Below are 138,400 nucleotides of genomic sequence, written 5' to 3'. Positions count from 1 at the left end.
TGCCATAGTCAAACAACAGTCTTTGCAGATCGCCACTTTACGGAGGCATTTGCGTTGCATGGAAGGATAATGAATAAACATGTGTGTATTTTGGAACAGTATAACTATATGGAGGCAATGGAAGGCTAGGAAACAATCTTAGTTATAACTAACAATGATTTAGCCATGAAGAATGCCATACGTAGAGTATTTCCTAGACTAATTAGCAACGTAGGGATTACCATGGAGAATGCCATGGAAGGCTAGGTGCATGACACTTTCTATGCAATGCAATTAGCAACGTAGGGATTACCGAAATAAGTGCATGCTGGGTGACAATAAAGTGAGTCTATCCGAAGAAACTTGGTATGAAATGGTTAGCTAGCATGAATTAGAATGGACTGACATACATACTAAGATTATAAACCCGACCCTAAATATGCATGAGCCTATGAGCCAATTTCTAACCCTAATGTGATTGCCATATTTAGGAAGATTCAAATTGATATCCATTGCCCATGTCTTATCAACTAGTATCTAGGTTTGATGGCCATATTAGGGACCCTAACCGAGAAAGAAGGGCGAAGCACTCGTTTTGATCAATTGGATTTGCATTCAATAAGTCTTGATAAGCTTCTGCTTCGTCATCCTTGACTCTTTCTGTCAGAGGCGCATCCAACTCAGCAGTCAGAGGTGGCTGTGATGAATACTCCTTAATGCATTCACCTACAATATTAATATAGCACCATGAGTCGTGGATGGATGTGTTTTTTTCATGAATTTAGATAGGAGAAACTCAATCTTTTCATCTCCAACCTCTCGAATGTTAGTTTCCTTATCTTTACATCATTAATAGCACCAATAGTGGCTAGGAAAGGTCTTCCTAAGAGGATATGAATATGAGAGTCTTCATTTATGTCCATTACCACAAAGTTAGTGAAAATGTACAACTGGCCAATTCTTAATGGGACGTAGTATAATATTTCTACTAGGTACTTTAATGATCGGTCAGTCCACTATAGGGACATATTGGTGGGTTTAAGCTCTCCTAGATTGAGCCTCATGCAGATAAACATAGACATTAAACTCACATTCGCACAAATCACATAAGGCTTTGTCAATGACATGATTACCGATAACACGAGATATTGAGAAACTTCCTGGATCCTTCAGCTTGAGCCCCATTTTATTTTGGATAATGGCGCTACACTCCTCAGTAAGTGCTACGGTATCGTCGTCATCGATCTTACTTTTGTTCGTCAAAATTTTCTTTAAATACTTAGCGTACGACAACATCTGAGTTATTACTTATGTAAAAGGAATACTAATATAAAAAAATTCTATAAAAGCTCAACAAACATCCTAAACTGTTCCACAATCTTCGCTTTCGCGAATCTTTGAGGGAACAAGATGGGTGGTTTGTAAGGAGGAGGATGTACAAATGGTTCTTCTTAGTCCTCTTGAACTGCCTCCTTTTCCTTATGTGTTTGTTCATTCTCCTTTTCAACTGATACTTACTCCTTTTCAATATTTTTCTCTATGTCCTTTGCTCTATCTCTCTTATCAATAGAGTCTTTTAACTCTGTTCCGCTTCGTAGTGTTATAGCATTAGCATGTCCCTTTAAGTTTGGTTAAGGTTGAACCAAAAATATTCTAGCAAGAGCGGCTGTAGAGGCTTGTTGTTGGGCCAATTGGGAGATATGTTTTTCTAGCATCTTATTGTGGGTGACCATATTGTCAACTTTATTAGCCAACTACTTTATCATTTTAGTGGTATGGATGTTTTGATTTAAGAACTCCTTATCTTACTAGCTTTGGGTCATGATAAAGTTCTCCATCATCAGTTCGAAGTTCGATTTCTTTGGAGCAACGAGGATTCTTTTTTGAAAATTGCGTGGAGTAATAGGTGTCTGGGTGTGAATGTAGGGTTGGTGTTCTTGTAGGAGAAATTTGGATGATTTCTCCATCTAGAATTATACGTGTTGGAATATGGGTTCCCTTACACTTAATTCGCCTGATCTGGTGCGTGCTCGACTAATAGTTGACACTCAGTAGTAATATGTCCAGGGACTCCACATATTTCATAATTGGGAGTCAGAGCAGCTATGGTAGCCGTAGGGTTTATGCTGAGGTTGTTTAGCTTCTGATACAGGGCATCCACTTTAGAGTTCATATGATCAATTCTTGAATATATCACATCACCTTTTTGCCTATTGGACCAAGTGTAGTGGCTACCCTTAGTCTCATGCTCATGTAACTCATTATCATCCATCATTTTTTCCAAGTCATAATACTCAGCCTCTTGTATTTGACTTCCACCAATTTTATCTCTTACTGTAAGGACATTGTTAGAATTGTACATTTCTACGGCTTTTGAAATGTTTGTTTTTAGAAAAAATAATTTGAATATAAATATAAGGTAAGAAGATTATTGTTAGTGTAGTATTTTTTTAAAGATATTTTTAAAAAAATTACTTTAAATAATTTTCTTTTGCATATAAATAATTTAATTAATTCTTTAATCACAAAATTTTATCGTTATGTATTTATATTTATTAAAGTCAAAATAATATATTAATTTTTTTTACTTTAAAATATTAACAAAAAGTTCTAAATTTAATTAAATTACAAGTGACAATAAAAAGGTATAAGTAGTGTAATGATTTTTAGTGACTTATTTAAAATAATATGAAAAAAAATGACATACCTTAGAAAAAAAAGTTAACAAATGTCTTTTTAGAATAAAACAAATATATATAATATATTATTTTAAACAAACAATAAAATTAAATTAATATTATAGGAGTAGTTTGGATAAGATAGGGAAATAATTCAACTAATATTTTTGCATTTTGTAATTATTATGGTTTGACAATTACAAATATTATTCAAAAAGAAGGACACATGTTTTAAAATAAAAATATATTAGAAGAATTGTTTAGGGTTTTTGGTAGTAGTTTCTTTTCTCAAGTTTATATTGATGTGTTCAAAATTTATGTTGTGGTTTTCTATTTTCTAAAATGTGTTAAAGATTAAAAATAATAAAGAATATTTAAATATATCTTCAATTATATTAATATTAATAATAATAATAATAATAATAATAATAATAATAATAATAATAATAAGTTAATTAACAAATAATGTTGGAAGAAGGAAATGGCAGATTAGGAAAATAATTTTGCTATGACGCGGATTTTGTATTCTAGAATGAGTTAAGGATAAAAAAAAAAGAAAAAGATAATAGTTTAGAGTTTATTTTATTAAAAAGATAATTAAAATAATGAATAATGATGATGAATGAGGAGGAAACCCAACACCACATTAATAAAGATTATATGTAAAAAAAAATTAAAAGGTTTTTGATTTAACTTCCTTAACCCAACTAGCAAGTGCTAATTGAGCTACCCCACCTACCCCTCAAGATTATATATAACTAAAATAATGATAAAGTTGGTCCAAGAAATTAAAAGATAAAGTTAGTATACGTACAAAAACCATTTGCAACATATAACTGACAGACTCAAAAGGTAATTACCTGGTGGTTTTGTAGTTTTCTTAATTTTCTATCTAATGCCTAAACCACCATGTTCCTTGGGCATACAACAAGCCCCTCAACTGATCCAATAAGCCTTGCGATTTGTCTGTGTGTTTCAAAAAAAAAACTTTGTTGAAAATTTGCCAACTCGGTAGTAGTGGTAGGTTTTTGTGTACTGCATATAAAAATAATAGATATAACTTAGCACATATTTACTTGACGTAACTCTCTTGGCTAAACTCAAATGTTGTTGCTTCCAACCAATTACCTTTGAACCTGCTCAATAATATGCCAACATTTGTTTCTAGAACTTCTTTCATGGGTAATGTCCTCTTCAAGATACTTTCCCAAGCCGAAGGCTTCTCTAAATCATGTGTGTTGCCTGATCTCATGTCGAAGCTAGGGTCTACTTTAGCCAAGAAATAAATTTGAGTTTTCTCAACATTAATCTTTGGGCTGATTCTTCAAAAGATTGATCTTGACAATGCTTGATACATTAAGCTTGCTATTACACGTGATTGACAAGATTTTAAAGGCAACATGTGAAGCAAGATGTTCTGCCAAATTGTGAGACATCATTACTCCATGCGATCAATACACTTTAGTAGAAAAAAACATGTTAAGCATAATGTCCTATAGTGTTTGAGACATCTTGTCTCACTTTGGATTGCTTCACACACAAGACTTCTTGTGTAATACTTGCACATGCTTGATTTGTTTCCTTTTATATTCAATCATGTCCTGATTGAGTTTGCATATATTTGGATTAAGGAAAAATTTCATCTCGATTAGATGCAGCAAGACTGATAATGTACTTTCAACAGATTCAGATTTATTCAAGATTTGATCAATCAAGATATGTAATCAACCATTATTGATGATTGATCCCTTGCATTTTAAAGGTTCACCTGTTTTCAAGATCTAAACTATATTGGGCTTTAGAGCTGGAATCTTGTTCCTACTCAAGGAGTTATTCTCCTTTATGAAAACCCGAACTTTGCTCTACTAAGCTTGGCACACTTTATTATTATTGAGTCGTGTGTTTGTTTTTGTGTTATACTCTATTCATACGTCTTAATTCTAAGTTAGCAGAATAGAGTATTTGAGTTGTAATATTGTTCCATCAGTCATATACTTTTGTAACTGTACAAACAAATGGTAGAGTGTTCGAGTGAAAGTGAGATGGGGTCTCAGTTTCATGGAGAGCCTATATTAAAGTTCACAGTAGTATTAGGAAAAAGGAGTTGAACTAGAAAATTTTAAATCAGACCAATTTGTACTTTTTACTATTAAGAGTGAATTTCCTTTCATTGGGTTAGCATCCTTTGTACATATGTGGTTTTGCAACAAACTGGGTTACTGATGACACTCAGTCATTATTTAATATTTGCGAGAAATTTTAGACAAATAGGTGGAATTATGAGTAAAAACTAGGGATGGTAAAACGGGTTCGGCCACGAGCATGCCTGTTTTGCCCGCATTTTTCTACAGGCAGATCAATATTTTAGGCTCGCAACTCCTAATATGTCCGCACGCCACATTTTGTTGCGCGCACGGACATTTACATAATTTTTTTTACATTTTTAGGCCTAAAAGGTGAAAAGCCCGCAGGCACTCCCCGCTCCGTGTAACACCCTCTAAACCCCAAGGAAAATATATTGCATAATTAGAGTAAATTAGTATGCATATCAAAATAGGGTGTCACATGTAATTCAAAACCAATACAAATACACATGGTCATGCTCACAACACACATTTAAATTCATGTTCTATACACTAACATATATGCATATCACAGTGGAATAATTATCTTTTCAAAATGATACTAATAATTGAATCTCATAATAGAATACCACGTATTAAAGCATTAGGCCCCAAAGGCCAACCATCACATAATCTCAATACATCCTAATATAAAAGAGAGTATCATAAACATCTCTTAATACAAACATGAGTTCAAACGTTTCCTCCATGTTACATAACCAGAGCATGACTTACTACCTAGAATAAGGATAAACAAAGAACTAGCTCTTCCAACTAATCCTTGCGAGCAAAACACCACTACTTCTTGGTACCTGAGCGATATTGTACAAAACACCATTTCAACATAAGGGTGAGAATTCATATCATTATATAAATACATAATAATAAGTAATGGATAACATACATACATCAATAGAGTTCATCACACTTTATACATTCATGTATTCAAGACTTTTAACACAATTCACATGTTTACATATACAACATAGCTCAACGATTCAAGATACCAAAGTAATCAATCACAATTACCACCAATGTATCATTCACACAAATATCACATAAAGCTCGCCAAAATATATTTCACATCGACACATGTGACTCTAATGCAACTTTGTGCAATATGCATGTGGTACCAATTTGTTATCCTTATCGGTATCATCGAGTCCATCTCCAAGACAAATAACCACAACAAATAAGCTCATCCCCCAAACTTCAAACTCATCTCCAAGGTTTGGGACAAATCACTAGGTTCCACGAAACTAGCGAACATTGCCTCTTGGCAAAAAATAATGCATGTGCAAATACAAACAATCATATGCAATTAAGATCATCTCCAAATCTTAGTCATACAAGCATATATCACATAATTCATCACATATGAATTACCTCACCTTATTGCACAAACATACATATATCACGCCATCATTCATATATGAAACACCTTCATAACATTCACTAATTCCACACATCATAATTAACATATAGCAAACAATACTCAACAATGTTATTCTCAATCAATTGCAATTCACAACATACATATACACAAAAATTAAGGGTTATGTTCATACAAAGAATCGCTTCAAAAACCATTCAAACCTATTCCAAAAATTTCAGAAAATTCATGATAAATCAATAGCATACAAGATCCAATTCAGTTCAAAAAATATAAAAATTTCATGCCACACCGCGCTAATCGCGATGTACCCCGCTAAGCGGTCTCACGAAAAACCAGAAAAATACTATTTCGAAATAGTCTCGGGTTCCCACGATTTTCACCATTAAAACATATCCAAACAATCATATTTCATGAATTACAAGTATTATAACATATATCCATCATGTAGTATCAATTACCAACATAAAAATATGATTCAAACATCAATTTCATGGATTCTAAATCAAAACCTAGAAATTGAAATCTCAAATTCTAGTTCGTGTTACTACCCATTACATACGTCACATACTCCCATAAAAAAATTACTTTAAATAATTTTCTTTTGTATATAAATAATTTAATTAATTCTTTAATCACAAAATTTTATCTTTATGTATTTATATTTATTAAAGTAAAATTAATACATTAATTTTTAGTAGTGTAATCCTTTTTAGTGACTTATTTAAAATAGTATGAAAAAAAGAAAATGACATACCTTAGAAAAAAAGTTAACAAATGTCTTTTTAAATACATATAATATATTATTTTAAACAAACATGTGACGATAAAATTAAATTAATATTATAGGAGTAGTTTGGATAATATAGAGAAATGATTGAATTAATATTTTTGCATTTGTAATTATTTTGGTTTGACAATTACAAAAATTATTCAAAAAGGACACGTGTTTTAAAATAAAAATATATTAGAAGAATTGTTTAGAATTTTCGGTAGTAATTTCTTTTCTCAAGTTTATATTAATGTGCTCAAAATTTATGTTGTGGTTTTCTTTTTTCTAGAACGTGTTGAAGATTAAAAAATATTAATTATATCATCAATTTTATTATTAATAAAAGAAATAATAATTTAATTAACAGATAATGTTGGAAGAAAGAGGTGGCAAATTAGGAAAATAATTTTGCTATGACGTGGTTTTTGTATTCTAGAAGGAGTTAAAGATAAAAAAGAAAAAGATAATAGTTTAGAGTTTATTTTAATAAAAAGATAATTAAAATAATGAATAATGATGATGACGAAGGAGGAAACCCAACACCCTAAGTAATTAGTATGATAAGTAATTTTACTCAAAATATATATGTTTATTCTAAACGAGTGGAAGATAAAGATGGAAGTTTAAAATTAATTTTAACATTAATAATAATTATATATATATATATATATATATATATATATATATATATATATATATATATATAAAATTAAAATAATGATAAAGTTGATCAAAGAAATTAAAAGATAAATTTATTATACGTACAAAAGCCATTTGTAAAATACAACTAGGAATCTCAAAAGGTAATTACCTGGTGGTTTTGTAGTTTTCTTAATTTTTTTATCTAATGCCTAAACCACCATGTTCCTTAGGCATACAACAAGCCCTTAATTGATCAAATGAGCCTTGCGATTTGTCTGTGTGTTTTCCGAAAAAAAATTCTGTTGAAAATTTGCCAACTCGGTAGTACTCGTAGGTTTTTATGTACTGCATATAAAAATAAGGGATATAACTTAACAAATATTTACTTGACGTAAATCTCTTGGCTAAACTCAAATGTTGTTGCTTCCAACCAGTTGCCTTTGAACCTGCTCAATAATATGCTAACATTTGTTTCTAGAACTTCTTTCTTGGGTAATGGCCTCTTCAAGATACTTTCCCAAGCCGTAGGCTTCTCTAAATCATGTGTGTTGCCTGATCTCATGACGAAGCTAAGGTATAATTTAGCCAAGAAAAATTTGAGTCTTCTCAATATTAATCTTTCGGCCTGATGCTTCAAAAGATTGATCTTGACAATGCTTGATACAATAAGCTTGCTATTACATGTGATTGGCAAGATTTTAAAGGAAACATGTGAATCAAGATTTTATGCTAAATTGTGAGACATCATTACTTTATGCGATCAATACACTTTAGTAGAAACAACATGTTAAGCATAATGTGTAACACCCCAAATTCTACCCGTAATTATAATGCAGAAATCAGAGTATTCTAAAAACTATCAACAAGCATTTGGGATATCACATTTACTTTATATAAACAACACATAATTAGATACGCATCACTTCAATCTCAGAGGATCACAAACGACTTATATCAACTCTAAGAACAAACCAACTTTTATTTAATATGCAGCGGAACCTTAACATGCGACTTTATAAACAAATCATCTTTATTCAATCAGAAACAACTTTAAAACGTCATAGTACTTCTCATTATTCAACTTAAAACTCAACAACTTATATATTAACTACATGAAACAACAAAATAAACACCCCCCGAGTGCTACGTATCAGAGCGACACACAAACTGGACTCGATGAAGCTACAAACTTCCATAGATATACTTGAGTACCTGCCTATTTCCCATGGTAGGGGAAACATTAGCAGAAGGGGTGAGATATCAAACACTATAAAAGAATGTATGATAATACTTATAACAAAAATAAAATCACACACTATTCACCACTTCTCATCTCAAAGCAACTTGCATCGAAACAACAATGTTAATAATCAATCATAATAACATATTCAAATTCACAACTAAGTCATCCACAACTACAACATTTCCTTCATAATCACAACGAGAATCAACGTAACTATCTCCACGACAAAACATCAACAAAACATAGAAATGAATTCACAACCACGAATCCAACTTAAACAATAACATAATCAACTTAATCCAACTTAAACGACAACATAATTAACTTAATCCAACTTAAACAACAACATAATCAACTTAATCCAATTTAGACAACAACATAATCAACTTAACATAACAATAATTCATCAACAGAACAACTCGATATGTGGCTTAGGGGTGTTCAAAAATGTGGTTAATTGAATTGTATACTTGAACTGAATTGAATTGAACTATAAAAAAACTGAACCACTTAAATGGTTAATGAACTGAACCATTTAATTTAAACAGTTCAAATTCAGTTTAGAACCGGTTTAAAACCAATTTCCTTTTATAAACTGGTTTAATTATTTAAATTAATTTCTCATAAAAATAAATCTAAAATTAATAATTAATATTTTTTTTCTAAAATTTAAAAAAAAAATATTCTGAAAAAAATCAAAACAAAAATAAAAACTTTTGGAAAAAAAATTTGAAAGTAAAAAAGAAAAATAATTTTTTTTTCTTGAAAATAAAAAAAAACTGTATTTTTTTCCTAAAAATTCAGAATTTTTTTTCTTTCAAAAAAACAAACTGATTATATTATATCAAGGCTAAATATATCAAATTTTGTACCATATTTATCATATGCTGTCAGGTTTTCCTTTGCCAAATTGTAAATAATTAATTGTAATTTAAGTTTGGTGCCCACTTAAAATAATTAATTGTAATTTAAGTTTTAAACCCACTTAAAATAATTAATTTGTTTTATTGAACATTTGAATAAAATTTATTTTATTTTGTATTTGCAAGAAAATTTGTGGAGGTCTGAGAACAATTGAAATTCAGTTTGTGCACAAACAAAGATTTCGCAAATTGAAATGTGTGACGCCGATTTGTGCATAAACAAAAAGATTTTGCAAATTGAGATGAGTGGTGCCTACTGAAACAAACCGAATACTCACTTGTAACTTTATTTATTTTTTAAAATTTTAAAACAATTTATAATATAAAATTGGTTTATAACGGTAAATTGGTTTTAAACCAGTTTATATATACAAACCGGTTTAAACCAATTTATAACTAAATTGAAACTGTTTTAACAATTAACTGAATTGTTATTAATGTGGTTATTAAAAACTGAACTGAACCATTTATATGGTTCGGTTCAGTGCAGTTCATGAACCATGAACACCCCTATTGTGCCTCACTAAGCAACTCAAACTATGCAAATGCATGTGGTACCATTCGGAGTAAACTCCCAACTTAGAATATTGCCAGTACTTCCGAGGCATAAGTCAAAGCCTTCAACTTAAAACGTGCCAATCCAGACCAACTTTAATGAGCATTAGCTCCAACTTAGAACATTGCCAATCCAGGCCAACTTTAATGTTATGTTATGCTATGCGACAACATACAACGACCACAACTCGACAACGTCATAACAACAACACAACAATGGTCACATATCAACAATCACACCGTTCAACTTTAGCCAAAGGCTCACAACACAACTTAACAACGAGATTATCAACTTTAACAACAAATTCACAACAGCGCAACGACAACGAAAATACACAACAAACAACAACTTATAATATGCATCAATGGCATCAACTTAGATCAACACTGGTCATACGACCTACAACTCAAGCATGTCCATAAATCGGGACAATTAAACTTATTCAACGTTGGCCATAGGCCTACCATTTCGTCAACACATTAACAACAAGTTATAATAATAACAACTCAATAATAACAACATATTCAACTTCACAATGCATAATCATCATATAAGTATCATCATATAATCATCCTATTCATAACAACAACTATTCGTCATAAAGAGCATACATCATGTTATTTCAAATATAACCATTTCCAACTATACAACAATATTCACTTCATGCTTATCCACACAATACAACCTATTAACTTTGACCATAGGATCTGCAACAACAACAAATTCAACATACTAACAACAAACATAATTACATGTTATCCACAATTCATCAATACACAACGCGCACAAACATAATTACATGTTATCAATAATTCATCACATATCTCGCACAAACATAATTACATGTTATCGACAATTCATTCAAAACATGATTAGAGTCAATTTCATGAGAATCTAACATAAACCCTAACATTTTCAATTCCACAACTAAACCCATTATTTCACTATCAATGGTTTACCCACAACAAGCAAAGCAATCTAATGCACATAGATTACCAATTACACACAAATTATCACATTTATATCATCACATTTCAACAAACCATCAAATACCCAAAATTGCACATAGAAGAACATGAATATCAAGTATAGAATCTACCCACCATAACATACTATCATACAACCCTTTATCATGAAAGAACTCCACCCTTACCTTGGTAAATTTGGACTCTTTCACCATAGCTATAAGCTTTTCTCCAAAAGAAATCCTTTCTAACATCATTTGGAGACACACTTAAAAATCTGTTCGGAAATCGGAACGTCGTGTCCAAGTATCGGAACGATCCAACAGTTGGATTGAGAGATACGCCTAATTTGCCAAGGTGGTTTTCTGCTGAAACTTGCTGCAAAAATTGAGGCTTCCTCTATAATTTTTCTTCTTCCATCAAGTGCTATTCCCTTTGAGTTTTTCTCTCTTCTATTTCTTCTTTCTCCCCTAAAATGAATTATGATTCTCCAACCCTAATCTCTACTCTTACTATCTCTTATCTTAATGGGCTTAACCCATAATCCATCTATTATGTTATATTCTACCACTTAGGCCCAAATCATTAAAACCTCTCTAATTACTTAATTAAGCCAAATAGCACAAACACACACATAATTAAATACTTAAATAATTATTATATCACATAATAACTAAATAAATAAATAATTGTTAACAACATCAAATAATATAATTACTAAAATAATTGCGAATAAAATCGGGTTGTTACATAATGTCATATACTGCTTGAGACATCTTGTTTTACTTTGGATTGCTTCACACGCAAGACTTCTTGTATTAATTCTTGCACATGCTTGATTTTTTTCCTTTTATATTCAATCAAAGTCCTGATTGAGTTTGCACATTTTTGGATTAAGGAAAGATTTAATCTCGATTAGATGCAGCAAGACTGATAATGTATTTTCAAGAGATTCAAATTTATTCAAGATTTAATCAATCAAGATATGCAATAAACCATTATTGATGATTGATCCCTTGCATTTTAAAGGTTCACCTATTTTCAAGATCTAAACCATATTGGGCTTTGGAGCTGGAATTTTGTTCCTACTCAAGGAGTTGTTCTCCTTTATGAAGACTCGGACTTTGCACTGCTAAGTGTCATACCCCAATTTTTGACCCTAAGATCATACATCATTTGCATCTCAATCATCAATCAAGAGTTTCATCTTAAAGCTTTGTTTTTGGTGTTGTACTCACTTTATCTCTAAGGGGATCCATCAAGCACCAATGTTTGTTTAGCTTGTATATATTATACTAACCAAAATATCAAAAATATTGCTTTGTTCCTTTTGTATGTTTGTGTTTTGTAGGTACCAAGTCAAAATATCCATCAAAAAGGGCATATTTCAACATTTTCACTGTGCAAATCGATTTGCATAAGATGCAAATCGATTTACACAGCTGTTTTTGCATCAGATTTTGCCTCTATCACCAGTGCAAATCAATTTGCATAAGGTGCAAATTGATTTACACAACTGTTTTTGCACCAGATTTTGCCTTTTTCAGCAGTGCAAATCGATTTGCATATGGAAGCAATCGATTGCACCTGTGCGAAATTTGAAGAATGAAGGCAATTTTTAGCTTTTGAGAGTGGTGTCACCAATTGCATGCATGGGAAGAATGTTTTAGATCTCATACTTAATTTCCTACTTCATAATGATCAAATCCTATCATGTACCCTCATTTGATGACATGTGCACCACTTGATCATAATTTTGGCTCCAAATTCATTTACCAAGCCTAATTTCATTTACCAAGCCTAACTCCAAACCACCACTAATCCCAAGCCTAAATCCTATAAATAGAGACCTCTACCTCTTCATTTCACAAGCTTGGAGAGCCAAAAGAACTTTTGCAATTTATCTTCTCATCCTTTCCCAAATCACTCAAAGCTCTTCTTTCAAAAAAAATTAGTGAGATTCACATTGAATCTCACTAACCTTTGAGCTAAACCTTCATCCAAACACTCTTTCTTCATCAATTGTTGGTAGATCAAAGCATTTGGTGGTTGTTCTTGAAGTAGATCCAGAGTTTGTGCAAGAATTTGTAAATTTCTAGATCCATTCCATCCTTCAAGATGTGATCCTTTTATGATTATGTGTGCTACATCTATGGTGTAATTTTGGTGCTATTTGATGGTAATTTGATGGTATTTTTGTGCACGATTGTATCCAAGATCATAAGGTGTTTGGTATAATGTTTAAACAAGTTTTTCTCTCTTTATTTGTTGTTTTTTTTGAAAAACTGTGCAGTGCAAACCAATTTGCATCTTGTGCAAATTGATTTACACAACTGATTTTTGCGTAGATTTTGGAAAATTGAGCAGTGTAAATCGATTTACACTTAGTGCAAATCGATTGCATGCTGACAGAATGTTGTTTTTTTTTTTTTTGCCTTTTTTAACTTGTTTTTGGTTCTAACTCTTCTTCTACTCTATTCTTTTGCTATTTTATTTCTTCAAAGTAAATGGACTTAGGGCGTTGATGGGATAAAAATCCTAATCCGCAATATTAAGTGATTGAGCTTGAATATGGAAGGAACCTTTAGTGTAATTCCATCTTTTATTTCTTTTTATTTTGGTCGATGAAAATCTTAGATATCATTGGAATTCCTTTGGATTCTTGATGAAGATGAGACCACTACCTCTTATCTTTTTGTGCGGTATTGTTTTCGGAGGACGATCTACATATCGTTTATCTCGCATGCATTAGCACAAAAATTGTTGATCGGCCTCGTTGTAGGGTAACTTCTATATAAGTTACTTGGCGATCTGCTTAACATAGCGCAACATTCATTGTCCCGAATCAGAAAAAAAGATCAAATACGACAAAGGTTGTATGCGGTTGGTTTAAGACTTATGGAAGTTTATCGTGTATTCGCTATGATTTTGTCAAGCTTCTGATGAACTTTCATTGAATTTAAACCTGAGATCATCATTCACTCACCATCGATCTTCATTCTAAAAGCGATGATATACTTGACAGGCTTCAAGATGGTCATCTTGCTAACAACTAACCATTAACTTTAATTTCCTCACTTTATTATATTGTTCTTTATATTTCTCGCTTTATGCTTCATTTTATTATTCATCATGTTTATGATTCCGCTATTTTCCCTTTGTCCATTTGGACGTATTGTTTATGTTTCCGCTGATTTCCCTTTGTCCATTTGGACGTATTGTTTATGTTTCCGCTATTTTCCTTTTGTCCATTTGGACCATATTTTATTTTTGTGCTAAAACACTAATAACCAACTCAAATCATAAAAAATACTTAAGGCTCTTTATGGACTATTGGTTACTATCCCGAGCATTTTGGTTACTTCAGGGCTCTTGATGGTAGCCCTCAAATTTGAAAGAAGTTTCCTTCAACGCAAGTCCAAATGGAGAAAGCCTTCTCAGTTTTTTAGTATTATTATTGTTTTTTCATTTGTAATATTTCTTGTTTTTCAATGCACTGTTTGCATGTAGAAACTTGTTTGTTTTTTATTGCTAATGCTAATACAATGATAATGTTTGTCTCGAAGTAATCCGTTCGTTTCACTCATGTTTATTTGTTTTTATGCATTATGATACCAATTTCTTTTTCCAAACTCTCGCTTAGGCAGAGATTGGAGGGATTATGATTGGAGATTTGGACCTTTTGGACTTAGCACCTCTGGAACTTGTTATCTTGCTGTTATTCTGTCTGGAAGTCCTTGGAGTTTACTCCAAGGCGTTGAGTTGTTTTCTTTTTGTGTATGCAGGTATATCCTCGAAAGTCCTTGATGGTTAATTCCAAGACATTGTGATAAGGAATTCATTTGTACACAACCGTTACTCTGCCCGATTTTCGTCAAGAGTTTATAATGTATTCCAAAGGCTTGGTGAAAGTTGCGCTAAGGATAATCAAGTTCATCTGGATCCCCAAGTGGTAATGTGTTGGTTAAGTGTTGGTAGTCCAAAGGATGGGAAATCTACCTTGACTCTTAATGTCAAGTGTTGGTTTCTTATTTTGGCTAGATCGTTCTTTCCTTAATTTTTATTTTATACTCTAGGATAGTCCCTTCATCTCTTCCCCTTCTTTGATTTTCAAAATCTTCTCCCTTTTTCCAAAACATTCTTATGTTTGCAAAACCTCTTTTAAAATCTTTCTCTAAAAATATCTTTTGCCTTTGTTGGTATTTCTTTCAATGTTTAGACATGATTAATTGTTGTAGTGAGTTGTGATACCCCACGATTTTGATATTGATTGATATAATGGAATCTTTTCCACTTGAGAGAGCTAGTGGCATACTTGTTGATTTTATCCAAGTTGGAGCCCTTCTTTCATTTGTGATGCAAAGAATCCATCTGTTCTCATGTTCAAGATTAATGGCTGAGTATTCTCTTCGATGATGATAAAGTGTTTATTCCTTTTAAACATCTTCCCTTTTAAGTGGAACTACATTAGCTCTGACTTCTCCATTTCACCAAGGAGGTATGTAGGCATAAGATGTAATTTCTTGTCGAGCTTATTTTAAAAATCAAACCAACCTTTCTTTTGCATACAATATCTTTTTTAACACATATTTTCAAAAAGGTTCATGTGGAGTACCACAAATATGAGGGGTGCTTAAAACCTTCCCCTTGTATAATCAACACTCGTACCTAAGATCTCTTTTTGTTTTAAAAACAAATTTTGGGTTTACTTCGCTCTTTTCCCATTTTCTTTGGAAACAATAAAGTGCGATGGCGACTTTCACTGAAATAATGGGTCAAGTCAACCAATGGCTTCGATCTCAGATTTTCCCCGCTACAAAAAAATGGCAACTTCACTGGGGATCTAGTTTTAAATGTGTTAAGCCTATTTTTGATTATCTGTGTGTTTTGTATCTGTATATATTTTTGTGTGCTTTGTTTGTTTTTATTTTTCTTTTGGTGCTTGATGGTTCCTCTGTGATGAGATAAGTCCTAAACTGGACTTGTGAGTAACTTGAGATAGGAGGTGGTAAGACCAATAATTGAATGTCAGGAGCAATCCTTAACATGAGCATCATATGGTGGAACCCCAATCAGTGGAGGCCTCATGGAAGGTAGTATTTATTGTTACGAGCTATCGTAAGAACGTTATTACTTTCAATAGTGAGTGTCCGTAGAAGCTGAATGACCTAGAAACCCTTTAACCCATCTTAGCCTTTTAGGATGTGGCACAAAAACAAGTTCAAGTACCAATTTGAACCTGTTGTCATGCGATGCTACGCTTAGACGAGGTCTTTTGTGTTAGAACATGAAATGTTCTGATCATATTTTCTAGTTTTGATGATAACATTAGAAATGAATTTTGTATAAGACAATGCGATACTCTAATAAGTTACTTTTTCCATTTCAGGAAAAGTGTAAAAGAGTATGCAATATCCTATCTCTCAGAAGCTCTGACCCAGATGTTCTGGATGGCTACATCAGAACATGGCCCTGAACACATCAGAACATGGTCTTAAAGTTATCAGATCATGACTATTAGAAGCAAGCTCTGAAGATCTGAAGGTATCACGCTCTAAGGAACTTCCATAATCTGAAGCGGTGAAGTTCTATCTTGCACCAAACACTGGAAACTCTGATGAACAAAGCAAATCATAAAGTCTGATTCCAGAACAGAAGCAAATGATGAAAATCTAGAAAGGCTAGTTTGTGTGTCTGACAAAAGGAACGTTAGAAGTATGGCTACAAAAGGCAAAGTCAGAAAAAGCAGTTGAAGCAAGGCTCGAGGTAGTTGACAAAAGCATGTAACATTAAATGTAGCATTTTACTGTTTACGCAAAGCATTAAATGCAGAGCTGTTCAATGGTCAAATTATCATGCCTATAAAAGTAACTTGTCAGCCAAAGAAAAAGGCTAGAGCTTACGTTACAAATTCATAACACACTCTAAATCTTTCTCACGCAAAAGCTCTTGAACTAAGCAAGCAATCTTTATCTTCAAGCTCACATACTTTTGTATATTTTTAGTGAGTTCTAGATTATAAACCTAAGAGAAAAATCACTTAGTGATTACAGCTTTTTAGAAGCATCATTAATCTCTGTATTTGATTAAATCTTTGTAAACCAAAATTCCTTGAGTGATGTGATCTGTAGACTCAAGAAGACTTAGAGGTTGATCTAAGTGGAGAACCATTGTAATCATTTTTTGATTAGTGGATTAAATCCTCAGTGGAGGTAAATCACCTGTGTCATACCCCAAAATTTGCCCATCTTTTTTCTCTTATTATCAAAGTACAATGCTCAAAGACACCTCCTTCTAAACAATGGTTCAAGGAATTAGGGTTTTGATTTCTCTGAAGAAAATGAATGAATCAAAGGCTCCAATGCATTTAATATGGCTTATGATGTTTCAAACTATCTCCATGAAAAATTCAGGTTTTAATTCCAAGGATTGATCACTCAATTGCTCAGAAAGTCAACAGTCGATTAGTTTGACCTAAAAGTCAACTATGGTCAAAGTACAGTCAAAACTCCTGATTTTTTGTCAACAACCTTACTTTGAAGTATCATACACCATTTGGTCAAGGATTGATCATGGTTCATCAAGAAAAGATCAGAAATCAACAAATTCAAGAGTTTCTAAATTAGGGTTTTCATAGGAGAAAGTCAACTGAACTTTGACCAGCCATAACTCCTATATGGAACATCATCAATTTCCCATACAAAGCTCATTTTGAAGGAAATTAAATTCTCTACAAATTTGTCTCTCACAAGCCAAGTCCTAAAATGCTTCATTTGAGAGATATGACTCAAAACATTATAGGTCCTTTTGAAAGTCAACCAAAAGTCATCTTTTTCAAAAGAGCATACAAGGAGCATGGAAAATCATTTTGACATGGGATCAAAGACATTGGTTATAGTACTCCTCAAGGTTTCTAAAAAGTCCAAGAAATTGAAAAAATGTTGAAATATGAAGAAATGACAAGGTGCACAAGTTCACCAATTTTCAAGGGTGTGCATGAGGAGAAAAAGCCCAAAACTCAAAACCTTCCCAAATGGGCTTGCATTCTTTTCATCTAATCTTTATCTTAAGCCCATGCACGTCCTAAAAAATTCTTTTCTTTGTGCAACTTTTCAGGGTTACCGTTAGGGTTCTTCCGACTACGCGCCCTATCAATCAAAAGCTAAGTTCTAATCCCTCTTTTTTTTATATTTAAACATTAATTTTGCCTTATAAATTAAATTAGGGTTTATTTTCAATGTCAATGAATTCCTCCTACACTCACTCCTTGTTGTTTATTCTTCCTTTGCCAATTTTTAGGGTTAACCAACCAGTCAAAGCTCAAATGTTCGGTAACCCTAGAACTCGTTCTTTTTCTTATTTCTTCTTTTAATTATTACTTGTGTCAAAATTATTGCTCTGTCGGGATTTATTGCTTTTCTTCCCCTTCCCCTTGGCTTATTTTGTAACTGCTCCTGGTTGTATTGTGTGGCCTTGAAGGCACTTAAACTGTTATTATAATTGCGTGGTTAGTAATTTAGGGCGTGACAACCTCGAATTGAACTTAGAATAACTAATTATAAGATAATTACTTGAATTAAATCACGTGATTGTGCACCCACACACCTTTTATGGTAACCTCTCTTGTTGCCTGTTGCCTGTTGCCTTTTTTCAGTGCAGAATAGTCAAGTCCCTCGAATACGAGGACGCCTCAGCAATGTTGCCATCAGTTCATTCTCATCACTAAAGATCATAAGTCCCAATGATGTTGCCTTCAATTCGGTTATATGATCTCGTCCCTCGAGGTTGCCTACGATGATGTGATAGTCCCTTTCGATTATTGCTGAGGTGTCCTCATGGTTGCCTAATAAAAATGACTATTTTATCCTTCCCTTAGACTACCTGCCCTCTTTATGGCAGGGACAGTCTTATGGCGAACGATAATTGCGACGACCCTTCAACCTCCAAATAAAAGGACTTCCTACCCTCTTATGATATGGATAACCCTGAAAGGCTAAAATAACCTTTTTACAATGTCAAGGTAATTTGCCCTTAATTGCTTGCTCTGGTTTAAATTCTTATTCTACCCTTTTCTTAAAAAACCTCAAAAAGGCTACGCTCATTTACGAGCTAAAGTCCTTATTTTCTTCTTCTACATTTCTAAACTTTTGGTTTCAAAAGAGAAAAGCAATTAAGAGCCCATGGAAAACCATGGATGCAAAGGGTGCCTTACACCTTCCCTTTGTATAAATTACCCCCCGAACTCAGGTTTCTTTTAAAAGGTTTTTTTCTGTTCTTTTAGCCTTTTTATTTAATTTGGATAAAATAAAAGTCGGTGGCGACTCTTGCTATCCGCAACATTTCAATAAAGTCAGTTCACCGTATTACAACCTGTGAGGGTGGACTGGAGGTAGTTTGAGTTCAAACGATCCAGGATAAAAATAATTGTGTTCATTATTTTTATTTGCCAAAAAGAAACAACCCTTAATCAATCCCCCCTTTCTAAGTGTTTTTCACTCCTTCATTTTGAGGAATATTATTGGCACCCATAAGCAATTATGCGAGCCGGTAGTATTCGAAAGAAGATTGAAAACTCTGGGAACCTTTATAGAACCCGTTGTGCAGGTACAAAACTCCTTAGAACATACCTCTTGGTTGGGTAGACCCATGGCTCCATGCTCGTGACGTCGAACTTTTGAACCTTGATTGTGTGATCTTGTGTGCTCTTGATTGTGGGTGACGCATAAACCATGCATTCATGCATCCATGAAAACTCTTTTTCTTTTGGTTTTCAAGGAACTTAGAGGTCTTTCTTTGAAAACATCATAAGGTTCATCAAACTTAATGGATCTTGGGTGTTGATGGGGTGAAAACTCTAATCCACCAAAATGGATGATTGATTTTGATGATAACTTAATCGATACTTTGATTCAATGCTTGAGTGTTTATAATTTAATATCTTAAGTTCCTTGAAACTAAAAAAATAAAAACAAATCATTTGTATTACATATCATGCATCACTTTTCATTTAGTCTCATTTCCTGAGATTTTCCAGAGTCTTATTTCCTTTCTCCTGGTCACGTTCAGTACAACACTCGTGCTAAGAAGAAATGGAAGACATTAAGCAAGAGATTCTTGAACTCTGTAAAGAGGTGATTAAGCTCAAGGCCGGTATGAAGCATCTGAATGCTCTGTTTGAGGCTTTAGTTGCTTCCCATGTCAATCCTCCTATAAAGGAAGAAAAGATGGCAAAGGTCTTTCTTAAAACTTTGAACTCATCCTTTCTAAGGGGATGGTAGTCAGTGCACCTACTGATTTCCATGAAGAGGAGGATATGAAAGCGCTGCTAGAAGAAGATGTTCGGAAGGAATGTTTGTTTGAAGAAGGTAGCTCAGTTGGTAGTATGAAGAAGTTTGCTAATGACTTTTCAAAGAAGAGAGCCAGGGGAGGAATCAATCATCATCATCGTCACCATGTTTCCTCTGTCATCCCTGTGTCCAAGTCATTTCATGTAGTTCCTAATTAGTGTACTTGTCAATGAGCTCCTCCACCTAACAAGCAAAATCGATCTCAAAGGAGGAATTCTGATCCTATCCCTATGAGCTACACAAAGTTGTTTCCTGCTCTAATTTAAAAGAATTTGGTTCAAACTAGAGCACCCCCTCCTGTCCCTGAGAAAATTCCATGGTGGTAAAAAGCTGATGCCACTTGTGCCTTTCATCAGAATGCCCCTGGTCATGGCTTAGAGGAGTGTTGGCTTCTCAAGATTGAAGTTCAAAGGTTGATTCAAGCGGGTATTTTGTCTTTCCAAGACGATGGTCATAAGGTTCAATTCAATCTTTTGCCAAAGCATGAATGAATTTCTATTGATGGTAGCCCTGAAGTTTGAAAGGAGTTTCCTTCAGCACAAGTCCAAATGGAGAAAGCCTTCTTAGTTTTTTAGTATTCTTACTGTTTTTTCATTTGTAATATTTCTTGTTTTTCAATGCACTGTTTTCATGTAGAAACTTGTTTGTTTTTTATTGCTAATGCTAATACAATGATAATGTCTGTCTTGAAGTAATCCATTCGTTTCACTCATGTTTATTTGATTTTGTGCATTATGACACCAATTGCTTTTTCCAAACTATCGCTTAGGCGGAGATTGGAGGAAGGATGGTGATCTAAAAACGAAAAATTTCTAGGTGTATGCTTTTGAATAAAAACCCTGCTGATGATGTACAAACATTGTTTCAAATTCCCCAAACACTAGAGATATAAGGATGATAATCCCTTGTTAACCCGTTTGAGCCTTGAAGTAGGAGTTTCTTTTCTATATGAAAAAACCCTAATTTTTAACCTGTGGTAGGGTAATCTTCAGTTAATTTGACCAAGTGTTCATATTTCAAAAAGGATTGTGCATCCAAGGGTCAAATACATCGTATCCGTATCAAAAGGTTGGAAATTGTGAAACCCAAATGGTTATCCTTCATCCTCCAAGAAACGAGGCAGTCACAACCCTCTCAAGAAGTCAAGATAAAGTCCATGCCACACGATTTGTTCAAATCAAAAGAAAAAAAAAAGAGAAGGCTCGCTAAGTCAAAAACTTGAAAACAAGCGACTTAGCCAAAAGTTAGAGCATTCCGCTAGATGATCAATACAAAAAATCAGTCCAGGCAAAAGTTAGGGAAAATAAAAGAAAAGCGAATGCTGAAAAGAAAGGGCTAGAAAGCAAAAGTCCTCAACAAAGAACAAATCCGAATGAATGCAAACATGAAGACAAGAAAGGTGACTGCTATTTGTAAGAAAGCTTTATTGGATCCTTAATAGCACAAACTCCTTTTGAGAGATGAATACTCATGTTGAGTTTACTGAACATAGGACTGGAGAACATCATGAAGATGGGGTGGGTTAAATAAAATTTGAGCCTAAAAATATTTTTACTGAAAACCGTGAACCAGGCCATGTTACAACCCTCAAAAGTCCTAATTGAAGCATGGTTTATTTTGAAAGCATACTTTAAACAAAAAAGCGTTCTTGACTCTCAAAAGGTTACGCTGAAAACTTATGTTGGTATCATATGCATACAAAAATCAATGCCATACCTAACCGGTGATTCATTCACAAGGTTTTGCAACATCTTCTTAATAAAACTTCAAGACTTTTCTGCTTGTAAACATTTGCATTTTAAAAGAATGTGACAATTACAGTCAATCTGGGGCAGTTACGTCGAGATTCGACAAATCTCTCTAAGAATCTGTTGATTGGGGCAGATTATTCCAGGTCTTTATGATGCCAAGGATCTCTATGAATCCTCCTGAAGAAAAATCCTCTCATAGACCATGCCGTCTGGGGCCAGTTGTGAATCAAAAGTTACCTTGATCACCTCATTAGCTCGAATCATAAAGGCCATTGCCTTGATCAATCTAGAGTATGTCACTCTCTACCAAGAAGTTTTGAGACAACAGTTGACTGTTGGGTTTTCTCTCTCACATTGTGTTGAGTTTTGAACTAAAATCCTCACAGGTTGACCTTTTGCTATGATGATAACTTCTTATTTCCCCTGCAAGTTCAGAATGGTGATTTTCTCCAAGGAAATTTTCTCTGATCCCCCATAACAGAATTTGCAAGAAGGTTTTTTCCATCCCTTTTGGTAGAAATTGACGATATGTTATCCCTCTTACAGGTTGATAGTTCCCAAAGAGTTTGCTTGGTGTGTATCTCCAACAAGTTTTTCATCTTCCCTCGAAGTGGAGTTCATGTGGTTATCCCTTCGGTGGGCATGGACATTTTACATAAATTTTTTACATTTTTAGGCCTAAAAGGTGCAAAACCCGCGGGCACTCCCTGCTCCGTGTAACACCCTCTAAACCCCGAGAAAAATATATTGCATAATCAGAGTAAATTAATATGCATATCTAAATAGGGTGTCACTTTTAATTCAAAACCAATACAAATACACATGGTCATGCTCATAACACACATTTAAATTCATGTTCTATACACTAACATATATGCATATCACAGTGAAATAATTATATTTTCAAAATGATACTAATAATTGAATCTCATAATAGAAAACCATGTATTAAAGCATTAGGCACCAAAGGCCAACCATCACATAATCTCAATACATCCTAATATAAAAGAGAGTATCATAAACATCTCTTAATACAAACATGAGTTCAAACGTTTCCTCCGTGTTACATAACCAGAGCATGACTTACTACCTAGAATAAGGATAAACAAAGAACTAGCTCTTCCAACTAATCCTTACGAGCAAAACACCACTACTCCTTGGTACCTGAGCGATGTCGTACAAAACACCATTTCAACATAAGGGTGAGAATTCATATCATTATAGAAATACATAATAATAAGTAATGGATAACATACATACATAATTAGAGTTCATCACACTTTATACATTCAGGTATTCAAGACTTTTAACACAATTCACATGTTTACATATACAACATAGCTCAACGATTCAAGATACCAAAGTAATCAATCACAATTACCACCAATATACCATTCACACAAAAATCACATAAAGTTCGTCAAAATATATTTCACATCAACACATGTGACTCTAATGCAACTCTATGCAATATGCATGTGGTACCAATTTGTTATCCTTATCGGTATCATCGAGTCCATCTCCACGACAAATAACCACAAAAAATAAGCTCATCCCCCAAACTTCAAACGCATCTCCAAGGTTTGGGACAAGTCACTAGCTTCCACGAAACTAACGAACACTGCCTCTTGACAAAAATAATGCATGTGCAAATACAAACAATCATATGCAATTAATATCATCTCCAAATCTTAATCATACAAGCATATATCACATAATTCATCACATATGAATTACCTCACCTTCTTGCACAAACATACACATCATCATTCATATATGAAACACCTTCATAACATTCACTAATTCCAAACATCATAATTAACAAATAGCAAACAATACTCAATAATGTTATTCTCAATCAATTGCGATTCACAACATACTTATACACAAAAATCAAGGGTTATGTTCATGCAAAGAATCGCTTCAAAAACCATTCGAACCTATTCCAAAAACTCCAGTAAATTCATGATAAATCAATAACATACAAGATCCAATTCAGTTCATAAAAAATATAAAAAAGTTCATTCCAGACCGCGCTTAGCGCAATGTACCCCGCTAAGCGGTCTCATGAAAAACCAAAAAAATATTGTTTCGGAACAGTCTCGGGTTCCCACGATTTTCTCCATTAAAACTTATCCAAACAATCATATTTCATGAATTACAAGCATTATAACATATATCCATCATGTAGTATCAATTACCAACATAAAAATATGATTCAAACATCAATTTCATGAATTTTAAATCAAAACCTAAGCATATCAAAATCTAGAAATTGAAATCCCAAATCCTAGTTCATGTTACTACCCATTACATACATCACATACTCCTATAAAAAAATTACTTTAAACAATTTTCTTTTGCATATAAATAATTTAATTAATTCATTAATCAAAATTTTTTATCTTTATGTATTTATATTTACTAAAGTCAAATTAATACATTAATTTTTTTTACTTTAAAATATCAAACAAAAAGTTCTAAATTTAATTAAATTACAAGTGACAATAAAAAAGTATAAGTAGTGTAATGATTTTTTAGTGACTTATTTAAAATAGTATGAAAAAAAGAAAATGACATACCTTAGAAAAAAAGTTAACAAATGTCTTTTTAAAATAAAACAAATGCATATAATATATTATTTTAAACAAACATGTGATGATAAAATTAAATTAATATTATAAGCTTAGTTTAGATAAGATAGAGAAATAATTCAATTAATATTTTTACATTTGTAATTACTATGGTTTGACAATTACAAAATTTATTCAAAAAGTGGACACGTATTTTAAAATAAAAATATATTAAAAGAATTGTTTAGGGTTTTTGGTAGGAGTTTCTTTTCTCAAGTTTATATTGATGTGCTCAAAATTTATGTTGTGGTTTTCTTTTTTCTAGAACGTGTTGAAGACTAAAAAAAATATATGTAAATATATCATCAATTTTATTATTAATAAAAAATAATTTAATTAACAGATAATGTTGGAAAAGGAAGTGGAAAATTAGGAAAATAATTTTGCTATGACGTGGGTTTTTTATTCTAGAATGAGTTAAAGATAAAAAAAGAAAAGAAAAAGATAATAGTTTAGAGTTTATTTTAATAAAAAGATAATTTAAATAATGAATAATGATGATGAAGGAGGAGGAAATCCAACACCATAAGTAATTATTATGATAAGTAATTTTACTCAAAATGTATATGTTTAATCTAAACGAGTGGAAGATAAAGATGAAAGTTTAAAATTAATTTTAACATTAATAAATATTATTAAACTACAAATCCACCATCTAATTACCTTTTGGGATTGCCAGTTGTATGTTGCAAATGGTTTTTTGTACGTATACTAACTTTATCTTTTAGTTTCTTTGACCAACTTTATCATTATTTTAATTAATTATATATATATATATATATATATATATATATATATATATATATATATATATATATATATATATATATATATATATATATATATATATATATATATATAATTAATTAAAATAATGATAAAGTTGGTCAAAGAAACTAAAAGATAAAGTTAGTATACGTACAAAAACCATTTGCAACATACAACTGGCGATCCCAAAAGGTAATTAGATGATGGTTTTGTAGTTTTTTTATTTTTATTTTTTTGGTATAAACTTTAACCTTCTAGATAAAAATTGGACCTACAAATCAATTTTTTTAAAACTTTTTATTTGGTATAAACTTTAACCTTCTAGTTAAAAATAGGACCTACAAATCAAATCTTTTTTAACTTTTTATTTGGTATAAACTTTAACCTTCAGAGTAAATCAAATCAAATTCCACATTTCCAAACGAACAAAGAAAAAACATGTATTGTTGTTACAGAATAACGATCCAACCAAATGTAACACCAATTTCCGTCACATATTCTGGAATTAGATCCAACTCCGGAAAATTTCAAATCCGAAACTATGGTTCTAATTCATTACTCAAAATAAAAGCTTCAATTAAAAACAACAATAATTGTGCTTCGTTCAAATCTGAATTAACCTTGTATGAGGTTTTAGGTATATCCAAATCCGTGTCTATAGCGGAATTGAAGCGCGCTTATAAGCAAAAGGCCCGAAAATGTCACCCAGATTTGTCACCACCGGGTCAGGACAAAGAGTACACAAAGATGTTTATTATCGTGCGTGAGGCTTATGAGATTTTGTCCGATCCAGTAACAAAAGCTATTTATGATAGAGATTTGGCTAAAGGGATTCCGTTTGAATTTTCTACTAGTAGACACTACTGTCATCGCTCTCATTATGATCAGGTATGTAAGTAAAATTTATATTACGTTCATAATTAGTATATTATAATTAACATTAAGTATATGATTTTCAATATCAGGTGAGTGAAGAAAAGAAAAAATGGAAAAATGGGTGGGAATCTCAACTGGCGGAGCTGGAAAAGAAGAGTGATGGCAAGGAAGATAAAGAAAATATGACTTGGGGTGCTCGAATGCGTCAACGTAGTACTTATTAGATTAAATGAATTAGTTACGGAATAATATTAATGTAATTTTAGTGATTGTCATAATAGATTATCTAATAGGTATGCATAACCCCCCAGGGTTGGTCTAGTGGTGGAGGTTTGGGTCTTGAGAGTGTGCTCCTCTCAAAGTTCTGAGTTTGAATCCTGCTAGATGTTAACAATCCTCCTGATGGGTCAGTTCATACAGAACTTTGTTCTGACGAATTAAATAATCGAGATGTATATTGTAATTTATCTTTTATGTTTGTTATAATTTATTAATGAAATTTCATAGCATTTAAATTAATAATCATGATAATTAAAGTTTTAAAAATAACTACATACAGAGCATAATTCTAGCTTTAAACGAGATCCCCGCTAGTGAACGGTGGTAGTCGGTCGCAAGACCAGATACCAATATTTCTTAAAAAAAATAGGTATGCATTGTTTTTATTCGCAATTGTTAGTTTAATATGAGTACGTAATATTCATTTAAATAAGATTTAAACATTCGAGATGTATATTGTAATTTTATGTTTTATGTTTTTATGTTTGTTATAATTTATTAATGAATTTTTATCTTATTTAAATCAATAATAATGATAATTAAAGTTATAATAATAAACTAAGAATTATGTACGGAATAAAAGATTAATGATGATAATGATGATATTATAATTAAACTTATAAAGCATACTATAAGTCTATAATGCTTAAGAAGTGAGAATAATAAGAGTTTTAATATGATAGTGAATATAAAAAAAATTATAAATATATAAAAATATAATTATGAATGACAAGAAAAAAAATTATAGAATGACATGATAACAACTAAAAAATTAAAGAAAAAATCACAATATATCTCTTCCACCACAATAAACAAAGAAAAAAAATCATCAAAATAAAAATGGAATTACTTGATTAACATATGAATACTGAAGAAAAAAATATGGTAATTGGTAAGATATAATATGATTTAAAAAAACAAAAATAAAATATTCAGAGAATATATGATATAAAACTTTTTTTGAACTTGACATTGAATAAAAAAAATTCTTAGGTTTTGTAAATTATAGAATAAACACTAAAAGAATAATTCTAACTTAGATTGATCTACTCTTATATGTATTATGAATTTAATGATTAATCACAAATATTATCTACAAATAATTTAATATAACACATTTTTATAATATTGCATTATTCACATAAATATGACAAATCTTTCAAATTTAAAGAACATAATTGAATTTTTTTTATATATACATTGTTAGAATTTCTTATTTTTTTAAAAAATTTATTTATATTTAATATGACTTTAAACCACATTTAAGCATATGATATAATATATGGTAGAATAAGATTTGATTCTGCAATATATCTATGAGTTTTGATGATAACAATGAGTATGTTTGTATGAACAATTTTAGTACTCTAATGTTTGTTACTTTAAGCTTTAAGCTTTGAACAGAAGATGCCAAGTTCCGCTTCTACGCTACACAAGTTCTGATGAACAGTAGCAAAATGCTTCAGAAGACTATGAAATTGTGACTCTGATACTAAGTCTGAAGAAACCAATCTGAAGACCAAGTGTTGAAGACTCTGAAGATGCAGTTCTGAAGACTCTGAAGATTTGAAGTTCTGAAGATTTATGTTTCTAAAGACAAAGGGTACTGAAGACCAAGTGCTTAAGACTCTGAAGACTTGAAGTTCTGAAGACCCAAGGATTATTTTCTTTCTTCCAGCTCATGTTGTCAGCCTCTGAAGTTTAAGAAGAATAAAAGATAACGATGTGTAGTACATAGTACGTGGCACTACCATGAAAAGGACGTATGCATTGTATGATCTTATCCCCCACTACGTTCAAGCCGCCAAACTTCTGGAGTTCCAGATCTGCCCTCCAAGGAATATATTATTATATTGACTATATATATGGCTTGAAGACTTAAAGAGAAAGCTGCTAATTCACGTTGATATACACAGACCTGAAAGACTGTTATAGCTTCTCATTTTTGTCTATAATTTGTATTTTACTATTTACATCCAGCTTGTGTAGAAGCATATCATTGTAAACAAACCTTTATTCAAACTATTGTTTGTTTGTTCCTCAAGAGATCAGATGGTCAGAATTTCTTGAGAAGTTTAGGACTTATGTGCCTTAGGGTGTGTTTGGTTCGGGGTAAATGGAGGGGAGGGGAGGGAATATTTTTAATTAAATGTGTTTGGTTCAAATTTTATGAGGGGAGGAGAGGGAAGGGGAGGGGAGCAAAACCCCTCCAAAACAGACTTTTTGCGTCCCTCCAAATCGGAGGGGTTTGGAGGGGAGGGGAGGGAATCTCAACTTTAATATTTTAAAAATTATTATAATTACTATAATATGCTCAGTTTTAGTTTAATATTTCAAAATTATTCATTTTCTTTTGTATTATTGCTCTCTTCTGTGTAATTTTTTTCGATTGCTTCTATCAACTTATTATAATTATTCTCCACCTTCAAATTATTTTGAAAACTTTATCCTTATTATAAATCATAATCATTTCACTTTTTTGATTTTTTTTATAACTCTTTTATATTTATTTATGTTTTTTTTCTAATTTTGTTATGTATCCTATCATATTTTCTTTTATATCAAATTTTAAAATTTTCATTTTAATTAATTAATTAATTAATTTTATTAAAAGATTTAAATCATTTATATTTAATAATAAATTATTTTATGTATTTTATGTGTTAAATAATTCATTACGATTTCAAAGTTATTATCAACATATAGTTTAATTTGTTTTTGAACACTTTATTCGAATTAAGTTAACTCAATTTTTTAACGTTATGTAGTAAGTTATAACTTTTTAGTCACTCAATATTAAAAATTTTACTAACAAAAAAATATGTATAGATTTTTCACATTTGAATATCATATTGTATCACTTATATAAGATAATAAGGATAAAAATGTAAATTATTAATAAAACTCCTCCCCTCACCTCCTGAACCAAACATATTTTTAATTAAAATCCCTCACTTCCCCCTCCCTCCCCTTGTTTGAACCAAACACACATCTGATTAAAAAAAATCCCCCTCACCTCCCCTCCCCTTCTCTCCCCTCCATTAAAATCCCTCCCCTCCCCCTCATTTGAACCAAACATACTCTTAAAGTTTGTATTGTGTTAGTCATCGGCAATTAGACCATGCAATTGTAATCAATTTGGTTATAATGGATTAAGACTGTGTTGATAAGGAAAAATCACCTTGATGGGTGGACTAGATTAGCTTGATGATTTTCAAGTGAACTAGTATAAACATACCTTGTTCTTTTCTTTTTGCAACTTATCGTTATTATAAAGAGTGAAGTATTTGTTGTTTAAAGAAGGAATTTTTGTTGTTGCACGGGGGGTTTAAATAGGGTTTTTAAAATACAAAGTTTTTCCATAGTAATATATGATATTTTCTTATGAGGATTCCTTTTGAGAGGCTTTTGATGAAAGAACTTATTGTTTTGTCAACTTGTTTTAGCCAATGCATTTTATCCGTCACAGTTATTAATAATAAAATGATATTATTCAAATCATCTCTTTTAGCCTTAAGAAGGGTTCTATTGATTTTATTAGGGTATAGGGCTTGAATATTAAGAATATCTTGATTGACCTACTTTGCTTTACAACCAAATCACAAAATTTATTATTGTCTCAATTAAGTTGAAGATGGAAGTTAATACGTTAAAGATCACTTATACTTAAAATATTGCTCACCATTTTGTTAATTTTTTGAGCTTACATTTTTACTATCTTCTGATTTGAAAAATGTGTAACTTCAACTTTCAGTATGTTGTCTTTACTAAGCTCCTATGAGATACAATGTTTTGTATTGGAATATATAAAATTCAATGACAATATGGTCTTATTTATGTGAGTGTTTTGTGGTGCTCAAGCATTTTTAGTTCTCATGCTCTGTATGTGAAAGTGTAACTCATGCACCATGAAAGAGATAGAAGAAAGCATGCATAGTAGAGAAGAAGAAGATAACATCTATATTTCACAACTGAATCATATCAATACAAGGTGTCAAGTAAATATAGTGATCTAGAGTTAGTTATTCTCTAACTAACTTTTAAAACCAACTATTAACTACATAACTAACTTATGATACAACTGTTACTTGTACATAAAGTAATCTCATTACATGGATTTCTCCTCATGCTTAACATCCCCCCTTAAGCTGGAATAGATGTTAATCATTCCAAGCTTGCTCTGCAGATTGTTAAAAGGCCCTGTAACACTCGAGGCCAAAGAAGGCAAGGGGTGGTTGCACCGCATGGAACACCTAAGGCCGAAGTGGGCAATGGTGGTCGCCACATCGGAATGAGAGGGATCCGAAGGCTGTGCAGGGATGAGACTGCATGGTTGAAAGATGTCTTATAAGGATTGATATGTACTACCTATACTAACAAGATGCATCTTCTTTTCGGGAGCCTGTTCCATAAGAACTCCATAGTTAAGCGTGCTTGACTTGGAGTAGTATTGGGATGGGTGACCTTCTGGGAAGTTTCCTGGAAAGCGTGCGAGTGAGGTCAAAGCATGCTGAAAAGACTCGTGTTGGTTTGTGGGGTCAGTCAATCATCCCGAAAGCAGTCTGGGGCGTTACAAATGGTATCAGAGCCAGACCTCTCCCAGTACGATGTGGTTCGAGGATGAACCATGCGGAAGCTGGTGGGCATGTAACACTCGAGGCCAAAGACCTCTCCCAGTACGATGTGGTTCGAGGACGAACCATGCGGAAGCTGGTGGGCATGTAACACTCGAGGCCAAAGAAGGCAAGGGGTGGTTGCACCGCATGGAACACCTAAGGCCGAAGTGGGCAATGGTGGTCGCCACATCGGAATGAGAGGGATCCGAAGGCTGTGCAGGGATGAGACTGCATGGTTGAAAGATGTCTTATTAGGATTGATATGTACTACCTATACTAACAAGATGCATCTTCTTTTCGGGAGCCTGTTCCATAAGAACTCCATAGTTAAGCGTGCTTGACTTGGAGTAGTATTGGGATGGGTGACCTTCTGGGAAGTTTCCCGGAAAGCGTGCGAGTGAGGTCAAAGCATGCTGAAAAGACTCGTGTTGGTTTGTGGGGTCAGTCAATCATCCCGAAAGCAGTCTGGGGCGTTACAGGCCCCACATGCAAAGATTTTTTCACAATATCTGCCACTTGGTCTTTTCAAGCAATAGGTAATAAATGGAGAATTCTCGCCTGCACTTTATCTCTTACAACATGACAATAAATCTAAATGTGATTTGTTCTTTCATGGGAAACAAGGTTAGCTGCAATATGAATGGCAAATTTGTTATCATAGTAGATTACAAAAGGTGCTGAGTGTTCAACTTGAAAATCCTGCAGCAGATATAGTATCCATTTCCCTTCAAATGTAGCTTGAGCCAATGCACAATATTCTTCCTATGATGATGATTTGGACACAATTGTTTGTTTCTTACTCTTCCAACTTATCAAAGAATCTCCAAGGAAAAAAATGCCAGTTGTGGATCTCCTAGTATCAGGGCATGCTCCCCAATCAGAATCTGAAAAACCTTTGAGTTTCAAAACTGATGATGAGCTGAAGAATAAGCCATTCCCAGGATTCCCTTTGAGATACTTCAGTACATGGATTCCAACCATCATGTGCTCATCAGTATGATTGCTCCGGAATTGACTAAGCTTTCTAACTGCGTATGAAATCTCAAGTCTATAATGTGTGAGATACAACAATCTTCCAATTAACCTTCTGTATTCAGTGGAATCAAATAATGGATTACCAGACCCTTGGTGTAATTGGAGATGAGGATGCATAGGAGTACTGCAAGGCTTTGTTCCAGTTAGGCATGTATCTTGTAATAAATCCAGTATGTATTTTCTCTAACAAAGGCTAATACCTTATTTGGATATGCTTACTTCAAAACCAAGAATGTATTTGAGAACACCTAAATCCTTGATACTGAATTTGTTGTGTAAGGGGGTCTTAATGTTGGTAATTTCATCAACATCAGTCCCCATAAGACCAAATCATCCACATAAACAAGGATGACTGTGAATTTGGAGCCAATAGATTTAGTATACATGGAATATTCATATTTGGATTGTTTGTAGCCAGAATGAAAAAGTGTTTTAGTGAGCTTGGTGCTCCATTGTCTGCTGGCCTATTTCAAACCATAGAGAGACTCATTCATTAAGATCACTTTGCAAGAATGTTTCGTTAACATCCAGTTGAAAGAGGGGCCAATAGTTAGCAACAATAATAGCCACGAATACTCTAATTGTGGTCATTTTGACCATAGAGCTAAAGGTATCCATGTAATCCAGACCTTCAGTTTGAGTGAAGCCCTTGTCCACCAAACATGATTTGTACCTCTCTACATATCCATCAACATGTTGTTTGAGTGTAGAACTCATCTGCATCCAAAAGCTATTTTATGCTGAGGTAAAGGAACCAATGTCCAAGTATTGGTGCGAGTGAGAGCATTTAGATTGAATGGCATCACTCAAGTGTGAGTTACCAATAGCTTCTTCATATGTATGAGGCCCAAAAATGGAAGACATATGAAGGAAATAATTGGTATGTGATGGAGAAAGATTATGATAAGAGAGAAAGTGAGAGATAGGATACTTACTTTGGTAAGAAGATTGAGCATCAGTTGAATTATTGAGGTGAACTAAATTCTCAATCAAGTTGCAATGATAGTTTTGGAGGTAGGTAGGGGGTTTGGAGGCTCTAACAGATCTTCTAAGTGAAGTATCATGGTTAGGTAAAGGGTCAGGTTCAGAAATAGGATGAAATGATAAAGGAATGGTAGGAGAACGGTTGGGAGAAATACTATCAGAACTGAGAGCATAAGAAGGGTCAGGTGCAGAATTTTGTTGATGGTTGGTAGATTGAGGGCTAGAATCAACAATGTAAGGAAAATATAAAAAAAAATCATTAGAAGGAGAAGGGTGAGGATACTTGATGAAATATGTAGGTGAAGGAGTTGGAGAGGATTTATATGAAAAATGGTTTCAAAGAAAACCAAATCCCTAGATAAAAAGAGTTCCTTGGAGTGTAAGTCAAATAGGATGTGACCTTTAACTCCAGGTTTGAGTTCTAAATAGAGGCATTTTCTGGATTGAGGGTCAAGTTTCTTCTTTTGAGCTTGTAATGTAGAGGAAAAACATAGAGAGCAAAAGACTCTAAGGGAATCAATTTTGGGGGGACAGTTATAGAGAAGCTAAAATGGTGATTGGTCGTGAAGGAATGGTGTAGGAAGTCTATTGATAAGGTGAATTGCATGACATACTGCATAGGACCAGAAAATTTTGGGAAGGTGGGATTAGAATAAAAGAGCTCTAGTGATAACAAGGATATATTGATGTTTGCTCTCAACTATCCCATTTTGTTGTGGGGGTACCAACACATGAGGTGTGGTGGATTATGCCATTAGTTTTATAGTAATCATGCAGTAGGAATTCATTGCCATTATCAAATCTAATACACTTAAGGGCTTTATTATGTTGGGTGAGGGCCATGGCTACAAAGGCTTTAATCAAATTTCTAGTTTCATGTTTTCATGAGAAAACTCCAGGTAAATCGACTCTTATCATTTACAACTATCAAGAAATACCTATGACCATTGAAAAGAGGTCCCCAAATGTCCATGTGAACCAAGTCAAAGACATCATTGGACTTGTGAGTACTATCGGGAAATGGTAACCTCTTTTGTTTAGCATAAAAACAAATATCACAAGGTAAAATATAAGAGGAATAGTGATAAAAGGAAAACTTTTCTTTATTTCAGTCAATTTGGCATTGGATTGTTGTCCAAGTCTCCAATGCCAGAGATTACAATCAGTTTTAGGTGTGGGAAATACAGAATTAGTGGCTAAAATAGAAGTATGTGGAGAGGATAGAGGGGAAGGGATAGCAACTGAAGGTTGATTGAGAATATATAGTCCTCCTCTTAACTCAGTTGTACCAATCCTCTTCTTCAAGTAAGTGGTTTGTATAAAAGAAGTAGAGTTATCAAAAATCAGTTGGCAATACAAATAACATGTAAACTTAGGTACAGATATAAGATTGAATGTGAAGTGTGGCATATACAACACATTAGTTAACACAAAATTGGCATCAAAATGTATAGTGCCAGACAGATGAGTGGACATTAAAGATCCATTAGGCAATTTCATAGTTATTTCAGAAATCTTTTTCAAATATGAAAATAACCTTGTAGAGAAGCAAACATGATCAGTGGCTCTTGTGTCAAGTATAAAATATTCATCTGTGTTTGAGGTAGGAAATGTAAAAATAATACCTAAGCTGTACTTAGATTGAGCAACAAGGTGATTGACACAATGAGATGTGGAGGATTGCTAAAGTAAGGCAAGAAGGGCCTTGTGTTGAGCAGGAGTGAATCCAATGATTCCAGATGCAGTATCATTAAGCTGTTCATCAGAAGATTCATGATGAGCTTCATCTTCTTGCTCATGTTCTGTGGAAACATTGTTGATTTGGCCTTGGTGCTACCAGTGGGGAGGGTAACCATGCTTTATGAAGCATGTATCAACAGCGTGGTTGGTCATGCTACAATCAGTACACACTCCCATACCTCTTCCACGATCAGAAGTGAATCAACCACCTCTTGTGCCTCAACCTCGAAAATAATTGTTTCCTCTGCCTTGAGACTGATTAGCAGGGAAAGCCAAAATCTTTGATTCATCAACAAGAATAATGAGTTGTTTTTCTTGTTGAACAAGTAAAGAATAAACTTTGCAAATATTAGGAAGGGGATCCATCAACAATATTTGGTCTAACAGCAGAATATGTATCATTTAACCCTTTAAGGAATCGTATTACTTTATCAGAATCAAGATAGCTACGCATCTTATCAACAGCTAAACAATATGTGGTGCAATTGCAAGTGGAAATTTGACGAAAATTGTCCAACTATTGCCATAGCATTTTCAGTTTGGTGTAGTGAGAAGAAATAAAAGAGCCACCTTGTCTAATAGTGCAAATCTCTTCTTGAATTTCTGAGATTCTAAAGATATTTCTATGATAAAAACGATTTTTGACTTTTGAGTTCCTTCCATATGCTAGCAGATGTTTCATCCACAAAACACTCAGTGAAATTTCAGATTCAACAGAATTATTCAACCATGACATTTTTATCGTGTTACATCGATCCCAAGCGATTGAATCACGATCTTCATCGGGTGGTTGAGGTAGTGCACCATTGATGAAGTGTAGCTTGTTCTTGGATTGTAGTGCCATCGTCAAAGACCTTGACCAAAAATGGTAATTATCAGTGTTCAAGATAGGGGAAACGAGAACAAGAGCGGGATTCTCATTAGGATGCATGAAATAAGGGTTAAGAATTTCGTTTTGGTAACTTTTGTTGAGAGTTGATGAAGCAGTGTTTCTATGGCTGGAAGGAGAAGAAAGGGAGGAGCTTTCAGTGGTCATGTTGAAGGAAAAAATCAAAAAAGGAAGAAGAAGAAGAAGGAGTTGTGAAGAGAGTGAGAATTCAGCAAAAGTGTAGTGACAGTTTAGCCACAAGTCGATGATACCATGTGAAAGTGTAACTCATGCACCACGAAAGAGATAGAAGAAAGCTTGCATAGTAGAGAAGAAGAAGATAACTTGCATATTTCACAATTGAATCATATCAATACAAAGTGTCAAGTATATATAGTGATCTAGAGTTAGTTATTCTCTAACTAACTTTTGCAGCCAACTATTAACTACTTAACTAACTTATGATACAAATGTTACTTGTACACAAAGTAATCTCATTACATGGATTGATCCTCATGCTTAACACTGTATGTTATATATTTGATTCAAATTCTGATCAATTTTAAATTGAATACAAATTTATTAAGTTACGGTAGTGTTCGCCACTGTGACTACGAGGTATTGTCCGCATTGAGTATGAAAATCCTCACAGCTTTGTACTTAAGAAAAGGCATCGCGTTGGGCTGAGTTATATGTGTTGTATATAAACTATTAGCCTCGATTATCGAGCAATGTGCAACTATTTTGGCCAACCCAGAACAGCTGCTCCCCAGTTAAGGTTAAGGGGCACGGTGTGAACGTCAAGTTCCCGCAGACGGCGCCAATGTTTCATACAGGTCGACCTTAAGTCCGCGTAGCTGTGACTACGAGGTATTTTCCATTTTAGATGTGATAACTCTCACAAATGTCCTTTATAAATGATGTCTCGTTTGATTGAGGTGTATGAGTGTTGTATATGAATTACTCATAACCTCGATTCTCAAATGATGTGGAACTATTTTGGCCAATTCAGAACAAATGTTAACTAGCTCGCAAACACACCAAACTTACTTAATCAACTTAAACAAAAATGATTAGGATCATAGTGGTAAATATTGCAAATTTTATTTGGAGTATAACGTTATTAATGAGTGCTTATAACATAAGAAAATATAAACGAATTATTTCATATTTTGTCGTTGTAGAAAAATCCCATAAAATTTAGTTATGATCATACTTTAGAAAACCTTCACAAATATTTAATGAATAGTTCAATAAAATATATTTCAACAACTTTGTCAAATATAGATTTTAATGTCTATTAATTTTGTTGGTAGATAACCCTTAATTATGTTGCTATTTGGTTGCTTTTTAGTTATTGATTAAATTGTGATTACTTTTTGTTTAAAGAAGCATCATTGGAAAGGTTAAAACAATTTCATTTGGTCCATGCATCATTTGAATGCAATCAATGCTGTATTCCACCTTATCCTAGAACTATTCTGTTTCTCCGGTCACAACAGCGACCCTTGTTTTAAGCCTCTTGATGCTTCTAATTTGTTCGCCGGAATCGTACTCCCCCTCTAAAAAAGACATGAGAGTCCTCTCTAGTTGCTCGATAGAAGAGATATTCCAAAATATAACCGACTTGGGAGGTTTGACGGGAGAGAATATGATATGCCTGTTTCTTATGCAATACTCTGGTTCAGGTTCAAGACGCCATGTTGATCTCCGAGGCGGGGGCTCTGTTTTCCGGTGACATCCATCTGGCCTAATGTGAGGCATTGTTCTGTTTGTGTTTGGTGTTTGTGTTTCTGTGTATAAATTCAACCTTAGGAACCCCTAATTTATAATAGTAGTTGGTAGAAAAGGAGTATTGTTGCGTACTGTATACAAGCACGCCTAACTTGTATGATAAATGCAAGCACACTGATCAACGCCTGACTTGACGGGACTAGACGAAAGCATGTGTATTTGACTGTCCAAAAAACATACTGACAGTATGGGACATAAAGATAGCTTCACTACAAGACAAATACATGAGTAGTTGATTTAATTAAAGATAGTACAAATACATAACTAGTTGATTTAATAAAAGATAATACAAAGACATGAAATACTAGTTGATTTAATAAAAGATAATACAAATACATAAGTAGTACAAATACACATATAAATACATAAGTAGTACAAATACAACTACAAATACATAAGTAGTACAAACATGTGACATACAATTAATTGTTGGTGGAGGTTGCTCCACGATTAGGACAGGTATTTTTATTGTGCCCGACTTGACGACATATGCCACACTTTCTTACCATTTTCTCATGATCATCCATTTCGGTTCTGATGCGTGTGTTGTTGGGTCGACCTCTTTTCTTTCTCTGCATGTTGTCATTATGCCAACCATGTCCCCCTCATACGCATGCCAATAATCCTTCTTTGCCATTACTTGAAATGCATTGTTGTACACTCCGAGCAAGGTCTCCGCCTTGTAAATGGGAGATAATAGTGCTAAGGGATCTTGGTGCGCATACGAACATGCTACTATGACATGAGAGCAAGGCATGCAAAAGGCTTGAAACTTTCCGCAGTCGCACCACCCTTCTTCTGTAAGAACTCTGTATTGTTGTCTCGAAAGGCCCTCATTATGGTAAATTGTTTCTTTGACACTGAAGGTCCGGTTGAATCGGTCGTAAGATGTAACATTGTGGTTGTTGGCTTTGGCAGGTTGTTCTTTCATGAATTTGACGCAGGTTTCGCTGAATACTTGTCCGGATTCTAAAACTACACTCCACCGCTCACCTCTTCTTGCCAAAAGAGAAGCCATCCTAAAGTAGGTTGCTTGCACCAAGGAAGTAACCGGAAGGTTTCTGATGCCCTTAAATACTCCGTTCATAGACTCCACAAGATTTGAAGTCATGTGCCCCCATCGCTGCCCGTTGTCGTAGGATCTGGTTCATTTCTCTCTAGCTAGATTATCTATCCATCTGCCTGCATCTAGATTTGACAATACGATTTTGTTTCGATAATATTGGAACGTCAGTTGAGTTAAGGCATATCCAACATTGACAAGAGTCTTCTGAAGAACCTTATCCTTTATCTCTCGCATGAAATTTTATGCGATATGTCAAATATAGTAAACATGCATTGAAGGTGGGTCTTGCCAACCGTTTGCTGGATTGTTGTACGCACTCTCGATGGAAGCATGCCTATCTGAAATCAAACAGAGCCCCGGTTGGGGAGCAACGTGTGTTCGAAGATTTCTGAGAAAGAAACCCCAACCTCCCGCAGTTTCTCCTTCCACAAGAGCGAACGCAACAGGAAAAATGTTACTATTTTTGTCTTGTGCCATAGCCATCAACAAGGTCCCCTTATATTTACCGTACAACCAAGTGCCATCTATTTGAAGAATTGGTTTGCAATCACCCAGGAATCACTTCTCTTCCTGCATGATGCAGCCAACCTGAATCAACAATCAGGGTTTCTACACTTAATTTTGTACCTCTCAACGTTGGCGCAATCAACTCTAAAATCAACATTTTTTGCCATATAAAATATTTTTATGGCCATGATACATTCCTCCCTAGAACGAAATTTGTCTCCTTCTTTTAATCGTGCATCTGTTTGAGTGAATGGATCATAGAAAATATCAGACGATGGTTCATCCCCATCTAAGTTCAAGTTCCTCATGTGCGCTGGAGGCATATACACTTGATCTGGTGGCACAACAATGTCCTGTTCGTCTTCAGATTCCTCATTGACCATGTGATCAACTTCAATTTCCGGTGCTTCTTCTTTTTCATCTACGACGTCGACCTCTGCTTGCTCGTCAACCAGTGAATTAATGACTTGTGACTCCACCAATTGTGAGGGTTGAACTTTTGGTAGAGTAACATACATCTCTATGGACTCGTAACCAGAATACTCATGATTGGCAAACATATTCTACAGGTTTTCATCATCTTTGACCTCAACTTGGATAAACTTGACCGGGTTGTTCCCACGAAGAAATCGATATTGGTAAAAAAAATTGGAATACATCACCACGTGCAAGCTTCGTCTCTAATCTCTTTTTGAAGTAACTAAAATTTTCTTTTCTGTTTAAAGAAAACCGTGTAACCTCAGTGTTTCTAAATAGAAAACCAACATCTTCGCAAACATGGGTCTCACCAAAAACATGAGCATTGATAATGTATTGTGGAGAGGCCATTGTTAAGTGTGTAATGAGATGTGTAATTTTTCCCATAAGGGGTTTCCTATATGTAGACAAACAATAGGTGAAGCCTAAAACAATATTATTTGAAATCTGCTTACTGTATACTCACATGCGGAAAAAGTTGATGAGATGCATACATGTATCGTCACAGACGTGTACGGTTGATTTGAGGTATGCATGACATTGTTGCACAGTCGACTTGATCAGACACAACCATACTGAGTTGCGTATACAACACACATGCATTTTCAGTCATACTGAGTTACGTATTCAAACAGCAAACCCTAGGAGAGAAAAAACAAAAAAAAACCTCCCCAAGAAGCGCCACCTGGGGTGGTGCATTAGTGCAATTGTGCCCTAATTTTCACAGCAAGGCGCCACCTGGGGTGGCGCATATGTGCAATTTTGCCCTAATTTTTACAGTAAGGCGCCACCTGGGGTGGCGCATATGTACAAATATGCGGTCCCCACGTGAAAACCCTAATTTGGCTTATTCTTATGCATGTGACCTACCTGCAACATGCAGTCTATCCTACATGCATGCGACCCTATACCTACACCATGCAGACTATCCTGATACGCATGCACCCCTATTTTATAACTTTATGCATGCACCTAGTCTATTCTGCAGACTACACTTAGCCCTGCACAAAACATTGTATGCATGCACGCCTAGTCTATTGCATGTGACCCCTATTTTATAACTTTATACATCTGAATGCATGTGAACCCTATTTTATCACTTTAATATATGTATCAAATGCATGCTCGCCACTTGGTTGTCATGCAATAGACATCAGCATCAACCATCCCCTCTATAAATACTCTTATAGAAAACTCATTTTTCATCAACATTTCATCTATCATTGATCGGTAAATTAGCAAGTGTACTAATCTGCCAATGTAGTAATAATAGGAAATCCCAAAGTATCGATCTCAAGGATTGCGTACCAATACAGAGTTATGTTTTAATTCAATTAAACAAAAAGCCTTGGGGGTTTTTGATTTAGAAATTATGAACTCAACTGCAAATAAAAGTAAACGATGTATTTAGCCAAATATGAGTAACATGCCATGGTAGGTGTGTGCATTAACATGTAACAATTCTGAACCCTTGTTTCATAAAAAAATCCAACTTATCAATTACCGGTTCTTAAGGGTGTTTGCTCCTAAGTCCTTAGTGGGCAAACCTTTGAACATTCATCCTAAAGCCTAATTCCTTAGCGAATTATGATGAAATCAAGCCTTTGAATTATCAAGAATATTCTGGTTACTATAGGGTATCCCTAGTCCTAGGTGATATCTACTATAGTATAATGATACAAAAACCCTAACAATGGAGGTCCGTCCTAATTGTTAGTCATATATCAATCCTGTTGGTCCGACGAGGAAAGCGTTAAAAACCTTATACCATTAAATCGAACGTGAAAGATAAATATATTATTGAAATTCGGAATTCAAAATCATCACAAATGTTAATCAGGGACACCCCCTAGCATTGGGGGGTTTAGCTACTCATATCATTCACACAAGTTACATGAATATCAAATAAATACATTACAATATGGATGATGATGAACTTTGATCTTCAATTTCTTCCGCTCATGAGAGTTCTCCGTTCTTCTCCAATTGCATATGCTTTTCTCCTCAATCGTATAATTCTTCGTGTGCCAAAAGATCCTCTAATTCATCGTTAAAACTCTTCTAAATAGTGCAGACTCACTTAGGTTGGTTGGAAGTACCCAAAATGCCCTCACAACTTAACCCATGGAAAAAATATGAAAAAATCATAAAATCAGCGTCACATGCTGACACGGGCCGTGTCAGCCAACACGAGTACCCGTGTCAGACTTCTGTCATCTTAAAAGTTATTTTTTTCTCCTAGGCCTCCTGACACGGGTGCCCGTGTCAGGTAACACGACCCATGTCAGCCCATAACTTCAGAATTTGGCTTTGAGTTCTTCATCAAAGTTGTAGCCCTTCGTTAGCGAAATTTTGTCACCGGAACCGCGTCAATCGGAGTTACGAAGCTCGGTTATGATCAAAATACTACACGCCTATCACGATGAGAAACATGCTGAAAGTTTCCAGATCTCACACTTGCTAACACGGGCTGTATCAGCCCCCTGACTTTCATCTCTGTTGCATTTTCTTGGCCATGCTTCATTCTAACACGGCCAGATTCAGGTGACACAGGTGGTTGTGTCAGGCCTCATGTAGCATGATTTTTTACTTCCTTCTAAACTCCCCTTTTTGTACTTTTTCGCATTGATTTGTCTCGATTTATTCCTTTGAGTCTGCAAACAGTACAATACACAACCAAAGCATAAAATGTAGAAGAATAAAGTAAAACGCTTGACAATATAAAGTAAAGACAACTAAAATCAATGGTAAATAAACGTGTAAAAACCACTGATCAAACTCCCCCAAACTTAAACCGTTGCTTGACCTCAAGCGACAATTACAAGAGAAAATGAACATCACAGCATACCGGTACTCATACGTGAGATTTCTGTTCCTTTTGATCAAGAGACTGTTAGTCCGGTATTCACATGACGCGAAGAGTTTCTGCAAGAACATTTAAACCCTGATCTTCCCTTTCAGATACCTCTCTAACTATGCTTTGTACTTAAGTCTTTTTCTGATTCTCCTCCTCTTTCATTCGGACAATAAAATTAAGGCAATGCAAATTTATGATGATCATCACATGCATGAGACTAATCAAGGCTTTCTAATTTTTTCAGGCACCAAATAAGTAACAATTAACGATGAAATTTTCAAAACTTTTCAGTTTGTGTATTGTCCTTATTTGGACGACGCTGGGGATCAACCTCCTTTGGGCTGAATAACCGGGTGAGGGTTACCCAACTTAGCGGGCCGGCTTCCTTTTACCGCCTTTTTATCATTTGGTGCCAACATTATTTATTTCTCGACTACTCATACATGTTTGTGAATCTAGATTATGCCAGACTGTCAAAATAAACTACTCAAGGAGTACTTCTCAAGATTCAAGCACTATGGTACAAATCTACACGTTAGACTCGTATCACCTTTTAGGGAACCAAGGGTATTCAAACAAACCCCCTTTCTATCACATTATTCCGAACTTCCTACGCTCAACCAACCATCCCTTCATCTCTATATATTATTCCCGATTGCTATTTAGATAAAACTTTCGGTCAAATTTCGGTCAAATTTGGGAAGAATTCAATGTATGGGTTTACACATCATAATAATAACATAAAAGAAAAATGCAAGAGTAAATCCTCCCCCAAACTTGAACTAAACATTGTCCGCAATGTTTAAGAACAAGCCCGAAAGGGGTGACTCACATAGGGTACTACACTTCAGCTGACGCTTTCTAGCTTTCACCCGAAATGCCCCTTTTATTTCCTGAAAAACAAAACAAACACAAAAAGAAGTTATGTTATTAAAAGCGTGGGTTGCCTCCCACGAAGCGCTTCGTTTAACGTCGCATGGCTCGACGGTCCATTACCCTTTATTATGGAGGGTATTTCCTTCTCCAAACCTTGTTGCTTGTTACTTTCGCAACCAACAACTCATGAAGGTGAAAACCATGGACCAATTTTCTCTCTAAGTCACTTCTCACTCTCATCGTTTTACCTGGAGTTTCCTCTTTCTTTTTTCCTTTTGGCTTCTTCAGCAAACTTGGGAACTTTGGTAGATGCATGAGCTACGGCCACCTGAGAGATTATGCTTGAGACTTTTTCTGGGGGCGGTCTTGGATTTTTGCTCCCTCCTTCAATTTTAATTATGACAACCGAAGAGTGATTATTGCCACCTACATTTTGCTTCTTGACTTCCAACACCTTCAAAGTTACCTCTTCATCAAATGATTTTATGGTTATTGTCCCTTTTTCAACATCCAAGTTGCAGCGACTAGTAAGCAAAAATGGTCGCCCAAAAAGGATAGGCGTCTCTTCATCTTCAGGAATGTCCATGATGTGGAAATCAACTGGAAAGACAAACTTATCAATCTCTACCAATACATCTTCAGCTATCCCATACGACTGCTTAATGGTGTGATCAGCAAATTTCAACTTTGTCTCACTTTCGCTTATCTTTCCAATGTCAAGTTTTTTTAAGATAGACAATGGCATTAAACTCACACTAGAACCAGAATCAATTAGCACCTTCTTGAATGTTCTGTCATTGATAGTGCAAGGTATTGCCACCGCTCTAGGGTCTTTTTTCTTGGTTGGGATCTTCCTTTCTGGCGAGACTCTACCACACTTTTCAGTTACATTTTCTGGTTTATCTCCCACTGGCCTTTTTATTGAAATTACCTCCTTCATGAATTTCTTGAATGCAGGTATATTTTCAAGTGCTTCGAAGAAAGGTAAGTTGATCTCCAACTTTTTTAACATTGTGTCATACCCCAAAATTTGCCCATGCCATTTTCCATGCACAAAATCAAATCAAAAGACAAAGCTCCTATACAAATTCTCCTATACAAGGCTCTGAACTAGGGTTTGGGTCATTCAAAGGAAAATCACGGAATCAACGGCTCAAGATGGTTCCATAGGGTCACCAACATCCCAAATAATCTCCATGTAAAGTTTCAAATTAATCAGAGCAAATTGAGTCCCTCAAAACTTGATTAGGTCAATAGTCGACTCTCAAGGGCAAAATGGTCATTTCAAGTCAAAATACAGTCAAAACTCAAGATATTTGGTCAACAACATCCTCATAACCCTAAAACCATCATTTGATCAAGGGTTGATCATGATGATGCAAGGAAAGATCAGAAAAGTCAAAAGGCAAAAGTTACTATTTTGGGCATGAACTGAAAAAGTCAACCAAACTTTGAAAATTCGCCAAATATTCGTACTTCATCAGAAAAATTCCCACCAAAGCTCATGTTGAAGGGAATTCATTCCTCTATCCAATTGTCCAAGAATTAGAGCCCATAGATCAATGGTTCAAGAGATATGGCTTCATACATTATAGGTCCTCTTCAAAAGTCAACAAAAAGACACTTTCTTCAAAAGGTCATAAAATGAGAATGAAAAATGATTTTGACATGGAACCAAAGACATTGGTTAGAGGACTCTCTAAGGTTTCCAAAAAGTCCAAGAACACCCCCATACCTCAAAAGTTGAGGGAGATATACCTTGTCAAAGTTGGCTAAATTTTGAAGAAGAAATGTGAACAAAAGAGCTTCAAAATGAATTTTCTTGCAAAGAGGCCCAATATGTTTTGGCCCAAGCTTGTTCCCCAAGTCATCTAGAAGCTCTAATTAGAAGGCCACGAAATTTTGATTAAAATTTGATTTTTATATGAATTAACATTCAATTAAATCATGATTTAATCAAATATTTAGAAGGAAAATTGAAAAGATTCAATTTATCTTTAATTTCAATCAATCCAATCCTCAAATATATCCTGTAATCATCATAAATTCGTGCACAAAAAGATTGGTAAAAGAAGATTGAAATTGAGCCATAATCAAGGAAAATTTCTTCATAATTTCAATCAAATTTCCATCACATTGAATTCTTGATTCAAAGAGATTTCCTTCATTTTTATTTAACCTAATCAATCTCATATATATACTGACCAAGACCAAACCCTTGAGGACGAAGTTTGCAGCCACAAAACTCATAATCCGAATCAAAAATTCTCCAAAAAAACCTCAAGTATCAATTCTACATTACAGGCCAATTCAAGGACTTTTATTGCTTCCAATAGGATCCCTGAAGAACACTGAACGATCCTCAATCACTTTCGAGTCACAAATCTTCCAGAATCGAGCACTGTAAGTCACTTTTAACCAAAACTTAAATTGAATCGATTCTGCAAATTCACGCATCATCATTAATTTTAATCCATATATTTGTGTTTATTATGGTGTAATGATCGATTCTGGAGGTTTATACGTGTTATCGTGCCGTTTGGAGCGATATGCCATTATTAGGGTTTTGGTTTCAATTTAGGTTTTTTTATACAAGCAAAATTAGGTTAAACTAATGCCATAGCCAGGTTCGCAAGGATCATACGATCACATTGATGGAGGTCCGCCAAATTTCCGTTGCGTTTTAGCCCTATTCGCTATTTTTAGTTTTGAGATGCAGGTTTTTATAGCGCTTCGAGCAAAAAAGCGCTGTAAAAGGATTAGTTGCAGGTTGCTCTTGGAGAAGATGACTGCGTGGCACAGTCTGATTGGGCAGATTCAAATTTCGCGCGCGTGTTTTGGGAAGCTGGTACAGGTGGACCGCACGCGTTATGAAACACGCGTTATGGTGTTCCCTCAGCATCTGGGCCATTCGTTCGCTCTCCCAGATGATCCAACGCATCCTGAAGCGAGGTCGCACCGTAGACTTCAAGCGCGCGCCGTACCGGATCAAAAAGTTAAGTTCCCAATTTTATTTTATTTTTTTGTTGTTTTTTTACACAACCACGTTTTAACATATATATATATATATATTATTGTTTTTTTTTCTTCTTTTCTTCTTATTTTTATCTTTTAAAAAAAAATTATACATATATTTCATAAAAACCTAATTTTTTTTATATATACTTATCCATTCATATTTTTTATAATTTATTCCCTTCCTTTTATTTAATTATTTAAATTGGTTTGTTTTATTAAAATGCTATTTATTTATTTGAATTGTAGTAATTCTATTTAAATTAAAAATTCACACATATATTATTTAACTCATAAAGAAATTATTTTGCTTCCGATCTATTTTTTTGATCCCGATTTAAATAATTAGGTCGCAAGACCAATAATTAATTAAATCATTCGTGGTTTTTTTTTATTTTCAATTTGTACCCTAATCAATTTTTATGAGATTATGCCATACACTGATTTTTATTTTCTTTTGTGCATGATCAGGGTTAGCAACATGATTCGCCCCGAGTGCGCGCCTTCGACAAACCCCAAAGTTAAGTAATTTATTTCTAAATTCAATTTGAATTTTTAGTTATGTTATTTTATTTTAGGGTTCGCTTTGCGTTCACCCTCTCTTTCTGCCTTGCCTTTCAGGGTCAACCCCAAAAGCAACTTCCGACTCTAACCATATCAGATCAAATCCAAATCAAAGCTAAGTATTATTTATTATTCATTATTAATTTACTTATCTTTTATTTTATTGGGGTTAACCCTAATTGTTCCCGAACCGATAATGCACTCACCATCTTTTGGTTTGCCATTTTTCTTTCTTTCAGGGATTGTCAAATGCCAAAGCTACGTCATTGGTAACCCTAAACCTCATTTTATTTTATGTTTTTTTATTATTATTACTTGTGTCAAACCCTGATAAGGGATCCGCTGGTTACAATTTCCCGCCCCTTTTATTGCTTTATATTATTATATATTGCGTGGTTAGTAATCTTAGGGAGTGCAAGCCTTAAACTGAATTAGAATAACTAATTATAAGATAAATAACTGAACTGAACCACGTGATTGATGCACACACGCACGCTTTTTGGGTAACCCTCTCTGTTGCCTGTTGGCTGTTGCCTTGTTGCCTGTTGCCTTTGTGTTTTTGCAGAATAAGCCGCGTCCCTCGAATTCGAGGATACCTCAGCCATGTTGCCTCGATAAAAAGGTCACGACCCTAATGATGCTGCCTTCGGTACACAAATGACCTCGACCCTCGGAAGTTGCCCACGAAAAAAGGCTGAGGTATCTTCTGGCTGCCTACGAAATGGCTTATTCTGATCCTTGCCTTAGACTACCTGCCCTTCTATGGCATGGGACAGTCTTATGGAAAAGGATGCTTCGATGACCCTTCAACCTCCAAACGAAAGGCTTCCTGCCCTCTTATGGCAAGGATAGACCCTTTCATTCTGAAAGGCTAAAAAGAGACCTATCATCTGAGTTTAAGGTAATTGCCCCTAATTGCCTTGCAATGCTCAAACCTTTTTATTATATTCTTTCTCATAATTTTTCAAAAGGGCAACGCTTATTCACAAGCTAAAGTCCCTATCTCTTTCATTTACATTTTCTAAACAAACGAGCAAGCAAAGCAATTAAGAGCCCATGGAAAACCATGGATGCAAAGGGTGCCTTACACCTTCCCTTTGCATAAATTACCCCCTGAACTCAGTTTTCTTAAAAGGTTTTTTTCTGTTTCTTTTTGCCTTTCTGAATTTGTTTGGATAAAATAAAAGTCGGTGGCGACTCTTGCTTACCGCGACATTTCGATATAAAAGTCAGTTCACCGTATTACACATTGCAGCAAAGTTCTCAAAGTCTTTCTCTTTAGAATCCTTCTTTGTCACTCTGGAGGGGAAAGGTAGCTTGATTACTGGTTTAGTTTCTTTTTTATTTTTCTCTTCAAGTGGCTTAACCGGTGCTATAACTACTTCGGGCTCTTTCAAATTTTCTCTCACTTCCAGATCTACCTCTATGACTAAGTTGTCATCTAATTCCTTTTCTTATTGAGGCTCTGACCCTTTCTGACTTCTTGTTGTGACAGCATTAATCTTCTCCTGGTTCTTTGGATTTTCCACAGTTGAGCTTGGAAGAGTGCCTTGTGCTTGTAGAGTGAGATATTGTGCTATCTTTCCCACTTGAACTTCCAGGTTTCTGATTGAAGCTGTTGTATTCTTGTGGTTGTTTCTTGTTTCTTCCTGAAAATGAGAACATTGCGCGACCATTTTCTCTATAGCTACCTTCCACTCTGCCTTCTGAGGGCCTTGTTGTTATTGATCTTTCCAAGAGAAGTTGGGATGATTCTTCCACCCTGGATTATAGGTGTTAGAATAAGGATTGTTTTGCCTTAAGAATTTAATTTCTTCAATCTGTTTGGGAGTTGCAACACAATACACAATTTGGTGAGGGCCATTACTAATTTTACAGCTGACTGGTTGAGCTTGTTGAACTTGAGCAACCTGTTGTGTACCTATATTCATAGCCTTCAATTTCTTTTCAACTTCTGCAGCTATCGTATCTTCAACCCGAATTTTAGAAGTCTCTAACTCCAGATCAATTATTCCCTCAAGTTTGCTAGTACACCTATCATACAACTCCAGATTCTCATTTCAGCTATCGCTTCAATGATCTTCTTAATACTAGTGGCTGTTGAGAAATTAGTTGAGCCACCGGTTGCTGTATCGATCAACTGCTTTGTTTTTATTCTGAGCCCATTAACAAACACTTGCATCTGTTCAGTATGATCCATGTTATGAGTTGGGCATGCTACAAGGATCCTTTTGAATATTTTGTAGGCATCTCCCAAAGGTTCACCCTCTTTCTGCTTGAAGTTTAGAGCTTCATACCTTTTTCGTAGAAAGACTGACGGTGGAAAATACTCATTCAGGAAGGCCTTTTCCATCTCTTTCCACGATGTGATACTGTCTGCTGGGAGAGAATAGAACCACTCTTCTGCCTCTTCGGCTAAGGTGAAAGGAAACATCCTTAACTTCTTTGCTTCTTCAGTATGACCATCAATTTTCAGAGTGGTGCTCATGGTCAAAAATCTCTGCATGTGCTTGTTTGCATCTTCATTAACCTTTCCGATGAAAGGCTTTCTTTCAAGCTGATTGATTATGCTTGGATGCAATTGAAAATTAGGAACATTAACCGGTTGGTTGACAATTGTTAATCTCCCACTCGGTGTATTCGCAACACCATAGTCTCTGAGGAGCCTTTCTTGAGGTTCCCCCATAACTGTCTCTGACTCTGTATCTGATTTTGACCCTGAATTTGAATGACTAGAATGATCAGAAGCTTCTTCCTCTTTTTCTAGTTCTGGAATTAAGGGTTCTACAGCTGACTCTGCCAGTCTTGCTTGTTTAGCTTTTCTGAGCCTAGCGTGCAAAGATCTTTTTGGTTCTGCGTCAAAAGATAAATCACCTGAGGACTTTCCTCGCATACAAAGATTAGAGCAGATTAGTTGAAATTAAACAAAATAAAAATAATAAAGCTGAAAATAAAATTTTAGTTGACGAGCAACAAAATTTTAGTTGAACTAAAAAAAAACTCTATACTATGGCAGTCCCCGGCAACGGCGCCAAAAACTTGATCGGTAAATTAGCAAGTGTACTAATCTGCCAATGTAGCAATAATAGGAAATCCCAAAGTATCGATCTCAAGGACTGTGTACCAATACAGAGTTATGTTTTAATTCAATTAAACAAAAAGCCTTGGGGGGTTTTGATTTAGAAATTATGAACTCAATTGCAAATAAAAGTAAAAGATGTATTTAGCCAAATATGAGTAACATGTCAGGGTAGGTGTGTGCATTAACATGTAACTATTATGAACCCTTGTTTCATAACAAAATCCAACTTATCTATTACCGGTTCTTAAGGGTGTTTGCTCCTAAGTCCTTAGTGGGCAAACCTTTGAACATTCATCCTAAAGCCTAATTCCTTAGCGAATTATGATGAAATCAAGCCTTTGAATTATCAAGAATATTCTGGTTACTATAGGGTATCCCTAGTCCTAGGTGATATCTACTATAGTATAATAGTACAAAAACCCTAACAATGGAGGTCCATCCTAATTGTTAGTCATATATCAATCCTGTTGGTCCGACGAGGAAAGCGTTAAAAACCTTATACCATTAAATTGAACGTGAAAGATAAATATATTATTTAAATTCGGAATTCAAAATCATCACAAATGTTAATCAGGGACACCCCCTAGCATTGGGGGTTTAGCTACTCATATCATTCACACAAATTACATGAATATCAAATAAATACATTACAATATGGATGATGAACTTTGATCTTCAACTGCTTCCGCTCATGAGAGTTCTCCGTTCTTCTCCAATTGCATATGCTTTTCTTCTCAATCGTATAATTCTTCGTGTGCCAAAAGATCCTCTAATTCATCGTTAAAACTCTTCTAAATAGTGCAGACTCACTTAGGTTGGTTGGAAGTACCCAAAATGCCCTCACAGCTTAACCCATGGAAAAAATATGAAAAAATCATAAAATCAGCGTCACATGCTGACACGGGCCGTGTTAGCCAACACGGGTACCCGTGTCAGACGTCTGTCATCTTAAAAGTTTTTTTTTCTCCCAGGCCTCCTGACACGGGTGCCCGTGTCAGGTAACACGTCCCGTGTCAGCCCATAACTTCTGAATTTGGCTTTGAGTTTTTCATCAAAGTTGTAGCCCTTTTCGTTAGCAAAATTTTGCCACCGGAACCGCATCAATCGGAGTTACGAAGCTCTAGTTATGATCAAAATACTACACGCCTATCACGATGAGAAACATGCTGAAAGTTTCCAGATCTCACACTTGCTAACACGGTTTGTATCAGCCCCTGACTTTCATCTCTGTTGCATTTTCTTGGCCATGCTTCACCCTAACACGGCCAGTTTCAGGTGACACAGGTGGTTGTGTCAGGCCTCATGAGGCGTGATTTTTTACTTCCTTCTAAACTCCCTTTTTTGTACTTTTTCGCATTGATTTGTCTCGATTTATTCCTTTGAGTCTGCAAACAGTACAATACACAACCAAAGCATAAAATGTAGAAGAATAAAGTAAAACACTTGACAATATAAAGTAAAGACGACTAAAATCAATGGTAAATAAACGTGTAAAAACCACTGATCAATCATCTTCACAAACACTTATATTTTTCAATTTCGCATCAAGTTTCAGAGTTCTTAAAAATGGATCAACTTCTAACCTTGGGTGAAAAGCACAGAGGAACTAGGGTGAACCTGGAGAAATTTGTAAGTTCATACTTATTTTCTTCTAAACATCTATACTTATATGATCTCCATATTAATCTATTTATATGTGCTTTTTAGGATGTCTAGTGATTCCGTTGTCGTTCTCACGCCTATGTTGAACCTGACGAGAGGATTGTTCCGTATCTACAAGAATGTGGCTTCGGACATGTCATCAAAATTGACAACAACACCATCGATCGAAAATTCATACTTGCGTTACAAGAGCGATAGAGGCCTGAAACCCACACGTTCCATCTTCCAACAGTTGAGTGTACAATAACTCTGGAGGATGTATATATGTTGCTTGGTCTACCCATTGATGGGAAGACTGTTAATGGAAGTGTTCAACATGCAAATGAACTATGTGAGAAGGTGTTGGGAAAGGACCTGATTGTGATGGATCAAGGTTCAAGAGGCCGGGGTATCAGTCTAGCTTCCCTTAGAGATTATTATGACGAACTTACGTTGGACGACAACTCTAGTGAGGAGCAAATTTTCCTTAAAACTAAGGTTTATATCATGTTAATGTTTGGTAACCTCTTATTTCCAGAGTTGACAGGTAACAGTGTCAACTTTTTTTATTTAAGTCTATTTGATAGCATCAGCAAAATCAGAAAGTATAGTTGGGGGTCTGCCGTTTTGGCCATGTTATATCAATCTCTCTGTAAGAACGCATACGATGACACTTGCACATTTTATGGATGTGCGTTCCTTCTACAAGTATGGGGTTGGTGGAGAATACCAACATTATCCCTTGCAAGCAAGGACAACTACACGTTCCCTTATGCAACAAGGTAAGTCTTTTTCAATTTGCTAACTCTCTTTTAGAAAAAAAATCTGAAATAACATGTTTGCTCTTTTTTTGTTTTAGGTTTTGTGGTCCTCGGTTGAATTACAGCAGGAATCCGAGGGGGAACATTATATTGTATTGGCAACTATTGGATCACCTCCTAGCTCAAGATGTATTACCACTAAACTTTTTTATGATGCGTATATATGTATTACAAACCATCTTTCAAATAATATATTATATTCTTTTTTCCTATGCAGTTTAATTGGAGACCATACTTGGGGCTCGAACATGAGCCCAACGCCCATGACCAAGAAGTTTGGACTGCGGTGACACCCATCACAGGGTTCTGTTGGAATAAGGTGCGACACAACAAGGGGGGTTGGATTGTGTCCCTTTTAAAATTTATCTCAGTATTTAAAAAGGTTGCCTTTAATAAGAAGAAAATGATTAGTAATGACTTTAGAGGTTTAAATAATTAGTGTTAATGTGTGTGATAAAATATAGTGTATGAATAATATAAGAACAAGACAATAAATAAAGAACACAAGAAAACTTATCCTGGTTCACCAACTTGGCTAGTCCACTCCCCACACCCTGTGAGATTATCCTTTATTGAATACTTCTTACAATAGCTTTTTCTTCTATGTATTCTTAGCCTCACCAGGCTTACACTTCTGAATGGTATAGCTTACAGATAGCTTACAAAATGATTGGTTTGTATATCTATGATATACTTTGTGATCTTAGGAGGTTTACAGTAAGTTCCTAAATACTCTCCATATGGCAGTGAGTATTTTTAATATAGAATGTGTATGATTACTCTAATGTATTTTGATCACTATATGGTAGTGAGAGCTAAAGATAATAGTTGTAGAGAATATGATTACTTTATGAATGAAGACTTTGGCTTTCTTTGTATGCTTGTGGATATTTTCGGTGGTGGAGAATAAAGCATGAGACTTGTATTTATAGTGCCAAGCCAAGAGTGAAGGAAGGCCGAGAGTTTGCTTTGGAGAAGTGCTGGAAGATTTGTCTTTGTAGGACTTGGTCTTGAGTATGACTTGGTCTTGGATCAGAGTACTTCTGACATGCTGCAAATTCTGACTTTTGACTATTTCAACAAAGACTTATTCTTGGCAGAGTAAATCTGGAGGAGTAGCTCTGGGACGAGTAACTCTGGGACTAGTACTTCTGGAGAGTAACTCTGGGACAGTACTTCTGGAGAGTAACTCTGGAACAGTACTTCTGGGACGAGTAACTCTGGGACAAGTAAATCTGGGATCGTAAATCTGGAGAGTAACTCTGGGACCATAATTCTTGAGAGTAACTCTGGGATCATAATTCTGAAGAGTAACTCTGGGACCATAATTCTGAAGAGTAACTCTGGGACCATAATTCTGAAGAGTAACTCATTGAACTTCTGAGAATCCATATGTTCTTAAAGCTTTGTTCTTTGCCAGCACAGTCTTGAATCATCATTTTAACTCTTTGTTTGATAGAGACTATAAATTATTTAGATGATAAATTGATGAAATCACTTTGGAGTTACTTGAATAAAATAGTTTGTAGTATTCAAAACATTAACAGAATATGTTTCAACAGGTTCAACATTGTGGAGATGCATCATGCTGACCGTGTGAGACTCCGATTTGGCATGCATCAACCGATCCCGGATTCCCCCACTGATTTGGGTTGTTGGCATCTAAAAAGAGTGAATCACCAATGGGATCACCAAGATTGGAAATCATTCGCACCTGAATGTTGTGAGATGTGGAAGCAGTGTCGCCGCTATGTGCTACAATTCTCCGTTGCCTAACTCCCGATGTATCCAACTGAAGATTACGTGAATTGGTATAGATCAGTCACAACCCCTGAAATTTATGTGTTCGACCCTTACTACTTACACGACCCCCGCCAACAGCAATACAACCAACATTAACAACCACCCCAACAACGCCAACAGAGTCAACAACGCCAACAACGTCAACCAAGCCAACATAGCTTTCACCAAACACAATACCAACACCATCAGACCTCCGAACACCCTTACCGTGAAGAGTAATCAAACGCCCTACCAAAATCAACCCAGCCAACAACAGTCCTGGGGCTTCACCCAACAGCACCACGACACGGGCCCCTCCACTAGGAAACCCAGCCAACATCACTCATGGGGCTTCACCCAACAGCACCACGACGCGGGCCCCTCCACTAGGCAACTCAGCCCCGACATGGGCCCAGATGACGAATACGACCCAAACGAGCCAATGATCCCGCAATCATCACTTTACCATAGCTCCCAACAATCACAACAACAACAACAACAACAACAATATGACTACACCACACCCCAACAAACAATGCCTTTTTTCTGAGGCAACTCAAGCGCTGGGTTTTACGAACCATACGAGGCGACCCCACCACCACGACAAAACTTTGAGGGCATGAGGACCCGACTCTTTGACAGTAGAATTAAAGACTACATGTCCAACGAGCGCATGGAGGGGTTAATCCGGGGGCCACCTACCCAAACACAACGAGAACATCCAAGGACTAGGAGGGTCGTCGACCACCTTCCCAACGGATCCGAACAGCGCCTTCTTGCGGAACTGACGGTCATAAGGGTCACGATTAGAATAATTTTAATGTTTTTTTAAAACTATATTCCCGTATTTCCTGTATTTGTAATGTTTTTCCCGTATTTCCAGTTGTAATGCATCATCTTATATCATTAATATATATTCCCGCAATTCTAATTATTTATTTAGTAGGTTTTCTTTTTTTTTAATATTAAAAAAAACTAAACAAAAAAATCACAGCAACATTGGCGCCACCCGAGGTGGCTTATAAAAACCACCACGCACTAAGGCGCCACCCTAGGTGGCGCATATGACCAAGTGATTGTACTATGGCGCTATGGGAGGTGGCTCCTATGTGTAGGACACCTCCCAAACCTGGTTATTCAGGTCATTTTTCTCAAAATCTGGTTTTTTGGATAAAAAAAATTTTAAACTTGGTTTTTTGAATTTTTTCCCTATTTAGAGACCAAAACATAAAATTTTAATTTATTATTTTCTCTCTCAATCTTACTTCTATAACCCTAATTAAAAGTAATTAAAAATGTCTTTTCTATGTTATTTTTTATTTATTTATAAGTTAGCTCAACCTATCGAATTGAATGACATAAATCATCAGATTTAATTCATCCACTATAAACTCTACCGAAAAAATTCTTAATACTAAAGAGAGTTGAAGATTTAATTCATCATCAGATTTAATTCATCCACTATAAACTAGCTAGCTTATCAGCTATTTGCTACCCAAAAAAATCTTAACACTAAAGAGAGTTGAAGCCAGATATATGCTTTAAAGTTCTTAGATTATGTGGAATAAGTAACTATTGCTTTTAAAGTTCTTAGATTATGTGGAATAAGTAACGATTGCGCACTTTTGAAGCAGTAGTTGATTTTATAAAATACTATTCTTGGAGAATGAATATGTTCAAGAATGCATTTGAACATAATCCACAACTTCACAGTCCACACCCCTGATTTCACCACATTCAACTCTAAAAATTTGTTTTTTTAATTTCAAAACTGACACTAAGATTATATTATAGTTACAGCCACAACTGCATTTTCTGTAATACATGCTGCTTAAAAACTCATACTACAGTGGAAGCATGATTGTCGATTATTCAAGTAAATTACAGCAAGTAGTCCCAAATATTACATTTTCAAGTCACATATTATTTCAGTTTTTTCCATGCTAACGTCCGCGTCATAACTTATAAAAAAAATATCATTAGAAATCCTGATCCCTTCAGCAATAGAATCTAGACCAGAGGATTGATGCGAAAAATCTTCGGTGAATATTTAGCTTATATGTCCACAACAATATTAGCATCAAGAAGAGAGAATTCCTGGAAAAAGGCCTTGAAATGTTCGTATGAGTATTTCACATCATCAACAGCGCACATTTCTCGGATGCTATGCATTGACAACTGTGGCGCACCTACATCAACAGTTCGAATACCTATGCCACTTGCAAGAATAGGACCAATTGTTGAACCACAAGCCATGTCATTGCGCACCACAAAGTCCTACATCAACAGACAGATTTCAATAATTCATTACCTCATACTACACTCACATTATTCCAATCCTTTAGTTTTTTCCGTAAACATAAACATGATTGTATATCTTCCTCGGAAGACACAATATTTTCCAATAAGAGGAAGAAAATAGACATTTTTTCATTAAACTGACCTGAACAGGAAGATTATGTTTTGATGCTATCTCCCTAAAAATGAAGGATGTGACAGCATTGGTTGCATAACGTTGGTTTGCGTTTTGCTTAATAACAAGTCCTCCATGTAATTTAGGCTGATGGTTTTCTTCATGCCTGTCCTGCAAGAAATTAGGTCCGGATCTCAATAAGAAGCAACAGTTTGAATTATGGGCAACAGTAAATCAAGGCATGCAAGAAACTTACCATGTAGTTCGGGTGTAGTGCATGTGCCATATCAGCAGATACAAGGAAGCTTTTTTGTACTGCTTTCTCAAGAAGCTAAAACAAAACACCGTGAAGAAAACTAATTACATTACTGAAATGATTATAATGAGGCTATAAGTTATTCCACTTTCGACCATTTAAATATCCGGGATGTTAATTTGTGCTCTTGTGTTTTAAATTGAGTGCTGAAAATAACCATAGCTGCTAACAAAGTTTAAGCTACACATTACCTCAATTTCAGTACATCAAAGATTCAAAACATCGACATTCCTCCATTTACGTTTCAGAAACTAGTTTATGCAGATAGAACTCACAACAACATTTATTATGGGTTAGAATACAAATACCATTGCATCTTAATTATTTTCTGCAATTTAGTCATGAAACTATTGTATACAGTATTTGATATTCAAGATTTTTTACTGTGTTTTTTGAAAACTCGTGCTAATTCTAGGACTTAAGAATAGTGATTTGGATAAAAAAAGATGTGAGGATAATATACCCTAACATCATGTGCTAAAAGTACCGCTGTGCCGATATGTGTAATGCAAGTCCACAGAGGAAAGTAGACAACGGCACAGTTGTTCAGCTACACTAAGTGTCGTACATGGAAGTACATGGGAATTAAAAAGAATAAATTATACCTTGGAATTTGGGCTGAAGGAATGTGTAATCCTAGACAAAGCATCTAGCACTACAGGAGAGCCAGCTCCTTGAGCAGAGTTAGATCCACATTCCTCGTGGTCAAACAAAGCAACCATTCTAACACCTGGCTCTTCCTCAAGACTGCTGTCAGAGGATGTAGCATCTATTAGTGCCTGAAAGTGAAACCAGGGTGTTAGCATATTATAGTAAAAAAAACTAAGGTCTTGCTAATGAGCGCCCTAAGAGCATTGGTTAAAGAGGTAATAAAAGGAAACTGACTTGAAAATACACCTTGTACAGTGGTAAATGTAATGATAATTACATAATTTTCCCATAAAATTTTACCTCTTGGTTCCTTAAACAATGTCCTAAAGAAACTAGTTAGCATATTTATAAAAACTATTACATGAGAACTTCACACATTCTAATTTCCAGACATGATTGCCAAAATCGAAATTCTACTAAGGATCAAGGGGGTGAAAGTTCCTCAATTGGATCGCAACATGGATCATAAAATACTACCTCTAATTTTAAATATACATATGTATAAACATATGCATAAAAAGTTACACATACGGAAATCATCTCTAAAGCATAATATTTTTTATAAACTAAAATTCAAAATAGTCATCATGGTTCCCTTTCATTTGGGAAAAAATATTTTTCTTTTAAAGAAAATTTTAAGAAATTGTTAATTTAAATGCACAACCAATTAAATATTCGATTAATAATTTCACCAAAGGAGGCACATACCCTAGCACAGTATGGCGAAAACTCGGGAAAAAAAAAGAGAACGAGATTGAGAGGCTCCAATAAGGGAAATGGGTGATATGGGCTGGAAATGAGGGGGAATTTAAGATTTTTCTGTATATCTGGCATACTTAGTGCTACAGGTGGACTCCAGTAATATGGTGTACTGCCGGAGTCTATAAGTAGTACTCAAGCAATACAATCATGCAATTATGTTCATAAAACAAAGATTTTTATAGTAAGAACCTATGAAGCGCCGACACGCCATCCAGAAGGCGTGTCGCCGCGTCGGACACGTATCGGACACGGATACTCGTACGACACGTGTACGACACGTATCTGACACGTTTTTGCAGTGTCCAACAAAAAAAATAATTTAATTGCAGCGGACACGGATACGACACCTTGTTTCAAATAAAGGACACACCTAACTCAAAAAAATTTAGATTTAAAAAAAAAAAAGAGGCTCAACTCAATAATTATTAGATTTTGATTTATAAAAATAATAAGATTTTCTTACCTTTCATATTTCACTTCTCCACTATAAAAATAACACAATTAGGATTCCTTATTTTTTTCTTATTCAGGATTCCTTATTTTTTTCTTATTCCACAGTTTAGAGACCGGTTTTATCAGTATAGAGGGACTATGATATGATTTGTATTATTTTGTTTTTGTGGATTTATGTCTTTTTTTTGTTAATTGAAAGTACTAAGTTTAAATATATATAAATTTTACTTCTCGTTTCAAACTCTATAAATTGTGCTCATGCATTGCATTATTATATGAATATATGAAATATATATAGCCGTGTCCGTGTCCTATGTTTTCTATATTAGCGGTGTCCTCGTGTCCGTGTCCGTGTCGTATCCCGTGTCCGTATCCGAGTCCGGGCTTCATAGGTAAGAACCAAGAATTCACATAGAAAACCTTCATCAGGTCTGCAAGCAAAACATATATCAGCATAATGTTATTTGGGAAGGGAGGAGAGAGAGGGAGAAAGAACATGGAAGATTCAAGCGGAACAATTCCAAATATTTCCTCTCGTCAAAGTGCGTCAAGGAAGAGTATAGTTTGGAAGTCACTTAACATTTAGGTGTATACAAGGAAGGGGATACAAGGAATCGAGAACTCTAATGCTCGGGGGGGAGGGCATGAATTGTAACAAACCTCCTGGCCGGTGAGGCCATGAAGGAAATAAGGGAGGGAAAATCTGTTAAAATTTGCAAGGAATAAAAGGAGCAAGAGGAGTGAAAAAGAGTGGACAACTTTTAAGATTGGTGTTCATTTCATATTTTTCTATTAAAATTGTCATACATCATCATGCAGACATTGGTATCTATATCACCCTGACATCAGTATTTTAACCTAAAATCATACATAAACAAAGACCTTATTTAATTGAGATCTATTCAGTGTAATATCACCGAAAACATTAATAATCTCACATCAGTCCTTACTACATCAATAGTTACTGCGACAAAGAGATAGACAACTATTTGTCTTTGGTTAAATGATCCACCATTTCCCAAGTTCATCAAAAAAAAGATGGAGTTTGACCCATATTTATTAATAATTAGCACTATTTGTTTCATTAAAGCATAAATCGTGATGTTTTAAGTTTCTCTAACCCTTAAACTATAGATGAACCAGTCCAAATTGTATCTAGAGAGTCACACTTAAAAGTCGAGGTTAAATTTCATAGTTCATATATCTACAAACATGAATTTGTATCTTGACTAGAAGAAACAATTTCAATAAAATTCAAACCTTCAACGAGCAAAATGACATGCAGAGGTTATCAAGCCGTCCTGAAAATACGAACTCCTTGGCGGCTCCAGCAATTATGCTTGGTTGTGTATCACATGCTTGCAATTCAAAATCACAAATGTCATCTGGTTCACACTCAAGTTTACTTGCAAGCAACTGGAGATAAGAGGAAGAAGGACAATCAACAATAATAAGACTGATAATTGTCATGTATACATGCCCTAGGACAATGTTAATGATTTACAACTTACAAGTTAAGACAACCTTTCAAAGTGTTACCACTTTAATTCCAGAAAAAACAAAAACAGAAATGCAATTAAAGTTTAGGATCATGAAGGCATTGCAAGTTTCAAGCCAGTTAACCTGTAAAAGTATAGGGTGGTGCTTTGCATTGCTAGACCCTGTTTTATCTTTCTCGTTCTTTCCATCATTCTGCTTTCCACTTTCAACTGAACCATTTTCAGAGGACACTTTATTAACCTCTGCCTGCACAACAAATTTCAACGAATTTATAAAAGCTAAATCCAAACCATTACAAAAGATCACTTGTAATCCAAATAAGCACTGTTTATGGGAGCTTTACTAATTTCTTTTAAATAACTGAGTAGACAGAGACACAATGTACACCCACACAAAAGGATTGAATCAAAGATTCAATACACAACAATGATGATAAGTACTAACTAGCAACATTGCATGCTAATAGAAAAACAAATCACGTTTGTCATGTAGAAATAATCTCATGCAATGCAATGAAACACATGTTTAGCCAATAACTGAGCTGTCTAGCCCCATGCTATCAACCACTGGAAGATCTTTAAAGGGGGGTCGGGAGGCCACAGAATCAACTAGAAATGCAGGAGTACCTTTAGCGATGTTGCAAGGATGGGAAGAAGATGGGTCTGCGTGTTAACTTTGAATCCATCATTAACTCCTCTGCACAGAATCAACCAAAGGGAAAACACCACAATAAATTGATCACATATGAAGCAAAACAAAGAGACAATAATTCACACCTTACTAACATCAACACAAACCTGTCTAAGTGAATTGCCAAAGTGGGGACACGCATTATAGGTTCCTCAATTCTAACAAGGCGATGCAAATACGAAACAGAATCTGCATTTCCTTTTTTCAAAATAACCCTCCCAGCCACAGTCAAATCCCGATCAAACCACGTGTGCCATAAACCTCCTCCATAAGTTTGAACTCCAACCTCCAATATTCCAGCCTTAACCACCTGCATAAACCAATTCAAACTAAACCCTAAACCTCTCACTAATCCAACATCTGTCGACTAATCAAAAATTAACACAAAATTAAGTAATCACCTTTGACACCGGTTTGAGTTTCAGACAAGGACTATCAGTGTGAGCACCAACTATATGGAATCCATTTCCAGCAACATATCTGAGAAAAGATTTGAAAAATGAAAAATGAAAAACGATAGATTATTGATTAGCGTTAGAGAGAAAGGAAATGAAATGAACCTTTTGCCAACGGCGAAAGCGACGATGGTGGAATGGTTTCTGGTGAAGAAATATTTGTGACCGGCTTTCAGTTCCCAAACTTCCTTCTCGGAGATTTGTTCGTATCCGGCGGCTTGCAACTGCTTTTTGGCTTCGTCTGAAAAGGAAATCGGTGAGTGAACGATGAGTTGCGAATTGGGAGAGGAGAGAGGAGTTGGTTTTGGTTATTACCGACGGCGTGGAAAGCGGTTGGAGATGCGTTCAGGAAGTTGATCAGATCGGAAACGACGGCGGGAGTTCCTTCTTCCTTCGACATGGTTTTGCAGATACGAGTTGGACGGATTGACTCGCCGGAGTGATGGTGTTTCAGTGTTTAGGTATACGAGATTAAATGTATATTGAAAATTTCTTTATCCACCTCCCTATGGGTCACCTCCAGCGAAAATCTCAACTTATCCCTGATTCGAAGATGCATTTTCGAAGTATTTTTTTTTTTAATTTTCTCAAATTTCGGAAGTGCACTTCCGAAAACACTAAATGGGGGGTGTAATATCGTTCCATCATTCGTATACTTTTGCAACTGTCTAAACAATTGGTAGAGTGTTCGAGTGAAAGTGAGAAGGGTCTCAATTTCAAGGAGAGCCTACGTCAAGGTTCACGGTAGTATTAGAAAAAAGGAGTTAAACTAGGAAATTTCAAATCAGACGAATTTGTATTTTTTACTATTAAGAGTGAATTTCCTTTTATTGGGTTAACGTCTTCTGTACGTAGGTGGTTTTGCAACAAACTAGGTTACTGATGACACTCGGTCATTGTGTAATATTTGCGAGCAATTTTAGATAACATGTAATTATGTATGTGTGGGTTATGAATTGGTGAATTGTGAATAGCATTTTGTTGATATACTACGTGATATGATATTCATGGTTTGTGTGAATGAATATATGCTATTTGAATGGACTTGGTTGTGGATAATTACTTGATGTATGTTGTACAATGTTTTGGCGGATAATTCGAATTGTGCGAATTATTGAGATATGTTTGGATAATTAAGGTTGTGTGATAATCTTAATTGCATATGTTTTGAACATTGATGTACAGGCATTCATGGGAAGATTGTACTCTGGTTGGCTTTGATCCTTGTGTGGAAATAGAGGCAGCTTTGTTCCATTGTGGATTCGGAAGCGGTGAACTATACGTTAATATTTTGAGGGCTTTTGATCTTGTTCGGATCAGAAGCGTGACTTTGGTTTCGATCGGGAGCGGTGAGCTTGATACTCACATGGTACCACATGCATGCGTCATATTAATTTGCATTTCGAGTCATATTGTCGATATGTGAGTGTTTGAATTGATGTGTTTGTTTGGTGTGGTAATTGTATTTGTGTTATGCGCAATACGTGTGAAACTTGTTCAAATTATGAAGTGTGATGAATGATTATGTTATGGTATACTATGTTTATTGCATATATATTATTTATTCATTATGATGTGAATTCTCACCTTTCTGTTTGAATGATGTTCAGTCGTGACATCGTGCAGGTTCCAACTAGTAGCGTTCTTGCACGAGGATTTAGCCGAGGAGCTTTTCGGTTTTATCGTTTTGAATTAGGTAGTGAGTCAAATGCTTTGATCATGTAACGCTAGGGGTTTTGAACTCATGTTTTCTGTATGTTCGGATATTGTTATCATTATGGTGTTTAACTTGATATTTTGGATATAACGTGTTGATGGCTATGTTGTCGAATGTTGAATTCATATCACATGTGTATATATAAGTTAATTATGTTATATGATTTGGTAGATGGATATAGTATGGGATATTTTTATTAAAATTACTTGAGATTTATTATTCCGCATGCGATATGCATAATGTGTGAAAGCATGAAGTTTCAAATTGTGTTATAAGATGATCAGTGCATGTTTGTATGATTTGCTTTGGGTTTTCATTGCTATGGAAACAACATGTGACGCCCTTTTGCTTATGCATTTTAAGTACTTTGTGAATATATATTGAATATTTGGGGTTAGAAAAGGGGTGTTACACACACAACATTCATGCTCACTCGTGTTTGCTTTCTATTTTATCCAATGGGCACAGTTAACTCAAAGACATGAGTGACTGAAGTGAAAGATAGAGTGAACAACATTCAATTTCGCATCTCATCTTGCGCAATCCCAAAATGAGTGGTAACTCATTTTCACTTCTCTCAATTCTCCAATTCATTCATATTATCATTTTCGATCACTCTTTCTAAGTATCTATTTCATTGTTTTCATCTTTGCCTTCTCCAAGCTTGTGGTTGGCTCCAAATCCCAGTAAAAGATGTGGCAAACTTTTCTTCACTCTCTATACCCCTTTCTGGCTCTCCCTTTGTCTTGGCATTGTTGTTCCTTTCAAACTTTACGAGGTTTTTCTTTCCATTTTTCTTCAAACTATATTCCTTTTCAATCATGTTTTTTTAACACAATTCTACTTTACTTGACAGAAATTTACTGAATTGGAGTTTTTACTTCTTGGCTTGGTCTCAACAGTTCCTACTGTCCTCATTCCAATCCTGCTCGCCAGTAAGGTGAAAAATAGTAATTTATGGTATGCACTATGAAACCTAAACAACTAGAATGACATCAATTTATTTTTATTAATGTATCAAATTTTCCAGGTTGATAAAGGCATATCTTGGAGCGATCGATATTGGGTCAAGGCAAGTGTTTTTAAGGGATACCATTTTCTGAATATTTATCATTCTTGTTTTTAACTGTGCGCCTTAAATTATGAATCAATGACACTGGAGTATTATTTTAGGAAATTTCTCTATAGACCTCCCAACCTTCTAGTCCACCTCTAGTGATAAACCCAAACTACCCCTGACTTCGGAAGTTCATTTCCGAAATGCAAGAAAAAGGCGTTTTCGGAGATGCATCTCCGAAAGCGCATTTTTTTTTTGAAAAAATTGTCTTATTTCGGAAGTTCATTTTCGAACACAGCATTTCGGAAGTTCACTTCCGAAATACTGCGCGTTCTGCAGATTTAACAAAACACTCCCCCTCCCCCATTCATTTACCCTAACTCAAATCAAAACACAACCCCTCTTCAAATTTTCTGCCAAAATCAAGTGTAAGATCAAAGAGCATTCCCAAGTCTTCTTCCAAACTCATCATCAAACACTAATTGGTAAGTTCTACATTGTTTTTTCAAGTTTTAGATCTATTTGAATAAACTCTAATAGGGTGTTTAGAAACTGAAAAAATCACATTAAGATAGGTTAGTACTGATATTAGGATGTTTAGTATGCATAAAAGTAGTTTTTGTTTAGGTTTTTTGGGTCTGCCATTGGAGGCTGTATTGAAGGTCTGCGCAGGGGTGTTTCGGAAGTTCATTTCCGAAAACACCTCCATCCCAGTTTTCAGAAATGAACTTCCGAACTGTACCAGAAGTTCATTTTTTTTTGTTTTTTCATTTGCCTCACATATTAATCGATTTCGATTGTTTACAGGAACATGTCAGGCAACCAACCAGCACGCATCAGACAGGGGAGAGAGTCCCAGACTGCGTCGGCTAGACGCGAGCGGGCGGCGGCGCAGCTGGCGTCGACCCAGGGACGGGGGCAGGGCCGGGGACGCCGTGTGCGAGTTCCCGTGGACGTGGGAGAGGGTACATCTGGTTCAGGATCTAGGAGTCGGCTGGCTCGGGCATCTTCTTCCCGCCAGCGAGAGGAGGAGGAGGAGGAGGAGGTGGCGGCAGTGACTTACCACGAGCCGGAGGGGGTACCGGAAGTTGACCCTCCAGCCGGGGAGGAGGATGAGCAGGAGGACGGCTATCCGGGATGGCCCTTTGACACCTCTGTGCTGATTCACTACTGTCATACCCCAAAATTTGCCCACATTATTTCTCCTATTCAAGTTTCAAATCCATATGCAAAGCTCCTAGACAAATTCTTCTGCACAAAGGCTCGGAACCAGGGTTTGATTAATTCAAGAGGAAATCACTGAATCAATGGTTCCAAGGCATCTCATATGGCTCAACATATCCCACATTACCTCCATGACAAGTATCAAGGCCTATCTCAAAGCATTGGTCATTCAAAAGCTCAGAAAGTCAAACAGTCGACTGTTTAACCTAAAAAGTCAACTGTGGTCAAAGCAAAGTCAAAACTCCTGATTTTTTGTCAAGATCCTCATATTGAAGTATCATTCACCATTTGATCAATAATTGATCATGGTTCACCAAGGAAAGATCAGAAATCAACAAATCAAAAAGTTTCTAAATTAGGGTTTTGTACAGGAAAAGTCAACTGAACTTTGACCAGCCATAACTCTCACATGAAACATCAGAAATTTTCCATCCAAAGCTCATTTTGAAGGAAATTTGATTCTCTACAATTTTTTCTCTCACATGCCAAGTCTAAAAATGCTTCATTTGAGAGATATGGACTAAAACATTATAGGTCATTTTCAAAAAGTCAACAAAAAGTCACTTTTTTCAAAAGGACACACAAGGAGCATGGAAAATGATTTTGATATGAGACCAAGGACACTGGTTAGAGGACTCTCTAAGGTTTCTAAAAAGTCTTATAACGCTTCCATATCTCAAAAATTGAGAGAGATAGGCTTTGTCAAAGTGGAGCTATTTTGGAGGGAAAAATGTGAAGAGAAAAGGTTCAAAACTCCAAAAATTTCCAAATGGGCCTATGTTCTTTTCATTTAATCTTCATCTAAGGCCCATACACATCCCAAGAATATGTTCTTTTATTTTTTATTATTTTTATTGATATTTTATGATTTGTATTTATTGAAAATCATAATTTAATCATGTAAAATAATAAAAATAAGAGATATGATTTCCTTCAATTTTAGGCCAAAGATTCAATCAATATATTCTCCTAAAAACAAATCAAATTCGTGCATCCAAAATTTGGTGAGAAAAAGATTGATCATGGCCATATTTGGAAACATTAAATACAATATTTTCAATCAAATTTTCCAAAATTGAAATCAAAGATTCAAAGAGATTCTTGCCAATTTTATTAACCCTAATCACTCTCCTATAAGTACCTAACAAGTCCAAGATGCAAGGGTTCACAATCTCTGCAGTTTAAAGGCCATACCCGAGCTTGCAAGAAACGGAAAAAATCTCAAATTCGAATTTGAGATACAGAGCAATTGGATCGATTCTAAGCATTGCAATCCATTCCTTGAAGACCACTGAAGGTGTTTGGATCATCGCACGCGATCAATACCCTCAGAATCGTCCCCTATTCAACTCGGTTTTGGGTGGAAGGGACGATGACGTGTCGTCACGTGAGTGGCCCATTTGAAACGATCTTGGCGCGTTCCCACTTCCCCCAGAATTGGATCCAGTGCGATACGCAACACGCGTTAGCATGCATCCTCACCATCACAGCCACCGGATCTCACTAATGTCCCATCTGACGCTACAGACCACGCAAGTGCATCATAACCATGCGCGTGCGCCGCACCAGATCATAGCTAAGTTTTTTTGCAATTTTTTTTTAATTTTAATTATATCACTTGTCTTTTTTTCTTTCTTATTTATTTATATATATATATATATATATATATATATATATATATATATATATATATATATATATATATATATATATATATATATATATATATATATATATATATATATATATATATATATATATACCATAATAACTATTATATGTATTATGTTCAAAAGGTTTTTTTAAGTTGATAACAACAACTTATTTATTTAACTATTTCCTTTTAATATTTATATTATTTAAATTATTTATTTATATTAGTATTTACTATATTTAAATTATTCTAATTATTATTTAGTTATTTCCTTTTAAATATTTTCAAAATTCATATATATATTATTTAATTCACAAAAATTCCTAAAAAATATATTTCACACTCGATTTTATATTTATCCCGATTTAATTAATTAGGTCGAGAGACCAATAATTAATTTAAATCGTTGGTATTTTCTTATTTCGATTCGTACCCTAATCAGGGTTTACGAAGATCATGCCCTACACTGAATATTTCTCTTATGCCTTTTCAGGGTTATCAACATGGTTTCTTCCGACTATGCGCCCGATCAAAAACCCAGAGTTAAGTAATTTTATTTAATTCAATTTAAATTTCATTTAGTTTATCTTAAATATTAGGGTTTGTTTTGCATTCATCCCTTCTGCCTTACCTTTTTCAGGATCAACCCTAAAGGCGCCTTAGCAACCATATCAAATCAAATTCAAAAGCTAAGTATTATCCCGTATCTAATTTTCAAATAATCGTTTTTCATTTTATTTTGTTTCCTTAATAAATTAGGGATAAAATTAAATATCAATGAACTGCCTATACACTCACGCCTTATTTGTTTCTTTGCTCATTCCTAATGGTCAGAGTCGATGCTTCTGGCAAACCCTTGCCCTCAACCCCGTCAGGCAAACGCCAAGCTAAGTACCTTCTCCCTATTCTATTTTTTTTATTTATTATCCTATTTTCTTTTGTAGTTAATGAGGTTTGCCCTCGAATTTGATAATGCACTCACTATATGTTTTCTGTCTTGTCTTTTTCCTTTTCAGGGTTTATCAATTGCCAAAGTTACGAGTTTGGTAACCCTAAACCTTAACTCTAATATTTTCTGTTTTAATTTTTAATTATATCCCGCTGGTTTCAATTCCCCTCTCCTCCGCTGGTTACAATTTCCCTTCCCCATTATTATTGTTATATTATTGTGTGGTTAGTAATTCTAGGGAGTGCAAGCCTGTTAATTGAATTAGAATAACTAATTATAAGATAATTTGATTGAATTAACCACGTGATTGTTGCACCCACACACTCTTTTGGGGTAACCTCTCTGTTGCCTTGTTGCCTGTTGCCTGTTGCCTTGTTGCCTGTTGCCTGTTGCCTGTTGCCTTTGTGCTTTTAAAAGCGCTCTGGTAGACCCCCCCTTTAAGAGCGCTTTCCTGGAAAAAGCGCTCTGGTAGGACCCCCTATAAGAGCGCTTTCCTGGAAAAAGCGCTCTGGTAGACCCCCCTTTAAGAGCGCTTCTTAGTAAAAGCGCTGGCAAAGACCAGTAAAAAAGCAAAAAAAATTAAAAAATTACGCAGCATACAAAAGCGCTTTTGGAAAAGCGCTCTGGTAGGCCCCCCTATGAGAGCGCTTTTTCCAGACAAAGCGCTCTCATAGGGGGGCCTACCAGAGCGCTTTTCCCAAAGCGCTTTTGTATGCTGCGTAATTTTTTAGTTTTTTTTGCTTTTTTACTGGTCTTTGCCAGCGCTTTTACTAAGAAGCGCTCTAGTATGTGGACCTTTAAGAGCGCTTTTTAGAAGCGCTGTAGTTGCTAAATGAGGTATTTTTATGTGCAGCCTATAATTTAATCCTCCCAGTCGACCTGTAATGTTTTCGACCTGTAATATTTTCGACCTGTAATATATTTTCGACCTGTAATATATTTTCGACTATATTATTTCAGCCATCAGTAAGACAATATATATACTAATATATACCATTATAATATCCAAAATTATATATATACATCATTACAAAATTATATATATACATCATTACAAAATCAACAATATTATAGTTCAAATCTGCATGAAAAATTGCTTAATATAAAATTGACACAATTCCTCTTTGATTTCTTCTAACTTTAGCTTCGAGTACCCAGCAGCACGGAATTCGTCAAGGTACTATAAAACAAAAACATAATATGAATAATATATTTAGGTAAATGTAATAAATTATATGAAATTATCTTAAGTTATAACTTTATACCGTGGGAGGAATCTCTAATTGATTCGCCTGAATGATTTCTTTCATAAACCTCAATACAAAGTATCCGCAGTCTGAACTGTTACGCTGTAGCGGACACTACATAGAAAAACAAATAAGATTCTATATAAGTTGTCTTGTTTTACCAAGTAGCATAAATATTATAAGCAAATTTGTGAAAAGTAATGTACCTGCACTTCGATCCAGGTGATGTTGTTTGATTTAGTCCGGGATACCTGTGCGTCCCGTTGACTACGGAATACTTGTATTGATCTAATTAACAAATATATAAAAGCATATGTTTAGATCAATCCCACAAATAAGTAAATATATAAATATACACGAATATATATTTAGAACGATCCCACTTACAAATCAACGATTTCCTTCATGGCCGGATAATTGGTCCATTCACCCTTTACCGAATTCAGATAATACACGACTTCCCTTATCGGGTTGATAGCAAGCAGCAACCAGTGTGCTCTATAAATTAAAACAATAGGTTATATGAAAATATTGCTATACACTAAAGAAACAGAGATTAGATGAATAAAGAATGAGAAACTAACCCTACTGGTCGGGTATTATACGCCCAAAGATGCAGACATTCTGTATTGCCGGTGGACATGAATCTATCGACTAAGCGCTGTCTAACAGATTCCGGATCCGAAACAATTTCCATTCCGCTGCAATGGGCGGAAGACACGAACCGGAATCTGTTAGACAATGCAGTCCCGCGCAACACTCTGTCATACAACAACCTTAAATAAAAACATAATAAACATTAGATTCTTTTCATTGAAAAGTGTAAATAAATTATATTGTGGGACTAATTAAATAATATATCGGATGAGTGAATATTACCGGATGTATGATTGCATATTACTGACGCCTAGTTGATCCTGGTTAAAAATCTCTTGCAAGTCTTCAATTGTAATATGTGACTTGAACTCAATACCGAAGACACTTTCATCCATATCGATTTCCCGTAAAGCACCATCCTTCATATCGGACATATCAACCATTGTTGCGAGTGTCGCCCGGTATCGAGGCACAAAAGCACCGCCTTTTCTTGCCGCTTGCTTCGGAGGACCACTGGGTGGTACGCTACGAACCTGCTGCGTCACTTGTTGTGACTCCCGAGCGGATGCCTAAAAATCATATAAGTTAGGTAAAATATAAAATCATGCATATTTTGATTCAGATTATATATTAACACTTTAAATGTACCTCTTTTAGCGATGCAACAGACTCCTCCTCCTGTAAAATCCCTTTACCCTTAATTGCGGGTTTTATAGGAGCAGTCTAAAAATAAAATGTAAAACATAATTAATAAACGGTTTAGAATTGACATTCGAAAACTAAATGATTCATAATCGTTTTCAATTTACCTCATCACTAATGGTAATGAGCTCCGAGGGCCATGCAACAAACGATCCTATTGCATCTCGCAGCAATGTCGTCTCTGAGACCATGTCAGGTACCGGTAGAATCGCATCACGATCTAATACAACATCCACCGATACTTTCAGGTGTCCATCCGGGAGCGGTCTGTGGTGAAGTAAATCTCCCGAAGTGTTGTGCACTTTTCCCTTGCCAACTAGTCGATAATTCGGTTCCGATAAGTATAGTTGGCAAGATGAAATGCCCTAAACCAAAAGTAAATATAAAGTCATTATCATTAATAAAATAGAACAGTTTGTAAGGAAAAAAACTTATAATTACCTCGGGAAATTTCTTTTGATAGTTGATACTAGCCTTATCACTAGTTTCTCTCACCGATGAAGTGTTGCACTTTTCTCTCATATACATATCTTTATCTCTTTGCAATTCAGAGACCTGTGCTTGCAATTCCTGCAACTTTTGCAACACTTCTTCATTGGTAAGATTTGATCTTCTCCTAGAACTCTTATAAAAAGAGGTTGGAGTCACACCATGACCCTTACCCCTCACCCGACCGGGATACTCGGGAGCATCTAGTACTCTACTAAGTACGCTCTCCTCACCGGTGGATGCCGATTGCGACAAGGTCTCCTGTAATTCATTTACATTTAAATAATTATTAGTGGAGATAAAAAGTCATTTATATATTAAAAAACATTTGATTTAATTAAAGACACAGTATTATACTTACACATTCAGTATAAACTCTCTGAACATCGGGATCGACAGCGTGATTCTTGCCCACACGAGCTTCCTTCCACAACACATGTACAGGAAGTGAAGCTTCCTCACTTTTAGTCTCCTCCAACTATGCATTGACACAAACGATAAAATCGTCAATTAAAACATGCACATGTAGACAATTAATTAAATCGAATTTCTATTTACTTACAATTTTATCCTCTAAGCGTGCATATCCCAAACGCCCTTTTTTGTATGGATACGCGGGTTTGGATGCTCTCTCCCTATTCGTGGCACTCTTTTTCTGAAAAGCTTCATCTCTTTGCTTTACAAACTCAGCCCAATCTGCTTCATCAATGAAGGTCGCATACTTTGTTGGCCGTCCCGGTGCATCTTCAAGAAATTTTCCATCTTTATCCTTAAGATAGGTGTTTGTCAAAAAACTTTTCCACCCTCTATATCTCTTGCCGGCCAAACTAAGTATGTAGCTTTTACGTTCATCTGGTATCTCAAAAGTCCTCTGCAAAAAAACGTACGCATAGTGTGTTAGTATAAATAATTTAAACAATTTATCGTCAAGATAATAACAACAATTAACCATATATGATATATACCTGAAGCTCTTCCCAAATCGCTTGTTTTTTCTCCTCCAATTCTAAATTTTTCGTCTTCGATTTCCAGGTAGCTATGGAGACTGGAATATGCATACGGACAAGTGTACCAATATAACTTGTCAACTTTGCAGAATTAGGACCAATTGGTTGTTTATCAGAATTCCATTCCAATCGGTATACTAATCCTTGGTCTCTATGTCGTATGATATCCCTCATAATAGTGATGCCTCGTGCAACCTCTTTTGCTTCAGTATCAGGTGGAGCATTTGTATCCGAAGCAACTCTTTCTTGTGAGTTTTCTTGTAAGTTTTCAGGTGGGTTTTCAGGTGGAGCATCTCTATCTGAAGCCATTGAACCTGTATCAAACAAACTAAAGCACATTAGTACACTATTAATAAGCTAACAATCTATACAAGTCAAATGGAAGTCAAACCATGCATGTACAAGTAAATCGGAAACGAAATCGGTACAAATCAAAATAAGCGTAAAAAAAGAAAGTTATCGGAATTGAACGAAATTTACATGGCTATGGTAAAACGTCGCCACGGACTCAAAAACAAAGTCGGTTTTCCGAAATTCAGACCCTAAGCCCGACTTTTGATTACGGGCAGAAGCAAAACCGATAAAAAAAATAGTCCCGAAATGTAAAGATAAGTGCATGAGCAGCTCCGGAATCGTCAAAATAGTATAGTTACATGTAAAGAAGTCAACAAGCAAGGACACGGCATTCGAAGCGGGTCTTTGGAGTTCGCAACCGCAAACTCAACAAATTCCCATACCCCTTTCTCGTACTCTTTCGACAATCGGTTTGAATTCATCCATGTCTTATCCATGTCTTAATTAAGCTAAACAACAACGGTCAAACTTCCACTCTTCACAAGTAACCCCTATGGCGAATTCAATTCACAAAGTTAGTAAGTACCTCCTATATTAACTCTCTAAACACATAAAACTAATGTGTTTCTGTCAAAACGCAAAGTATAAACGGAATGAATCCGAAGCAATAAAACGTAACATATATAATCACACAATTTCAGACAAATTCATCATAATACCAGTAATTTGAGAAAGAAATTTACCTCGGATGTTACCGAACTCAAGAAAACGCCAAACGTCGAACTAGGCTGGGAAACGATCAAACTTTCACTATACACAAGTTACCCCTATAGCAAATTCACAAAGTTAGTAACCACCAAGACAAAATCGATTGAACAAAGGAAATCAACAATAGTTTGATGTGTGTACATACTCCTAAATATGTAGTACCAGAGTCAATGATACGAGCTCCAAAGAGATCCAAAGTTATCAATCCAGTCAGACCTATACAAGAAATTCAATTCAATGTATGATTATAATAAGAATGGGTGAATAGCTCATGATGCAGTTAAATAAAAGTATATAATATATATTTTATCAAATTCCAAAATCTATATAGCTATGTATGTACTAGCTAGGGTTATTGTTGTTGTTATTATATATAAATAAAAGTATATAATATATAATATATATTATATATTATATAGTTTATATATATGCATAATACTGTTTGGTGCAGTATTGTCCATCTCAAACTTCCAGATATGTATTCATCAAATAGTTCCCTCAATGGAAATAACCTAACATTTTCCTCTAATTCAAGAAATACTCAAGTAAAAAACTCTTGTAGCTGCTGCCATCAGATGGGATTTTCATAAAATTTCTTTCATTGTTAATAATAATAAATATGATAGTTATATCACTCAAAGCCCTTGCGCAGTTTCCCAACATCATTTGGACTTAACAAGCAAAATGTTTGCTTGACAAAATTCATACTTATCAACTGATCAAATGCAAAGTATAAGACTCACTACAGATCAAAGACGCTGAAGAATTTAAATCTTAACAAGCTCTTAAATTCATTTCTACAAAGAAACTTATATTGTACAAGCTTGACCCAAAAGAAACAGTTAGAAACTGCGCTATTTCTTAGAAACTTCGTAGTAACTACCTTTTCACTAAATTAAGAAATATTGTAGGATAACTTCATGTGAATTCTAATGAATGAAAAACTGTCTGTAATGTGAGTTTTATGGCATATGGAGGGAATGGTATGATTTTAGTGCTGGTCTCTGTTTCATGAGATGTTTCATTTTTATTTATGTTCATACTGATACTATTATATATTCATTTTTATATCATTTAATTTATATTCAGTTTTATGCCCAAATATATGATGGGCATCGGTTATGCCACTAGCTAGTTATATAACTTTACACGTATGTATATACCGACATGCCTCAAAATCCACTACATATATCATCATTGGTAGAGAAATATTGCACCTCCTCCACTATCTTATACAACAGTCAAGAAACTTTACTCACAATTTCAATTCTACTAAGATAACAAGAGACTCACAATTTCAATTGTACTAAGATAAGAAGAGACTAAGGACATAAATGGAGACCACAAATTAAGAATAAGAGCCTCTTGTTGTACCCCAAAATTTGCCCTCATATAATTATAAATGTCATTTTATTTCGGTTAGATGACATGGTACAATTGGTAAGGAGGTAAGCTTGCAGGTATAAGGTCCCAGGTTCGAATTCCACTACTGACTTTTTGTTTCTAACTTTATTTCTGTTTTAAAACTATCCTAAAAAAAAAAACACAAGAAATAAGCTTTTTATTATTTAATCTTTAATTTTTGTTTTTATTTATTTAGCAAATAAAAAAATATAGATTTTCTTTTATTTAAGTCATAAATTCATGCATTTTATAGCCCACAAAAAAAAAAAAAAAAAGGTTTTAATTTGTTATTTCATGCATTTTTGTGTCTTAGTGGTCAAGTAAAACATTTTTAGAAAGATTATAATATAATTGATAAAATACAGCAAGAAATCAAAATGAAATTATATTTGATTTAATTTTTTGATTGTATTTAATTAATTACCTTATTTAGTTGAGCTAGTTTTATTAATATAAATAGCTAACATTTTCATCATACGGGGACTAACAACGAACCCTATTCCTCCACCGTCACTCTCGACAAATCCACACATACTTTCTCCACTATTCTAACAAACAATTTCTACCTAGTGCATGTTTCCAGATTTTCTATCACCATGTTTTTCTTTTTATCAATTAACAATTACATATTTTCTAACCTCTAAAAAAAACATTCCACTAACCACTCACAATTTAGCATTTCACGTTTTTTCCTTATACACACTATCACACTCTTTGCACAAAACTAAACAAAATTGCAAGCCCTTTTTATAAACAAATCATCAAGGAAAATCCAGTTTCAAACTCAACCAAACATCATAACCTGTAACACAAACATCCAATTCCATATCCAAATTTAACTCAAATAACACAACCTTTAATTATGTAACTTTTTCCATTTTTGTTTTGTTTCAATTTTTTACTGTAGGTTGTCGCTAAAACATCTCAGTGATATGAGAACCCCCATGGATGCAGCCTCTTCCGGCGAGTCCGATGCGAATCACCAGCTTACAAATCTCCCGTCGTGACTTTGAATCGTAACTACCACGCGCTACCATGCTGATGCAGGAATCGAGCCAAAACAACCACCGATCCACGATAGCATCACTCTGCTATCATTGATTTATTTTCGGTTTAAAACTATGTGCTGTTGGTTTTGATTTTTTTTCAGGATCGGAATTATTTCGATAATAGCTCAGATCTAAAGCTCTCGACAAAAACCGAAGAGGACCCTGCAACCGCGAAACCACCGTGAATCCTACGGCACAACATCCTCAGATCCAACCTTTGGATTTCAACAAATCCAGATCTAAGGAACAGAATCGAAGGCTCACTATAGACGTGCAGGAGAGAGATGCAGGGGATCAACGCCCTGTTTTTCCTCTTTTTCTCATTATTATTGTTTATTGTTTTATTATATTAATTAACTCATAAAAATAACCAAAAAAATCACAAACTATTTTTTAATTAACCTTTAGGATTTAAATCAATTAGTAAATTAGGACTTAATAATTTTAAATATAACCATTTTACTTAGATTTTAATTAATTTAATAATTTTAATTTAGTTAACTTTATGAAATAATTTAGTAATTAATTTTTAATATAGGGTTTAATCAAATAGTTTTAAGTTAATTTTAATTTGCTAATTAACCCTTGTTTTAATTGTGTCCGATTTCTTCTCTCATCTCAAAAATCCCGTGTATGGCGCATGATTGTTTTATTTTATTTAAGATATTAGAATGTACATAGGTGAAAAATATGTAAGTATCATAGTGAATATTTTTATGTTTCCGCACCTTTAAATTCCTGTATTTTTAATTATTATTCTGCTTAGATGTATGATAATTAGGGCATGTATGGCAAGATAATTTAATCAAACGCTAGCTAACTTAAGTACAAGATTAAATACTCGAATCTAATTCACTCGCACTCACTCACCTCTAGGGTACGCCCCTCTCGGTTGCCTTCATTTAAAGGTCGTGTCCCTCGAATGTAGAGGTACCAATTAGCAAAGTCCCTCGATTGAAAATCATTGCAAAGATCATAAGTCCCTCGATGACCCGCGATGTCGCCTCAATAATATGATCTAGTCCCTCGAGTGGTTGCCTACGAAACAATGATTGTCTCTTCGAATATTGCTAAAGGTACCTCTACCCGTTGCCTTCAAACGACCTCGATGACCCTTCGATGACCCGCACGTCCAATATAACAAGGACTACCTACTCATATATAGTATGGATAGTCCTGGGAACTTTAAAATTTACAGAAAAAGACCAGTTAAATAGGGTAGTGCTCTTAAACTGCCTAGCTTAATAAAAATATCTTTTCAATATCATTTCAAAAAAACTAAGGCTATGCATTTACGCTAAAGTCCTTATGCTTCTTTCAAAATAAACAAACAATATGAGCTAAGCAAGTTAAGAGCCCGTAGATAACTACGGATGAAAAGGGTGCTTACACCTTCCCTTTTCATAACTTACCCCCCGAGCCCGTTTTCTTTCAAAAAAGGTCTTTTTCTGTACTTTTTACCTTTCCTAACATTGGACAAAATAAAAGTCGGTGGCGACTCTTGCTCACCGCAACATTGTTGCATATTAAAAATAAAAGTCAGTTCACCGAGAAAGGTCAATGATATGAGCTCCCTAGAACCCGATCTTTATCTAGGATAGGTTGAACCAACTAAACTTCAGTAGGAGGGTACTTACCTTTGAACTTCATGCAAGCCTTTAAACCTAAGGCTACTTGTGTGACTTGTTTGTATTCATTATCTAACCGTTGGTTTTCTTGCAAGGTTTGTTTATACCCTAATCGTTTGGTTTCCTTGCAGGATTTGTTCATACCCTAACAGGTTTTGTGTGTAGGACTTACTTGTCCATATTACCTTATGCTTTTACCTAACATGCTGACTAACCTTTTTCAAGGATCTTAGGGATCCATAACACATACTTTCCAGGTACTATGGAAGGACTATCAAGAGCCTAAATTTATATCAAGGGGCAAGAGGATTTATTTTCCTCTAGCCAGATGCCTTCAAACTCAAGGGTACAATTCCTATCAAGGGGCAAGAGGATTTATTTTCCTCTAGCCACATGCCTTCAAACTCAAGGGTAAAATTCCTATCAAGGGGCAAGAGGATTTATTTTCCTCTAGCCAAATGTCTTCAAACTCAAGGGTACAGTTCTTATCAAGGGGCAAGAGGATTTATTTTCCTTTAGCCACATGCTCTTAAGCTCAAAAAGTACCATACCCTGAATCAGAGGCTATGACCCACTGGATATGGTGAGCCTGATTCTTAAAGAAGGACGTTCAGAGATGGAAGTCGTAGTTCTTCAACAAAGCTGCAACTACATTTCAATGTTGCAAATTGGGTTCCAAAAAGATCCTTGAAAACATTGCATATGCATTTGCATACATATCATTGCATAACAGGTCTCCAGACAACGAGCTTATCATTTTCTGCCTCAAATCCCTAAAGCTTGATACTTACAACTCCTTTGTGGCTTCGTCAGAATCTTCTTCTTAGAAGTAATCTGTAGTTCAGATACGAACACTTGGTTTGGTTTCCTCTCTGGGGCACTTGGTCAGTAGATCGATAATTGCCAACCAATCCGAGATAAGGTACAAGACTTGATTGATGCAAAGGCTATCATATTCACACTTGCAGGCCAAATTTGAAGTTCTCCTTCGACTCAATGGACCTTCTGAAGCAATAAGTCCATACGGAGAAAATCTCCTCAATGTTGGCAATTCGTAATTTCATGCATTTTCATGCGTAATCTTTCTTGTTCTTGTTCAATACTGTCTATATGCAATACTTGTTTATTTTTGAACTATAATAATGATGCATTGAATATGTTTGTCTTGAAAAAATCCATTCGCTCTCTCTCTAATATGTTTTTATTTGCTTGTGATACCAAAATCTCAGTGATAAAGCATGATGACTCTGAAGGGAGAATGACGAACCTATAATACCTATAATCTCAAATGGTATGCTTTCGAGTAAAACCCTGTTGATGATGTACAGGCATTGATTCAGATCCCTAAACACTGGAGATATAAGGAAGTTAGTCCCTTGTCAACCCCTTTGAGCCTTGAAGTAGGAGTTTATTTTTCTATACGAGAAAACCCTCGCATTTAACCCAGGGGCAGGGTAGTGTTCAGTTAACCTGGTTGAGCATTCAAAATTCATCAGGAGCACACATATAAGGATACAACAATGGTTATCCTTCAAAAGGTTGAGGAAAAGTCGAGACCGCAATGGTCATCTCTCGCGCAATAAGAGGTCAAATATGACGATACAACAACGACTATCCCTCGTCGACCAAGAAATGAGGCAGTCACAATCTTTCCAACAAATCAAAGACGTCTTAGGATCATACGACTTGCTCAAAAAAAAAAGAAAAAGAACGAATTAAAAAAAAAAAAAAAGAAGAAAGCCCGCTAAGTCAATAACTTGAAAACAAATGACTAAGGCAAAAGTTAGGGCATCCCGCTGGACTTCAAACTCAGAATTCAAAAGAATTTGTCCAGGCAAAAGTTAGGGAAACAAAAAAGATCCTCAACAAAAGGGGCAAATTCGTGTGTCTATAAATTCAAGATCGTGTGATCAGACACCAATAATAAAAGGTAAGTGACTGCCATGTCTAAACACCTCATCGATTCCTTAATCGTCTCAAACTCCTCTTGAAGGATGAATGCTCGCATCAAGTTAACTGAACTTAGGTTGGAGAACATCACGAAGGGGGTGGGTGTTAGGAGTAAATTAATGGTAAATTCATGTGTTAATATAAGTGATTTCTTCTCTAAACCAATGCAAAAATGTGATGAATCCATAGGTTTTTATTAAGAATTGAACTGAATAAGTTTAGTTCGTGCGTAAAGCAAATCGAATCACTTGTGGGTGTTATTGTTGCAGGTTTTGAGCTGAATAAGAACTTAAGAAGAACATGAGGAGGAAAGAAAGCTGGAAGTCTCAAAGGCTGAAGAAAAAGATGGAAAGTACAAAGGGCGCGCCGCGAGAGTTCCTAGGCGCGCCGCGAAAATACTTCTGTTTGAGGGGCGCGCCGCGCCAGCCCGTTGCCGCGCCGCGGCCTCGGCGTTAAAAGCCCAAAAGTTCTGTTTTAAAGCCCTAGTTTTCCAAGTGGTAAGATATACTTTGTGGGAGCGAAATTAGGAGAGCTATCTGATTCTGAAGCTGAGAACAACAATTGAAGGTGGATTCTTTACCAATCGAAGACATTCTATTGATGAAGATGAATTCCTCCATTGATTCTTGTATGTTCTTCATGTCTATGGAGAGCTAAATCCCTCTTGTTGAGTCTAAGGTAGTAGTTAACCTATGAATATACATTACCATTGATTAATTCCTGTGAACAATTGTTTGAATTTATTATCAATAAGAAACCTTGCTTTTAATTTACATCATTGTTGAATCTTTGATCGAAAGAAAGGATTTAACTTTTGCCCTAGGTTACTATATTGATTCAATTGCAATTTGCAGAGATGGAATTGTAATTGGGTTTTCATAATTATCGTTCTTAATTACTATTATCGTTATTGTGATTTGGAGAGATCGAATCTCATACCGGTAAAAGTTATCTAATTTGATTTGCAGACATGGAATCTTATTTGAGGATAAGTGAAGATAATGATTCAAAGGATTGTTCTATTGAGAATTAATTGATAATTGTATAGGATTAGGTTGATGAACCCTAAAGACTCAACATCTTTCTTTAATTGTTAACACAAAGTCCTTTACTTGCTTTTATTTTATTATTTGCTTTTGATATTATTATTAGTATAAAACAAACCAAACCAAATTTCTCAACTCAAAATAAACAACTATAGAACGGCAGTGATATTAACCAATCCCTGTGGATACGATATATTACCGAAAATATTTACCCACAAATACTTTCAACAAATTGGCGCCGTTGCCGGGGATTGGTGTCAATATTGCATGCATTGCAATAGTTCTTATTTTGAGTTTTAATTTTTATTTTCTCTATTTGGTTGTTTCACGTGTTTGCTAGTTTTGCAGAAGATTGTGTATGCGCAGCAAAGTTTCTAGCGATCAACTTCTTTTTGATCCCGAGATCGAAAGGACCGCTAGGAGGTTAAATAGCAAAGCACGAAAAAGAGCGAACATAGCAAAAGCAAGAGACAACGCAACCGCGACATCGTCACAACAACTTGAAACCATTGACGAGTCGCAAGAAGGATTCTTCTTTCACGAACTATTCACGGAGGAAGAACCGGAAGTTTTTATACAACCTACTGTTGGCAACATGGCTGCTAATGGTCCATGTGCTAATAGTCCAAGACTCAATCCTCAGTTCGCGAGAACTGCCGCCAACGGGCGACCGACAGAACTGAAGACCGGTATCATACAATTGATTTGTGCAAGTCCTTTCGCCGGATTGGACCATGAAGACCCGTACACGCATCTTACTCGATTCTATGAGTTAGCGGGCACTACGGGTGTCGCTCAAGCTGATGAGGAAGCATTATTTAAGAGGTTGTTCCCACACTCTTTGCTATCTAAGGCAAAGGATTGGTATCTGGATCAACCCGAGGTAGTGATGACAAATTGGAACACATTGGAAGAAAAATTTCTGGAAAGGTTTTACTCTCAAAACCGATTCTTCGAAGCAAAAACAGCAATAGCAGTATTTTCTCAAGGTAGTAATGAATCTTTGAATGAAGCATGGGAAAGGTATAAAGCTATGTTGAGAAAGTGCAAAGGACACGGTTTTTCAGACGTTGACCAAATCCATATGTTCCGTAACGGTCTCACAGCTACAAACAAGACACTTTTGGACGCCACAGCTGGTGGTTCTCTCATGTCCAAAACACCTGAAGAAGCTACTCAGATAATAGAGCGAATGGCTCTAAATGATCGTCAAGGCAATCATGATCGAACAGTAAGAGATAAGAAACCCGGTATGTTAGAGTTGAACAACAGTGATGCTCTACTTGCTCAGAACAAATTGCTAACTTCACAAGTGGAACTTTTGACACAACAAATGTCTAAATTACCACAACAGATCAAGGAGCTGAACTGGGTATCTAATTCATATCAAGTTGCTAAGTGCGAATTGTGCAAGGGAGATCATCAAACAGGATTCTGTCCACCAGTGCAAGAAGAAGAAGTGAATTACATGAACAATAACCAAGGACAAAGGCAGAATCAATATCAGAACCAGCCATACCAACAAGGTTATCCACCAAGATATAACAATCAAGGGTACCAACAAAGGCCACCGAATCAAGGGTATCAACAACAAGCATTCCAACCATACACTCAACCACCACAACAACAGCAAGGAGGACAATCCAAGTTAGAGGAGACAGTGAATCAGTTCATTCAAACATCAGTAATAAATCAGAAGAACCAGGAAGCGGCAATTAAAAACCTGCAAACTCAAGTGGGGCAAATAACACATCAACTTACTCTACAGGCACAAGGAGCCTTACCAAACTCAACCGAAAAAAAACCGCAAGACCAGGAGAAAATTAATGCTGTTACAACAAGGAGTCAAAGGGGTTCAGAATCGGAAAAAGAGAAAGAAGAGATAGGTGACCCTATGGCGATGGAGGTAGATCTGGAAATAAGAGAGGACCTAAAAGAGCCAGAAGTTGTAAATCTACCAATGAAACCAGTTGAAGAAAAAAATAAGAAAGATGTTGAACAGGTGATTAAACCAGCCCTCCCTTTGCGAGTAACAAAGAAGGATTCAAAAGAGAAAGACGTTCGGAAATTTACGTCCTTGTTCAAAAAGTTAGAAGTGAATTTACCTTTCTTTGAAGCACTGGAACACGTACCTGTGTATAAGAAATTTATGAAGGAGGTATCGGCGAAAAAAAGATCACTAGAGGGAGAACCAAAAATGGCAATCGAAAAATGTAGTATAGTCGCTGCAGCAAGAAAAATCCCAATTAAGAGAAGAGACCCTGGGGCGGTGGCGATACCATGCACTATCAAGAATATATCATTTAAAAAGGTACTTCTCGATTCTGGCTCTAGTGTGAGTCTAATGCCGTTATCCATTTTCAAAAGGCTTGAATTAGACAAGATTAGTGAAAGTAAGTCGCAATTACGGTTCGCCGATCACACTATTAAGAAATCTTATGGAGTAGCGGAAGATGTACTAGTAGAAGTTGATAAGTTTGTTTTCCCTGTTGACTTCCACATCATGGACATTCCGGAAGATGAAGAAACTCCGATCCTTCTTGGGAGACCCTTTTTGTCGACAGGACGCTGTAATCTTGACATTGAAAAGGGGACGCTAACGCTAAAATCATTTGATGAAGAAGTAACCTTGAAGATGCTGGGAGTCAAGAAACACAGGTCAGGGGTAAATGAGAAAAATTCAACTGGTATACCGGAAGGTGCACAAGAAAACAAAAATCTCAAAAACCTCCAAGAAAAAGTCTCTAACATATCTTCTCCAATGAAACCAAATTATGATGATGTCAAAAGTCAAAAGAGGGCTAAGGAGAGTGATAAGAATGGGGAAGATAAAGTGAAGAGAAAAGCTATCCATGCTTTTTATCTTCATGAGTTTGTGGGTATGGAAGTACAAAGTAGCGAGTGTTGGAAAAGGAAATACCCTCCATAAAACAAGGGGTAATGGACCGTCGAGCCATGCGACGTTAAACGAAGCACTTTGTGGGAGGTAACCCACACTTCTAATGTTTTATTTTGTCTATTTTTATTTCAGGAAATAATAAGGGAACCTTTCTGGTGAAAGCTAGGAAGAGGCAAGTAATATTGTAATACCCTCTGTGAGTCAACCCTCTCGGGCTTGTTACGAAACATTGAGGTCAATGTTTAGTTCAAGTTTGGGGGTGGATTTACTCTTTGCATTTTTCAATTTTATGCTTTTATGTTTGTTATGTACTCCCAGTTAGAGTAAGTAGTCCCATAACAAAACGAGAATCTCAAGCGAAGTATCAACAAGGAAGCAACATGTATGAAAAGTGGTAGGAAGTGAATGTTCAAAATTTTTCAGTTTCACTTTCTTTTTCAATAAGTAACAAAGCAGGTATGAATTTTTGAACTCAAACTCTTAATGTGTGCAATGAAACTTAAGGTGTTAGTAAATACTGTCAGAAGTTCTTTATGGTACATTGTTTGTTGGATCGGCTTAGCCTTAACCATTGTGAGGAAAGCTTTCCATTGTTTACTATATGCAGGAGACCATCAATTATTTTGACGTGTTTGTATCATGCTAAACCGTTTGTTGCATCGTTTGTGGAAATCTGTGAAAGTGATTGAGGCACTTGTTTGAATCTGAGAGTTCTTTTAGCCTATTCCAATGAAAAAACTTATTTGCTTCTGTGAGAGTGTGATCCTTTGCTAACCATTCTTTGAGCCTGAGGTCAAGGTAAGTATCATAATATGCACCAAGGAAATACCTGGTGAGTTTGATCTCAATAAAAAGTTTTGTTTTGGACCATCAACCATAAAATTTGGTGATGTGTTTTCTCTTTGACCTTTTTAGAAAGTAGGGGAGCATTCATATAATCTGAATACAGGTTGATCTCCAAGTTGGGGAGAGTCACATTCAAAAGAAGAGTAAGTACTTATGGTAATCGGTGAAAGATAAAAGAAGTCGTAGCTTGAGAAAAAAGAGAAGTAACAACGTTAGAATATAACGGTTGCTGAAAAAAAGTGAAGAAGAAAAACCAAGCTACGAATGAAAAAAGATGGACAGGTAAAGGAAGTAGAGTTTTAGAGAAAAAGAAATAAGTTATGAATTGGATGTTTCCCTATATTAGGAACAACCCTTGATTATCTTCTTTTCTTTGAATCTAAACCACATTACAACCATAGAAAGACCTTCTGATTCTCAGATTCCACAAGACTTGATGCGAGCAATTTGGTGAACGTATGATATGGATTTTTGTTGATTTAATTGTGTGGATGAGTGTTTAACCCCTCGTTTATTCATCATGCTTTTTGATGAGAGTGATTAGTGCTGATTCAATTACAATTGTGTAGTGTTTTGAACTTCTGGAGGTGATTTGCTTTCAAAGTTTGTTTCATGTGTATGTTCTGAGTTTGCAGTTAGAAGAAGAGTATTTGACTTGGTTACTGGATTGAACCACTTGAGAAAAAAAAAACTTTTTGAAAAACTTGTTGCTTGATTGTCGTAAACTTTGCTGGAGGTAAGTAATTTTGTTTAGGGACAAACAAAACTCTAAGTTGGGGAGAGTTTGTTAGGAGTAAATTAATGGTAAATTCATGTGTTAATATAAGTGATTTCTTCTCTAAACCAATGCAAAAATGTGATGAATCCATAGGTTTTTATTAAGAATTGAACTGAATAAGTTTAGTTCGTGCGTAAAGCAAATCGAATCACTTGTGGGTGTTATTGTTGCAGGTTTTGAGCTGAATAAGAACTTAAGAAGAACATGAGGAGGAAAGAAAGCTGGAAGTCTCAAAGGCTGAAGAAAAAGATGGAAAGTACAAAGGGCGCGCCGCGAGAGTTCCTAGGCGCGCCGCGAAAATACTTCTGTTTGAGGGGCGCGCCGCGCCAGCCCGTTGCCGCGCCGCGGCCTCGGCGTTAAAAGCCCAAAAGTTCTGTTTTAAAGCCCTAGTTTTCCAAGTGGTAAGATATACTTTGTGGGAGCGAAATTAGGAGAGCTATCTGATTCTGAAGCTGAGAACAACAATTGAAGGTGGATTCTTTACCAATCGAAGACATTCTATTGATGAAGATGAATTCCTCCATTGATTCTTGTATGTTCTTCATGTCTATGGAGAGCTAAATCCCTCTTGTTGAGTCTAAGGTAGTAGTTAACCTATGAATATACATTACCATTGATTAATTCCTGTGAACAATTGTTTGAATTTATTATCAATAAGAAACCTTGCTTTTAATTTACATCATTGTTGAATCTTTGATCGAAAGAAAGGATTTAACTTTTGCCCTAGGTTACTATATTGATTCAATTGCAATTTGCAGAGATGGAATTGTAATTGGGTTTTCATAATTATCGTTCTTAATTACTATTATCGTTATTGTGATTTGGAGAGATCGAATCTCATACCGGTAAAAGTTATCTAATTTGATTTGCAGACATGGAATCTTATTTGAGGATAAGTGAAGATAATGATTCAAAGGATTGTTCTATTGAGAATTAATTGATAATTGTATAGGATTAGGTTGATGAACCCTAAAGACTCAACATCTTTCTTTAATTGTTAACACAAAGTCCTTTACTTGCTTTTATTTTATTATTTGCTTTTGATATTATTATTAGTATAAAACAAACCAAACCAAATTTCTCAACTCAAAATAAACAACTATAGAACGGCAGTGATATTAACCAATCCCTGTGGATACGATATATTACCGAAAATATTTACCCACAAATACTTTCAACAGTGGGCACCAATAAAATTTTGAGCCTAAAAATCCTTTTTTCTAAAAACCGTGAACCTGGCCACGTTACAACCCTCAAAAGTCCTAACTGAAGCAGGGTTAATTCGAAAGCATACTTCACGAAAAATATGGTAAACTGACTCCTAGGAGTTTTGCTAAACACTTGAGTTGGTATCACACCACCTTTCACAAAAAAAAAAATTTCGATGTTTCGACATCCTTTCAACAATTTCCTTTTTAAAACTTCAAGACAAACATGAACTTTGCATTAGAATTATGTTTCTCATAATAAACATTCTTTACATATGAACAAGTACTTGACACCAGGAAAGCTTACATCATGAACTGCAGATGGAAATTTTAATCCTTTCAAGGGACAATTTGTCTTCAAAACTCCGTTGAGTTCTAGCGAGAATATCTCAAATTCTGATCACCCTCAGGGGCACAAAAGCAGTCGAAATACTCCGTCGAGTAAGCATTCAAATATTTGGGTCAATCAGGTTAAGATTCAAGGGATCTCTCAAAACTGCTGAACAAACAGGAGGCATTCACCCAAGCATAGTTGAAACTACCTCCGGTCCATCAGAGGCATTGTTCCTAAAGTTCATGATACTGAGGCATGTTGCTTATCACAACACAAATCTCAGGAAGCCCTCCCGACAGGCATGCTTCAGTAATGCTCCGAAAAGCAGAAAGATTTCCCACGACTGACTCAGTTGGCTAAAACGCCAATGTGTACAAGGGGCATGACATTTTATTGTCCAATTCATCTGGGGCAGTCAAGTCGAGATTCAAATAATACCTCAAAGGCACTGAACACTCGGGGATTTATTTTCCCCGCAAAACACGGATACAATTTACTGTCATCATTAACAACATTTGCATTCATACATCATACATGGCATATGCATAATAGTCTCATTCATTTCAAAAACATACAATACATACATCATGACATTGCATAAAACCAACTTTATCTTTCAGGTCGACCAATCGGTCAGGCAACTATCGTCAACAAAATTAAATACAACCTAAAGTATGGCTCTTTCAGAGATGGTCTAATGTACGACTCGTTCTGACATCCTTCATCAGATATGGTCTAATGTACGACTCGTTCTGATATTCTCCTTCAGATATGGTTTAATGAATAACTCGTTCTGATGTCCTACTTCCAGATATGGTCTAATGTACGACCCGTTCTGGTATTGCTCTTCAGATATGGTTTAATGAATAACTCGTTCTGATGTCCTACTTCCAGATATGGTCTAATGTACGACCCGTTTTGGTATTCCTCTTCAGATATGGTTTAATGAATAACTCGTTCTGAATTCTACGACAGATATGTTCCGGAGCATGAACCCCGGATGTTCTGAAAAACTACGGCAGATATGTTTCGGAAGCTTGAACCCCGAATGATCTGAATTCTACAACAGATATGTTCCGGAAGCTTGAACCCCGGATAATCTGAAATCTACGACAGAAACGTTCCGGAAGCATGAACCCCGGATGTTCTGAAATCTACGGCAGATATGTTTCGGAAGCTTGAACCCCGAATGATCTGAATTCTACAACAGATATGTTCCGGAAGCTTGAACCCCGGATAATCTGAAATCTACGACAGAAACGTTCCGGAAGCATGAACCCCGGATGTTCTGAAATCTACGGCAGATATGTTTCGGAAGCTTGAACCCCGAATGATCTGAATTCTACAACAGATATGTTCCGGAAGCTTGAACCCTGGATAATCTGAATTCTACAACGGAAACGTTCCGGAAGCCTGAACCCCGGATGTTCTGAAATCTACGACAGATATGTTTCGGAAGCTTGAACCCCGAATGATCTGAATTCTACAACAGATATGTTCCGGAAGCTTGAACCCTGGATAATCTGAATTCTACAACGGAAACGTTCCGGAAGCCTGAACCCCGGATGTTCTGAAATCTACGACAGATATGTTTCGGAAGCCTGAACCCCGATTGATCTGAATTCTACGACAGATATGTTCCGGAAGCCTGAACCCCGGATGATCTGAATTCTACGCCAGAAACGTTCCGGAAGCATGAACCCCGGATATTCTGAAATCCTCTATCAGATGAACACTCTGGAAGCTTGAACCCCAGACGTCTTAAAACTCCATATCAAATCACTGTCAGATACACATTCTGGGAAGCATGACCCCCTAGACTTCTGACAAGTATCCCTGCCAAATGGCATCTCTAAGCCCATTCCCGGCACGATCAACCAGCATTACTCCCGCACTAACAAGTGCAAATTTTTGGGGCACTTAAGTGTTCAATCATCTTCCACCTTCAGATCCCGATAGGCAAAGATGCCAATCTACCTCTTCAGGTTTAAGAAGATTGAACAGGGGCAGCTGTTGTACCCCAAAATTTGCCCTCATATAATTATAAATGTCATTTTATTTCGGTTAGATGACATGGTACAATTGGTAAGGAGGTAAGCTTGCAGGTATAAGGTCCCAGGTTCGAATTCCACTACTGACTTTTTGTTTCTAACTTTATTTCTGTTTTAAAACTATCCTAAAAAAAAAAACACAAGAAATAAGCTTTTTATTATTTAATCTTTAATTTTTGTTTTTATTTATTTAGCAAATAAAAAAATATAGATTTTCTTTTATTTAAGTCATAAATTCATGCATTTTATAGCCCACAAAAAAAAAAAAAAAAAAAAAAAAAAAAGGTTTTAATTTGTTATTTCATGCATTTTTGTGTCTTAGTGGTCAAGTAAAACATTTTTAGAAAGATTATAATATAATTGATAAAATACAGCAAGAAATCAAAATGAAATTATATTTGATTTAATTTTTTGATTGTATTTAATTAATTACCTTATTTAGTTGAGCTAGTTTTATTAATATAAATAGCTAACATTTTCATCATACGGGGACTAACAACGAACCCTATTCCTCCACCGTCACTCTCGACAAATACACACATACTTTCTCCACTATTCTAACAAACAATTTCTACCTAGTGCATGTTTCCAGATTTTCTATCACCATGTTTTTCTTTTTATCAATTAACAATTACATATTTTCTAACCTCTAAAAAAAACATTCCACTAACCACTCACAATTTAGCATTTCACGTTTTTTCCTTATACACACTATCACACTCTTTGCACAAAACTAAACAAAATTGCAAGCCCTTTTTATAAACAAATCATCAAGGAAAATCCAGTTTCAAACTCAACCAAACATCATAACCTGTAACACAAACATCCAATTCCATATCCAAATTTAACTCAAATAACACAACCTTTAATTATGTAACTTTTTCCATTTTTGTTTTGTTTCAATTTTTTACTGTAGGTTGTCGCTAAAACATCTCAGTGATATGAGAACCCCCATGGATGCAGCCTCTTCCGGCGAGTCCGATGCGAATCACCAGCTTACAAATCTCCCGTCGTGACTTTGAATCGTAACTACCACGCGCTACCATGCTGATGCAGGAATCGAGCCAAAACAACCACCGATCCACGATAGCATCACTCTGCTATCATTGATTTATTTTCGGTTTAAAACTATGTGCTGTTGGTTTTGATTTTTTTTCAGGATCGGAATTATTTCGATAATAGCTCAGATCTAAAGCTCTCGACAAAAACCGAAGAGGACCCTGCAACCGCGAAACCACCGTGAATCCTACGGCACAACATCCTCAGATCCAACCTTTGGATTTCAACAAATCCAGATCTAAGGAACAGAATCGAAGGCTCACTATAGACGTGCAGGAGAGAGATGCAGGGGATCAACGCCCTGTTTTTCCTCTTTTTCTCATTATTATTGTTTATTGTTTTATTATATTAATTAACTCATAAAAATAACCAAAAAAATCACAAACTATTTTTTAATTAACCTTTAGGATTTAAATCAATTAGTAAATTAGGACTTAATAATTTTAAATATAACCATTTTACTTAGATTTTAATTAATTTAATAATTTTAATTTAGTTAACTTTATGAAATAATTTAGTAATTAATTTTTAATATAGGGTTTAATCAAATAGTTTTAAGTTAATTTTAATTTGCTAATTAACCCTTGTTTTAATTGTGTCCGATTTCTTCTCTCATCTCAAAAATCCCGTGTATGGCGCATGATTGTTTTATTTTATTTAAGATATTAGAATGTACATAGGTGAAAAATATGTAAGTATCATAGTGAATATTTTTATGTTTCCGCACCTTTAAATTCCTGTATTTTTAATTATTATTCTGCTTAGATGTATGATAATTAGGGCATGTATGGCAAGATAATTTAATCAAACGCTAGCTAACTTAAGTACAAGATTAAATACTCGAATCTAATTCACTCGCACTCACTCACCTCTAGGGTACGCCCCTCTCGGTTGCCTTCATTTAAAGGTCGTGTCCCTCGAATGTAGAGGTACCAATTAGCAAAGTCCCTCGATTGAAAATCATTGCAAAGATCATAAGTCCCTCGATGACCCGCGATGTCGCCTCAATAATATGATCTAGTCCCTCGAGTGGTTGCCTACGAAACAATGATTGTCTCTTCGAATATTGCTAAAGGTACCTCTACCCGTTGCCTTCAAACGACCTCGATGACCCTTCGATGACCCGCACGTCCAATATAACAAGGACTACCTACTCATATATAGTATGGATAGTCCTGGGAACTTTAAAATTTACAGAAAAAGACCAGTTAAATAGGGTAGTGCTCTTAAACTGCCTAGCTTAATAAAAATATCTTTTCAATATCATTTCAAAAAAACTAAGGCTATGCATTTACGCTAAAGTCCTTATGCTTCTTTCAAAATAAACAAACAATATGAGCTAAGCAAGTTAAGAGCCCGTAGATAACTACGGATGAAAAGGGTGCTTACACCTTCCCTTTTCATAACTTACCCCCCGAGCCCGTTTTCTTTCAAAAAAGGTCTTTTTCTGTACTTTTTACCTTTCCTAACATTGGACAAAATAAAAGTCGGTGGCGACTCTTGCTCACCGCAACATTGTTGCATATTAAAAATAAAAGTCAGTTCACCGAGTTACACCTCTCTATGGAACAGAACTCAAAAGATAAGAAGAGGTTAAATTTATATTTTGTGAAAACCATACAAGCAGACCCCAAACAATCCAACAGCCACCATTTCACAGTTCAACAGAACTCAAAACCCTATCACTTAGAAGTTTCTGGAACAAACCCTATCACCTAAAATCACACGTTTCTGGAACTAGGCAATTGCTAACAGAAATATTATGTATATATATATATATATATATATATATATATATCAAAGGCCTTAAGAAAAGAGCATTCCATCAAATTCAGAATCACAAGGATACATTGATACATCTAGGGTTTTGTTAAAAGCTATGAGAAGTGTGATACCTGGGTGGCGCAAAGCAAGTTGCTACCAGAGGAGAAGAGACGGAGACGAAACGATGGTGGTGGACGGAGGAGAAGAAGTTCGCGCGATGGTGGTGGACGGAGGACCGATAAGGTTGACGGAGGACCGATAAGGTTGACGGAGGACCGACGACGGTGAGGGGTGGGGTTTCTGGTTCGCGTGCAGAGAGAAAAAGAAAGAGAGAAAGTGAGAAACAGTAGAAGCGTGTTTTTGGTTTTAATTTTAGTAATAAGGCTACTAAAGCGCTTCTGGAAAGCGCTCTCATAGCCTGGGCTATACCAGCGCTTTTGACAAAAAGCGCTCTCATTAAACACCCCTACCAGAGCGCTTTTGAAAAGCGCTTTCGTTCCCCCCACGTTCCCCCCACCTACCAGAGCGCTTTTGTAAAGCGCTTTCGTACCCCCCCCTACCAGAGCGCTTTTGAAAAGCGCTCTCATAACCCCCCCCCTACCAGAGCGCTTCTTAAAAGCGCTTTCATACCCCCCCACTATTAGAGCGCTTTTTTAGCGTGTTTTTTAATTTTGTCTTTAGCGAAGCCTATGCCAGCGCTTTTCCTAAAAGCGCTTTCGTAGGGGTGCTGCTAAAAGCCAAATTTGGCGTAGTGAACCCTTGCCCTCAACCCCGTCAGGCAAACGCCAAGCTAAGTACCTTCTCCCTATTCTATTTTTTTTATTTATTATCCTATTTTCTTTTGTAGTTAATGAGGTTTGCCCTCGAATTTGATAATGCACTCACTATATGTTTTCTGTCTTGTCTTTTTCCTTTTCAGGGTTTATCAATTGCCAAAGTTACGAGTTTGGTAACCCTAAACCTTAACTCTAATATTTTCTGTTTTAATTTTTAATTATATCCCGCTGGTTTCAATTCCCCTCTCCTCCGCTGGTTACAATTTCCCTTCCCCATTATTATTGTTATATTATTGTGTGGTTAGTAATTCTAGGGAGTGCAAGCCTGTTAATTGAATTAGAATAACTAATTATAAGATAATTTGATTGAATTAACCACGTGATTGTTGCACCCACACACTCTTTTGGGGTAACCTCTCTGTTGCCTTGTTGCCTGTTGCCTGTTGCCTTTGTGTTTTTTTGCAGAATAAGCCATGTCCCTCGAATACGAGGATACCTCAGCCATGCTGCCTCGATAACTAAAGGTCATACGACCCTAAATGATGCTGCCTTCGATACGCAAATGACCTCGACCCTCGGAAGTTGCCTACGGAAAAAGGCTGAGGTATCTTCTGGTTGCCTAACGAAAATGGCTTATTCTGATCCTTGCCTTAGACTACCTGCCCTTCTATGGCATGGGACAGTCTCATGGCGAAGGATATTTCGATGACCCTTCTACCTCCAAACGAAAGACTTCCTGCCCTCTTATGGCAAGGATAGACCCTTTCATTCTGAAAGGCTAAAAAGAGACCTATCATCTGAGTTTAAGGTAATTGCCCCTAATTGCCTTGCAATGCTCATCTTTAATATTCTTTCTCACAATTCTTCGAAAACTGGCTACGCTCATTTACGAGCTAAAGTCCACTTTTTTCTTTCATCTACCTTTTAAAAAAAAACAAACGAGCAAGCAAAGCAATTAAGAGCCCATGGAAAACCATGGATGCAAAGGGTGCCTTACACCTTCCCTTTGCATAAATTACCCCCCGAACTTAGATTTCTTTAAAAGGTTTTTTTTCTGTTTCTTTTTGCCTTTCCAAACCTGTTTGGATAAAATAAAAGTCGGTGGCGACTCTTGCTTACCGCGACATTTCGATCGATAAAAAGTCAGTTCACCGTATTACAGAACTGGCGACTCTGCTGGGGATAAATTTTCGATAAAAGAGGGGTTACCTTAAAAGTTTAGGATTCATTTAAATGTTTTCTATTGTTTGCTTTGTTTGATTTAATTTTGCAGGGCTGTTTTGGGTATTCTGTTGTGTGAAAGATCCTAACCCGGATCTGAGTACCTTAGGTATATGGCATGAGATCAAGGAGACTGCACAGCGTATACTGATGTGGTTGATCTGATGGCCATCGTTAGTGTGACACATTGGTTTGTCCTGGTGTTCCTTGGGATCCGACCTGAGGAAATGCTTGGCTGTCGCGTGGTGTCATTAAGCACTAATTCGCCCTAGAACCGTAGTTGAACTTGACTTTGGCCTATTAGAAAGTAGCGAGATAGCTGGCTTTGGTTCCGACCGAAGTTGGTTGATACTCGAAGCTACACTCATATGGACTGGACTTTCAGGACCTTTTCGGTTGGTGATTCGATCGCCGAACTGAGATAAGCGCCTTCGAGAAAGGTCAATGATATGAGCTCCCTAGAACCCGATCTTTTATAGGACAGGTTTGAACCAACTAAACTTCAGGGGGAGGGTACATACCTTTGGGCCACGTGCAAGCCTAACCATAAGGCAAAATTGTGTGACTTGTGTGACTTGTTTGTGTTTACTACTAACCTTCATTTCCTCGCAGGTTTTGTTGAAAGGACTTGTTTGTCCTTACTACCCCACACTATGCCTAATGAACTGCATTTGCATAACTTCATGACATCATGACATCATAAGCATAACATGATTTAACTGACCCTTTCAAGGATCTTAGGGATTTAGGGCGCACTATTTCAGGTGCTCTTATCAAGGACTGAATTCCTAATCAAGGGGCAAGAGGATTTATTTTCCTCAAGCCGCATGCCTTCCAATTCAAAGACTAAGTACCTATCAAGGGGCAAGAGGATTTATTTTCCTCTAGCCATGTATCTTCAAATTCAGAAGTGTCCCGAATCAGAGGCGATGACCCACTCGATATGGTGAGCTTGATTCTCAAAGAAAGACGTTCAGAGACAAAGTTCAGATTTCTTCAAATAAGGACGCGGTCAAATCATTTTCTAATGTTGCTAACTAAATGCCTAAAGATCCTTGAAAGTATTGCATTTGCATTCATAACATCGCATAACAGGTTTCTTACCACAGGTTTCTCACCTCCTCGCTGTTTATTTCAGCATCATGAATCTCGAGCAATCAGTCAAAAATCTTCAGGCTCAGAATAACCAGTTCCAGAAAATATTTTTTCACTTGGCCAAGGGGCAAGAAGAATTGAAGGCACTTTTGATAGAGAAAGAGAAGAATCAATATAAGCATCAAGGTGGTCAAGATAATCAGAGATCCAAGCCTAAGCGGTCATTTACTCCATTACGTATACCGCTGTCTCAAGTTCTCCAACAACTGCTCAATCAGAATTTGATAACTCTACTACCTCCATATTCATTTCCTACCAACCCCACTCCTGGGTATAAGTACCATGCGAGATGTGATTATCATTCGAATAGTCCTGGTCATGACACAAAGGATTGTTGGCAATTAAAGCACAAGATTCAAGACTTAATTGATGAAAAGATCATTGCCTTCAACTCATCTGAAGAACCTCACCGGACTAATGCTGAGCACAATCAGAAAGGTCGCAATGAACAAAACCAATCTGTGGGGACAATTTTGATCTCTACACCAGTTTCGCAACAAAGACGCAAGTCAGATGTACCTAAGCGTCAATTCACAAAGATCAATATGTCATTGGCTCAATCATTACAACACCTACTGAAGTCGCAGTTGATCACTTTAAAGGATCCCCCTAAGAATCCTAGTACTTCTGCTCGTAGCTATAATCCTAATGTGAGATGTGCATATCACTCTGATAGTCCTGGTCATGATACAAATAGTTGTTGGTCATTGAAAAACAAGATTCAAGACATGATCGATGCTGGAGAAATTGAATTCAACCATCCGAGAACTCCTGTGGTGATCACCACTCCCATTCCTAGTCACGACAAGATTGATTAATTTTTAGAAGGATGAACTTTTTAGATCATTAGATTTACTTTCATTTGCAATTTCTTTTCTGTTTGTTTAAACATTCGAATTATGATAGACATTATCTGTTTTAATAATCGTCATCAGTGCATTGCATATGCTTGTCTTGAATTAATTACTTCGCTATCACTCATTTTAAATTATGTCTTTACTTTGCATGTGTTTTGTGATATTCAACTCCTGCTAAGTTGTAAGCCTTTTAAGGGAGGATGACGAAAACGATACCGCAACCTCATACAGTATGCTTTCGAGCGGACTATGCTGACGATGTACAGGCATTTGTTCAATTCTTAAACAGTGGAGATATAAGGATGATAATCCCTCGTCAACCCCTTTGAGCCTAAGGAGTAGAAGTTTTCTTTCTAAATAAAACCCTTGATCATAACCTGGGGCAGGGTAGTTCTCAGTTAATTTGGCTGTGCATTCTATTTTAAGAGAATCATTCAGTACATCTTTCAACAAAGGTTTCAATCACAAGCGTTCATCCGCACACATCAAAGAAGTGTTGGAGATGTCACTCAAAAGACAATGACAGTTCATCAATCATCAAACAAGGCAGTCAATATCTTTCAAAAAGAAAAAAATGAAAAAAAAACATATATACAAAGAAAAGCCTGCTAAGTCAAAAGTCAAAAGATGACTTAGGCAAAAATCAAGGCATCCCGCTGACTGTAAGCTCGAAATAGACAGTTCAGGCAAAAGTTAGGGGTATCAAAAAGATGAAAAAAGAGAATTCAATAAATTCCTGAACAACACAATATTGTGACTACCAAAAGGAAGAAGTGACTGCCATCTAAAAAGTTCCCTTTGCTTGTGAACCATCATCATTCTCAAAGGTGCAAATCCAAAAGTCTCTTGGAACCTGAATGCATAAGTTGAATTAACTGAGCTTAGGACTGAAGATCATCACGAAGAGGGGTGGGTACAATCAAATTTTGAGCCTTTATCCTTTGTTTCTTAAACCGTGAACCAAGCCACCTTACAACCCTTGAAAGTCCTAATTGAAGCATGGTTAGTTCGAAAGCATACTGTCACCAAAAAGGTATCCCGACTCCTTAAGGTTACCAAAATGCTAAGTTGATATCACGTTTTTGTTACGAATATCATGTTTTTACAAATATCACGCCTTTACATCTCTTGCTTTAATGTTTTTTTCAAAAAAAAAAAAACTCAAGACAAATGTATGCATTGCATCTCATGAATACATTATTAAACATATTCTGCTACATAATTTCAAATGTTAGCATCAGAAAGAACTTGCACAGGGTACAACTAATGACTGAAAGTTATCCCGACAGACAAGATCACCCCAAGAAGCCATGTCTCTTACGTATACAAGGGGCATGACATGTTTTGTCCAATCAATCTGGGGCAATCAAGTCAAGATTCCGAGAATCTCTCAAAAGCAAAAACATTCAGGAGCACCGTCCTAAGTTTATAGGGGCATGTCGCCCATAGTGCACATCTCATGAAGTCCTCGCGAGGCGAATCTTTCCAAAGTTCCTACTAGCTGGGGCAAATCTATGCAAGTCCAGTCCAACATCTGGATCAATACTCAGTGGCGTGTCCTGAATCAAGTAATAAGTTACTATGATACTGGGGGCAACTTTCAAGACACCCATGTCTCCCCACAGAGCCAGGTTCACAAAACCACATCCCCGCAGAGTAATCATTAAGAAGACATCTTCAAATGCTCTCGTCCAACAAAGACATGGCTCCCCAACAGAGTTTACATCTTCAACACCACCGGTTCTCCAACACTTTGCTCTTCTCCAAACGTAGTCCTCAGTCAGGATACATCAAGTTACTGATCATCCCAAGCAGAAATCATAAATCCCCAGCTCAGCATTCCCAAGAAGAGATCAAAACATCAAGCTCTCAATGACATAGAAATGTATCTTCTCAATCAGACGATTCTAGCCACACAAGTCATAAAACATATATCACAAGTCATAAACATACATAAACAAATATCATAAGTCATAAACACATTCATACATCACATACATATTCCTCATTTATTTTGAGAAGCATATAACTCATGCATCATGGCATTGCATGAAAAACTAACAATGTTTGACAGGTACATTACAAAGATTCGAATCTTATTCAAAGCAAACGCCTAACGCATGGCATTCCAGACATCTACGGATGCAATTTGGATAAGTCTAACGCACGACTCATCCACCGACCTAACGCACGGTTTTCCAGACATCTGAGGATGCAATTGAGAATAGTCTAACGCACGATTTATTCTTCGACCTAACGCACGGTCTTCTAGACATCTGAGGATGCAATTGAGAATAGTCTAACGCATGATTTATTCTTCGACCTAACGCACGGTTTTCCAGACATCTGAGGATGCAATTGAGAATAGTCTAACGCACGATTTATTCTTCGACCTAACACACGGTTTTCCAGACATCTGAGGATGCAATTGAGAATAGTCTAACGCACGATTTATTCTTCGACCTAACGCACGGTTTTCCAGACATCTGAGGATGCAATTGAGAATAGTCTAACGCACGATTTATTCTTCGACCTAACGCACGGTTTTCCAGACATCTGAGGATGCAAGCTAGACCTAGTTTAACGTACGACTCAACCTAAGTCTAAGGCTCAGAAACAGTCTAACGTATGACGCATTCTAACTCTCGAGTTCATCAAGTCAGATGGCATCTTTAAGCCCATCTCCATCATATATCTTTTCTAAATACCTGGATGGCATCTTTAAGCCCATCTCCGACAAAAGTCCCTATTTCAGCTAGGGCAAATTTCTTGGTATTCTAGTGTTCAATCATCTTCCACCTTCAGATACCGAATGGCATACAAACCACTCTGCATCTTCAGGTTTAAGATAATTGAACAGGGGCAGCTGTCATACCCCAAAATTTGCCCACATTATTTCTCCTATTCAAGTTTCAAATCCATATGCAAAGCTCCTAGACAAATTCTTCTGCACAAAGGCTCTGAACCAGGGTTTGATTAATTCAAGAGGAAATCACTGAATCAATGGTTCCAAGGCATCTCATATGGCTCAACATATCCCACATTACCTCCATGACAAGTATCAAGGCCTATCTCAAAGCATTGGTCATTCAAAAGCTCAGAAAGTCAAACAGTCGACTGTTTAACCTAAAAAGTCAACTGTGGTCAAAGCAAAGTCAAAACTCCTGATTTTTTGTCAAGATCCTCATATTGAAGTATCATTCACCATTTGATCAATAATTGATCATGGTTCATGTAACTCGGTGAACTGACTTTTATTTTTAATATGCAACAATGTTGCGGTAAGCATGAGTCGCCACCGACTTTTATTTTGTCCAATGTTAGGAAAGGTAAAAAGTACAGAAAAAGACCTTATTTGAAAGAAAACGGGCTCGGGGGGTAAGTTATGAAAAGGGAAGGTGCAAACACCCTTTTCATCCGTAGTTATCTACGGGCTCTTAACTTGCTTAGCTCATGTTTGTTTGTTTTGAGTTGAAAAGGGGCATAAGGACTTTAGCGTAAATGCATAGCCTTAGTTTTTTTTGAAATAGTAGTGAAAAGATGTCTTTTATTGAGCTAGGCAGGTTAAGAGAACTACCCTAATTAATCGGTCCTTTTCTATACTTTTTACAATTCCCAGGATTATCCATACTATATAGAAGTAGGAAATCCTTGTTATATTGGACGTGTGGGTCATCGAAGGTCGTTTGAAGGCAACATGATAGAGGTACCTTTAGCAAATCCGAAGGGACAAATCATCTTAATCGAGGGACTAGATCATGCATTCGTAGGCAGTAATTCGAGGGTCATCGAGGGACCATGATCTTTGATGATTTTTTTATCGAGGGACGTCTGCTTTAGATACCTCTATATTCGAGGGACACGACCTTTATTCGTAAGGCAACCAAGAGGGGCGTACCCTAGAGGTGAGTGAGTGCGAGTGTGTTAGATTCGAATATTTTATCTTTTAGTTAGTGATCTACGATTGAGATTTATGTCTTTTCACACCCTAATTTACTATCACACGCAGATAAATATTGCAGAAAAGTAAAGGCGGAAACGAAAATCCTAACTATTACAAGGCTTCGGGGAGGGGGAGTACATATAATAAAATGCGGGAGAAATAAACTACGATTATTACAATAAATCCAAATAAAAATTAAGGCGAAAGATAATATGTAAAATTTAATAGAAAACTTGTCCATGAAATAGTCCAATAACTCAATGGTACCTCGCAATCAAAATAAAATATTAGTACAAATATAGGGAACTATGCATGAAAAATATTGACAATATTAATAACGATAAGCATATTAAAAAATCTAAAAGAAAATTAAATTTAAATAACATATTTTTTGTGTTTTTTTTTAACATGAGAAAAAATACTAATAAATCTAAAATATTTTTGTATTTATTGGTTAAGCTAATTAAAAATGCATCTTTAAAAAACTATCCTAATAAACTTCATTAAGTATATAAATCAAACAAATATGGTAAATAAATAAGATATTAATTATAAAATAATGACATAGAAGTTATAAAATAAAAAAAATAAAAAAAAATAGTAAAAAGATAGAAAATTATGTATAGAGAGCGTTGCATTTTCAATTTCAATCAGTAACAAGCCAAATTTTGTGTTGACATTTCAAATGGTCTATTAAACCAACCAATGGCATAGAGACACGTGTCCCTTTCATTTTTAATAAAAAAAAAACAAGACATTTGCAATGTATATCAGCCATATAACAGAAACGCAACCCTTTCACTCTAACTTCTACTTTTCTTTTCATTTTCTTGAAATCAAACAAATCTCCTTATGAATCAATTCAAAGTCTAACAATCAAAACAAATCTCTCCAATATTCCAAAAAAGAATTAAATCAATGAAAGATAGTATCTCAGAAAAAATGGAAAGGAAGGTTACCGAAGGGAAGGGCACTACAGCTGTTTTGTTGCCGACGGCGTGGGGTGATGGCAGCGCGGCCACGAGTTGTGCACAGCTGTGTGGAGGTGGTCGTGAGAACATCAACAATGGCGGATCCGTGCGTGGGTGTTGAAAGTGGCCGTCTGATTCGTGTCTGGGTGAGGCGGTCTGTCCGGCGTGTGCGGCGGTTGCAGAGGCGGCCGGGATTTGAATCAGAGTGCGTGGCTGGCGGGCTTATGCGGTTGTTCGTCGGAGAGGGATTTGCGATCTGGCTTGTGTGACTTCTTCCACTTTTTAATTTTACTCTTCCTGCAAAAGAAAATCGGTTGATAGCGAGATTTATAGTGCAATGATTTTGGGATTTATGTTATGTTCATATAGTTTTCAAAGAAACCAAAATTGATGATGATGACATATATATTTGCTTTTCTGAGATTATCAAACCATAGTGTAGATTAGACATGAGGATGTTAGTTTTGAAAAAAGTTTATGAAGAGTCAGTTTTTTTTTAAAGGTTTGAAATGTAAAAGGGCTTTGTATGAAAAAAAAAGTTTTAAAAAAAGAATTTGGAGATTGTTAGTAAATATGTACGTGTGAAGAGATCCTGGAATTTTATATACAGGAAAACAAGTTCCTTATTTTTACATGAATTATCAATGGAGGAAAAAAATGAATTAGAAGCTTGTGAATTGGTCGTTTAGTGTTATTTACCATGAACAATTCTTAGTATAAAGAATAACCATCAGATTAAGATCATCATGTGGTTGCAAACAAATAAATTAAAATGTCGAATAAATTAAAACGAGAGAGGGGCCTCATTGAAAATCATCGGCCAAAAAGTATTGTAAAATTATTTTGAAAAAAATGAGGCCTCAGGTATCATCATTGGCCAAAATAAGGTTAAAAAAACGTAGAAAGTGTTTGTGAAAAAAACTTTAAAAAGTATGAATGAAATTTGAGAGAATTGTTAGATAATTGTTCAGAAAATTGTTGATGAAAATTGTGAATGTGGAGGGCTCTATTTATAGAGTGGAATTAGGTCAAAACCAATCCTAAAAAGGAAATGATCCAGCCCAAAGGGCCATGGATCTTTCTTGATGACCAAGATTAAGAACCTGGACATACTTGTGTCCAGGTGCAAAAAAGATTAAAAAACATAAAAATGCACCAAGCGGGAATTGAACACGTGACCTTTTGTTTGCAAGCCTTTCATTCTTACCAATTGTGCTATGTTATTTATTTGAAGAAAAAAAACCAATTGAAAGTGTATGAAGCATCGGCCATCATTTTCTATTTATTAAAATATAAGCAATTTAAGAGTAAACTACTATATTTTAAAATAGACTTTAAATTGAATATTTATAAAATTCATGATGTCAATGTAAATGAATCCAAGATTTTTATAAAACTCAATTTTTTAAAATCGTTTTGAATTTTTGAAAAGTGCGGGCAAATTTTGGGGTACAACAGCTGCCCCTGTTCAATCTTCTTAAACCTGAAGAGGTAGATTGGCATGTTTGCCATTCGTGATCTGAAGGTGGAAGAGGATTGAACATTTAAGTGCCCAAAAATTTGCACTCGCCGGTGCGGGAAGTAATGATGCTGGAGATGGGATTAAAGATGCCATTCAGATGTTGACAGAGTGTTGTCTGAGATGGGCTTAAAGATGTCATCCAAAGTAGATACTGTGTGAAGCAGATGCTTTTCAGGATGAATCATATATCTTGATTGTATCTGATGGATAATACTTTTTTGAGTATTCAGAATGAGTCGTACGCTAGACTGTATCTAAAGGAGAGGTTTAAATAATGTCTTGAAGAAGGCTCAAAAGAAATGTCTTAAAAGAGACTACCTAGAAAGGTTCTTATAACAGATAGAAAATTGTCTTAAACAAGACAGTGCTTTAAACAAAGCTCAAGAAGAGACGTCTAAAAGGTTCCTATAAAGGATAGAAAACTGGTTTGAAGAAGACAGTGCTTTAAACAAAGCTCGAGAAGAATTGTCTTTAGAGAAGGCTAACTAAAAAGCTCCTTGAAAGGGCAAGAGATGTCTTAGAAAAGATTGGATAAATATTTTAAAGAAGATTTCCTAAAGAGGTTGGGATATGTCTTAGAGAAGACTTCCTAGAAAGGTTCCTAGAAAGGATATGAAACGTCTTAAAGAAGACTACCTAGAAAGGTTCCTAGAAAGGATAAGAAACGTCTTAGAAAAGACTACCTAGAAAAGTTCCTATAAAGGATAAGAAACGTCTTAGAAAAGACTACCTAGAAAGTTTCCTAGAAAGGATAAGAAACGTCTTAGAAAAGAGTACCTAGAAAGGTTGATAAACGTCTTAGAAAAGACTACCTAGAAAGGTTGATAAATGTCTTAGAAAAGACTACCTAGAAAGGTTGATAAACATCTTAGAAAAGACTAACCTAGAAAGGTTGATAAACGTCTTAGAAAAGACTACCTAGAAAGGTTGATAAATGTCTTAGAAAAGACTACCTAGAAAGGTTGATAAACGTCTTAGAAAAGACTAACCTAGAAAGGTTGATAAACGTCTTAGAAAAGACTACCTAGAAAGGTTGATAAACATCTTAGAAAAGACTAACCTAGAAAGGTTGATAAACGTCTTAGAAAAGACTACCTAGAAAGGTTGATAAATGTCTTAGAAAAGACTACCTAGAAAGGTTGATAAACGTCTTAGAAAAGACTAACCTAGAAAGGTTGATAAACGTCTTAGAAAAGACTACCTAGAAAGGTTGATAAATGTCTTAGAAAAGACTACCTAGAAAGGTTCCTATAAAGGATGAGAAATTCTTTGAATTATCTTTGGAGAAAGACCTGGAATGAAGCATTAGAATCGTATTTATGTCTTGAATGAGCGTTAAGGTTGAACCGTTGATAAGATCATCTTTGCACCATATTAGGATGATAATGTTCTTTTGATTAGGAAATGACCTGAAAAGGCAAAAATTAGTTTTAGCACTGTCATGATGCATGTATTGTGTAATGAGGTTCTCGAAATAAACGAGAATGTTGTATGTTATGTATGTGATGCGAATGATGTTCTCGAAATAAACGAGAATGTTGTATGTTATGTATGTGCTGTGAATAATGCATGGATGGACTATTTAGTCGAAGCATATTGGTAACTTTGTATAGCAATTGCTGGTTGAGAAAATAAATCTCTGTATGCTGCTGGAGATGATGACAAGGTGATTGTGTTGAGAATTCCTGTCTTCCGTTCGAGGATATCCAGCTGGGGATTTTTATTACCGCTTGGGGATGAAAGTAGCTTGAGTGATTTGATCCTGATGTGCCCTGATTGGGGATAAGAGAGATGGATAACTGACTAAGTTTCCACTGTGAGTGCTAACTTTACTGGGAACAGTGAGTTTGAATAAACCCTGTTGGAGAAGAAGATTGTATTTGAGAGCCTGTAATGTTGGGGAGCCAAGTCTCTGTTGGGAAGAGATTACTTGAAGATAGCTCCTCGAGGATTACTCTGTGGGGATATATAGTGAAAACTACTTGTGGGGATGATTCCCGGAGATTTCAACTTTTCATTGCCCCATGTCGTTGAGTACTTGCTATTGGAAAGCAATTTTTAACCATATATGATCCTTTGCTTGTGGGAGCCTGCCTTCCCCTGGATTCAGTAACCCGGTATGCTTGATACTTGAGATTACGGGAACTAGAACTTCGCATGAGAGACTGATACTGACACCATGTGATACTGGTAGCTAAACAGCTCTTCTTGAAATTTGTGACTAATGCAACATGTCCCCAGTGGTGGCCTAGCCTTTCTGGTGGTTCAACGTCTTTGAGAGGTTCTATGAACTGTGACCAAATTTCCTCTGGTAGATGGAGTGATAATATGCTCCTTTTATATACAAGCTTTTTAGCTGACTGGGTCAGGCGTAGGAAACATTTCTGCTTTTGATGCGCTTTCGAAGCGACTTTGTCTGCCGGGAGGGCTTTTTGAGTTCTGTGCTACCACAAGCAACCTGCCCCAGTATCATGAGTTTAGGAATGATGCCCCTGATTGATCAACACTTCTGAGAGAGTCTTCGAGTCTTGACTTGATTGCCCCAGATATATGAATTCTTACTCAAAAGGGTATTCAACTTTCTTTTTTGTGCCCCAGAGGGTGATCAGTATTTGAGATATTCTCGCTCGAACTCAACGGAGTTCTGAAGACAACTTGTCCCTTGGGAGGATTAAATTTTTCATCCGCAATTCATGATGGAAGCTTTCCTGGTGTCAAGTACTTGTTCATATGCCAATAATGTTTAGTATGAGAAATATAATTCTAATGCAAAGTTCATGTTTGTCTTGAAGTTTTTTTTTTTTTTTTTTAAAAAAAGAAATTTTTTTTGGAAGGATGTCAAAGCATCGATTTTTGTATTTATGAAAGGTGGTGTGATACCAACTCAAGCGTTTTAGCAGAACTCCTAGGAGTCAGTTTACTGTATTCTCGTTACAGTATGCTTTTGAATTAACCCTGCTTCAATTAGGACTTTTGAGGGTTGTAACGTGGCCAGGTTCACGGTTTTAGAAAAAAAAAGGATTTTTAGGCTCAAAATTTCATTGGTGCCCACCCCCTTCGTGATGTTCTCCAACCTAAGTTCAGTTAACTTTGACACGAGCATTCATCCTTCAAGAGGAGCTTGAGACGTACGATTGAGGAGTTGATGAGGTGTTTGTACATGGCAGTCACTTATCTTTTATTCTTGGTGTCTGATCACACGATCTTGAATTTATAGACACACGAATTTGCCCCTTTTGTTGAGGATCTTTTTGTTTCCCTAAATTTTGCCTGGACAAATTCTTTTGAATTTTGATGTCCAGCGGGCTGCCCCAATTTTTGCCTAAGTCACTTGTTCTCAAGTTGTTGACGTAGCGGGCTTTCTTTTCTCTTTTTTTTATTCGTTCTTTTTTTTTTGAACAAGTCGTATGATCCTGAGATGTCTTCGATTTGTTGGAGCGGTTGTGACTGCCTCATTTCTTGGTCGACGAGGGATAGTCGTTGTTGTATCGTCATATTTGACCTCTTATTGCGCGAGAGATGACCATTGCGGTCTCGACTTTTCCTCAACCTTTTGAAGGATAACCATTGTTGTATCCTTATATGCGTGCTCCTGATGAATTTTGAATGCTCAACCATGTTAACTGAACACTACCCTGCCCCTGGGTTAAATGCGGGGTTTTTTCGTATAGAAAAGAAACTCCTACTTCAAGGCTCAAAGGGGTTGGCAAGGGATTAACTTCCTTATATCTCCAGTGTTTGGGGATTTGAAACAATGCCTGTACATCATCAACAGGGTTTTACTCGAAAGCATACCATTTGAGATTATAGGTATTATGTGTTCGTCATTCTCCCTTCAGAGTCATCATGCTTTATCATTGAGAGTTTGGTATCACAAGCAAATAAGAACATATTAGAGCGAGAGCGAATGAATTTTTTCAAGACAAACACATCCAATGCATCGTTATTATAGTTCAAAAACAAACAAGTATTGCATATAGACAGTATTGAACAAGAACAAGAAAGATTACGCATGAAAATGCATGAGAAATTACAAATTGCCAACATTAAGGAGATTTTCTCCGTATGGACTTATTGCTTCAGAAGGTCCATTGAGTCGAGGGAGAACTTCAAATCTGGCCTGCAGGTGTGAATATGATAACCTTTGCATCAATCAGGTCTTGTTCTTTATCTCGGACTGGTTGGCAATTATCGATCGACTGACCAAGTGCCCCAGAGAGGAAACCAAACCAAGCGTTCGTATCTGAACTAAAGATTACTTCTAAGAAGAAGATTCTGACGAGGCCACAAAGGAGTTGTAAGTATCAAGCTTTAGGGATTTGAGGTAGAAAATGAGAAGCTCGTTGTCTGGAAACCTGTTATGCAATGATATGTATGCAAATGTATATGCAATGATTTCAAGGATCTTTTTGGAACCCAATTTGCAACATTGACATGTAGTTGCAGCTTTGTTGAAGAACTTCGACTTCCGTCTTTGAACGTCCTTCTTTAAGAATCAGGCTCACCATATCCAGTGGGTCATAGCCTCTGATTCGGGGTACGGTACTTTTGAATTTGAAGGCATATGGCTAAAGGAAAATAAATCCTCTTGCCCCTTGATAGGAACTGTACCCTTGAGTTTGAAAGCATCTGCCTAGAGGAAAATGAATCCACTTGCCCCTTTAGGAACTGTGCCTTTGAGTTTGAAGGCATATGGCTAGAGGAAAATAAATCCTCTTGCCCCTTGATATGAATTAAGGCTCTTGATAGTCCTTCCATAACAGTACCTGGGAATCATGCATCCTAAATACCAAAGATCCCTGAAAAGGTTAGTCAGCATATTATGTAAAAGCAAAGGGTAGTACGGACAAGTAAGTCCTACAAACAAAACCTGCAAGGAGATCAAGTGGTTAGATAACAAACATGTCACACAAGAGTCCTTAGGTTTACAGCTTGCATGGAGTATGACCAGGTGATTACCCTTCCCCAATAGGTACTTCTAAGGATAAGGATGAAATCAGCAACAGGTTCTACCAGTTACTCAGAATTGTCAGCCCCTCTAAAGCACCCTCGAACATGGTACATGCATACCACGCAATGATACTTTAAGAAGAAACCTATCTGAGTTGTAGTATCGGGTCGCGACCATAACTTGACATGCATCAAGAATAGCCCTCCCACTACGATCCTAAAAGTCAGGATGGGTTAAAGGTGACTAAAGGTCCTTGAGCTCCGACGCACCCAAAGATACATGCGTAAACCTCTCTCATGCAAAAGAGGTACACAATAACCAATGGAGGCCTAACTCAAGCGCGAACTTCATTTTGACCAATCCCAAGCATGCACAAGGGAGGTCTCCATGACTATGCCGCTCCTATCTTAAAGTGCACTCGAATCCGGGTATAGAATTCATCTTCCACAAAACCCAAGCAACCATGATAATTAAAACAATCAAACAAACAAATTAGTGATCTAAGCCCTAAGGTAAACCCCTCTTAAAGACTCCCCAGCAGAGTCGCCAGTTCTGTAACTCGGTGAACTGACTTTTATTTTTAATATGCAACAATGTTGCGGTAAGCATGAGTCGCCACCGACTTTTATTTTGTCCAATGTTAGGAAAGGTAAAAAGTACAGAAAAAGACCTTATTTGAAAGAAAACGGGCTCGGGGGGTAAGTTATGAAAAGGGAAGGTGCAAACACCCTTTTCATCCGTAGTTATCTACGGGCTCTTAACTTGCTTAGCTCATGTTTGTTTGTTTTGAGTTGAAAAGGGGCATAAGGACTTTAGCGTAAATGCATAGCCTTAGTTTTTTTTGAAATAGTAGTGAAAAGATGTCTTTTATTGAGCTAGGCAGGTTAAGAGAACTACCCTAATTAATCGGTCCTTTTCTATACTTTTTACAATTCCCAGGATTATCCATACTATATAGAAGTAGGAAATCCTTGTTATATTGGACGTGTGGGTCATCGAAGGTCGTTTGAAGGCAACATGATAGAGGTACCTTTAGCAAATCCGAAGGGACAAATCATCTTAATCGAGGGACTAGATCATGCATTCGTAGGCAGTAATTCGAGGGTCATCGAGGGACCATGATCTTTGATGATTTTTTTATCGAGGGACGTCTGCTTTAGATACCTCTATATTCGAGGGACACGACCTTTATTCGTAAGGCAACCAAGAGGGGCGTACCCTAGAGGTGAGTGAGTGCGAGTGTGTTAGATTCGAATATTTTATCTTTTAGTTAGTGATCTACGATTGAGATTTATGTCTTTTCACACCCTAATTTACTATCACACGCAGATAAATATTGCAGAAAAGTAAAGGCGGAAACGAAAATCCTAACTATTACAAGGCTTCGGGGAGGGGGAGTACATATAATAAAATGCGGGAGAAATAAACTACGATTATTACAATAAATCCAAATAAAAATTAAGGCGAAAGATAATATGTAAAATTTAATAGAAAACTTGTCCATGAAATAGTCCAATAACTCAATGGTACCTCGCAATCAAAATAAAATATTAGTACAAATATAGGGAACTATGCATGAAAAATATTGACAATATTAATAACGATAAGCATATTAAAAAATCTAAAAGAAAATTAAATTTAAATAACATATTTTTTGTGTTTTTTTTTAACATGAGAAAAAATACTAATAAATCTAAAATATTTTTGTATTTATTGGTTAAGCTAATTAAAAATGCATCTTTAAAAAACTATCCTAATAAACTTCATTAAGTATATAAATCAAACAAATATGGTAAATAAATAAGATATTAATTATAAAATAATGACATAGAAGTTATAAAATAAAAAAAATAAAAAAAAATAGTAAAAAGATAGAAAATTATGTATAGAGAGCGTTGCATTTTCAATTTCAATCAGTAACAAGCCAAATTTTGTGTTGACATTTCAAATGGTCTATTAAACCAACCAATGGCATAGAGACACGTGTCCCTTTCATTTTTAATAAAAAAAAAACAAGACATTTGCAATGTATATCAGCCATATAACAGAAACGCAACCCTTTCACTCTAACTTCTACTTTTCTTTTCATTTTCTTGAAATCAAACAAATCTCCTTATGAATCAATTCAAAGTCTAACAATCAAAACAAATCTCTCCAATATTCCAAAAAAGAATTAAATCAATGAAAGATAGTATCTCAGAAAAAATGGAAAGGAAGGTTACCGAAGGGAAGGGCACTACAGCTGTTTTGTTGCCGACGGCGTGGGGTGATGGCAGCGCGGCCACGAGTTGTGCACAGCTGTGTGGAGGTGGTCGTGAGAACATCAACAATGGCGGATCCGTGCGTGGGTGTTGAAAGTGGCCGTCTGATTCGTGTCTGGGTGAGGCGGTCTGTCCGGCGTGTGCGGCGGTTGCAGAGGCGGCCGGGATTTGAATCAGAGTGCGTGGCTGGCGGGCTTATGCGGTTGTTCGTCGGAGAGGGATTTGCGATCTGGCTTGTGTGACTTCTTCCACTTTTTAATTTTACTCTTCCTGCAAAAGAAAATCGGTTGATAGCGAGATTTATAGTGCAATGATTTTGGGATTTATGTTATGTTCATATAGTTTTCAAAGAAACCAAAATTGATGATGATGACATATATATTTGCTTTTCTGAGATTATCAAACCATAGTGTAGATTAGACATGAGGATGTTAGTTTTGAAAAAAGTTTATGAAGAGTCAGTTTTTTTTTAAAGGTTTGAAATGTAAAAGGGCTTTGTATGAAAAAAAAAGTTTTAAAAAAAGAATTTGGAGATTGTTAGTAAATATGTACGTGTGAAGAGATCCTGGAATTTTATATACAGGAAAACAAGTTCCTTATTTTTACATGAATTATCAATGGAGGAAAAAAATGAATTAGAAGCTTGTGAATTGGTCGTTTAGTGTTATTTACCATGAACAATTCTTAGTATAAAGAATAACCATCAGATTAAGATCATCATGTGGTTGCAAACAAATAAATTAAAATGTCGAATAAATTAAAACGAGAGAGGGGCCTCATTGAAAATCATCGGCCAAAAAGTATTGTAAAATTATTTTGAAAAAAATGAGGCCTCAGGTATCATCATTGGCCAAAATAAGGTTAAAAAAACGTAGAAAGTGTTTGTGAAAAAAACTTTAAAAAGTATGAATGAAATTTGAGAGAATTGTTAGATAATTGTTCAGAAAATTGTTGATGAAAATTGTGAATGTGGAGGGCTCTATTTATAGAGTGGAATTAGGTCAAAACCAATCCTAAAAAGGAAATGATCCAGCCCAAAGGCCCATGGATCTTTCTTGATGACCAAGATTAAGAACCTGGACATACTTGTGTCCAGGTGCAAAAAAGATTAAAAAACATAAAAATGCACCAAGCGGGAATTGAACACGTGACCTTTTGTTTGCAAGCCTTTCATTCTTACCAATTGTGCTATGTTATTTATTTGAAGAAAAAAAACCAATTGAAAGTGTATGAAGCATCGGCCAGCATTTTCTATTTATTAAAATATAAGCAATTTAAGAGTAAACTACTATATTTTAAAATAGACTTTAAATTGAATATTTATAAAATTCATGATGTCAATGTAAATGAATCCAAGATTTTTATAAAACTCAATTTTTTAAAATCGTTTTGAATTTTTGAAAAGTGCGGGCAAATTTTGGGGTACAACAGTTCACCAAGGAAAGACCAGAAATCAACAAATCAAAAAGTTTCTAAATTAGGGTTTTGTACAGGAAAAGTCAACTGAACTTTGACCAGCCATAACTCTCACATGAAACATCAGAAATTTTCCATCCAAAGCTCATTTTGAAGGAAATTTGATTCTCTACAATTTTGTCTCTCACATGCCAAGTCTAAAAATGCTTCATTTGAGAGATATGGACTAAATCATTATAGGTCATTTTCAAAAAGTCAACAAAAAGTCACTTTTTTCAAAAGGAAACACAAGGAGCATGGAAAATGATTTTGATATGAGACCAAGGACACTGGTTAGAGGACTCTCTAAGGTTTCTAAAAAGTCTTATAACGCTTCCATATCTCAAAAATTGAGAGAGATAGGCTTTGTCAAAGTGGAGCTATTTTGGAGGAAAAATGTGAAGAGAAAAGGTTCAAAACTCCAAAAATTTCCAAATGGGCCTATGTTCTTTTCATTTAATCTTCATCTAAGGCCCATACACGTCCCAAGAATATGTTCTTTTATTTTTTATTATTTTTATTGATATTTTATGATTTGTATTTATTGAAAATCATAATTTAATCATGTAAAATAATAAAAATAAGAGATATGATTTCCTTCAATTTTAGGCCAAAGATTCAATCAATATATTCTCCTAAAAACAAATCAAATTCGTGCATCCAAAATTTGGTGAGAAAAAGATTGATCATGGCCATATTTGGAAACATTAAATACAATATTTTCAATCAAATTTTCCAAAATTGAAATCAAAGATTCAAAGAGATTCTTGCCAATTTTATTAACCCTAATCACTCTCCTATAAGTACCTAACAAGTCCAAGATGCAAGGGTTCACAATCTCTGCAGTTTAAAGGCCATACCCGAGCTTGCAAGAAACGGAAAAAATCTCAAATTCGAATTTGAGATACAGAGCAATTGGATCGATTCTAAGCATTGCAATCCATTCCTTGAAGACCACTGAAGGTGTTTGGATCATCGCACGCGATCAATACCCTCAGAATCGTCCCCTATTCAACTCGGTTTTGGGTGGAAGGGACGATGACGTGTCGTCACGTGAGTGGCCCATTTGAAACGATCTTGGCGCGTTCCCACTTCCCCCAGAATTGGATCCAGTGCGATACGCAACACGCGTTAGCATGCATCCTCACCATCACAGCCACCGGATCTCACTAATGTCCCATCTGACGCTACAGACCACGCAAGTGCATCATAACCATGCGCGTGCGCCGCACCAGATCATAGTTAAGTTTTTTTGCAATTTTTTTTTAATTTTAATTATATCACTTGTCTTTTTTTCTTTCTTATTTATTTTTATATATATATATATATATATATACCATAATAACTATTATATGTGTTATGTTCAAAAGGTTTTTTTAAGTTGATAACAACAACTTATTTATTTAACTATTTCCTTTTAATATTTATATTATTTAAATTATTTATTTATATTAGTATTTACTATATTTAAATTATTCTAATTATTATTTAGTTATTTCCTTTTAAATATTTTCAAAATTCATATATATATTATTTAATTCACAGAAATTCCTAAAAAAATATATTTCACACTCGATTTTATATTTATCCCGATTTAATTAATTAGGTCGAGAGACCAATAATTAATTTAAATCGTTGGTATTTTCTTATTTCGATTCGTACCCTAATCAGGGTTTACGAAGATCATGCCCTACACTGAATATTTCTCTTATGCCTTTTCAGGGTTATCAACATGGTTCCTTCCGACTATGCGCCCGATCAAAAACCCAGAGTTAAGTAATTTTATTTAATTCAATTTAAATTTCATTTAGTTTATCTTAAATATTAGGGTTTGTTTTGCATTCATCCCTTCTGCCTTACCTTTTTCAGGATCAACCCTAAAGGCGCCTTAGCAACCATATCAAATCAAATTCAAAAGCTAAGTATTATCCCGTATCTAATTTTCAAATAATCGTTTTTCATTTTATTTTGTTTCCTTAATAAATTAGGGATAAAATTAAATATCAATGAACTGCCTATACACTCACGCCTTATTTGTTTCTTTGCTCATTCCTAATGGTCAGAGTCGATGCTTCTGGCAAACCCTTGCCCTCAACCCCGTCAGGCAAACGCCAAGCTAAGTACCTTCTCCCTATTCTATTTTTTTTATTTATTATCCTATTTTCTTTTGTAGTTAATGAGGTTTGCCCTCGAATTTGATAATGCACTCACTATATGTTTTCTGTCTTGTCTTTTTCCTTTTCAGGGTTTATCAATTGCCAAAGTTACGAGTTTGGTAACCCTAAACCTTAACTCTAATATTTTCTGTTTTAATTTTTAATTATATCCCGCTGGTTTCAATTCCCCTCTCCTCCGCTGGTTACAATTTCCCTTCCCCATTATTATTGTTATATTATTGTGTGGTTAGTAATTCTAGGGAGTGCAAGCCTGTTAATTGAATTAGAATAACTAATTATAAGATAATTTGATTGAATTAACCACGTGATTGTTGCACCCACACACTCTTTTGGGGTAACCTCTCTGTTGCCTTGTTGCCTGTTGCCTGTTGCCTTTGTGTTTTTTGCAGAATAAGCCATGTCCCTCGAATACGAGGATACCTCAGCCATGCTGCCTCGATAACTAAAGGTCATACGACCCTAAATGATGCTGCCTTCGATACGCAAATGACCTCGACCCTCGGAAGTTGCCTACGGAAAAAGGCTGAGGTATCTTCTGGTTGCCTAACGAAAATGGCTTATTCTGATCCTTGCCTTAGACTACCTGCCCTTCTATGGCATGGGACAGTCTCATGGCGAAGGATATTTCGATGACCCTTCTACCTCCAAACGAAAGACTTCCTGCCCTCTTATGGCAAGGATAGACCCTTTCATTCTGAAAGGCTAAAAAGAGACCTATCATCTGAGTTTAAGGTAATTGCCCCTAATTGCCTTGCAATGCTCATCTTTAATATTCTTTCTCACAATTCTTCGAAAACTGGCTACGCTCATTTACGAGCTAAAGTCCACTTTTTTCTTTCATCTACCTTTTTAAAAAAAACAAACGAGCAAGCAAAGCAATTAAGAGCCCATGGAAAACCATGGATGCAAAGGGTGCCTTACACCTTCCCTTTGCATAAATTACCCCCCGAACTTAGATTTCTTTAAAAGGTTTTTTTTCTGTTTCTTTTTGCCTTTCCGAACCTGTTTGGATAAAATAAAAGTCGGTGGCGACTCTTGCTTACCGCGACATTTCGATCGATAAAAAGTCAGTTCACCGTATTACAACTACCACGATCACGTCGCTCGGCGGATCTGGGAGGGAGAGGTATTTTTTTAATTTAACCGTTTAATTGTCACCATTTTTTATAGTTTAACCGTTTATTTGTCGTTTATTTAATATATGTCGCTTATTTAATATATGTCGTTTATTTGTTTTTTTTTCAACAAGAGCGAGAGCCGTTGAAAATGGTGAACCACGGTCAGAAGATATTTAGTCTGTTTAAACCAACAGCTGAGTGGTTTAACAACCATGTTCAGGGCTTTGCGGGCTCTGCATGACGGGTTACACCACCATCAGCACTGGCATGCAGGGGGCATTTGTGGAGCGCTGGCACAAGGAGACGTCCTCTTTCCACCTGCCGGTTGGGGAGATGACGATCACCTTGCACGACGTGCAGTGTCTTCTCCACCTGCCTATTAGGGGGCCACTGTTGCACCACTCCCGGATCCAGAGGGTCGAGGCCATTGAGTGGATGACGCTCTATTTGGGCATGGAGCACGAGGTTGCTCACTTTGAGTGCGTCACGACATCTGGGCCTCATGTCCGGTTCACCACACTGAGCACTTATTTTGAGCACCACCTGGACGCGGCTGCCGAGGCTGAGGGTGACGAGCTATTCACACAGTATCACCGCGGCTGCGCTCTCCGGTGCTGGTATATGCATGTGGTAGGCGCTGCATGCTTTGTGGATAAGAGTGTCAGGTACGTCGACGTGACCTACCTCCGCTACTTCATGGACCTGGATACCGTTCACCAGTGGAACTGTGGGGCAGCTACTCTGGCATACCTCTACCAGAAGCTGAATGAGGCCTCCAACTGGAGGACGAGGCAGTTGGTCGGATCCTGCACACTACTTACGGTACGTTTTATTTTAACACATTATCGTATTTATTTATTTATTTATGTTTCGTATTTATTTTTAATACATTATCGTGTTTCTGTTTCAGAGCTGGACCGTCTCCTATTTCTCCCGCATCCACGGCTTTCACATCGATCCTGCATACGTGGACGCCATGCCCAGGGCCGCCAGATACGCTCTCCAGAGGGGGAACGATGCGGTGGGACCATACCGTTTGTACTTGGACCGCACGATGCACGACGACGTCACCTGGAGGTCGTTCGCCGACTATGCTCATATTGTACCCTTTGACTTTATATTCAGGCTGGTTGGCATGCGGGACCGGCATCATGGTCTGGTATCTCCCTGAGCGGTGCATGCGTCAGTTCGGATTTGTGCAGCGGATACCCAAGTCACCCTTTGAGGCAGCTCCCGACACAGTGACCCGAGTGCAGCTCACTGCCATATGGGAGGACTGGCAGCATCATCTGGTACCGCAGGAATACCGTCTCACTCGGGTCACACAGGACTGGCACAGTGAGGAGGGGTACGTCACATGGTTCTACCGGGTGTCCCATCCTCTACTGAGACCCGACGTTCCCGGCGCTCCTAGGCCAGCACATGAGGAGTTCCTGGAGAACCAGCAGGCCGAAGATGACCACGCCATTGATCTCCTGCCGATCTGCCAGCGGATAGAGATGCTTGGGCGGGACGCGTTGGATCGAGGTGTCGTTCATCAGGGCGGTCCAGATGCAGTCGCCGTGATGGAGATGATCGTCACTGATGCGGGCCGTGCGGCGGGGTACAGGCGGCAGAGGAGGGCCCAGGGTGAGAGGGTTAGGCACACCCAGTAGTGGCCGGGTTTATTTATTTTTTATTTTCGGATTGTATCTTTAGCACACTATTTTCATCGGATTAGTATTTTTTTTTGTTTATTTATCATATTAGTATTTTCAGTTTATCTATTGCTTATTTTATTTGGCGTTTACGTTTAATTAAAATGCGAGACTGTTTTAGATAAAACATAAAAAAAAACACAGTTTCTGCATAATTCGGAAATGAACTTCCGAATTCACCCCCCATGAGGTGTTTTCGGAAGTTCATCTCCGAAGACACCCCCATGAGGTGTTTTCGGAGTTGCACTTCCGAATTATGGAAATTTTTTTTAAAAAAAAAGCGCTTCGGAAGTTCATTTCCGAAGCAGGGGTATTTTGGGATTTTCGCTGGGGGTGACCCCCATAGGGAGGTGGCTAAAGAAATTTTCTTATTTTATGTATATTGTTGGCAGGCCAATCTCTGGATAATAGTCTTTAGTTATGTTGGGAATTATTTCTAGACTCATTACTTTTTCACAGTTTTGGGGGCATCTTGTACCTTTCCACCATGGAAAATGAACAATGTAAGTGTTCATTCGTTTGCTACCATTTTCACAATCGTGGACCTATTACTTACCTCTTATTGAGGCTTTATATTTGTTGGTGGCAAGTACCGAACATAACATTTCTGCTCACTCATGTTTGCCTTATTAAGAGAGTGTCGTAGAGCCATGTAGATGTGAAAGTCTATTATTCCCACTGATATTGGTGATTCCTTTTATCAGATGGATCTAGATGATTTGATATCCCTTAATATAAAAAAGAAAGATGATAATGGATTGGATTGAAGTTGTCTTTGGACAATGGGGTGATACTTTAGCTGGTTATGGCGTAATAAAGACGAGTATGTCGCCTACTTTGTGCGGCCTTTTGATCCGGGAGGTTTCATTACCTTGAAAGTTAATGAATATGTGAAAGCGAGAAAATGAATAATAGTGTGATGGAGAGAGATAAAGTGCTTAAAATGATTGCTTGGGCTCCTTCGAAGAGGAATTGGGTGAAGTTGAACGTTGATAGAGCGTGTAAAGACAATGTGAGTTTTGGATGCGTGGGAATGATCAGAGATGAGAATGGTCGAGGGGTTGGCGGGTTCGCAAAATTTCTTGGAGAGATTAACGTCTTCATGGTGGAACTTTGGGGATTGTTTAAAGGTATTAAACTTACTTTATCGTTAGGATTAAGGAAAATTAAAATTAATGTGGACTCCAAAATGGTGTGCATGCTATTGATAAAGAAAATTTGAACACGCGGGAGAACCTGTCGATTATTAGTCAAATCTAGAGGTTAGTGGAAAAGTTTGAGGAAGCTAGTGTGTGCCATTCCTTCAAAGAGACGAATAAATGCGTGGATGCCTTGGTTAATAATAGGTGTAGCATTAGACCGAATATTTTTCTACCTCTAAATTAGTTTGTGTAACATTTCTAGTGTGTCTTGAGCTTAAACCTAGGGGAGAGAATATGTCAGACCAACTAACAGGGGCCTACGGCCTAGCATACACAGGCCAAGGTCAGACCAAACTTTTATTTAAGTAGAAAAGACTTAGGATTTTTTATAAGACTATTTAGTTAAATAGGCTAGGCCACGAGCCATAAGAAAAACCTTTTAAGCCTATCAGACAGACCTATTTAAATAAATATGAAGAAATTTATTATTTTTTATATTGTATTTTGTATTTTATATTAAAATACAAAATTAAAATTTAATTATCTTGAAGAACTTGTGAAAATAAGTTGAAAAAATCTAATGAAAAATGTCATAAGTTGTTTTCCTAAATTTTACAAAACAAATAATTTCACAAAAACTTATATTACTTTGAAGGCTCAAATAAGTCAATACAAACACATATTTAATCTCATTGTATTTTTATTTGAGCTTAAAGGTAGTGCACCGTCAGTGTAAAATTTTTTACACAGTCAGTGCATCACAGCCCTTAAATATAAATACTTGATATTTAATTTAAAGAAAAAGTCAAATTTTTACAAAATTTAACAGTTTGAATTTCATTGATAGTGTAAAACTGCTTTACACTGTCGGTGTATTTCCATTAAATCCTTTTTATTTCTCTTGTCTATTAAATATAATTGAATTGCTTATTTATGTGTGTTTAAATAAAATAGGTTTTTTTAAGCAAACTAATAAGTTAATTAAATTTTCAAAATTGTTAGATTTTGGATAAAAACAAATTTATGATATAAGCCACGTACCTAACTCGAATGTCTTGATTGCAACGTACATGCCACCTATTCGAAAAAGAAAGAATAAATGTGATCTACAATTTTGTCGATGAATTTAATGTACTCCGTAAATTTTGTAGTTCTCAAATTTTCAGTAATTAAATATTAAAAATTGGTTGCAACGTATATGCCACCTATTTGTCTCCTATTCCCCATTTTTTTAAAGAATTCATACCAACACAAACCACTCCAAACATTTATTCAGACACAAAAAACTCCACCGCATCGGCCTTTTCTGCCGTCGACCCACCGCCATCGACTCCCTCTCGTTGTTCCACTCGCCCCGCCGGCATTCGAGTAAGTGTTCATAGAAGATCCTCTATTATTTAAGTTTTTTCTAAAATAAAAGCTCAGACACATGACTGAATTTGGTCCACTCGATTAATCCAACGGGAACAGTTAACTCAAAGAAAGACACGAGTGACTGAAGTGAAAATAGAGTGAATAACACAACAGTCAAAGGAGAGAGAGATTCAATTCCGCATCTCATCTCGCGCAATCCCAAAATGACTGGTAACTCATTTTCACTTCTCTCAATTCCCTAATTCATTCATCTTATCGTTTTCGATCACTCTTTCTCAAACCTAAATCTCTATTTTCTTTGTTTTCAGCTTCACCTTCTCCAAGCTTGTGGTTGGCTCCAAATCTCAGTAAAAGATGGGGCGAACTCTTCTTCCTTCTCTACACCCCTTTCTGGCTCTCCCTTTGTCTCGGCATTGTTGTTCCTTTCAAACTTTACGAGGTTCCTTTTCCCTTTTTCTTCAAACTATTCCCTTTCAATCATGTTTTTTTTTTTTTTTTTTTTATAATACAGTTCTACTATACTTGACAGAAATTCACTGAATTGGAGTATTTACTTCTTGGCTTGGTCTCAGCAGTTCCTGCTTTCCTCATTCCAATCCTGCTCGTTGGTAAGGTAAAAAAAAAATGATATATTGTATTTTCTCATTCCAATATATCTTCTTTTATTGACAAGGACATCAGTTTGTTTTTGACAATATATTGAATTTTGCAGGCTGATAGAGGCATATCTTGGAGCGACCGATATTGGGTCAAGGCAAGTGTTTTTATGGGATACCATTTTCTGAATATTTATCATTCTTGTGTTTTAAGTTTGCACCTTAAATTATGAAACAATGACATTGGAGTGTTATTTTGTGTATACTGCTGGCAGGCCAGTCTCTGGATAATAATTTTTAGTTATGTTGGGAATTATTTCTGGACTCATTACTTTTTCACAGTTCTGGGGGCATCTTACACCTTTCCGTCATGGAAAATGAATAATGTAAGTGTTCATTCGTTTGCTACCCTTTTCACAATTCTGGACCTATTACTTACCGCTTATTGAGGCCTTATGTTTGTTGGTGGCAGGTACCGCACACAACATTCCTGCTCACTCATGTTTGCTTTCTATTTTACCATGTTGCATCAAACATGACACTGCGCCGGTTACGACATTTTCTGGCTGATACCCCAGAAAAAATACGGTGGGCTGCTGAAGCTGCATGGATTCTCACTCTTGCTTATTTTATAGCCTACCTGGAGACATTGGCTATTTCCAATGTATGTTCTAACAAACTACTCGACTGGCTTTTTTTATTATGATATTTGTTTAGTCTTGCATTTTTGAATATATTCATGGATACATCAAAGCATTTAAATATGCCTTGCTATCTGCTATTCAAGTTTATCTTTAAAATATATATACTTCGTAAAGTCGTAAAGCCTTGCCCAGAATGTTTGAGTTTCAATGCTTTGTACATTTCAAGGAATATGCATTTGATGCATAAATTTTTATTGCTATTTTGCAGTAGAGTTCCTCCATTTCTGCACTATGTTAGAAAAACTATGTTATATGATTATCTCACTGTTTTCTTTCAATTGCAAATTTCTCTATCTTCGAGTCTACCCTGATTTTCCTTCCCAAATTAATTGATTTGTTATGAAACACAGACTCTCTTATTCGTTATACATTTGTACTTGTCTTTTGTTGCAGCAGAAAAAACAATAAAAGTCTTTTTTATGATGTATGATTGGCTACATAATATAAACGACAACACTGTCTTTTGATAGCTCAGGATATTTTGTTTCGTCATGCCTAATGAATTACTGATATTATTGTTGATTGTAATACCTTTTAGGTTTCATAATTTTAAAATACAAGCCTCCACTTATTTGAGTTTGGACATATGGACAGTCAAGTTTTTGGCATCCACACGTTGATTTGGCTATTCTAGATTGAGGATCTCACTCAGTATTTATTTTTTGCACCGGTTTATTTTTTCAACTAGTGTGTTCACACGTCTTTATCTATTCCTTCCATTTTTCTTTGTTTTTGCTGTTTTTTGATAACATTTGCTGTCTAAGTTATCTCGCTTCAGTTGCACTATGCTATGGAGTTAAACCATCTTAGACATTTCTCCCTTTGTTTTTTTGATTGAACCTACCTTCAAGTGGATATTTTGATATATATTTTTATATTCTTTGAGATATTTCCTATTTTCTATAAATATTTATATTGTTCCAAAATCATACTGTCTTTTGATGATTCAAGACTCAAACTTTGTGAGTATGGCAAGAAATACCTTCATGCTTCCGGTTGATGCTTATAGTCTGATCCTGCTAGGTGTTTAATGTTAGTTGCCTAATTCTAGATGATCAAGATTAAGTTTTGGTGTTTTCTGTGACAATTTTTTATCCCTTAAATGATACATATTCTTCACATAGTCCTCAAATATCCCTAATCACTTCTTTTTTGGTTTTACTTCAATATTTAGTGGTGTTATCCTTTCTGCAAAAACCTTGTGCAGGTTTAGTGTTGCTAACTTTTTATTTAGCACCGCCTTTGACCTTTAATATGAAATGCACGTTTTTAATAATGTTATTGATATGTATTGGACATATGCAGTTTCCTTATTATGAGTTTGTGGACCGAGATTCTATGTACAAAGTTGGATCATTGTTTTATGCAATCTACTTTATTGTGAGCTTCCCAATGTTTCTACGGTAAGTTTTTATGATCAGTTTCAGTTGCCTCATTCCGTGTATTGGAATATGTCAGCAGTGTACTAATGTTTGTGATGGTTATTCATGTGAATATGCAGGATTGATGAGAAACCTGGCAATAAATGGGACTTGCCAAGAGTGGCTGTTGATGCTTTGGGCGCTGCAATGCTGGTCACTATAATACTTGATTTGTGGCGCATCTTTCTGGGTCCTATTGTTCCAGTTGCAGGAGCAAAGCAGTGTTCTCCAACAGGATTACCTTGGTTTTCAGGACACGCCAATCTCACATGAGTATTATTACATGTGCAGAACTGAAAATGGAGAGTATGGTTTCCCCTACACATCAAAGCCATCAGAAAATGTTGATTTTTTATGTGGAGACTCTGCAGAAGAAACAAACTTGGACTATCCTTGTATTAATGCTTGCAGTGCCAAATTTCCTATCAGATAGATGTTGTGTTTGTAGTCCTTTGATATTGTTTCAGGAAATAGCCAACGCATTAACAATAATGCAACATGTTAGATCTCTATTTTAATGTCAGTAAATTAGTCCAACAAGATTGCAAAATGGCAGATTATTTTTTGGTTTGTTAGTTTTTTCAAAACATAAATATGAGTTGATTTCATCCTCCATCTCTTCTTTTTATATTTCACTGGCCATTTTGCTTCGGCGCCGTTGCGGTTGAGTCTTTTACTCGCCACCAGTGTCTTTTACTTGCTGTCATTCTTCTTCTCTGCCACCGTACTGTTGTCTATTTGTGCTGCAATTTGCTCCTCTTTCAATTTGGAATCTGAAATTGAAGAATGTTATTGATGATTAAAGATTGAAATTTAAAGATTTTTTATTGAAATGAAAGATTGTTTGATTGTAATTAATTTTAGACATTAATTTTAGGTTTCAATTTGAGGAATAAGAAGTTGATAGTGTTTTAGAATTGTGATTATTGTAGATTAATCGAAAGTACAGTTTTTTTTCTTTATGAAATGATATTTTGCTGTAAGTATTATGTTGAAACAACTTGTATATATGTGTATTATTTGAGTTCATGAACAAGATGGTGTAAAAAGAATACTGTATTATCTTCTAATGTTTCCTAGCAGCTACCAGAGTTGTTATGACAGTTGCTAGAGTGTTGAACACTGCATAATGCAGAGGACCTCTATGTAGCATCTACCAATTGAATTGTCTCAACGGGGCATGTGACAGACTTAAGTTCATATAAATTGTATGAAATTGGTAACAATGCAGAGGACCTCTATGTAGCATCTACCAATTGAATTGTCTCAACGGGGCATGTGACAGACTTAAGTTCATATAAACTAGCAAGAGACCCGTGCGTTCGCACGGGTCACGCAAATGTAATTATTTATTACGTAATTATAAATAATAAATAAATATAATATAGTAATGATCAATAAAAGTATATAAAAGATATATAAATTAAGTAGTCTCGTTCAGTAAAAAATAAATATTTTACTAAAAAAAAATAGATGACTAAATAAATTTTGATTTTTAATTATAAACAAATTGAGATAAATGTTTGAAAAAATTTAAAAAATTTAATATATGGATTAAAAACCTATATTTTGTCGCCCCGTTAGAACATATGATCTATAATATCTGTTCTATCTGTTCAATTTAAGTAAATATTTTATTGGCCCGTCAGGAAAAAAGGTTCGGCCCGTCAGACATCCCTATAATATTAAAATTTTTCTGTAGTGTAAATTTATGGATTCTATTGATATTATATGATTTTATGATCATATATTAAATAAATATTTAATGATATATTTTAAAAATAATCATAATGAATATGAGAATGAATTTAATTTAATTTCTTATTTTTTAATTAAAAAATATTTAAAAAAGTAGTAACCATCACTGTTGCATAAGAACTATAAATTAAAGTTAATAGATGATGATTTAATTAAAATATTTAGGGTTTAGGGTTTAAAATAAAATATATGGAAAATATTAAATTTTCGATTTTAAAAATTCCAAAAATTAAATATTAATAATAGTATATTATTATTATTATTATTGAATAATAAGGATTAATAGTAATGAAAAATAGATATTAAACTTGATTATTATTTACTTAGAATATTAATATTAATAGTGTATCGTTATAATTGTCGTATTCACAATATCGATATTGATAGCATATCGTTATTATTGTCACTTTACTCAACGATATATATAGAAAGACAGTGTGAGTTGTAATTTATGTATTGCAATAAAGAGAAATAAAAATTACAGTTCCGTTTGAAATAAAGTAAAAAATAAATAGAAAATCATAATAATGATTACATTTAACTATAAACATTAAGGCATTATATTTTAAATTTAAAAAGTGAGTCACAACATCATTAATCAAGTTGAAAAATGAAAAGGTTTATAATGTGAAAGATAATTTGGTCAATTTCTGCATTAATATTCCGAGCAAATATTACATTAAAATTCGACTTTTAATTACATCAATATTAATCAGGGTTATATTTGTGAATTGACAGCTAATTAATTAATTTACTATTTAAGTAATTTTTAAGTATTTAAATTAACCTTATCTCAATTATTTGAAAATAAAATTTAATTTAATGAATTAATTACATCATGGTTCTAAAAGTTTGTCAATTTTTTTTCTTCTTAATTGATTTTATAGGTAAAGATCATCAGAAAAATTAAAAAGAGGCAAAAAAAACTTTAATAAAAAATACTTCTTAATAACACATATTAATCACACGTAAATAAAATTAATTGTTAATAACATATAGAAATCTAAAATAGCCTTCAAACTTGCAAAAAGATTTAAAAAGTCATCTGTATTAATTTGTAAAGGTTGCACCACTATTAACATGTCATTGAAATACAAAGATTCTGTTTTTGGAAACGTATGATAGTTGGTAAAGAAGTAAATAAAAGATAGTGTAATGATTATAAGATTTCATAGATTTTAATGACATAAATAAAAAGGTAGTGCATTTTAGAACCATCGGTATTGACAGAAAAATATAATAACGTGATATCAATAACTTGTAGAATGCAAAAAAATCTTTGGATAATAATTAGGATTGGAAAACCAAAAAAAGTTAACAGGGTAAAGTAAAAAAATACATTGGTGTAAAATGCAAAGATTTTGTTTTTTGGAAACGTAAGATAGTTGGTAAAGAAATAAACAAAAGATAGTGTAATAATTATAAGATTTCATAGGTTTTAATGACATAAATAAAAAGGTAGTGCATTTTAATTTAATTTACCCGTACGTTACGATCACGCATTGATAGATAAAATTATTAACCGTTTATAAAAATAATTGTATAACAGTTGAATTTTTTCCGTCCATAAAAATATGGAGACAACTTCTCTACCCATCACAATAAGTTGGGTAGTGTACCTCCAACCAATCACATGATTTCATCTCATTTAACACATTTAATTATTTATTAAAATACTACAAATATTTGTTATTTTCAAAGCATTTTACAAAGGAGGTAACCTTACCCAACTTTTTGAGTTGGGTAGATAAAAATTCACCTAAAAATATTTATAAATTATTCCCATTCATAATTGTAACGTATTCCCGTTTATAAAAATATTTTTTTTAATAATATAATATCTTAGTATTTCAAATATTTAATTTTAGTTTATTATAAAACGATTTTTTAAGGCTAAATTATCAAATCAAAATAATATTATTTAATATTTAATATAATTTCAATTTATTATTAAAAATAATACAAAATTATTACAATTTATCACAAATCTAAAATTACAGAAAATAAAATACATTAATAGTACCTTTATTAAAACGAATTAAATATAACGATTAAAATAGAAATCAAATAAGAAGAAGAAAATTATTTATCGTTTCTATTTTTTATCTTTTTTTATTTATCACATTATTAAATAAAAATATTGTAGCAAACACTTTTTCGTTTACCTCAGCAATACTTATAAAAATATAATAAAAAAATTACATTGCAGTGCATTTTATAGTGGATCTGAATCAATAATCATTTTATTAAAGAAATTGTTAATCATTTTTAATACAAAACATCGCTGTTGTGTGTTTTCAAAATTGTTAATCATTTTTAATATAAAATATTCACAACATGTTATTAATTAAGTTGTTTATCCAAACATGGCCTTGTATAAATATTGATACCTACAAAATATTGATTAGGGGACTTATCTAAGAAGCAAATAAGCTGCCTAGGATTTTCAAAAAACGTTGGGCATGGGAAACGTAGGTGAAGAGTCGATATTTATTATATCAGGTAACAATGACATGCCAAAATATCATTAATGAATACGTAAAAAAATAATTAAAATTAAATAATTCTTTAATGACTGTTTTAACCCTTAATTAGAAGTAATCTATGGATTAGCATGGGATTTAAATGTAATTATATGAGGCATCATAATTCTTATTATAGTAGTTGAGGTTTTAAATTTCTTATATTAGTAGTAGAAGTAGTAGTAGAAGTAGTAGATGTAGAATATTAGAATTTGGAATATTAATTTATTGAGATAGACATTTATTGGAATAGCCCGTTATTGGAATAGCCAAACTTGACCGTTTCGAAAAGATAAAAAAAATATGCGTAATAACTATTGAAATAGGCCATTTATTATTTAATTATTATTATTATTATTTGTATTAATGATAATGATTATGAATTATTGGAATTTTGAAGGGTTTGCAAAGTTAAAAATAATGCTTTGAAAGTAATAATTAATTATGGTATAGATATAGTGTTAGGAATTATTAAAAAAAAACTTAATAATAATGATTACTCCATATAACAATTAGAGACCTAAAATATGATGATTACTCTACATCTCAATAAATAGGGATATAAAAGAAATCAATTTATAAAAACTCCAGTGTGAGATGTTGTTACAAACAGTTTTTGGAAGAATGCTGTTACAAATATTTGAAATAATCGGAACCTTTTTTTTTTTGTGTAAGCAAGATATATTAGATGGAGAACTAAGGGTTCTCAAAACCTGTTACACAATAACGAGATAAACTCGACAAAAAGACATTACCCACCAATTGATCCTACGATAAATAATACAACGGATCCTTACAAAAATCGTAGAAATTGCAATTGGGGTAAGTAATCTCCCCCACGAAAGACCATCTCCACACTAACGTCTTAATGACCCAAACCGTATTAAGAACGCTCCATGAATCTTTCCGGAAAATAATACCGTTTCTAACTACCCAAATACACCAAGTACAAGCCATCCAAATGCAACTTAGTCTTCCCTCCTTCAATTTCATGTTTCTACAAAAATTGTAGCAAAACATAAAACTCCCCTTAGGGTCTTCCTCCGTCGCATCCGACATACCAATCCACTCCGCTATATTCCTCCAAATCAACTTTACAATAGAACACTTAAAAAAAGAGTGTTCCAAAGTTTCAAGATCCGAGCCACAAAAAACACAATTAGCCGAATCATCCAAAAATGTCATACCTCTAACCTTCAAGAGATCCTTTGTTGGTAATCTATTAATCAATAGCCTCCACCCAAAAGCTTTAATTTTATACGGGACGTCCATCTTCCAAACGAGATTGAGAGCAACATCATGCCTATTGGAAGGACCAAACGGTCGGGAAAATCCTGCATAAAAATCATAACAAGTTTTTACCGAAAACATATCACTAGAATCGAGCTCCCAAGCCACCGAGTCGCGGCCCAAATGAGTGCAGCTGGCCGCTGCCACTTTCTCACGAAGCTGCCAGGCAGCAGACCCGACTTCGGTGCTGGCAGCCGCAAAAAGAGGAATTCCGAAGCTTCCCCAATGCCATAATTCATCCTTCCAGCCCCCCATACAAGCAACGGACGCGTTCTTAAGCAAAGAATCCGCGAAAAGTGAAGGAAAAGACTCTTTCAACGAAACTCCGCCAAGCCACTTAGCATGCCAAAAAGATGTATTAAAGCCTTTTCCCACCATAAAGTTACAATTGTTCACTATGGCATCCTTAAAGGAATTCTTTCCTAAAGAGATAATGTCCTTCCACCAAAGAGATTGAGTGTTACGGGAATGGGTAAAATCTCCTCCGTTGGTCACTTGTAAACAAATATCGCCATACCTAGCACAAAGAACTTTATACCAAATAGAGTCCGAACCTTCAAGAATCCTCCACCTCCATTTATCTAAGAGAGCTACGTTGAAATCGCCGATCTTCCTCACTCCTAAACCTCCCATCTCTACCGGAAGACACACAACGTTCCATCCCACCCAATGAATCTTTCTACTTTCATCCGTTCCGCCCCACAAAAAGCTACTTTGAAGTTTGGTGAGTTCTTTAACAACCGTATCCGGCATCCTAAAAAAAGACATCGTAAAAATAGAAAGCGAACAAAGGATGGACTTCAATAGAGTAATTCTCCCTCCTAAATTGAGATACCGATTCTTCCAACACGATAGCCGCTTCTTAACCTTCTCCAAAATAGGATTCCAAGATGAAATCCTCCTAGGATTCGAGCCCACAAAAATACCAAGAAAATTGAAAACTTTGCCTTCCACCTTACAAGCCAAAAGAGAGGATGCCGCTTCGACCAAATTGTTGGAGACATTAAGCCCAATCAACTTACTCTTGTGATAGTTGATGCCGAGTCCGGAAACCATTTCAAACGCCTTCAAAATAGCCTTTATAGCCCAAATTTGCTTCCAACTCCCTTCACCAATCAATAAAGTATCATCCGCGAATTGAAGTACGTCCACGGAACATTTACCATTAATAAGAAAACCAACATATTCTTCCATGATAATTGCTTTCTTCACCAAGGCCGTAAGGCCTTCCGCCACGAGGACAAAAAGAAACGGAGAGAGGGGGTCGCCTTGCCTCAAACCGCGTTCCACCAAAAATTCCTTGGTCGGACTCCCGTTAACAAGAATCGACATTTTACTTTGAAAAACCAAACGTTCCATCCATCCCATCCAAGTTTCCCCGAACCCCATTTCCTTCATCATGAACCTAAGGAAATTCTAATTCACCTTATCATACGCCTTCTCAAAATCAACTTTGAAAAGAAAACTACTCCTTCCCTCTTTAAGAGCGTAATCAACAACCTCATTCGCAATGATGACACCATCTAAGAGTTATCTCCCCGGGATAAACGCACTTTGATTGGAAGAAACGATTGAGTTCAAAACACGTTTCAATCTTCCCGCTAGAAGTTTCGATAAAGCCTTGTACATGCATCCAACTAGGCAAATAGGCCTATAATCGTCCAAATCGACCGGATTGTGAGATTTGGGAATCAAAGTCAAAAAAGAAGAAGTCACCGCCTTGGACATATCACTCCCGGAATGAAAGCCCTTGAAGAAGTTTATGAACTCATCCTTAATGATGTGCCAACATTTCTTGATGAAAAGAAACGAAAAACCGTCCGGACCCGGACTTTTGGTACCACCACAACCCCATATCGCCTCCTTTATCTCGATATCTCCAAAAGGCATTTCAAGAAAATCTCTCTCCTCCAAGCTAAGACTTTTGAAATGCATTCCTTCTAAGACTTTTGAGTTCATTTATATGATATTTACACTTTTATAAAAAAAAACCATTTAAAAGATATTGCATAGTTTACAAATACCCGAAGAAATAAAAAGAAATTAAAACTAAATAAATATAAATTATTAGAACAACAACCCAAAATAAACCATTAATATAAATTATTAAAAAAAATCAAAATTTGACTTTTGAATGGTTGAATATGGCAAACGATTTCTGATTTCTGCTACATAAGATGGATTCATGTTCCTCCTCTTGAGTACAATGCAAAATTTTAACATCATCTTGGACAACTTGAAGATACTGTAGAAGAACACCATGAAGAAATTCTCAACCATATGGCTCAAAATTACTTCTTGCTATTGTTGTTATCAGAATCAACAAAGGAACTATAACTAATTTTTAACCAATTTTTAACAATTCCAAAAAGAATCTACATCATTTCAAAATAAAAAAATTATAAAGATATTGAACGACCACAATCAATTAAAATCGATAATTTTTTTAACAATAATGTGAACATTAATACTAAATAAATTATATGTGCAAAATAGTATTTGCGTTGATTCTGCAATATCATGTTGATTTTGGTTTTAACATAAGGCACGAAAGAAAAATAATGATGGAATCGACACACAAAATCTTACTCAGAAAGAGATGGGAGAGCTTCCTCATTCTTTTGAAACCCTAAATTATTTTTCATGTTCTTCCAGATTTTCAAGAAAGAGAGAAAATTAATCATCTGCTAATGAGAGAAAGTGAGGGGTTTCCGAAACCCTATCCATCTTCCTTTTTTATAAATATATAAATGCCAAAAAATAAAATAAAAAATGAAAGAATGAAAAAAGTACCAATGCGAGGGAAGAGATTACAAAGCAGATCCAAGAATGAGAGAGTAGGAAAACAAATGGGAGAAATAGCAGAGGAATAACGAAGCCTCTTAGATAATGGCGAAGAAGGATTTCAAAACAGAGAAAAAGTGCTATAACAATCAATTGCAAAAAAATTAGAGAATCTATAATATAAGAAAGAAAACTGTGCTGGATTATACAATTTAACCCTTGCTTTATTTGGTGACAAATCTCACTTATGGGGGCAAATTAGGTCCAAAGTAACCATTTGTCAGACAATTAGATGGTATTAGTTACATAATTGGTACCTTTTGTGCCATTCATTGGCTGTCTCCATTATTTTATATTATTCAACCCATAAACCGGTTGCATATGGACGAGAAAAAGTGGAAAAGTTTCCTCTGCAAAACAGCAATAGCAGTCATGGTCTTCCCAATGAATACACTGTTTGCAGGTATCATTCTTTCTTTCCTTCTCTTTCTTTCTCGTCCTTTCCTTCACTTTCTCTCTTCTTCCTCCTTCTCCCTCTTCTTCTTCCTTCTTCCTTCTTCCTACAGATGCAATTTGTATTCTTTCCTGACACGGTTTGTTCTGTTGAGTGCTGAGGACGATGATGAACACGATGATTGTGATGTTGATGTTGTTGGGTTCGTGATGAACGATGTTGAACGATTTTAGATGAATGAGTTGAGTTGGTTGAAGATCTATGAAGATGATGACGAAAGCTACGAATCTGAATCTCGGGTGAGGTATTTCTGGTTTTTCTTCTTGATCTCTCTTCCTCTCTCACGATTCTGAAGGGTTTTGATTTTAAGGGAAATGATTAACAAATTGTTTAGGTTTTTTTATGAATATTGGGATTTATCTGTGTTTGAGGTTTTGATGTTTGATGAACAATGTTCTTCTGATAATTTCTGAAGGGTTTGTAAAATTGGGAAAATGATGAACTAGGGTTTTGGTTATTTTTGCCCTGCAGCTGTTTTCTTGATGATTTTTGACCTTATCCATTGTCAATTCTCATTAACATGACTTTTTTTCCAGATCCGACCCTTCCACGGGATTAGGGTTTCAGGAGATCTCGGTCGCAAGTTCTTTTCCAATATGGTATGTTTCAAGTTCCAACCAATGTTTTGTTGTTCTATAATCTTCATTGTTAGATTGTTGTGTCATGAATCTTGGTACAAAGACTATTTACTTTGGCTGAACCGACTTTTGGTTTTTGTTTAGTTTTGTTTTCTGCAAGAACTTTTTGTGGTGGTTATGCAGATTGGTTAGCAGAATTTTGTGGGAAGTGGCGGTTTGAGTCGGTGATGCAGCCTGTTTCTTCGGGAACCAGTTTGTTATTCGTTTCGGTTGAGCTTTATGCAGGGCTGCAGTTCTCATAAGACCATTACTTGAACATTATAGTAAAATAAATTCTTACTTCTTGCAGAGATTTAAGCTTCAATATGTTTTCTGGTTCAATCCCAAATTCAATCCAGGGATTGAAAAGGCTAAATTACATGTAAGTGAACATTCATTTACCGGCCGACCATAAGATTAACCAAAATAATACATCTATATGTTGATATCTAAAGAATTAGCTGTTTTTCCTTTGTTGATTTAACTTTGCTGTTTGGATGTAGGTTTATGACAAATAATTCTTTGAGTGGACCGATTCAAGACTGGATACTTAACTTCAAATTCAATAATTTTTCAATCTGTGAAATAACTTCACTCATTTTTCTTTTTTGAATACCTTTCTTTATATTCATTTGAAGCATCAAACATGTCTCTTTGATTATAGCGGAAAAGTGGATGATTCCATAGGCAATTTCTATTCTCTTAGTGTAGTCATTTCTTTTCATCTTCCCATCACCTCCCTGTTTGATTAATTCACTACTATATTGCAGAAGAAGAATAAGATGAAAGTGGATTGTAAGGTGAAGTGGATAGCTGTAGCAGTGAAAATCCGTTTTGACTGTAGCGACCTCAACGAAACAGAAGGCTGCAGTTCCGGAACAGTTTCAACTGAACGATGCACTTGATCTACACACTTTGCTGATTTTGATGGTGAGTTTTTGTAATTTCTGGATTTGAGATCCATTTCGTGAAGTTCACTCCTTTTAAATTGTTTAATACTTCGTCTTAGCATGCTGATAACACTGTTTTATATTCTTCTTGAAAGTTATTTGATCTCTCTGAAAGTCCTTGAACCTTCTTACTGAACCTATATTATTAGATCTTGTGAGATTAATAAACATTGAATTCATGCAGAAAGAGATAGAGAATAAGATAGATGATCACCATCTAGAACAATAACTGAAGCATCTTGGGTTTGTGAGAATTGCTGCTATTCATGCTTTTGTTTGCATGTCCAGTCTTTATGATTATGCAAAACAGAATTCGGGATCTTTGAGATCTGCTGTTGGAACCGTCGAAGGTACTGTTACTATGTTTTGCCATCTTTTTTTTATTTTGTTTAAATTGTATTGTTTGGATCTAGATTTTTTTCGTGTTTGTTTAAGGAGAAGGAAGCACATGCATTGTTAAATGCTAAGGCCAAAATCTGCTCATTAATGATGTATGTGATGTAGTTTTGGAACAGAGTCTCAATGGTACCCTATTTAAACAATGACAAATTGACAATGCTGTTGTACAAGTGCATTCACATGACCTCAACATATCAAACAGTGTTCCTCTTAGTTTTCTCCTCAATCTTTATCTTTTCATTAATTTACTCTCCCATTCCCTTCCTTTAGGTTGTCCAACTGCATCTGCCGCTGCTCCATCAAAGCGGTAATACTAACTGGCTCTGGAAATCGGCGGAGGAAAAAAGACAGAAGCTTGCCGGTATCGCTAACAAGAAGCGATTGATATGCATGTTCTATTCATTTTAAAAATTATACTAAGCTTGACATTGTTGCTTCTGAATATTATTATTGTAGATTTGGGAGTGCCATGAGTTTTTCTCTATTGGTTGATAACTATTTACTTTTCATGCAGAAACAATATGACAACAAGATTGTTGATGAATTTTTAGAGTGACAACAAGATTTTTACTTTCCAGCAAGAGTTGCTTTATTCTTTTATCACTACTACTCAATTGTGGCTTACGGTTGCTGTTGGAGTGTTTGAAGCACGTCGTATATCAGAGGCAATTTGAACTCGGGTATTGTTATTTAAACGCAGTTCTTTACAAATGCAATTTGTTTGTATTTGGTGTAGAGCAGTATGAGCAGGCTATCAAGTATGAGAAAGGTTCATTTGTTACTTCTGATGGAGCGTTGGCAACACTTTCTGGTGTTAACAGGTCTTTCTCCTAGCGACAAAGGCGTCTTTATGGATGACGTTACTAAAAGTGAACTTTGGTGGGGGAAATTACGTACTATATATCCCAGGTTGGGTTTGAAACTATGACCTATGATTAACTGAAAGAGATCTCTTGTCATCTCATTCAATTGTTATTGTGTAGTAATCATATGATTTTTGTGGTTTTGATTTTAATTCAAGTGCAGGTTCCAGTTGCACAAACTCACGATCCCAAGGGTAAGCCTGATTGCTATGGTGTCTTCTGCCTTACCTATGATTTCAAGGCTATGAGTATTCTTCTTCACTACCTTTATCTATTTATTACATGTATATATGGTGTTTGTCAATAAGTGCATGCTGATGCATAATTTCCTTTATGTAATGTGTATAGGCAAAGTTTATCCACAGTTTAATTGTAAAAATCTTTTGGATCCTGTGTGGTAGCCCATATTTGGTGAAGCACACACGATCTATTGTCTTTAATGGCCATGCAATTTATCTCCACAGAGTTGATTTCTTATCTCAGCTTGCATTCGGTAATGGCAAATTTTTGAAGAACTACAAGTAAGCGTTCAATCTTAATTTTCGTTTCTATCGTTGTGGGGGTATGCCATGACAGATCCTTGCCATCAATCTTCTATTCTGATACTGTCAGGATTACAAACCTATCCTATAATAAATGTATTTAAGTCGTCATGATTTCCTCATCACAAAACTCACATTGTAGAATCTATTTGGATCAACATCTGTGTATGCCTACATTGAAGGCATTTTCAGTTCTGTTGTTGGAACTACAACATCTGTGTATGCTTACATTTTAGGTACAATATTCGACTTTATTTCTTGCATGGAGAAATACCTTGAACTTTTATGCTTCTTATCTAATAAATTTTTTTTGGCATCTCACTTTCACGCAAATTCGGTGCCTTTTTTGCATCGATCCCCTACCGATAATTGGTGCTATATACTGTGTTTTATTTGGCATTGTTGGTAAGTGTAGGCCAAACACACTTACAGGATCAATCATGGCTCATGAAATGATGCATAACCTGGTTTTATGTTTGGTCTGTAGGTATCCTATATGCAGAATCCCAATGGTCAAACATTAAGATAGTAGGATTGGTTATGTAACTTTGATGGGGTGACTGATAATTGTAACTTGCTGGGCTGGTCTTGATTTTATTGTATTGAGTTGGTTCTGCATTAGTTTGGGTACAGATTTATATATATATATATATATATATATATATATATATATATATATATATATATATATATATATATATATATACAAGCTCCATTGTTTAGCAAAAAAAAACAAAACTTCAATTTCAATCTTATTTGCTCACTCTTTTACTACTCTTTATCACAAACAATGCAGACACATGTGCACACTATTGTATCTAATGTTGGAGTTGAAGGTGTTGTTGTTGCTGGAAAACTTTAGGAACAGAATAATTCTAATCTTGGTTATGATGCCAACAAAGGTCAGTGTTCCCCATTTTCTTTTTCGTTGTTGTCGTGTTTAAATAGTTTCTTTTGTTTGTGTTATTATTATTGATTATGTTGTCAACTATTTTTCTTGCAGCTTTGTAATTAGGTGAATATGTAGATATGGTTAAGTCTAAAATTATTGATCCATTGAAGGTGGTTAGGACCTTCTTGGTTGACATAACCAGGTAGGATATTTACAAATTAGCAGTGGATACTAAAGTATTTGGTATGTTATATAACCACTTTGCTTACCATCATTTTTCTGCAGTGTATCGTCTTTGATGATAACAACCGAAGTTATTGTTTCTGAACTCCCAAAAGAAGATAAAGACAGTCCTACAATGCCTGACAACATGGGTGGTATGGATTATTAGCTGCTATGAAGACTTGAATTAAAGTGGTGTTTCGCCACTATTATAGCCTCTCTTTTTATATTTGACATAAGGCATTCATGTAATCATAATGAGAGATGAAAGTTGTAGGTGGGAAGATTTGTGATTGTTATTGTATATGATATGATTGAGATATTCAGAATAATTTGCATTCCAAAATAGTTAGGAATTATTCCCTTCATAAGTTGTCAAATGAAACCAAGGTCTCAATTAAATTCTTTCCCAAAAAGGTTGTTTTATTAATACTTTTAAATTGTTGATTTTTTCCGACTAAGTATTAAAGTTGTTGATTTTTAGTTTATATCTTTTAATATTTATTTATTTAATATTTTTTTAAATATTTATTTTTATTTATGTTCTATTAAGAGTCATAAATATTCTTTAATATTTTTATGTTATATTAAGAGTCATAAATATTAATTTTTTTAAATCTCCTCCACATTTTTTAGACGTAACACCAACTTTCCACAGCCACATAATTTCTTTGCAACGAAAATCAAAATTTAAAATAGTCTCTAAAAATAGTCTCTAATATTAATAATAATTAATACAAATATTTGTAACCAAAAGAAAAGATTTTTATTGAGTTTTCTTGATAACTGCATTTTTATAATACGTTTTAATATTCTCTATTACAAATTATAATTAATACCAATAATATTCTCTATTGAAAAAATAATATTTGTGTACGGGGTAAAATATATTTAATCCATGTATTTTTATAAATGGTGTTATTTTTATAAATGGAAAAAAAAATCTATTATTTATCTAAATATTTTTATATTCAAAAATTTAGTATTGATCCAGATATTTTTGTAAATGATACCTAAGCATAAATAATATTTGTATACGGGAAAAAATCTATTATTGATCTAAATATTTTTATATACGAAAGATGGTATTTATGATCCAAATATTTACGATCCAAAAATGGTATACAAGAAATAGTCTATTATTGAAAAATTTATTTCAATTAAAATAAATTTAAAAATATACTTGAAAATGTGTGTTATTGAATAAAATAAAATACAAAAATGTGTGTCACTTATCATTAACTTTAATTTAATGATTTAAAATATAATTATATTATATTAATATATGTCATTAATAAAGTTTATACAATTAAAATAATATTTGCAAAATTAAATATTAGAAAAATTATTTGTTATTGATGTCATTTCACAATTAAATATTTTATATACAAAAAATGGTAGTTACGATCCAAAAAATTTGATTCAAAATTTGATTTTGATTTAAAATAAATATATTATGTAAACAAATTCGCGTACCAAACCAGTACCCGTGCGTACGCACGGGTATCCCGCTAGTTAGAAAATGTAGCACAAAAAGTTTATATAATATGTGATATGGAAGATGCTTGGTTTGAAGGACCACACTGCCATTTTTTATAGTATTATTTAGGGTTTATAGGAATTGGAAAGATTGTTGTTGTTTCAAAGCAAAATCGAATATTTTCAAGAAAAAGTCAGGATTTATTTAATATGTATTAGTTTATACGTAAATATATAGACATAGGGAGAAATAATGAAAAGGTAGGGTTTATTTAATATGTATGTTCCAATGCAATAACAGTATAGAACATAGTGCAGGTTTTTTCATATTCCAATACAGAAGTTTTGCATTAAATAAACTGTTGGAATGTAATCATGATTAGATGTAAAATGACGCTCAAGGGTATGCAAAACCATGTTTAATTGTTTGTGATTAGGGTAATTAAGGCAATTTGGTGGTAATTCATTTTTATATATTAAAGTAGATTGTATGAAATTGGTAACAGTGAATGTAAAATCCATGCTTGAAGTTTAAGCTCTTTTAGCAGTGCAAATATAGCTATGTATTTTTGCCAATTAAAAGAATAATTTTAAAACACGTTTGAATAATATAAATTTTATTTTTAGATGGTTAGGTCTAACTCAACCCTATAAAATCGGTTTGTAAGATGAGGATTGCTCCCATTTATAAGAATATGTTCAGACTATATATTATCCGGTGCGTGACTCTTAAACACACTCCTCACGCCCAGGACTGATCATCTGGAGCGTGGAAATAAATGGTGGGTGACCCGATAGCGGAAACTTGGTAGCAGGTCGCCCATTGGATCTCAAACGAGACTCTGATATCATGTTATGAAATGTGATTTTACCTAACTCAACTCTACAAAACGGACTTGTAAAATGAGGATACTTATAAGGATATTTTTAGATCATATATTATCCAATGTAAGACTTTTTCCGATATAAGACTCTTTAACAATTTCAACTATCCTTATAATTTACCAATCAGCCATTAAGATAATCTACCATTTTGACCAACAATATTAATTTCAAAACATGTCTCAACCATCTTTACGGACTTGTGTATGATTCTTTGCTGAACCTGAAACAAAATGGATCTGAACCTGCAATAGAGCTCTGTTACTTTTTTCTAATGTCAATTTCAGAACTCCATAAATATGAATGTGTGTTAATTTTTTTGAAGTGCATTCATATATAAGATTAGGCACGTGTGTTAATTTCTTTGAAGTGCATTCATATATTAAATTAGGCATTATTAGAATTACACTCAAAATTTGGAGAATTTCGAATCAATCATGATGCATAAGAATCAATTTTTTCGATTGATTTTGTCTCTTGTTTTTCACTCTTCACTGAAGTGAATCAACCACACCTTGGTTACAAGATGATTCCGCTGCACAATGATTGATTATGAGAGAAGAAAAATGATGAATTGGAAAAGAAAAGAGAAATTAGGGTTTGGGAGAAAAGGGGAAAGAAGAAGAGAATTCTGCAGAGCTTCTCTTTGCTATAAAATTGAAAACTTTATTCAACTTTTCTCCACACCCTTTACAAATGATAGGTGTTGCACCTCAAAATTTACCCTCCTAATTTTACTTCTAACTGTCTTAGGCTCTGCATTCATGTGCATATTTTCATTAGGACATTAACATAACTCATGCATTCATTAATCAATAAATCTGGCATTGGGATTAAGGATGTTGAAGAGTTAGGATTTTATTGTTACTTTGAGGCTCCCATCTTCATTCAAGGTTGATTCAAGTTATTTCTACATCCATCATGGTTGGAAGCTAGGGTTTGATTCATGGATTTCTTCTTCATCAATATGCACATCAAGGTTTCATGTCAAGAATATCTTCATGATTCTATTCTTTGCTATGCTTCAAGTTATATTTGTCTTCAAAGATTCCTCAAGACGTCATTGTCGTGGTGGGTTGAAATATAAGTGCAATGTCATAGGAGATTGATTAGATCAATACAATTTTTGGTTCTCATCATGTATTTGTTACTTCAATGGCAGGTTAATTAGGATTTTAAGAATTAAAGTTAATTCAAAATTTTCCATTGAAATTTAAGGGTCGAAGGTTCACTAAGTGAACCAAATTTTCTTAAGATGCAAGGTGATTGAAATTTTGAAGTGAAGTCAAAGTCAACATATAAAAGAAAAGTCAAAATCTCATTACATATTCAAGAAAGCAATACCATTACATCAAGAGTCTAAGATTCAAATTTCAATTACACCAATCCACTAGGGCCAGTAAAGAGCACATTTCTCACGTGCTCCTCACCCGAGGATACGTCATCAACATCGTCCCATGTTTTGCACGACTAGTAAGACAGTTTCTCCTCCCGTAACGGGAAACTCCGTCCACGCCTCGGAGATCACACAATAGTTGGCACAGGATTGTGAGCACGTGCCGCTCACCCCCACTACTCACGTTGAAATCCTGGAAGTAATTTGTTATGGGCTTAGGCTTTGAGCCCATAACGGAGACCATTGGCCTACCGCTAGGGACTCGCTATAAATACCCTCTTCTACAGAAGGGTGAGATATTCAATTCAACTCTTAACTCTTTACCTCTTCACTCG

General features: G+C 35.4%; 4 protein-coding genes, 2 long non-coding RNA genes and 1 pseudogene across 6 annotated transcripts; 5 read left to right on the top strand and 2 right to left on the bottom strand.

The window, feature by feature from the left end:
- The first annotated feature begins 26,175 nt into the window (after positions 1–26,175).
- Positions 26,176–27,093, top strand: LOC131655848 (chaperone protein dnaJ 20, chloroplastic-like). The gene is made up of 2 exons (XM_058925653.1): positions 26,176–26,661; positions 26,739–27,093. The coding sequence occupies exons 1-2, from the start codon at positions 26,212–26,214 to the stop codon at positions 26,871–26,873; spliced, it is 585 nt and encodes a 194-aa protein (XP_058781636.1). The 5' UTR covers positions 26,176–26,211; the 3' UTR covers positions 26,874–27,093.
- Positions 27,094–35,246: 8,153 nt separating this feature from the next.
- On the bottom strand, positions 35,247–36,339 carry LOC131658149 (uncharacterized). The gene is made up of 3 exons (XM_058927477.1): positions 35,828–36,339; positions 35,483–35,558; positions 35,247–35,396 (listed from the first exon to the last, which is right to left on the bottom strand). Exons 1-3 carry the CDS (start codon positions 36,337–36,339, stop codon positions 35,247–35,249), a joined length of 738 nt encoding a protein of 245 aa, XP_058783460.1.
- A 20,064-nt stretch (positions 36,340–56,403) lies between these two features.
- Positions 56,404–62,368, bottom strand: LOC131661578 (probable aspartyl aminopeptidase). The gene is made up of 11 exons (XM_058931166.1): positions 62,209–62,368; positions 61,999–62,134; positions 61,840–61,918; positions 61,546–61,748; positions 61,375–61,444; positions 60,872–60,994; positions 60,509–60,664; positions 57,988–58,161; positions 57,323–57,397; positions 57,097–57,237; positions 56,404–56,930 (listed from the first exon to the last, which is right to left on the bottom strand). Exons 1-11 carry the CDS (start codon positions 62,291–62,293, stop codon positions 56,709–56,711), a joined length of 1,464 nt encoding a protein of 487 aa, XP_058787149.1. The 5' UTR covers positions 62,294–62,368; the 3' UTR covers positions 56,404–56,708.
- A 564-nt stretch (positions 62,369–62,932) lies between these two features.
- LOC131658148 (cycloeucalenol cycloisomerase-like) lies at positions 62,933–116,364 on the top strand (annotated as a pseudogene).
- A 1,675-nt stretch (positions 116,365–118,039) lies between these two features.
- Positions 118,040–121,570, top strand: LOC131661577 (cycloeucalenol cycloisomerase-like). Its single transcript, XM_058931165.1, has 9 exons — positions 118,040–118,228; positions 118,331–118,444; positions 118,543–118,673; positions 118,764–118,847; positions 118,947–118,988; positions 119,106–119,216; positions 119,303–119,494; positions 120,840–120,937; positions 121,036–121,570. Exons 2-9 carry the CDS (start codon positions 118,438–118,440, stop codon positions 121,226–121,228), a joined length of 858 nt encoding a protein of 285 aa, XP_058787148.1. The 5' UTR covers positions 118,040–118,228; positions 118,331–118,437; the 3' UTR covers positions 121,229–121,570.
- Positions 121,571–129,946: 8,376 nt separating this feature from the next.
- LOC131655847 (uncharacterized) lies at positions 129,947–131,359 on the top strand. The gene is made up of 3 exons (XR_009299901.1): positions 129,947–130,062; positions 130,360–130,422; positions 130,585–131,359. It is a non-coding gene; the product is annotated as an uncharacterized LOC131655847 (long non-coding RNA).
- A 2,322-nt stretch (positions 131,360–133,681) lies between these two features.
- Positions 133,682–134,688, top strand: LOC131655846 (uncharacterized). Its single transcript, XR_009299900.1, has 4 exons — positions 133,682–133,821; positions 133,991–134,096; positions 134,198–134,288; positions 134,372–134,688. It is a non-coding gene; the product is annotated as an uncharacterized LOC131655846 (long non-coding RNA).
- The last annotated feature ends 3,712 nt before the right edge of the window (positions 134,689–138,400 follow it).

Source organism: Vicia villosa, linkage group LG3, assembly GCF_029867415.1.
Source record: "Vicia villosa cultivar HV-30 ecotype Madison, WI linkage group LG3, Vvil1.0, whole genome shotgun sequence".
In the NCBI taxonomy this organism is placed as follows: Eukaryota; Viridiplantae; Streptophyta; class Magnoliopsida; order Fabales; family Fabaceae; genus Vicia; species Vicia villosa.
Note: the sequence above shows the minus strand (reverse complement) of the source record. Positions and strands in the feature narration are given on the sequence as shown.

Coding starts and splice junctions, on each gene's coding strand:
- LOC131655848 (XM_058925653.1), top strand. CDS start 26,212: ATGTATTGTTGTTACAGAATAACGATCCAACCAAATGTAACACCAATT. Junction 26,662..26,738: donor ATCGCTCTCATTATGATCAG/GTATGTAAGTAA, acceptor TTTCAATATCAG/GTGAGTGAAGAAAAGAAAAA.
- LOC131658149 (XM_058927477.1), bottom strand. CDS start 36,339: ATGACCACTGAAAGCTCCTCCCTTTCTTCTCCTTCCAGCCATAGAAAC. Junction 35,559..35,827: donor ACCAAACTGAAAATGCTATG/GCAATAGTTGGA, acceptor CCTGCTAATCAG/TCTCAAGGCAGAGGAAACAA. Junction 35,397..35,482: donor CACTTCTGATCGTGGAAGAG/GTATGGGAGTGT, acceptor CCCCACTGGTAG/CACCAAGGCCAAATCAACAA.
- LOC131661578 (XM_058931166.1), bottom strand. CDS start 62,293: ATGTCGAAGGAAGAAGGAACTCCCGCCGTCGTTTCCGATCTGATCAAC. Junction 58,162..60,508: donor TGTCATTTTGCTCGTTGAAG/GTTTGAATTTTA, acceptor TTTCACTTTCAG/GCACTAATAGATGCTACATC. Junction 57,398..57,987: donor CCTTCAGCCCAAATTCCAAG/GTATAATTTATT, acceptor GTTTTGTTTTAG/CTTCTTGAGAAAGCAGTACA.
- LOC131661577 (XM_058931165.1), top strand. Junction 118,989..119,105: donor GCGACCGATATTGGGTCAAG/GCAAGTGTTTTT, acceptor TACTGCTGGCAG/GCCAGTCTCTGGATAATAAT. Junction 119,217..119,302: donor CGTCATGGAAAATGAATAAT/GTAAGTGTTCAT, acceptor TGTTGGTGGCAG/GTACCGCACACAACATTCCT.